The sequence below is a fragment of the Pelophylax lessonae genome (genome assembly GCF_965119305.1).
Source record: "Pelophylax lessonae genome assembly, chromosome: 1".
Lineage (NCBI taxonomy): Eukaryota > Metazoa > Chordata > Amphibia > Anura > Ranidae > Pelophylax > Pelophylax lessonae.
Window position 1 is genome coordinate 366,477,736 of NC_138768.1, and position 144,179 is coordinate 366,621,914.

Genomic DNA, 144,179 nt, shown 5'->3' on the forward strand with positions numbered 1-144,179 from the left:
AGCGAGTTCTCTACAAAAATGTATTGCACATATATAATGCATTGAATAATATCAGCATAACGCACCCATAATTCGTCACTCCCCCTTATCCACCCCATCCTGTAAATCAACCCTAACCTGCTTGTACCCCCCATATACCCATCCCAACATGTACTCTACAAAAAAAGAGTCTGAATACCTTAGGGTAGAGGATTAAAATATACCCACATATTATGTTACCCCTTAGGTGCATAAAAATATAGAAAAACCATAGGACGACCCATAGTCTCGGGTGTGGGAGGTCCATTAGAAAGAATAGGTAAATTCATTGACAAACAGATCAATCATCTAAATAAGGAATTGCCCTCTTTTGTGCTGGAATCAGCAGACATCCTAAGGAAACTGATTGACCTCACCACACCTGAGGACTATGTTTTGGCACGAGTCGATGTAGAGTCTTTGTACTCTTCCATTCCACATGAGGTGGGGGTACAGGCAGTCTCTTAAAATCCCTCATGGACTTTGGAGGCAGAGAGAGAATAAACATATGTATTAAAAAGTATAGAGTTTTATTAGGAAACTTGGAGTAAAAATGGAAGAAAATCCATATAAAACAACATAGTAACAAAACCACATACACTTATACATGTCTCATGGCTGTATATACATACAAAAATACCCTTAACCATCTAAACCATTTATAGAGCCGCCTATATGCAACTTCAGGTCAACCCAGGTGAGTATTAGTGGTCACACCAAAATGTTTCCAACGTATAGTCCTTCTTCAGGTAATGGCGTTTATTTGCTTCTGAAAGTAGATACTTAATAATCAATTACTTTAGAAATCAGTATATAAGCATGTACTGTATATATGAACATGCATCAAAGAACATACATCAAATGATAATATGACTTTACATCAAGTATAGTTGCCGGTCATACAAGCACAGATAAAGAGATACAATTAAGAAAGAGACAAGTGCATCTGGAGATGCAGCTGCAGAGCACAAGTCAGGGGATTCCCACCTGGGGAGAAAGCTCCTACATAAATCAGCTGCATACACAGGTAGACCAGTACAGGGGGGGTTAAACTCACCCCCTGCATAAGTACCAGTCACTGTGTAATGATATCTAAAAATAAAAAAATCAAAGGCAATAAGGGAATGAGTAGTCCTCATTAGTGTTGAGCAAACACGGACTGTATTATTCGTGTTCGTACCGAATAATTGGATTTTTGTTACCCGAACACGGACCCGAAAACTTTACTGTATGTTCGGGTTTAAAATCCGTGTTCGGTCATTTTATTTCCGGGTTTGTATGTAATGGCGCGCTTTTAATGGCGGGCTTTCAACAGCCAATCAACAAGCGTTTAACTGGTGTGCCTTAAGCCATCCCAGCCATGCCTACTAATGTATTAGTAGCTGTGATTGGCCATCTGAAGCATGTGACCATGTCTTTATAAGTTTGAGAGCCCCAGCGCGCTGCTTCGTTCTGCTGTAGTTTAGGGAGAGAGCACACATCATACGTGCTGGCTGCTGATTAGGGACAGACAGTGAAAAATTATATTGTGTCCGAAAAGAATTGAGGGTCAGGTCGGAGTGCAGGCAGGGCAAGTTATTAGGGCATTTTAGGGCGAGGCTGGAGAATAGGCAGGGTCAGTGTTCTACATCGATTTTGCTGTGTGGGGGGTTTGCAGTGCCAGTGACCGATCTTATCGATCATTTTTGGGCGAGGATGGAGAATAGGCAGGGTCAGTATTCTACATCGATTTTGCTGTGTGGGGGGTTTGCAGTGCCAGTGACCGATCTTATCGATCATTTTAGGGCGAGGCTGGAGAATAGGCAGGCTCAGTGTTCTACATCGATTTTGCTGTGTGGGGGGTTTGCAGTGCCAGTGACCGATCTTATCGATCATTTTTGGGCGAGGATGGAGAATAGGCAGGGTCAGTATTCTACATCGATTTTGCTGTGTGGGGGGTTTGCAGTGCCAGTGACCGATCTTATCGATCATTTTAGGGCGAGGCTGGAGAATAGGCAGGCTCAGTGTTCTACATCGATTTTGCTGTGTGTGGGGTGGTGCAGTGAATACAATCTTTTTGCCCGCTGAGGAGGAGGGAGAAAAAAATATTTTTTATCAGTCAGTTGTGTGCAGCGTTTTTCCTTAGGTGCTGCTGACTGTGATAATACACTGCTGTGTTCACATGTGCTATTATTGGGGGATTTTAAAATTTATACACTTTTTTCTATTCCACTATTCAATATACACCCTTTTGGGTTAAAAAAATTAAATTGTGGCATAGTCTGTACTAATCTATTTAAAAATTACAAACTTAAAGGGGAATTTTCTTTTTTTTTTCCCTTCATAGCCTGCAGCAGAGCTGACTGATATAAGACACTGCTGTGTTCACATGTGCTAGTGATTTTAAAATTTATACACTTTTTTCTATTCCACTATTCAATATACACCCTTTTGGGTTAAAAAAATTAAATTGTGGCATAGTCTGTACTAATCTATTTAAAAATTACAAACTTAAAGGGGAATTTTCTTTTTTTTTTCCCTTCATAGCCTGCAGCAGAGCTGACTGACATAAGACACTGCTGTGTTCACATGTGCTATTAAAAAATCACCAATTTAATATCATATTTTCTATTCCGCTATTCAATCTACACCCTTTGGGGTAAAAACGATTAAATTGCGGGATAGTCTGTATCAGTACGTGTGAGATACACCTTTCCAATTTTTGGGGCGCATCTCATACCGCCGAGGATTGCAGGGTGCTTCAGTTTGCCTCCTGCCTGTTCCGAACTCCTCCTTCTGCTCATCCTGCCTTTGGGGTACAAAAAGTAGTAATCGGGGCCTAGTCTGGGTCTGTACGTGTGAGATAGATACACCTTTTGATATCATATTTTCTATTCCGCTATTCAATCTACACCCTTGGAGTAAAAACAATTAAATTGCGGGATAGTCTGTATCGGTACGTGTGAGATAAACCTTTCCAATTTTTAGGGCGCATCTCATACCGCCGAGGATTGCAGGGTGCTTCAGTTTGCCTCCTGCCTGTTCCGAACTCCTCCTACTCTTCATCCTGCCTTTGGGGTACAAAAAATAGTAATCGGGGCCTAGTCTGGGTCTGTACGTGTGAGATACATACACCTTTTGATATCATATTTTCTATTCCGCTATTCAATCTACACCCTTGGGGTAAAAACAATTAAATTGCGGGATAGTCTGTATCGGTACGTGTGAGATACACCTTTCCAATTTTTGGGGCGCATCTCATACCGCCGAGGATTGCAGGGTGCTTCAGTTTGCCTCCTGCCTGTTCCGAACTCCTCCTACACCTCATCCTGCCTTTGGGGTACAAAAAATAGTAATCGGGGCCTAGTCTGGGTCTGTACGTGTGAGATAGATACACCTTTTGATATCATATTTTCTATTCCGCTATTCAATCTACACCCTTGGGGTAAAAACAATTAAACTGCGGGATAGTCTGTATCGGTACGTGTGAGATACACCTTTCCAATTTTTGGGGCGCATCTCATACCGCCGAGGATTGCAGGGTGCTTCAGTTTGCCTCCTGCCTGTTCCGAACTCCTCCTACTCCTCATCCTGCCTTTGGGGTACAAAAAATAGTAATCGGGGCCTAGTCTGGGTATGTACGTGTGAGATACATACACCTTTTGATATCATATTTTCTATTCCGCTATTCAATCTACACCCTTGAGGTAAAAACAATTAAATTGCGGGATAGTCTGTATCGGTACGTGTGAGATACACCTTTCCAATTTTTGGGGCGCATCTCATACCGCCGAGGATTGCAGGGTGCTTCAGTTTGCCTCCTGCCTGTTCCGAAATCCTCCTACTCCTCATCCTGCCTTTGGGGTACAAAAAGTAGTAATCGGGGCCTAGTCTGAGTCTGTACGTGTTTGATACATACACCTTTTGATATCATATTTTCTATTCCGCTAATCAATCTACACCCTTGGGGTAAAAACAATTAAATTGCGGGATAGTCTGCATCGGTACGTGTGAGATACACCTTTCCAATTTTTGGGGCGCATCTCATACCGTCGAAGATTGCAGGGTGCTTCAGTTTGCCTCCTGCCTGTTCTGAACTCCTCCTACTCCTCATCCTGCCTTTGGGGTACAAAAAATAGTAATCGGGGCCTAGTCTGGGTCTGTACGTGTGAGATACATACACCTTTTGATATCATATTTTCTATTCCGCTATTCAATCTACACCCTTGAGGTAAAAACAATTAAATTGCGGGATAGTCTGTATCGGTACGTGTGAGATACACCTTTCCAATTTTTGGGGCGCATCTCATACCGCCGAGGATTGCAGGGTGCTTCAGTTTGCCTCCTGCCTGTTCCGAACTCCTCCTACTCCTCATCCTGCCTTTGGGGTACAAAAAGTAGTAATCGGGGCCTAGTCTGGGTTTGTACGTGTTAGATACATACACCTTTTGATATCATATTTTCTATTCCGCTAATCAATCTACACCCTTGGGGTAAAAACAATTAAATTGCGGGATAGTCTGCATCGGTACGTGTGAGATACACCTTTCCAATTTTTGGGGTGCATCTCATACCGCCGAAGATTGCAGGGTGCTTCAGTTTGCCTCCTGCCTGTTCCGAACTCCTCCTACTCCTCATCCTGCCTTTGGGGTACAAAAAGTAGTAATCGGGGCCTAGTCTGGGTCTGTACGTGTTAGATACATACACCTTTTGATATCATATTTTCTATTCCGCTATTCAATCTACACCCTTGGGGTAAAAACAATTAAATTGCGGGATAGTCTGCATCGGTACGTGTGAGATACACCTTTCCAATTTTTGGGGCGCATCTCATACCGCCGAGGATTGCAGGGTGCTTCAGTTTGCCTCCTGCCTGTTCCGAACTCCTCCTACTCCTCATCCTGCCTTTGGGGTACAAAAAGTAGTAATCGGGGCCTAGTCTGGGTCTGTACGTGTTAGATACATACACCTTTTGATATCATATTTTCTATTCCGCTATTCAATCTACACCCTTGGGGTAAAAACAATTAAATTGCGGGATAGTCTGTATCGGTACGTGTGAGATACACCTTTCCAATTTTTGGGGCGCATCTCATACCGCCGCTGATTGCAGGGTGCTTCAGTTTGCCTCCTGTTCGGACCTCCTCCTACTCCTCATCCTCACCCTGCCTTTAAGGTACAAAAAATTGTAATCGGGACCTAGTCTGTGTTTGTACGTGTGAGATACACCGTTTTGTAAATTTTTTTCTATTCCGCTATTCAATATACACCCTGTTTGAGTGTAAAAAATTAAATTACGGCATAGTCTGTATCGGTACATGTGAGATACACCTTTTTAAATTTGTTTGGCGCATCTCCTTCCACCGCCGAGGATTGCAGGGCGCTTCAGTTTGCCTCCTGTTCCGAACTCCTCCTACTCTTCCTCATCCTCCTCCTGCCTTTAGGGTACAAAAAATTGTAATCGGGGCCTAGTCTGTGTTTGTACGTGTGAGATACACCATTTTATAACATTTTTCCTACTCCGCTATTCAATATACACCCTTTTGGAGTGTAAAAAATTTAATTACGGCATAGTCTGTATCGGTATGTGTGAGATACACCTTTTAAATTTGTTTGGCGCATCTCCTTCCACCGCCAAGGATTGCAGGGCGCTTCAGTTTGCCTCCTGTTCCGAACTCCTCCTACTCCTCTTCCTCATCCTCCCTTTAGGGTACAAAAAATTGTAATCGGGGCCTAGTCTGTGTTTGTACGTGTGAGATACACAGTTTTATATCCTTTTTTCTATTCCGCTATTCAATATACACCCTTTTGGGGTGAAAAAAATTAAATTTGCGTCATACTTTGCATATTTGACTGTGAGATACACCCTTTGTATTTGTATACTGTTTTTCTATTCCGCTATTTAATAAACACCCTTTTGGAGTAAAAAAAAATAAATTGCGGCATAGTTTGCATATTTGACTGTGAGATACACCCGTACGATACTGTTGTTGTTTTGTTCCGCTATTCAATAAACACCTTTCTAGGGCAAGATCATAAATTACAGAAATATGAGGAGACCGTCAAATAGGGGCCGTGGCCTGGGTCGTGGTGCTGCTGGTAGAGCTCCTGTTGCAAGGAGAGGACGTGGTCGATCTGTGCGAGCTACACGCACAAGTGAAACACCTTCCTCAAGTGTGAGTAGGCGACAGAACCTGCAGCAGTATTTGGTAGGGCATTATGCGTCTCTAGAAGTGATGAGGCCAGAAGAAGTACAGGCGATAGTAGATTGGGTTGCTGACAGTGCCTCCAGTTCCTTCACATTGTCTCCCACCCAGTCTACTGCAGAAAGGTCAAAGTTGGCACCTGCAGCCAATGTCCAACCGTCTTTCACCTCACCCCCTTGCAAATCAGGCAAGCAGTCTGAGCCCCAAGTCATGCAGCAGTCTCTTCTTCTTTTTGATGACTCTGTCAGCAGGGTTTCCCAGGGCCATCCACCTAGCCCTGCCGCAGAAGTGGAAGAGATGCCCAACCACTTATTTCTCAAGATGAGTACATGGAAGGACCATCGCAGCACGTCTCCGATGATGACGAAACGCAGGTGCCAACTGCTGCGGCACTCAGAATTGTGGAGACCGACAAGGAGGGCAGGGGTGAAGACTGGGTGGAAGATGATGTGGAGGACGATGAGGTCCTCGACCCCACATGGAATGAAGGTCATGCAGGTGACCTGAGTAGTTTGGAGGAAGAGGTGGTGGTCACACAGAGCCACCAGCACAGCAGAAGAGGGAGCAGGGTGCAGAAGCGGAGCGGCCGTGCCCTAGACACTACGCCTTCTACTGCCCAACGCAGCAAGGGAACGAGCGCACCAAAGCCAGCTCAAAGGAGTTCTCTAGCGTGGAAGTTCTTCAGAAAATGTGCTGATGACAGGACACAAGTGGTTTGCACCCTGTGCAATCAGAGCCTGAAGCGAGGCATAAACCTTCTCAACCTGAGCACAACCTGCATGATCAGGCATCTAAGTGCAAAGCATGAGCTGCAGTGGAGTAGACACCTTCAAAACCAAGAAAGGTCTCTGGCTCCTCCTGCTTCCTCTTCTGCTGCAGTCTCGGCCTCTCCATCCACCTCTGTAGTGATACCGGCACCTGCCACCCCGCAAACAGACGATCTGTCAGCAACACCACCACCTGGGTCACCAACCATCTCCACAATGTCCCGTGGAAGCGTTCAGCTTTCCATCTCCCAAACACTTCAGAGGAAGAGGAAGTACCCCCCTACCCACCCGCGATCCCTGGCCCTGAATGCCAGCATTTAAAAATTCTTGGCCTTTGAAATGCTGTCATTCCATCTGGTGGAGACGCACAGTTTTAAAAGCCTTCTGTCGGTGGCTGTCCCACAGTACGTCGTGCCCAGCCGCCACTACTTTTCCAGGCAAGCCATCCCTTCCCTGCACAACCAAGTGGGGGAAAAAATCAGGTGTGCACTGCGCAACGCCATCTGTGCCAAGGTCCATCTAACTACCGATACGTGGACCAGTAAGCACGGTCAGGGGCATTATATCTCCCTAATGGCACACTGGGTAAATGCAGTGGCGGATGGGCCTGAGGCGGATAGCAATTTGGCGCATGTCCTTCCACCACCGAGGATTGCAGGGCGCTTCAGTTTGCCTCCTGTTCCTAACTCCTCCTACTCCGCTTCCTCATCCTCTACCGCCTCCTCATCCGGTCAGCGTAACACCTTCACCACCAACTTTAGCACAGCCAGGGGTAAACGACAGCAGGCAGTTTCTTAAACTTGCCTGTTTGTGGGAAAAACCACACACCGCGCAGGAGTTGTGGAGGAGCATGGAACAGCAGACAAATGAGTGGTTGCTGCCAGCGAGCCTCAAGCCCGGCCTGGTGGTGTGCGATAGCGGGTGAAATCTCATAGCAGCTCTGGGCCTAGCCGGTTTGACGCACATCCCTTGCCTGGCGCATGTGCTGAATTTGGTGGTGCAGAGGTTCCTTAAAAATTTCCCCGATATGTCAGAGCTGCTGCAGAAAGTGCGGGCCGTCTGTGCGCACTTTCGGCGTTCTCACCCTGCTGCTGCTCGCCTGTCAGCGCTGCAGCTTAACTTCGGCCTTCCCGCTCACCACCTCATATGTGACTTGCCCACAAGGTGGAACTCCACCTTGCACATGCTGGAAAGACTGTGCGAGCAGCAGCAGACCATAGTTGAGTTTCAGCTGCAGCACGCACGCGTGAGTTGCTCTGCGGAACAGCACCACTTCACCACCAATAACTGGGCCTCCATGCGAGACCTGTGTGCCTTGTTGCGCTGTTTTGAGTACTCCACCAACATGGCCAGTGCCGATGACGCCGTTGTCAGCTTAACTATCCCACTTCTATGCCTCCTTCAAAAAACGATTCGGGCAATGATGGAAGAGGATGTGGCACAGGATGAGGAGGAGGAGGAGGATGAAGAGGTAACATTTCCAAGGCTTTCAGGGCAGTCATTCGCAAGTGCACCCACAAACGCCAGGGACACAATTGTGCAGCAGGGGCACAGTTCTGGAGGATGAGGAGGAGGAGATGGAGGAGGAGATGGAACCATGTTCACAGCAGGGTGGCACCCAGGCCAGCTCATGGCCATCACTGGTGCATGGCTGGGGGGATACAGAGGACACAGACGATACACCTCCCACAGAGGACAGCCTTTTGTTGCCTCTGGGCAGCCTGGCACACATGAGCGATTACATGCTGCAGTGTCTCCACAACGACCGCCGAGTTGCCCACATTCTAACTTGTGCTGATTACTGGGTGGCCACACTGCTGGATCCCCGTTACAAGGACAACGTACCGTCCTTAATTCACTCACTGGAGCGCGATCGCAAGATGCGCGAGTACAAGCGCATGCTGGTAGACGCGATGCTGCTGGCATTCCCACCTGACAGCGGGGCCACAGTGGAAGCACAAGGCCAAGGCAGAGGAGGAGGAAGAGGTCGCCAACACAACCAGGGCACTGCCAGCACCTCAGAAGGCAGGGTTAGCATGGCCGAAATGTGGAAAAGCTTTGTCAGCACGCCACAACAAACAGCAGCACCAGCAGCTCATATGGAACGTTTTAGCAGGAGGCAGCATTTCACCAACATGGTGGAGCAGTATGTGTGCACACGCCTACATGTAGTGAATGACGGGTCTGCCCCCTTCAACTTCTGGGTCTCCAAATTGGGCACTTGGCCTGAGCTTGCCCTTTACGCCTTGGAGGTGCTGGCGTGCCCTGCAGCCAGTGTATTATCTGAACGTGTATTTAGCACGACTGGGGGCGTTATCACAGACAAGCGCAGCCGCCTGTCCAGAGACAATGTGGACAAGCTCACGTTCATTAAAATGAACCAGGCATGGATCCGTACCTTGAAGTGCAGAATAGAGATGGATACCGACCTTACCCAGCCATTGTTCTATTTTTGATCTTTCTCACTCTTTTGGGGTGTACCCTCATTTAAAATTACTGAAAAAAAGCAGTGTTGGCTACCTCGTCCTCCTCCACCGCCGCTTCCACCTACACCGCCCATAGGTGTGCGCAGCCTATTGCATTAGGGTGTGCACCCCAAAGTTTAAATACACATGCATGTGTTTGCCTACATGTATATGGCCCCGGTACATTACTCTCCCTGCTGGCAAAGTGAAATAGAAGTGTGTGGCACTTCTCTTATGGCAGAGCAGGTCCAAGGGAGATCTTTCCCATCTCCTCACTGGCAAACAGAGCGATAATGCTAATGTGCCCTAGGTGATTAGGGTGTGCCCAGGCACACCCGGCATACCTTGTGCACACGCCTATGACACCGCCACATCCACCACCACCTCAACCTCCCTCCTTCTCCATATGGGCCTCGTCCTTCACAGATGAAGAGCATTGTTTTATTTTTCTGTTTTTTTTTTGTTGTTTTAAGTTATTTCCCTATCCACATTTGTTTGCAGAGCACTTGCCATGCTCTTAACTACGTTTTGCTGCCATTTGCAGCACTCTAGCCCTTTCCATTGGTGTTTTAGAGCCATTTTAGTGCCTGAAAGTTCGGGTCCCCATTGACTTCAATGGGGTTCGGTGTCCGGGTAAAGTTCGGAAAAAGTCTGGGACACGGACCCGGACTTTTTTTTCAAGTTCGGCCGAACCCGCCGAACACGGACATCCAGGTGTCCGCTCAACTCTAGTCCTCATATCTTGCATGCCAAGATATGTAGCAGACATTAAAAAGCATCTAAGGAGATTGTATAAGATTAATGGAACAAATGTTAGAGTGGCCAAAAGGAGATCTATATTGATAGGCAATCCAGGTAGATAGAACTTTGAAAATCAGCATAATACCTTAGAAGGAGCAAACACCATGTCCACCCATCGTCTGCAGGGTCAAGACTGGGACAGACGAGCAGGGTGGCATGCTGTAATTATAGGGGCCATATTGGGAGGAACACATCCCTTGATTAATCCCTGAATGGAGGCAGCTGGTGATAATAGCAGGCCACCCTGCCTTGAAGGGCCAGAGTGGCGCTGCAGTGTTTTCCCCTGGTGATGCAGGGCGTGGAAAATCCCTGGCCACATGGCGGGATGATGTCACGTGCTGTGTCACTGCCGACAAGTGATATAGACAAGAGAAGCATTCCAAGCAGAAACTCATGTCATGCGGAAGTGCAGCGTGGCCCTGAGGGATGGAATTAGCGGCCACACATGCTCTTCAGGCCTAGAGACATGGCTCCGGTCGGCAATCCTGCAGGAGTCCTGCACGTCAGGTGATGCACACAGTGAAGTGGGGGAGGCAGAGTGGTTAACCCAATGGAGTGCAGCCACAGAGGCCACCACAGACCAGAAAATACATATATGCAATGGAAGAGCACAATGAGAAAAATGCACATTGGAAAATGTAGAACAAAAACAAAAAACCTGAATGTACAGTGACCAAAAAAAAACAACTCAACATATATAGGATGGTAAAAAACATTATAAAAAAAAAAAAAGTTAAACATATTGGGGAAGGGAGTGTGACAGAGCACCCATCATCTGGTTAAATTTACATGTTGAGTTTGCACCCCCCTGATATTAAACGTTGCAAAAAAAGTTAAAAATTGCATGCCTCATTGAGGCCTGGTGGTGAGGTAGCCCCATGTTTAAAAATCCATTGGAGTTCTTGTTGCAGCAAACTTTTGTTGGAATCATCCCCCTCTTGAATTGGGGTGTACCTGGTCTAATGCTAAAAACTTAACAGTAGGAGTGGATTCCCTTTGCACCAATGTCATATGTCTGCTCAATGGGAGCTCTTGGTCTTTTTTGTAGATGCTTGCCATGTGTCCGTAAATGCGTTTGGAAAATTCCAATTTGGTTTTCCCCACGTAGATGCACCCACATTCGCAAGAGAACAGGTACACCACGCCTGGAGTTTTGCAGTTTACGTAATGCTTAGGTCTAAAGGGGTTCCCATTAGGCAGAATGACATGTGTGCGGGTATCCATTAGTGGACAATACGTACAACTGCCACATGGAAAAGTCTCAAATGTTTTGCAACTATCTCCTCTCACTCGAAATTCACTATGGACTAATTGGTCCCTATAAGGATTTGGCCCTTCTGTATGTAATCGCAGGTTGTTCAGGTACAAATTAAGTGATAGGTCAATAGTTTAAAGGTGCCAATATTTGTTGATTATTTGTTTGACCTGCCTATGTTAGTTTGAGTATTTTGTTATAATTCTAGTTGTTTCCTCTTTAGGCTTTGGTTTATTGGAAAAATGCAGGTCATGGAGTGATTTTATTTTTAGCTTGTTTATAAGCTCTCTTCAGTGAACAGTTTGAGTATCCAGGCTTGTGGATTCTGGCTCTCAGAATTTGGGCTTCCTATTCAAACAGTACATCGTTTGAGCAATTGCGTCTTGCTCTTAAGTATTGGCTATAGGGTATGGAAGTTAGAAGGGGATTAGGGTGAAAGCTAGAAGCAAATAACACTGCTGTTGGTATAATCAACGTAACGGTACCATGTGATCACATAGCATACGTACATTGATTGGTCCGCATCTGTCAACAAAGGCTTGTTTGTGAGAGAATACAACAGATTACAGAGAGGCCATTATCATGCGGAGCTATACAGTGTCTCAGTGTCTATAGCCACTAAGTATGTGTTTTCCGTGATATTTATTTCATCTAGTATTTGCAAAAGATGGATGATGTTGCGTATAAAATATGGTAAACTTATTACAAACGGTCATAGATGGTTATCTACAAAGCAGCTAAGCTTTTCTGTAAGGCAACCTCTACCCAATATTTTGGGTCTTTCCCGGGGGACAGATTGTTTTTTGTGCACCTTAGGGAGTGCATACAACATAGTCTTCTGTAGGTAGCTAGTCTTGATGAATTCCCAGGTCGTCTTGTGGATGATTTTATGCAAATAAACTTCATCAACCAGCAGGTAGGTCTTTTGTAACTTTGTCAATAATTGATTTGGGTATGGGATTGTACCATTCTGAGTTGGTAAGAATTTTTGGCAAATATGTATATATTTGGAGTTGTCCTTGATGACAATATTGCCCCCTTGTCGGAGGGCTTTATTGTAATAGACCAATTGCGTGGTAGTGACCGTAGTGCTAATCTTTCATTAGGACTAAGATTACTCTGAGATAAGTTTTTTATGTAATTAGACACAAATTTTAAGGTGGAGGGTAGGTCATAGGTTTGTTTTTTAGAGTCAGATATTGTAGTTGGTGTGGAATCCAGTATTGGACTATCTACCTCTGCCAAAAGAGACTCTAGAGTGATTGAGTCAATCAGATCATCCGACTCGCTATCATTAAGCAGTGTAACCAGATAGTATATTGCCTTTTCGTCTCTGGCAGTGAGAGTGGTGTCCGTAAGGCCCTTTTTTGCATATTGGCTTTTGAGTAGGACATTACGAATAAAAAGATGTACATCTTTGAGGACTTCAAATTTGTACATTTTGGTGTCTGGGCAGAACGTGAGATCCTGGGATAATATTTGAGTTTCCTCTGGTGATAGTGTATAGGTGGACAAATTAATATTTAGCAAGGTTTTTTCTGATTGGATTTCTGTGTTTTGTGCACATATGTTATGCTTTCTTGGTGTGTTTGTGTTTTGCCTCACATCTTGTCTAAAAAGTACCTTGTGTCCAGCCTTTGAGAAGCATGCTGTCATGTGGGTTCGCCATATAGATGATGTGCTGGTGGTATAAAGGGCATAATCAGAGCAATTTGCTAGGTTTATTCTGGATCTCAATGGGAATAAGATAAATATCTATCTTACATAAAGTATAAAGCGGATTAATGGCAGATTGAATTTCTGGATTTGATGATTCGTAAAAATGGTAAAAAAATTGAGACCAGAACTTTCAGGAAACCTACGGCAGGAAATACTTTCCTCCATGCCACCAGCCATCATCCATGGCCACAAATTAGAGGCATCCCCACAGGCCGATTTTTAAGAATGAGGAGACATTTTACAAATGTCAGAGACTCTAATAAAAAGAGGAGAGAACTCAGACAAAGATTTGGAGCCTGGGGATACCCCAATTCGTTCATTAGGGAGGGCATGTCCAAGGCTTTAAATTAAAAAAAAGAGAGACAACCTTAAGGATCCAACAGGGGGATACTAATATCCCACAGAAATTTAAACAGGAACAAATAGGAGTGGTTACCACCTATGGGACTCACTGAAATCAATTGAAAGCAGTGCTGGCGAAGCACTGGTATATCCTATTGTTGGATAGAAGGCTGAAGCAAATACTGGGCCCTCTACCTAATTTGATTGCAAAGCGAGCACCAACAATAGGAGATGCATTGGATCAAATTGAGTATACTCGAACCAGGGAGGTCAATCCAACTTTTTTAACTGCCTCACTCCTGGTAGGTATGTACCCTTGAGAACACTGCAGTGTCTGTAGACATGTGGTCATAAGTAAAACCTTTGGAGACTCTGAAAGCAAACGGACATATAAAATACAATCTTTTGTCAACTGCTCCTCCACCTTTGTAGTATATCAGATAGGGAAAACTAGAAGAGAATTACGCAAAAGGATGGGGGAGCACCTGACAAGTATATCCACGAAGAATGACAAGTCACCAGTGGCGATATACTTCAGGGATGTACATGGAGCATCAACTAAAGGTTTTAATTTCATGGTAATCTATAAGCTTGAATTGCCTGAAAGGAGGGAAGACTGGGATAGGGTTTTAATACAAAGGGAAGCAAAATGGATTTTTCTGTTTTATTCTTTATCGCCAAAGGGGTTGACTAGTGATCTATTGCTACAATGATTCCTATAAATTCTGTAGTTTTCCTTGCTCCAGTCCTAACCAACACTAATTGACCAATCTGGTCTGGATAAAGTAGTTCCACAAATTCCTTGATATGAACATGGGGTGTACTATTTATTTTTTGCTCCTGGTATCTGTCTCTCATTAAGGGTCTATTTTGGATAGGGTGGATACCTATCCATAGTACATGTATGTATAAGTATGTAACTACTGAGGCTGCTAGCTTAAGCAGCCATGATCATTGTTGTTATTTTGCTTCTGATGAACCTTTTCCTCTTTTTTGTTCCCTATCTTTGCCTTTCTTTGTTGCCCTGTGCCTCTTCCCTTCCTCTTGACTTAGGGGGGATTGAGGTAGGAAACATACGATGTATAATTGATGTAGCACAGCAGATGTTCAGGAATGTACTCTAGGTAAAGTGTCAAATGATTCTAGTGACTGTTCACTTTAAAATATTGGAAGGGGTGGGATTTAGCCCTGAATTTAATCTTGTGACAGCTTACAGTCTTGCATGTCCTGATGAAGTTCTGGTGGGCGGAACAAAACATGTTGACGTAGGGACGGGTCCCTAAGCTGCCACATACAGCAGTGGCAACTGGATCTGTCTGAGTTGATTACATACGCAAGCAGGAGCCACCACAACCGCTACTCATACAGTCTCGGAGTGAAGTGTGGATTTTCTATCCAGCACCACATCTTCAAAGGAGTAGCTTGGACATTGACTACAGCATACCAAGAAGTTAGTTGGATGGTCTGAGAGCGTGAGTACTAGAGACCGTATGGTGATTCTTGTATGGGCCATATCGGCTGCATGTTGACGCAAGGGGTAGGTTACCCACCTTCCATGTCAGGCATGCCAGAAAATAGGCACTATTAAAGGTCTTTATGACATAGTACACTGCTGGGACACAAGGATATCCCATGTTGTCTGACATCACTACTTCCTTACTGCTTCTCACACGTATATATGGCTGGTGTAGCAAATATCACCTGGACACCTGGACAGACTCCTACTCATACAGTATGGTACACTGTTGTTAGACCCACACAGGAGTACAAGGAACGGTCCTTCTTTACATCTGTTAGTGCCATTGACTTTGCCAACTCCGGTAATATACCTTGTTCCATATGCATATGGCCACTCATGCTCAGCACTAAACCAATTATCAGGACTTGAGTTATATATTCATCACTATGATGGTGAACTGGATTTGTCTCTTACATGGTATGTGAAGCATTCACAGGGCCTTCATGTAAGGAGACTGATATGGGACAATTGGTCCTACCCCTGTTTGGGGTCCAGCACCTCATTCACCCATCATGGTTTTAAGGTGGCAGCGTACAGGCAGTCTAGCTTCAGTTTGCTGTGCAGGTGGATGGGCAGGGACTGGGTGCCTTATTGGGGAGGGTTTTTTTCCAGCTCCAACTAGGAATCTGTACCTCCCTTTGTAGAATATTTGTTGGGACAGGTATAGGAAGGGTATTAGCAGGTTAGGGTTAATTTTCAGGGTGGGGTGGATAGGGGGGAGCGAGGGATAATGGGTGCGTGATGCTGAAATTTTTCTATGCATTATATATGCGCAAAAATATTTTGTAGAGATAACTCGCTAGGGTGTGTACAATTTTCTTTTTTCGGTTTGAATAACAATGGTACAGGCTCAACCTTGAAAACAAGGTAATAAAATCTTCTCTATAATTTTCAATTAGCCTAGCCATCTGTCTGGATACTACAGGAGCCATGGCAACCCTTTTTCCAGCCTCACCCTGGATGGGGCTTTTAAGAAAAAAGCTCTCTCCCTTGCTGCTAATTAAATAAAGTCATTTTTAAAAAACACTTGGAAACTGGGTTTGCTCCCGAACAAAAGACACATTTGTGTCGATACCTACACATATTGGGTTGTTTGCATTGGGTATTATATAAAAAGCAAATGCCTTTTTTGCAACCAAAAGCTGGGGGTTAAAGTAGCGGTAACAAGTTGCAGGCAACTACTGGTCTTTAGCATCTCGCTTTAAAGTGGAGTGTACAGCCAATTTCTGCTTGAAAGACTCATCATAGAAATAACAAGTAATGCCTCCAAAGTTTTTATATGCTTTCAATATGATGTCATGTGTTGAAAAAGACCCAAACTTTTTTCAGTAAATTTCTCACACGGTACACTACAATAAACGCACAAGGTTTGTAACTAGTTATTAAAATTCCTAGTTACAGGCCTACACGCCTATCCTCATCCACTTTGTCATCTTTTTTATTACCTCTAAAAAGAAATTCTTAACTGACTGAAGCAATGAGAGTAAGGCCCCTTTCGCACGGGCGGTGCCCCAGATGGACTCCATTTTGCTCAGCGGGGATCGGTCCCCGCTGAGCAGGCGGGTGACTGACAGCTCCGTCTCCGCTTACTTTGCAGAGATGGAGCTGTCAGAGCCCCGCTCTCCTCTATGGGAGATTGGATGAAAACGGACCGCCTGTCCGTTTTAATCCGATCTTATCCAATCCGATCCTCCAGACGGATGGAAAATAGGGTTTCCATCCATCCACGTTTCACGCACAGGATCAGATCGGATAGCAGCGGGTGTCAGCGGAGATGTCTCCGCTGACATCCACTGCTCCATAGGGCTGCATGGAGCATCCAATCAGGTCCGCCTAAAAAACTGACAGGCAGACCAAAATGGAAAGCCAGGCCCCTTTAACACATTTCACTGTTCATTTCATCAGTTCAGTCAAGTCAAAATGGATGGAGTATTCATCAGTGGTCATCAGTTTTTCATAATTTTTTGGTCAGTGGTCATCAGTTTTTTTTAAATCCGCTACCAATGCAAAAATGGATGAAAAACTGACCATTTGTCAGTTTACATCTGTTTTTTTGTCTGATACGTTTTTTTTTAACGGAAGAAAAATATAGCTTTAAACAGTTTTAAAAAAAAGAACAGATGATGATCGATGCGGATGTAAACTGATGTAAATGAACGATCATATATTTACATCCGTTTTTCCATAAAGATGCATTGATGTCCGTTTTTCATCCGTCAACAGATGGAATAAAAAATGGACAAACGGACAGCATGTGTGAAAGGGGCCTTAATCAATGAAATCTCTGTTCCAGATTTTCTCTTTCAGACTACCTGACAAGTGAAAACCCAATAGGAATAGTTCACATGGCACTCACTCCTTCAAAGAAGTCTCAAGAATACTCTGCGGTCTGGGAGTATCCTGAGACCTCTCACTAGCAGCATTAGGCTCATGCAGAGCGTTACAAGTATTGCATCAGAATTCCTACTAAGATCAATAACTAGCTTACAAATTAATTCATTATGTAATCTGACTGATTCATTGTCTGAGTACTCACCATTGGGGGATTCTTGCTGTGGGTTCTGCTGAGTAGACTGGGCACAGATGTTTGAGATGCTGCCGACTTCTTCCTGTCTTGATGGAACTGCTGGGGATCTGACTGATGCTTCATGGCCTGGGAGATTTGCTTCTCTGTGTGGACTCAGATGCCAGGCTGGCAGCCCCTTTGCTTCTTTCCAGTGTCTCCTGTTGCTCCTGCAACATGGCACTATTCCTTGAGGTTGATGGACAGCTGCTCCAACTCACTCCATCTCTATACCTGCCCCCAGCCCAGCACTCTTTCTGGCTACTGTATGGGGGAGGAGAGGGGGGGAGTTCGGAACTGCTAGTGCCTTCTCTTCACTGGCCCACTGGCTGCTGATCCTCATCTTTGAAGGTCAGTGATCTGCTGGACTGGGACGGCTTCCTAAGGCAAAGGGTCTACTTCCACTTCCTCCATGGGATCTTCCCCTTTTACGCCAGGTCTCTCCATGGTGACAGTGGCTCCAGAGGTGGCAGAGGCAGCGGCAGTGATAGCAGTGGATGTAGTGGAGCTATGTTGCCCCAGATGACTGAGGTAGGTCAAAGCACCTCTTCAGCCAATCCTCTACTCCTTCTTTACCGGCTCACCCAAGAACCTGCCGCAGAAGTGTCTTCATGCTGCTGAATTAACAACCCTGTGAGCCTGGTATTATAGCTCTGTATAATATAGCTCCAGAACTGACAGGTGGTGTACTCCTAACAGCTGGCACTTATAAGAGCTTACCTCATTCTTACTGTATATAGGAGCACAAGACCCCTCTGGAACATTCTAAGAGGTCATCTGACCTTTCCTCCACCTATAGGAAAGGTCACTTCCCTCACAGATACATGTGCAGGTGTGGGGAGCCTGGAAAACCCTGCTGCTGACATGATCTATATGACGGAACAGGATGGGGGGGGGGGCACGAAAGAGGTGTAGCACTACCCCTGTAGGCACTTCTAATTAGGATAAATCCTCTGTTCTTTGTCTAAATCTTTTTCCAAGCCCCTCTAACACACCAGGTTGAGTGTACAAACATAAAATATCACAGAAAATCACTGAAGGTAATACTTAGTACCCAGTGGTAGCATTATCTCACAGGCACCAAACCAGGTTGTAAAGGCAAATTTCATATATTGTCACTCAATATGGTTGGTAACTAGGCAAGCATAAAATGGATCAACAAAGGTAATAAGACAATTTAGCATACAAATTGATTACCATAAGGACTAGACATAAGATGACATTGTGTCCAGATCTACTGAGTGCTGGATCTATACTGCCAGAGCACATTTATGGCAGTCATCCTAATCCTAGACCAGCTAGGAGCATGGTAGCGGAAAGAGCAGGGAAAGAACGGGGACATGCAAAATATTTATTATGGGAGGGGCAATCCTTTGATATATTCTTCTGCCGGCTATCGTTGGGGCCTTTTAAGAGCATCAGTGCATTTTACGACAGTCCCAGTTAACCTGCATGCAGTATAGGTATAGTATAGTCTTGGCACAAGTACAAGGCAGATATGGTTAAGATATGGTAAGGGTTCGGTATAATGCGGTGTAGGTTTGGAATAAGCCCTGCATAGGCTAAAGTATGGGTGCGATATGGATTGGGTACACTTGGTGTCCTGCTCTGAGTGGCTCAATCCCTGTAAGCAGTATCAGTAATTGGTGAATAGCCCTCTCACCAGTCCCCGTAATGCCCTCTCACTGTAGAAGATAGGGCCCCTCAGTTTCTCCCTGAAAGCCTCTGGTGTTCAGCGGTGGGAAGAAGAGGGTGAGTGGACGCTCCAGTGGCACATGGAAGCAGTGTAGGTGGTGTGATGTGAGCAGTGCTATGCTGCCCTTGGGTGTGCTTACTTTCAGTTACAGGCTTGGATCTCTGCTGATATGGTCTCCAGCTGGCAGATGAATATTCAGACAGTGGTGCTCTCTCTCTAACTTGCTTGGTGCCAAGAGGAAGAACTTTCCCAGGCAGTTTATTGAAAATCATCACTCCACTCTACTGCACAGTGCCTATTAAGATCTGAAGTGTAACCATGATATGGCTGCCATCTTAATCTACAACTTACAGGATTCTCAGCGCACAGCAAAGAAGTCTATAGGCTTGCTTTGCTTTAGCTCTACCCCTGCCCGGAGGCGTATCGTGCAACATACCATCAGTATCTCAGTAGAGGATGACCAAAAAAAAGGGCATTGCCTCCATCTTCATATTGCTGTAAACCAGCACCTAGCTACACAGGCATCCCATTGTTCCCTTACATTTCATAGCCATTTGGTGTCCAATATAGACACTTTTCTTTATGTGCTGGTCTCCAGGTGACTTCTTTATGTGCTGGTCTCCAGGTGACAAATGTATGTACTTGTTTTCAACAGGTAGATTAATCTGTTTCAAGCACCGATATTTGTTGCGCAGATAAGTGACAGAATTCTAAGGTGTGTCTGCGACACTTACATACATTCCAGTGAATATCTATTGCTGTTCTTCTAAAAGCAGTTACAGAATTGCTTTTAGATGTGCATCAATAAATATATTTCCTGTAATTTTCTTTAGAAATTTGTCTCATGGTAGTGTAACAGATTTATCTATCCGTCAGTAAGGCGTACAATATATGAAAGGGTCACAACTCCAACAGAACTGTCGCAAGCATTTTAGAGTCTTACAGGCAAAGAACTACTTGGAGAAGTATGAAGAATAGTGGAACCATATCAAATATCCGTTGAAGAGGAACCATATCAAATATCCGTTGAAGAGGAACCTAAAGACACACTTTGGCACAGTATTGTTTGAAAGATGCAATAATTACATGTGTGACGCAATCAAAAATGTATTTCAACATGGAGGTATAATTTACCTCCACTTTTTTTATCACTGATATGATACTTCCCGACTTTCTAATGAATTTGTCACAATAGCGTCATACAGTAAAATGGTCTAGGAGCCAATTGAATTTGTCACATACACTGGTACTAACACTGGTGAAAATGTTGCAGGGCTTTTAATGAATTTGGTGTAAGGTTTGTGACTGCATACACACACAAAAAAAAGTGTCTAAAATGTCATTATGTTTTACTTATAATGCTCTCTTAAATGGCTTCATGGACACAGGGCATTTTTCCTCCTGCTTTTAGGAATGTCAGGCGATCTATTTTACAGCTAAAAACACCTCTCCATGTTATTCTGTGTCCATGCACATACAGGCTTTTAGGAGCTGTAGGCGGCATAGGCGTTTTCAAGCTGCAAAAAAACCCAGGGAATAAGTATAAACAAAAAGTCCTGGCGCTGTGGTTGCGGTGGTCAGACGGCGGTGCTGGTATAATGGGGTCGGACAATGTCCCAAGGGGGTCCACCTTAAATATCACGTCTAAGTCCGGGCTGCTGCCTACCCTAACCCAGATCCCAACTGGGTGGAGAGAATAGCAACACAAAAAAAACAAAAAAAAACGGGTATGATGGCGCTCCCGGACAAAATGACATAAAAAGAAAGAAAGAACTTGGATGCTGCTCGGGATCTGGATGATAAGCTTGTTTATTAAAATCAATAAAATAAGCTCCTGGTCAGGGGAAAACCAATGGTGTGCCAAGGATGTAGTACTAAGCATGTAGACATGGTACCAGAGGAGATAACTCAAAGAGCAAGGAGGACCCAGAGGCAGGAAAACAACGCCTTACCACCTGTAAGGTCTGGACGGTGTGTCACCTGTTGATGGACTGACAGCCTCGATCGAATCGGGAACCCCCATCCGGAGACTCACCCGCAGCGAAGGTTCCCGATTCGATCGAGGCTGTCAGTCCATCAACAGGTGACACACCGTCCAGACCTTACAGGTGGTAAGGCGTTGTTTTCCTGCCTCTGGGTCCTCCTTGCTCTTTGAGTTATCTCCTCTGGTACCATGTCTACATGCTTAGTACTACATCCTTGGCACACCATTGGTTTTCCCCTGACCAGGAGCTTATTTTATTGATTTTAATAAACAAGCTTATCATCCAGATCCCGAGCAGCATCCAAGTTCTTTCTTTCTTTTTATGTCATTTTGTCCGGGAGCGCCATCATACCCGTTTTTTTTTGTGTTGCAAAAAAACCCAGGGCCAGCACGTTCTGGAGCAGCAGCATTACAGCTGTAAAAATGCCTGACGCAGCTAAACCCTGTGTAGCACTACTCCCAAGGGAGCTGCTGGTTACGGGTCCCCCTGGGTTACCATTAGCAACAGTAGAACAATCTGGCATTTCCAAGTGTTTTTACCTCAAGCAAGAATCAGTCCAGTTTGTTTGGTTTTTATGTTTTATTGGGAACTTGGATAGGAGAAGGGATGAGTGGGATACTCCAACTGAACAAAACTATGCACAATAGGCAGGGACAACTTGAGTAAATGCTGGTTAACACTGAAATTGAAACCAGCGGCCTAGCCGTGACTAGCTCAGTCTGTCACTAGCTGTGACGCAGAACTGAAGTAATTCTCTGAAGTAATATGTACTCTGAAGCAACTGAACTGTACTGCTGAACAAATTCAGGGCCCTTCCTGGCACCCACTTTGTTCCCAATCTTCAGGGATCACTACACAGCACTAGAGAGATCTCGCGAACATAAAATTTTATGTTCGCGAACGCGAACTTCCGCAAATGTTCACGAACGGGCGGAACCTCCGTAGACTTCAATAGGCAGGCGAATTTTAAAACCCACAGGGACTCTTTTTGGCCACAATAGTGATGGAAAAGTTGTTTCAAGGGGACTAACACCTGGACTGTGGCATGCCGGAGGGGGGTCCATGGCAAAACTCCCATGGAAAATTACGTAGTTGACGCAGAGTCGGGTTTTAATCCATAAAGGGCATAAATCACCTAACATTCCTAAATGGTTTGGAATAACGTGCTTTAAATCATCCAGTGTGTGAATACGATCAGGTATGATGTTGTATCGATCAGGTAGTGTAAGGGTTATGCCCGCTTCACAGTGACAGAACAAACTCCCCATTTAACGCACCGCAAACAACCGCAAACAGTCCATTTGCAGTGGGCACAGTACAGTCTGTGGGCCTGACACTGGCAGGCAACTGCAATTATATTACAGAGGAAAAATGAAATTACTTTATCTGCAAGGTGCTGTGCCACCCTATATGAGTGGTGGGCAGTGGGCACAGTACGGTCTGTGGACCTGACACTCACTGGCAGGCAACTGCAATTATATTACAGAGGAAAGATTAAATATATAAATATCACTACTTGTACTAAATTAATAGACGATGTTGTAATCCACTGCACTTTAGGAAATACAGGTAACACAAACCTGACAGAATAACACAAATAGCACAAATTGCTGCTACTTAAATGAGTAAATATAATAAAAAATAAAATTCATCCAGAAATAACAGGAACTGGCTTTTTCATTCGAATTTCAGTAGCGCAGGGATGGTGATAACCTCTTACCAAATAAATAGGATGATAACATATACCAAAATATATGAATCAGATGTTTATCAGATATAAATATAAAATCATAAATACATAAAAGCATGAAATCACATCAATAGGAGTCCATAAACTCTATAGGTATAACCTGCATAGAGCAATGAAAGTGCAAACATGAAGGATCACAGGTGCAACTTATGGGGACCACCCTTGCTTGCCGCCACCACCACACAGTGCTGGGAGAAGTATCTGAAATTCGGACTCACCAGACGCCTATGCCTAACCACTCTCATGGACTAGCCAACAACACCATATAGTAAAATCAGATTTCCTCCAGATCTCTGATTTGTGCTGCAAAGACTCCTCTGGAAGATTTCCTGGTAAATTAATAGTGAGTCTGAATTTCAGATACTTCTCCCGGCACCTGGTGGTGGCAAGCAAGGGTGGTCCCCATAAGTCGCACCTGTGATCCTTCACGTTTGCACTTTCATTGCTCTATGCACTTTATACCTATGGACTTTATGGACTCCTATTGATGTGATTTCATGCTTTTATGTATTGGATTGTATGCTTATATTTATCACATCTGATTCATATATTTTGGTATAGGTTGTCATCCTATTTATTTGGTAAGAGGTTATCACCATCCCTGCGCTACTGAAATTAGAATGAAAAAGCCAGTTCCTGTTTTTTCTGGATGAATTTTATTTTTTATTATAGGAAAATTAAATTAATTTTTATCTGCAAGGTGCTGTGCCACCCTATATGAGTGGTGGGCAGTGGGCACAGTACAGTCGGTGGACCTGAAATTCACTGGCAGGCAACCAATTATATTACAGAGAAAAATGAAATGAATTCTTTATCTGCAAGGTGCTGTGCCACCCTATATGAGTGCACAGTTCAGTCAGTGGGCCCGACACACACTGACAGGCAACTACAATTATATTAAAGGGTAAAAATTAAATTACTTTTTTTTATCTGCAAGGTACTGTGCCACCCGATATGAGTGGTTTGCACACAGTACAGTCTATATATATATATATATATATATATATATATATATATATATATACAGTGGGTACGGAAAGTATTCAAGTATTGTGCAAATTTTATTAAAATCTTGAATGTGCAATATAGTGCAGATATAAAATTAAAATTATAAAAACGGTAATTATCGTGTATCAATTGGATTGTACCGTGTATGTATCACTCATCGGATGTAAACAATCATATATAAGTGACCAGTGCAAAAAAGTGCTAGGTGCAATTAAGTGATTTGAACAATAAATACTTTATTGTGGCCTCCTTTGAAAGAGGAAACTGACATCCGTGGTGAATATTACAAAACACTATGCAGTGTAAAGTGAGAGAGTAAAAAACGCCTGTTGCGCGTGTTAAGAGTGAGAAGTGCTAATACCGTGGGTAAAGCACTTACCAAAGTCCTCTCCCTTCTCACTCTAATATACTGTGTCTCCCTTCTCCTGATGCCTGTAAGAGCTGGTTGTTCCGTACATATAGTTGCGCTTGCATCTAGGGAGTCAGTATACAAAAGACCAAGAGAGCTTCCATTGCGTAGTATAGTACAACATTGAGGGAAGAAATTAGCATCGACTCACTGTTAGGAAGTTCACCGTCAGCTTGTTTGGTGTGTCTCCAGTGTTCGGCCGCGCGGTACTTCCGCGTTCCACCGGCCGGAGCCACCTAACCGGAAGTGACGTATGACGCTGTTTTGCCACTCTTGGAGCTCTTGGACACAGTATATTAGAGTGAGAAGGGAGAGGACTTTGGTAAGTGCTTTACCCACGGTATTAGCACTTCTCACTCTTAACACGCGCAACAGGCGTTTTTTACTCTCTCACTTTACACTGCATAGTGTTTTGTAATATTCACCACGGATGTCAGTTTCCTCTTTCAAAGGAGGCCACAATAAAGTATTTATTGTTCAAATCACTTAATTGCACCTAGCACTTTTTTGCACTGGTCACTTATATATGATTGTTTACATCCGATGAGTGATACATACACGGTACAATCCAATTGATACACGATAATTACCGTTTTTATAATTTTAATTTTATATCTGCACTATATTGCACATTCAAGATTTTAATAAAATTTGCACAATACTTGCTCACCAATAAGCACTGTGCACTTTCATCTTTGGATCACATACAATGAAGAAATTCGCTGTGCAAGGTGGTAGCGCCCCATACCAACACCTCCCAAAACCCCCACATTTTTTTACCCTTGTGGTAAGTTGGAGGCAGCATAACCATCTGATCCCCACACTCTGCATTTAAAACTGTTGGTTCAGTATTTGTGTTGCTATCCATAGCGCGGGTGCACCCCAAACCTCTTTTTTACGGAAAGTATTCAGACCCCCTTAAATTGTTCACTCTTTGTTATATTGCAGCCATTTGCTAAAATAATTTAAGTTCATTCTTCTTCCTCATGAATGTACACATAGCACCCCATACTGACAGAAAAACACAGAATGGTTGACATTGTTGCAGATTTATTAAAAAAGAAAAACTGAAATATCACATGGTCCTAAGTATTCAGACCCTTTGCTGTGACACTCATATATTTAACTCAGGTGCTTTCCATTTCTTCTGATCATCCTTGAGATGGTTCTACACCTTCATTTGAGTCCAGCTGTGTTTGATTATACTGATTGGACTTGATTAGGAAAGCCACACAACTGTCTATATAAGACCTTCCAGATCACAATGCATGTCAGAGCAAATGAGAATCATGAGGTCAAAGGAACTGCCTGAAGAGCTCAGAGACAGAATTGTGGCAAGGCACAGATCTGGCCAAGGTTACAAAAAGATTTCTGCTGCACTTAAGGTTCCTAAGAGCAAAGTGGCCTCCATAATCCTCAAATGGAAGACGTTTGGGACGACCAGAACCCTTCCTAGAGCTGGCCGTCCGGCCAAACTGAGCTATCGGGGGAGAAGAGCCTTGGTGAGAGAGGTAAAGAAGAACCCAAAGATCACTGTGGCTGAGCTCCAGAGATGCAGTCAGGAGATGGGAGAAAGTTGTAGAAAGTCAACCATCACTGCGGCCCTCCACCAGTCGGGGCTTTATGGCAGAGTGGCCCGACGGAAGCCTCTCCTCAGTGTAAGACACATGAAAGCCTGCATGGAGTTTGCTAAAAAACACCTGAAGGACTCCAAGATGGTGAGAAATAAGATTCTCTGGTCTGATGAGACCAAAATAGAACTTTTTAGCCTTAATTCTAAGCGGTATGTGTGGAGAAAACCAGGCACTGCTCATCACCTGTCCAATACAGTCCCAACAGTGAAGCATGGTGGTGGCAGCATCATGCTGTGGGGGTGTTTTTCAGCTGCAGGGACAGGACGACTGGTTGCAATCGAGGGAAAGATGAGTGCGGCCAAGTACAGGGATATCCTGGACAAAAACCTTCACCAGAGTGCTCTGGACCTCAGACTGGGCCGAAGGTTTACCTTCCAACAAGACAATGACCCTAAGCACACAGCTAAAATAACGACGGAGTGGCTTCACAACAACTCCGTGACTGTTCTTGAATGGCCCAGCCAGAGCCCTGACTTAAACCCAATTGAGCATCTCTGGAGAGACCTAAAAATGGCTGTCCACCAACGTTTACCATCCAACCTGACAGAACTGGAGAGGATCTGCAAGGAGGAATGGCAGAGGATCCCCAAATCCAGGTGTGAAAGACTTGTTGCATCTTTCCCAAAAAGACTCCTGGCTGTATTAGATCAAAAGGGGGCTTCTACTAAATACTGAGCAAAGGGTCTGAATACTTAGGACCATGTGATATTTCAGTTTTTCTTTTTTAATAAATCTGCAACAATGTCAACAATTCTGTGTTTTTCTGTCAGTATGGGGTGCTATGTGTACATTCATGAGGAAGAAAAATGAACTTAAATGATTTTAGCAAATGGCTGCAATATAACAAATAGTGAAAAATTTAAGGGGGTCTGAATACTTTCCGTACCCACTGTATATATATATAAAAATAAATAAAAGCAGACTGATATACCAGCCCTAAAAAGGGCTTTTTTGTGGTGCTGTCTCAGGATGCTGTCCTTACAGCAGGAGTGGACACAGAACACTGGCCTAGCTAATGATTTCCCTCTTAATTCAGCAGCAGCAGCACTCTCCCTGCTCTAACTCTGCAGCTTCAGAATGAATCTAAGATGGATGCTGTCCTTGCTTTTTTATAGGAGGTGGGAGGGTCTGGGAGGGAGGGTATGTTGATTAGCCGGAATGTGTCTGCTGACTGAGGTACAGGGTCAAAGTTTGCTCAATGATGATGTATAGGGGGCGGACCGAACATCGCATATGTTCGCCCGCCGAGGAGAACGCGAACAAGCGATGTTCGCCGGGAACTGTTCGGGACATCTCTACACAGCACCCCCTTTACTGTAACACTGAGTGAGCTGGCTTCTTGATCCCCCGACTTCTCTGGAGTGGTTCCCTCTTAGGCAGACCCCTTGGTACTCACGATGATACGGTTTTTCAGCAAAGTCATCTGCCCAGCAGCTCCACTGGTCAGCACACTGGATCCTCTGCCTGGACCACCTTCCTCACTCTGCAGGAGGAGAGTCAGCGGTCCACCTCCTCCTGGGACTTTGCTCCCTGTCACATGCTCCCACCCTATTAATGGCCAATCCCAGGATGCATTGCCACATGCACTTCCACTGGGACTGCCATGAAATAGAATATGACAGGCAAAACTAACAGATCAGCTCCCCTGATAAAAGCTTCTATTTTGCTCCTGTTGCTTACCTAGCACCTGTCTAGGAGGGTGCTACAGCGGCATACGGCGTTAAGCCGTGCAAAGTGTTTTCAGTTGTGGTGATTGGATTTGGGAGTGGAAAATAGAGGTAAGAGAAACTGTTAAAACACCAATGCAGCTAAACGCGCATTAACGCAAATGCAAAGATCTCTTTTCCTGGCATCGTTACTGGCTTTGCAGCTCAGTTTTTTTTTTTTTTTAATGCTCTGCGTATGCAAGGCCCAAAAACTTTTTTGTCCATGTCCCATGTGGGAAATTAACCTTTTTACTTATCCTGATAACGAAAGGGGGTGTGGGAGTTGGATAGGTTTGAAGAGGTGCTGGATCGTTTTAAACCCTCATCCCTTTAGCTAGTAAAAAGCATATACATGGACAGAATCCCCCAGATTGGGACTATAACGGGTAACGACACAGGTAAGTGTAGAAAAGGAAATAATTTATTTATTATAAACACAATATACAGTAATTGGCAAAAGGGCCAAAAATGATACACGATTGCACAATTTTGAAAAAACGTTAAAAATTGTAAGTGACTCTTTGAATTGTTAGACCCAATGATCATTTAGACATGGGGGAACCTGCAGTATGGTTCTGAAGACCCTACGCGTTTCAATGTCACTCTTCTTCAGGGGTCTTTTAGACCTTGGTCCCAATTGACTGTTTATAACTATTTTACACTGTTCTATAAAAATAGAGACAAAAATGTTAATTTTATATCATGGGAAAAATTATAATAATATATCATTTGTTTTTCATTATATATTGTTCGGCATATCTCACCATACACATACCATGTCTTTTTTGTCATTCGATCTGAAAAGAGTCGTCTTAATTAAAAACTTGATCGTTTTGGCATTATCCAGGATCACATGCTAGGAGATGTACACGGGGGTTGTACTGGAGATTCAGATCACTCCTACTCAGTCCGGGAGGGAAGAGAGAAATGGGTGAATCAGTGCTGGATTTGGAGCCGAAATAAAGACAGAAACGCAGGACAGAACATCATGTCACTACACGGGGTCCATACCCAAGACACCAGCTCCTCCAATCTGTCACTCTAAAAGGATTAGATTAAAGAGTATATATTATAGTCTTTTTGTTGGTAAAAGATCTTAATCAAAAAAATCGTCCAATCAAGGATGAAAAATATGAAAAATATAGTTTTGACTTGTTATATTTTAAAAGAGGTTTTGAAGCTTTGGGTTTTCATATCCCTGCACACTGGCCAGTCGCCTGAACAGTGTGCCTAGATATGAGTTTTACTAATCCAAGACAGGTTTAATATCACAGGGTTTATACTATTTTATTTACAAGGGGCATGCGTGCATTCCAGTGAATACTCACCTTATAATAATATATTTGCAGAGAGGGAGGTTTTGAAGAGGAGGACAGATTGAGAGGTCACACTTGTAAAATGTTTTCAGTGGACATGGAGTTTCCAAAAAGGAAAAGGAACCATCTATTTGTGATATAAAAGGTATATATATATATATATATATATATATATATATATATATATATATATGTCTGTATGTATTTATTCAGACAAAAAGAAAGCCAGACTGAGAAATACAACTATCTATGATTATTCTCAGTGGTTTGTATATTTCCAATTTACCTTTTTGTAATTGTCAAGCCAGTTGCAGAGTGTGTCCCTCTCCTCCTGTGAGATGAAAACGCCTGAATGTTTGTGGGAGGAATGTCTTTTTATATCTGTGTCTTGACTCATAAGATTAACAAATTTGGAGCAGGTGTGTGTATGTATGGGAGGGCCCCCTGAGCGGGCGGTGCGGAGGGCGGTCCCACGGAGTGCCAACCAATCGGGGCCAGCCGCCACGACATGTCTGCATAAACACCGACTGTCGCCACGGCAACCCCGCTGTCAACAATCCTGGGACCACAATCCGCATCGCTCCCCCACCGACGCATGAAAGAGGGACAGGGCGGTCAGTTTGACCATCCAGACCCGCACAGCCATCCATCTCCAAAGGCATAGAGTTGCCAGAGATTGAATGGCCTACGTGCGCCGGGCAGTGACCATGAGGACCGCCCACTCCAGGACCGTCCCACCTTGGCTCCCTCCAGAGGCGGATATGACGTCACACGTAGTGTGGCTTACCAGATCTCCCCGCATACAAGTCCCTGAATGCCTCTGGGCAGCCTGACGATCTTTATACCAAATGGTAAACTCCGAAAGAAAAAAAGAGAAAAAGAAAATACATAATATCACACATTGAGCATACTAGATTACATAAGCTCGACAGTGTATCCAAATATTAACTTTAGATTCATTGATGTTTCAGTGATTCCATCTCAGGTGAACCAATTAGCTGCTGTGTGCAGATCCAGCTTATGATGGTGCAGAAAAATTGGGCCTTGCTTGTTGATGGTGCCTGAACACCGTAACCCCTCGCATTTACTCTTGGTGGGTGCAGGAACGGGACCTGCTGGCTGAGCCTGTATCAGTGTTCCCATTGGAGGCGCCTGGTTTGGACTATCTAGATACCAGCATTTGGAGTTTTGCTCGCAGCGGAAGTGCTTAGGCGAATTAGGACTCTTTCTGCCTTGCATCATTTTGGAGCTGGTAAGGGCATATGTATGTCAGCCCTCTTCGGTGACACGATTGGGATTTATGTGCTCTATTTATTTTCCTTTTGGTAAGCTGCAGTCCTATTGGGGGAGGTCCTCTTCACTATTTGTTTCTGCAATATTTTTTTATTACTCTGGTAAGGAGTATATTCACAGGATTGGAGGTGTCTATGTTCTTTACTATCACTACTACAGCACCTTTCTGATATTCCCATCACTTGGGGTGTTATATTTATTTGTTTGTGGTTTTACGCTATGGCGTTTTTCATTTCATTTCACATGATCACTCAACACTGAGGAGATCCATTCAACATACGGAGTCCGTCTGAGATCTGGTTCCTGTGGATCACTTGGAATCTTTGGGCCTATTTATCATTAGCCTTTGGTAAGCGGTACCTGTACAGAAAATTTCGTCAGACGTGCTGTTTGCCTTCATATGGACTTTATTTCTGGACTTTTTTACATTATCATATATGTTTTCACTATTTAGCGCAACTTATATTTATATATTGTTTTTGAGGTGATAGTCACACTTGAAGTTGCTGCTTATAATCTCTTTGGTTTAGCGCAGTTGTTTACTTTTTTCCTGTGATATTAAACCTGTCTTGGATTAGTAAAACTCATATCTAGGCACACTGTTCAGGCGACTGGCCAGTGTGCAGGGATATGAAAACCCAAAGCTTCAAAACCTCTTTTAAAATATAACAAGTCAAAACTATATTTTTCATATTTTTCATCCTTGGACGATTTTTTTGATTAAGATCTTTTACCAACAAAAAGACTATAATATATACTCTTTAATCTAATCCTTTTAGAGTGACAGATTGGAGGAGCTGGTGTCTTGGGTATGGACCCCGTGTAGTGACATGATGTTCTGTCCTGCGTTTCTGTCTTTATTTCGGCTCCAAATCCAGCACTGATTCACCCATTTCTCTCTTCCCTCCCGGACTGAGTAGGAGTGATCTGAATCTCCAGTACAACCCCCGTGTACATCTCCTAGCATGTGATCCTGGATAATGCCAAAACGATCAAGTTTTTAATTAAGACGACTCTTTTCAGATCGAATGACAAAAAAGACATGGTATGTGTATGGTGAGATATGCCGAACAATATATAATGAAAAACAAATGATATATTATTATAATTTTTCCCATGATATAAAATTAACATTTTTGTCTCTATTTTTATAGAACAGTGTAAAATAGTTATAAACAGTCAATTGGGACCAAGGTCTAAAAGACCCCTGAAGAAGAGTGACATTGAAACGCGTAGGGTCTTCAGAACCATACTGCAGGTTCCCCCATGTCTAAATGATCATTGGGTCTAACAATTCAAAGAGTCGCTTACAATTTAACGTTTTTTCAAAATTGTGCAATCGTGTATCATTTTTGGCCCTTTTGCCAATTACTGTATATTGTGTTTATAATAAATTATTTCCTTTTCTACACTTACCTGTGTCGTTACCTGTTATAGTCCCAATCTGGGGGATTCTGTCCATGTATATGCTTTTTACTTATCCTAGTTAATCTTGTTATTGGGATAGAAAGTGATGGGGACTCACAAATCTTATAGTTGTAACTACACAGGAGAAAGAGGGATTTTTTTTTTTTAAATAGGGAAGCTTGGTAAGGAACTGAGGGGTTTTACCCATTCCCTATTCTATTCAATGCGAAAACAAAGTTGGCTTATACACTATAAGTTACAGAACCATTCTGAAGTTTTTTTTTTTTTTGTTTAAGTATGGTAATGCAATACAGCATGAAAATTATTGCACAAATCTCTAAATAAAGTATTAATCTTACTCTAATGTTGTTACTTATGCAAAATTTCAGAGAGCCTTTGTTCCTACTGTAGCGCTACCCCCGCAGGGGTTGCTGGTATTAACTAGTTACGCTGTCCACACCCATCCATTCACACAGGCTCTAGTGACACAGTCTAACTAAGGGATGTCTGATGTTGATATTCATTGCTTTAACAATGTTAGGGCATAGGATACTTTTAAATGATTAGCACATAGCAATTAGAAGTCAATCCTCTGCGTAGTTCGTAGTTAGATGTGAATGTTGGACAGTCTAAACCTCCACAGCTGAAGACCATGAGGTAACTTTCTAAAACACACCAAGACCCCACAGCTAAAAACCATGAGGCAAATTTCTTTGGCATCTGGTTACCTTGCTTCTATGCACAACTACTGGTAGCCAACGCAATTTCCAGAACACTGCAACAGTCACATGAATCAATTTAAGGTCTTTACAAGTCTACAGGACAGCTGCCACCTTTCTCTGGACACAGTCCAGTGAGTTAGACAGTCATGTTTCAGACCAGATCCCTTGTAGTGCAACCAGCTTCTCAGGAGATCCATCCAGGCCTCAAGAACAGCTACACAGTTCATAGGCTGCCTGAGAGCAGCAGCCTCTCAGGCTCTGGAACCCAGCTTTCCAATGCCTGAAACTAGATATCACCCTTCCTGCCCTTGTCTGGGCACTTCTCTTTAGGGATTTGCTGGAGCATGATAAACATTCAGGCTGGTTATTTGAATCTCCATCCATAAGCTCTGGATGCTTCTTCCAGAGGCAAGCAATCAAACTCCCAGCCTGTGAAACCCTGAACAGACCAGGACAGACATTCAAGACTTCTTGAGTACAGAAGGAGTCAAAAATTAGAATTTACCCATCATATGCTAGAAGGGTACTTCAGTATACCACGTCTCTTTACCTTGTTAAATCATAGCTTTCCATAAACAAATGGATCTTTACTAGAGGTGTGGAAACCATGATATAGAAAAGGACATTTTTTCCCCCTTTAAACTGTATGTAAAACCAAAATTATTTTTTAGTTTCAGACAGACTTGCGAAGGATTAGAACCGCAGACAACTTTTTATTGCTGCCTGTATCTCCAATGGCTAAGATTAGTGTATTTGTCCAAGTGACCATTGTTATAGGGACAGAAAATGAGCAGAAATCCAAAATTTCCCAGGTGTCACTAGAACAAAAAGCAAGGGTAAAATTTTCAAATGCAGACACCTTTCTAAACTTACCGATGTCAGAAGCTGGCTACACATTATACAATCCTCTTGTACAATCTTCCTTTAGATTTACCAAAACCATATAATATGGGAGGTCAAACCCTGCTAAAAATTCTATGTAGGCCCTTGCACTACATAATTGAAGGTAAATCTAAAAGGAAAATTGAGCAAAAGGAAAATTGAACAAGAACACTTTATAGTGTGTAGTCAGCTTAAAAAGGGAAACTTTTTCAGTTTGTAGATTTCCTCTTCTTGTTGCATTACCTAGACAGAAAATCCCCCCAATGGGACAAAGACCGCAATAGCAGATTGAGACAAAACATAAAAATTTGGCAACCAATGTCCATCAATACCTAAATACATTGCTCCTAGCTGTCAGAGTGAATTATATATATCTATATATCTATATCTATATATAGAAGCTACATTGTTTCCATCTTGCAGCCTTTATATGAGCAGCCTTCTTTACAAGTATAAGAATCCAGCTTCAATTTTTTATTTTAGTGATGCCTTGCTGTGTGCTAACAGCAGAGGCTGCTAGAGTTCCATGTGGAGAGAAGAAAGTATGCTAAGCTACTAGTATATCAATTGTATACTTCAGGTTTCAGTCAACTTCTTTTCTGCTGCCTTTTTTTTTTAAAGTAAGCATTCTATAAAAAAAAAAAAAAAATGCACGTGTAGTTAGCCTGATTAGGCATAGCTAAAGAAACCTCAAAAAAAAAAAAAAAACACAACAGGTTTTGGCTAAACTCTCCTTAAAAGGCAATACTTGACCCCTGGCTGTTAATGTTAACATTCTCAGAATAAGGCCCCATTCACATCTGGTGATTTGGGATTGTTGGTGAAATTTCTGCGATTCTGCCTTCCAAATTGCACTGCAATCGTGGCAAAAAACTGTGATGCATGCCATTCATTTTTAATGGCACCTCAAACCTGGTGCAGTTTAGCTGCGATTGTTGTGATAATCGCACATCGCAGGAAACCGCATTGCACAAAGCTGGTCACCCAAAAGAAGCTCCTGCTCCTTTTTGGTTTACAAGCTTCAGGTAATGTGGTTTGCTGCACGATTCTCACGTGACAATTGTTGCAAAACCGTATTTGAGATGCCACTAAAAATGAATGTACCAAACATGCGTGGTGCATTTTGCCACAGTTACAGTGCGATTTGGAAAAGCAACAAATCTACACATTATCCCAAATTGTCAGATGTGAACAGGGCATAAGCGTGGAGATCAGAACTGTATTCTGACTTACTAGCTGCATGCTTTTTCTGGAACTTAGAAAGTATTGGGGATAAAGGCACACAGATAACTTGCATTTTCAGAAGGTCAGCAGCCTTTGCATTTTTTTGAATATATGTATACTTTAATTTAAAAAGGTATCCACAGACATAAGCCAGTGCATGGAGAATAAAACCATGCGATATACCTTCTATAGAATGATCACATGGGGAGCAAGTCCTGTGCCTTCACCACCAGCCTCATCTCAAAATTAATCAGAGCTCTGAAGAAGGGGGTAAAAACATCACATATATAACCTACATCAAATAAAGCACTGTAGAACAATGTGTGTAAGCAAATTTTATTAAATTGGAATGTCAATTGTCATTAATATATTGAGGGTACACATAATTATGCCGGTGGTCACTACGTTCATCAGCTTTAATAGTTTTACAACTTTTGCTCTGAATTGGTCAAACATTATTTAAGCGCCTCCAACGAGTGCCAACAATATGGTTTGATAATCTCCTTTGACTTCATCCTATTAATAAAAAAATAGAAGTTAATAGCAAATAATGATACAAAACAAGTATTGGTTAGGGCTCATGCATTTGTGTGTGCCACTTTTTTAAAAAAAACATATAGGTTTTTCTGTTAGGGGGTCATTCACACAAGCGGTCAAGGGGGCTGTAAAAGCAGGCAGTTGACCCATGGCATTAATGATTGCCCTCTTAAAGAAGGGCATGCAGCCAGTCAGGGCCATGATGGATTTCTCCCTGGCCACAGCAAATATTAACCCAATATTGCACTTGGTAGGCAGTACTGCCAATGAATGCAGCCTACTTAAATGTATAGGACTGTGCCGTTCATGTTTGTAGCTTGATGGTTCAGCCCTCAGAAAAAGTCATGGTGGATCATTTTTAGAGGTTAGCAAAGACTATTACACAACAGAATGAACCCTAATAATTGTCTCATCGGAATGAACCCCAATAATGGTCTCATCAGAATGAACCCTAATAATGGTCTTTAGATAAGCAAGTGTTGAAAAAAAATACAGTAGACTTAGGGACTTGTGAAAGAAACCTCTGAGAAGTGAGGGACACCCCAGCCAAAGACTCAACAAATTAGTATTTATAAAGAAATGTTTGGGGAGGGGGCAGGAGGAGAGGTAAATATTTCATTGTAAGTTATGAATATTGCAATCTGCTTTAGAGACTTCAGGAATTTCTATAGGAGCCAAGCAACTTAAAATCTGTCTTTGTGGATATTCTATATAATTGATGACAAACCCAAACCATGACATTCCTAAATTGTATGAGCCAATTAAGCAATATATTTCAATCTCTAAGCTGTGAGTTAATGCCACCAAGTGTGAGGTTTTACCTGGGATGGGACAAACGTGGCATCAGGTTATTTTTCCAGTGGTAAGTACAATTAGATATTTGGGAATTAAAATAGGGAAAACTCCAGCATCTGTATAATTATTACATTTTCCAGTAATTACTTTAAATGTTTGCAGAGAACTGATAGTATGGGCACCACTACCTGCAAGTCTATTTGGCCACATAAATCTAATAAAAATGTCAAGTTTTGCTAATCAAATTTATCCAATGCAGACGCTTCCCTTTCTTTAAAGTGGTTGTAAAGGCACAGGGTTTTTTAAGCATACTTACCTGAGCTCCCTCTCGATCCAGTGAGAGCCTTGCCTGTCCAGGGACTCAAACCTGATCGGCTTTTGGCAGCAGCCGGAGCCATTGGCTCCCACTGCTGTCAATCGCAGCCAGTGAGCCAATCAGGAGACAGAAGGGGCGGGGAAGGGCTGAGCCATAGTGGTGTGTGAATGGACACACTGAGCAGTACCTCGGGAGCATGCCAGCTGACCGTATGGGGTTTTTTTTTCTCCTCCCCCCACCCCTTCTTTTTTTCCCTTTCAGACTTTCTAGATTCTGGATTTCTACCTGTTAAAAATGTTTATATGATGATATGTGATATGTAATAGAAGAGTTGTTACAATGAGTAGATAATGGTAAAGGAAATATACAGGGATTATGTGTATAGAATTTGTTTGGCGATAGAGAGATGGACCAGTAAAATATTGGGATAATTATTAATGTATGGTGGCGGGATTCTTGGGGGCACTCTCTGCATAAGGAGGCATGATCTAAGCCTTACACCTCGGCTTGAAGGGAGCAAATCTACCGATCTCCCACACACACACCTGCTAGACCAGCTATATCTTATTATCTTACAGGTTAAAGTCCTACCGGACTAAACCATAAGGAAGAATCCTTGTTGTCTTTAATACAAGATTGAGTTACTGGCTACAAAACTCGCCCTATTCCCCTAGACTCTGTTTTATGGGAGTCAAACCTCAAGATTTGCAAACGATCCTGTTTCCTGGCACGCTTTCAATCTACCAATCTCCTTTCCTGTCATATAAAGATATGAAACATACCATCTAATACAGCCAGGAACTTTTCCAGCATGGGAGTTACCAATTTCCTGTGCAATTATTGATCCAACAATACAAACAAAATAAGTTTTGCTGAATGCTACTTTTTTGAAGATATTTCAGGATCAGCTTGCCGAGTGATCCATCTACTCTTTCCCCCCAATACATCTCCCTTATCTCCGCGCCCTCTATGTCCGCCCGGGAGGCATCGGCTACACCCATAGGCAGAAATCTCTGATACAAATTTGGTCCTGAGGAAGCACGTTGCGAAACGCATAGACCTACAGATCAGATAGGATTCTGCAACATATTATCTACTACGATGTTGTGACTTTGTTAGTAATTACCTACACATTTCTCCCATCGATCCTCCTTGATCATTTGGGCTAGAAATAGTCTTAGTCCTCAGAGCGGCCGCCACGGACTTCATAACATTGAAGTCTATGGCGGTCGCCTCCTGGTCGCCCCAAAGAAGCTCCGGACCCTTTTTCTAAGTCGGAGCAACTTGTGTCGCTCCTATTAGAACGGGTCCGCAGCTTCCCTATGGGAGGCGACCTACGGCGACCAGGTCGCCCTAGTGTGAACGGGGACTTAGAAAGTCCAGTCTTTGTTTCTTGTGCGGAGCAAGCTGGTAGATATTTTCCCAGCTGTTAGCTCCTCACAACCCTTTTTCTTTTTATTAATGGACACTAATAAAACCCCTTTCATACACACACACACACACACACACACACACATATATACATATACATACACACACTTTTTTTTTTTTATAAAATGTTATTGATTATCCATTGTTTGACATTAAAACTGGAGGTATAATTGTAGTATACTGTAGATATTGGCTTCTGTCTTTCATTCGTAATATATTTGTAAAAGGAAAGTTTTGTTTTTTTGTTTTTTTTTAAGAAAGTTTAACTAACATGGCAACATTGCTTTATGCCAGTGATGTCTTTTTGTAGCCATACAAAAAGTAATGTCAGGGGTGCATCACACAACAGCAAATAAGCGTCCTCAGGAGACAAAGTGATCAGAGAGGCTGCATATGGGCCCCACTCCCTCTTCTAGGTTTCTAAACACTTGTTGGGCTACAACATTCCTGCTAAGGGCAGGCAATTAGTGAACAGCCAGAGAGAAATGCAAGGTTGTACAGTACTGTTCATTTAAGGTCAACCCAACATGTGATATTTTATTGACACCCTTGTTAGGTCACCAAGATTTGTCAAAACATCTTCATAAATGTGAAGTTAAAATTGTCAATTCTTATTATATGTGCTTGATTATCATCAGCCTTCCTAACCACTGATCATATGCATACCCGTTTTTTTTTTTTTTTTTTTTCAGTCACCCTACCACCATTCTTGTAGAAATAAATATGTGAAAACTGGAGTTCCCACTTCCTGTTAGCAACACCAGTTTATACCTCACAAATATAAACAGAGGTGAAATATAATTTTTTTGTGTTAGACTTCTTCTTGCACCTGTCATTAGGCAAACGCATGCTTTGCACTGCATTAGCAACACCGCTCAGAGGAAACATGCAGCTGGCAATAAAGAAGGCACATGTATGTCAGAGCTTGAGGATGGAGTGTAGGCTGAGTTTTTTTCAATTACATGCCAGGAACTTTGCTGTTCATTTCGGTTGTTGGGGTCACTGAGCTGCGTGGAGATCAGAGGGTGAGCGCCATACAGAATAAGTGCTATGGAGCTCTATAATCCGAGATCATTGGGTAAGAGGCCCCATTGTCTTATAAGCACCTTGAGCACAGAGCACCTTGTTTCGCACATGGATGGACTCCAAGATTGACTTTTGATTAGGAGTGATTCATGGGATTGGTTTTTCAGTTATTCATTGATTTAGGTGTTTAGTTTCACCTTTTGGATATGCCAATATTGTATTTTTTTTTTTTTTTTTTTTTCACAGCCTTGATTAGCTTTTAATTAATCTTTTGTTCTCACATGTACTGGAGTTCATCATGTGAATTTATTGTTATTCAAGGCTAGGGATGGGCCAACGGTTCAGGCGGAGCATACGTTCACTGAACACTTAATTTTCTGTGCACTCAGCGGGATGTTTGCCCACCGAGCGCACCGTCAATAGGTTTTTAAGGAGAGACCCCTGCCCCAAAGCGTCCCCCCCCCCCCATTGCCATGTTGAGGGCATGTGGCCTGGCATGGTTCAGGAGGCGCCCCTTTCCTGGCCCGCCAGGCTGCATGGTCTGATATGGATTTTTGGGGGACCCCATTTTTTTTAAATTTGTGTGGGGTTGGTGTGGGGTTCCCCTTAAAAATCAATACCAGACTCAAAGGGCCTATTAGGGTGGAGGGGGGGGGGACCCACACCATTTTTTCTTCATATTGCCGGTAATGGCAGCCACGAAAATCAGTCAATTTAAATGTAATTTTTGCTGCAGCAGGTTCTATACACGGTACAAATGTGTCACTTTACAGGCAGACTGAAGGGACCCCCAGACCCTATATTTCACACTGGGTTCACACTATTGCGAATTAGATGTGGGTTTCCCCACATCCAATTCGCATGTCAGGAGATTGTGACCGGCTCTCTATGGAGCCGGTTCACATATCTCCGGAGCAGATCCAGTGCGAACTGCACAGGAGTCCTCTGCATCTTCTGGTCTGTTTTAGGCTTGAATTCAGCCAAAAATTTGGACCTGAAACGGTGAACAGTGACACACCGGACCCCTGCTGTGAGGAGCCACTCCGTGCGGCAGTGTGAACTTTCTCTGTTTGGGAGTTCTGGAGGAAAACCGTACCAGGGAGGCAGCACACTTATTCATTAGTTAGTTGCTATATATGGCTAGGTATGTTCTTTTTCAAACCTGGTTTACAGTAGTTTATTGTATTAAGTCAGAATGTGGACATAAAATAACAGTTCAATTCACTAAAATATAACCAGGTTTTACTATTACTTGTAGCCATTTCAATGTTTTCAGATCTTATTAGCTATCGTTGTTACAAACAACAGTTCTTATAGCAAACCGTTATAGATTAGCAAATTTAACCTAAAGCCCTACAGGTGAAATGTGTGGTTCAAGCATCTTTCACACAGCAGTGCATTTTGAGGCTACACTTTGTTCCCTCTGATTTTTTTTTCCCTGTTGAAATTTGAAATATATTTTCTCCTCCAATTAGTCTTGACACTTTACTTATTATAGTAGACTAATAAATTACATTATAAATGCACAGAAATGTTGCATTCCTTTGGAAAATTAGGATCTTTTAATTACCAAAACGGCCTGGCGCAGGGCTACATTAAACATCCTCTTGTATTGGGTCCTAATGTCATTCATTTCATATTCTGAACGGGTCACGATATTTCGAATCAAAACTCTATCTTTGGTTCCAGAACCCTGTGTACAAGAAGAAAAAATAAATAAAAAAAAATTAATCATAGAAAGGCAACATTGCTTCATTAGCAGCACAGTGGCTGACAATTCTCGAGCCATGGGTGGCCTCGTTAGCACCCTACTGCCCAGGATCCTTAGATCTGCAATTGAAAGAGGTTGGGCTGTCAGCTGAACAGTGGCTGCGTTTTACTTAGATGCAGCTACTGTTTGCTATTCTGACACCTGTGGGTGGCAGCTGTCAGAATATAAATAGCTGACTGGTGAGGTTCCTCTAGCCATGCTATTTAGCATAGATGGTGTAAGCAATACATTTTTATTGTTCAAACTTTAAGCTGGCCATACACTGCATGGGCTGAAGTTTTAAATTATGTCCGACACTACTGCCAGTGCTTTATCACCGACAGCACCTTTTCAAGCCAAGTAAAGCTAACTATACACTATCCAATGTACCTGTACAATCTATTTTAGATTTACTAACAACTATATAATATAAAGGGCCTATGTGATTAGATAGAAATTGATTGGATTGTATGAGTTTGTTCTCATATTGCACAATTTTTGGTAAATTTAATTGAGCTACAGTGATTGTACAATAGGATTGTAGGGTGTATGGCCACCCTAAGATTTCCTTAAAATAAAAAGTCACAAAATACAGACCACATCCCACAGGTAATATAGAATGTATCATCCTCCACTGAGGGGGCATGGCCTAGCATAAGGGAGGAAGTCTAAGAACTCAAGGTACCATGCCAAGGTGGCACCATAGGGATTAATTTAAAGACTATTATGTACTTGCAAACACCACAAAATGGCACATTCGTGCCAACATAGTTGTTACCTTAGAAACATTTTATGTTAAATCAGATTAATCCATTTATGGTTTTATGTACAATTAGAGCAGAGAGTTAACATACCTTGTGTAAATTGCAATGTAATATAAACAGGACTTTTAAATATAGGTTTAATTTGAGCTATTGTGAAAAGGGACTCTTACCTTATTGTGGAAGCTACAACTACATTTAAACTTAAATTTTTGTTGGCATTCTTTGCATGCACTTCGGTTTAGAAGGTGTGGTTAACTTTATGTAAAGGAATGGCTTACAGCCAGGATTTATGGGTAGGACACACAAGTTTTGGCCTAGGGCTACAAAGCAATCAGATATGTATTCAGCAGATTGACATTGTCTGATCTTTTTCTTGCCTAAACTGTACAGGAATATTTTTACTATAGCAATTATTTTATAAATGCATGAGTCAACAAAGGCAGATATACATGTCCAGGAAGCAGAATGTTGCAGTAGAGCGGTTGCATCAGTTCTTGTATGCGTTCCCAGATAATCACATTTATTGTCCTTGGTATGATCAGGACATTCTAAAAAGACGAGATCCATCAGATTTGGTCATGACCAGGTGTGTTCTAGATTGTGCCACCCATGCCAGAAGACAAGTGTTGTCACACAGCCCAATCTGCCAGTGTAGGAGTAACAATGGCTATCTTCTGACTTAATCAGCTATACAATTGAAAACATGACCATAAAAAGGCAAACTATTGTTTCATAGATTATTTTTCGTTCCACTCCATTTAAATGGATTTTTCTTCCAAAACACTATACCTTCATTGCCAAATGAAGCCTTTCTGCGAAGAAAGCAGCTCTGCATGAAGCAACTTTCACTGTTCAAAGAGAGAGAACACAAATTAGGGATGCAACATTTCAACATTTGATCTTTTTTCTCAACTTATGAGCCAAGTGGCTTAGCAGGCATCAATTTGGACTTGCAGCACTGGGATCCTTGGTTCAAAACCCTGGCAAGGACACTGTCTTCATACAGCTTACATGTGACTTGTATGGGTTCTCTCATTACTCCAGTTTCCTTCCCCACTCCAAATTCTTTTGATATTTGCTCAATAGCGGACTTCTCGTTTAATTTATAAAGAAGTCCATAAATAAGTGCTAAATAGTCTGGAGCTCCGATCACAAAGTTTTTCTAAAACAAAGTATTAAAAACGACCATCTACCCAAGTTTGTATGTCTGGCAGTAGAAATATAATTTTTCAAACCAAACCATGCAAAAGGTTTTAAAAAAAAAAAAAAAAAAGGTAGTCATTGTTCCAATGCTACTTTACAAGCTAACTCCATTTAAAATGCATTTTGTTTTTGATATAACAAAAAAAAGCCCTTGTCAGAATTCACTTCTGGGTTCCGGCTATAAAACGGAAAATTCCTATCATACTTACCGTAATTTTCCTTTCCTGATAGTCTCCATGGCAGCCTACGTGTGGGTTAACCCCGCCTCCACTCCAAGGGTATAGGACCCCCCTCCCATAAATTTCAGCTCTCAGGTACAGCAGGTGTTCCATATCTTAGCCGAATCCAAGACGAGAGGGTGGGTACTCCGGCTGCCATGGAGACTATCAGGAAAGGAAAATTACGGTAAGTATGATAGGAATTTTCCGTTTTCCTGTCTGTCTCCATGGCAGCCTACGTGTGGGAAATAACTAGCTCACTCCACACGGGTGGGAATGCTTTAGCAAAGAAAATTTTAATTCATGCTATTTGCAGACAAAACAGTCAAACCAAAATTAACTGAGGACAGAGAAGCAGGCTCTACACAATAGTGGGTCATAAAAGTATTGACTGATGACCACGAAGCCGCTCTGCAAATCACATCTGGAGCCACGTGCCGCGAAGCCGCCCAGGAAGTAGAGATACTCCTTGTAGAGTGCGCCGTCACCGCCTCCGGAGGAGCCAGCCCCTCAGCTCTATAGGCCTGTTGGATAGCTGCCACTATCCATGAAGCGATAGTCCTAGATGAAGCAGGTTTACCTCTGTTCTTTCCCCAGAACAGGACAAAGAGGTTGTCAGACTGCCTGAATGGTGCAGTTGCTTGAAGATAGGCTTTTAAGGATTCTCCTACATCCAATGGATGAGGATTGGACTCATTAGATGAACGGAAAGTAGGCAGGACAATCTCCTGATTCTGGTGAAACACTGAGGTGACTTTCGGATTTGAATTCAGCCTGGGTATCAGTACTACCCGATCCGGAAAAAAAGTCAAGAATGGTTCTTTACATCCGAGAGAACTTAATTCAGAGACCCTTTTAGCCGAAGTAATGGCTACCAGGAAGACAGTTCGGATGGTCAGGTCCTTGATAGAAGAAGAGGAATCTATGCCCGATTTGGAGAGGGCATTTAGGACAAGAGGTAGATCCCATTTCGGGAACCTAGGTCTTCTCTGAGGATTGAGCCTGATTGCTCCTTTGAAAAATTGTTGGATTAGTGGGTGTTGGGCCCACATGACCCCGGAGAAGGCCGATAAGGCCGAAACTTGAACTCTAAGAGTTGCCACTGAAAGGGGCATATCCAGACCAGCCTGAAGAAAACTTAGTATTTCTTGAATCCCAGGGACTGAGGAAGACATACCTTCAGGATATGCAGACTCCATGAATCTTGCCCAGATTCTACAGTATACTTTATTAGTACTTGGTCGTCTAGCATTCATCAAGGTGGAAATGGCTGTAGATGGGCAGCCGAGCGATTCCAACCTTTCCCTCTCAAGAACCAGACCGTCAACCGGAGAATTGCAGGACAGGGGTGCACTGATGTTCCCTGAAGAAGCAAGTCTGGTCTGAGGGGAAGAGGGACCGGGTCCCGGTAACTCAGTTGTAGGAGTAGCGGAAACCATGGCCTGTTCGGCCAGAAAGGCGCCACCATCACTATCTCCACATCTTCCGCTTGAAGTCTTTGCAGGAATTTGAGAATGATGGGTACTGGAGGAAAGGCATAAGCCCTGCTGAACTCCCACCTGTCGGTTAGTGCATCTGTCCCGTAAGCTTGAGGACACTTGCCCCTCGTGACATACTTCTCCAACTTGTGGTTGCAAGGGGAGGCGAACAGATCGACTTCGGGAGATACTCCCAACGACAGAATCCATTTGAACGACTCCACATGGAGCGACCATTCGTTGTGGTTCAACTGGACCCTGGACAGAAAATCCGCTTGAACATTCTGTGAACCTGGGATGTAAACTGCCGAGATGTTTACTAGGTGAGTCTGGGCCCAGGACATGATCGGGTCTAATTCTCGTAGCAGAGAGAGACTCCGTGTCCCACCTTGTCTCTTCACATAAGACACTGCCGTGGTGTTGTCCATCCGAATCATTACAGATTTCCCCTCTAGCAGGTGTTGGAAAGATCGAAGACCCTGGTAGGCTGCTCGGAGTTCCAGTATATTGGAGACTGGAGTGTGTCTCTGAAAAGACCATCTCCCCTGTGTCATCTCTGTCAGACAATGAGCCCCCCAACCTGAGTTGCTGGCGTCTGTTGTGATTATAGTCCATGAGACTGGAACCAGAGAATGACAGTTGAGCAGATTCCTGCGTTGCAGCCACCAAAGAAGACTGTATCTCATGCTGGAGGAGATATGAATGTACTGATCTTTCTCTTCTGTGTTCCATTGTTGTAGGAACCCTTTTTGGAAGGGCCTCATATGCCAGAGAGCCCATTTGACCATTGGAGCCGTGGACACCATGGTGCCAATGATTTTGAGGCACTGAGAGGCCTTCAGCCGAGGAGAGGAAAGAGCCGGAAGGATTCTCTCCCTCACTACCGGTATCTTCTCTAATGGGAGAGAGATTGAATTCTCGACGGTGTCGAATTGCGCCCCAAGATAGACTAGGCGCTGAGTAGGCTCCAGCTGACTCTTTTGTAGGTTTAGCAGCCAGCCAAACTCTTTGAGGGTCGATATGACCTGATCTCTGTGTGCCAATAACTGATCCTTTTCTTGAGACAGAAGCAGAAGATCGTCTAAGTAATGATGTAGACGTATACCTTTCAATCTTATGAAGGCTACCACTGCTAGAAGAACTTTGGTGAATACTCTGGGTGAGGTAGACAGGCCGAAGGGTAGGCAAATGAATTGCAGATGCTGATTCCGAACACAGAAGCGAAGATATTTGTGGAAGTCGGTTGCCACAGGTACATGAAAATACGCATCCTTTAAATCTATTGAGGCGAGCCAATCTCCCGGCAGTACTGCCCTTTGAATAGTTGAGAGTGTTTCCATCTTGAATTTTTCGTTCTTTATGAACTTGTTCAGGTATGTGAGATCTATAACAGGTCTCCAGGCCCCGTTCTTCTTCTGGACTAAGAAGAGGGGTGAGTAAACCCCTTGAAATTTTTCTTGTTCCGGAACCGGAGCTACCGCTCCTTGAGCCACCAAAGCGTCTACATAGGCGAGCAAGACTTCTCTTCTCTCTTCTAGACAGGGTAAATGAGTTGAGATGAATCTTGGAACTGGATCTGCCAGAAATGACCATCTGTGGCCTGTAGAGACCGTCCTGACGGTCCAAAAGTCCGTGATTGAGGCCGCCCAGACATGCTGAAAATGGAGAAGACGTGCCCCCACCTGACATGCCTGGACGGGCCCAATCTCAAAAAGATTTAGTGGAATCTTGTCCAGCAGGCGCTGGATTTTTTGATGACCTCCGAGTAGAGGATTGACCACCTCTCCAGTTTCTTCGGAAATCTCTATTAGGCTTGTAAGAGCGTGCATCTCTTGATCTCTCCGTGTATTGCCTCCTAGGTTGAGGCTTCTTCTGACCAAATAGTCGTCTGTCTTGCGGGAGGAAACCTGACTTTCCGCCAGTAGCCTTGGCAATGGCGCTGTCTAGTTTGTTTCCAAAAAGGGAAGTACCCTCAAAAGGGATCTTACACCATGCCTGTTTAGAAGCTGGATCTGCAATCCACGGGCGAAGCCACAAGGCCCTCTTTGCTGTTACTGAGGATAGCATCGATCTGGACAGAAGACGCAGAACATCAATAGATGCTTCTCCTAAAAACACTGAAGCCAGCTTGAGTTCGTGAATAGGGGAACTTTCTACGGCTTCTTCCGAGAGACTTCCAAGTTTGGATTCTATATCGGAAACCCAGACTTCCATGGCTTTAGACATTGTTGCTAATGCCATCACAGGTTTGCAGGCCGCGCCGGCCGTCACAAAGATCCTCTTTAGGTCCAGATCTATCTTCCTATCCAAAGGGTCTTTGAAAGAGACCGCGTCATCTAGTGGCAAAGTGACATGCTTTGCTAATCTTGTAACTGCCGCATCCACAAGAGGAGCAGATTCCAGACGGGCGACATCTTCAGGTTTAAAGGGATATAATTTCCCAAGTTTGGAGGATAAGGAAGACTTACTATCCCCTTTACTCCATTCTTCAGTAATCACCTCTTGTAATTCAGAGAGGGAAGGGAAGTTGATACGCTCCTTACCAAGGTGCTTGAAGAACTTCCGCTGCTTTTTCTGAGGAGACACAGGATCCTCCCATCTGAGAGCTTCTTTAATGGCTCTGATCAGGGGTGAAACTAGGGCGAACTCAAAGCCGCCTACAGCCCCTTCTTCTTCCGAATCACTGTCAGATGACTTTGCAGAAGTAATACTCGGTTGAGAGGGGCCTTGATCTTCCTGCACTTCCCCTGGAGAACTGGATGTGGTGGGACCAAGTGGTGGGACTGTACCCCATTCTTTCAGGGACTGTTGTACTATTCTCTTCACTAGAGATTCCAATCTTTGATCCTTTTGCCCCCTCTCACCGGCTGCATGAGCAAAACATGGCTCACATAGGGACTTGTCCTCCGGGACATGCGCCCCACAACCCCAACAGGCTCTCTGGTGTGTGCGGTGACTCTGGTATCGTGTATGGTGTCTGGGGGAGGAATTGGAGCGTCTCCCTTGTTGCCTACTCCCTGATGGAGATTCACGGCGTTTAGATCTGGAGGATGAACTCCCACGAGGTCTGACAGGGTCTCTTTCTTGTGGTAAATCAGGCCTGGGAGAGCTGATGGAAAAAAGAGAAAATCGGAGAGACACTGGATTTAGCCATGACCTAGGGACCAGCAAGCCCTCCCCGCCCCCCCCTCTGAAAAATGCCAGCACCCACCTGTTGTGAGAGGGCTGGCCACAGGAGGGCGGTGACGCAGGATCCATACTTCAGGCCAAACAACCAGACTGATAAAGAAAGGTAATACATATCAGACACCATGTCAGTGATACATTGTGAGGTGACAACCCTCCGCCCCCCCCCCCCCCCTCTGCAGTCAAGTCTCCATTGCACATACCTGTAGCAAGGAATCCAGAGACACTGGGAAGCTGCCGCAACGCCCACAGTACATTCCCAAAGTACAGGGGAATCGTCAGCTGTTTAAATCTCCCGCCGGAATGACGTCAGCGGTGATGCGGCCGCGATCGCTAATGCGCATGTGCGAACCAAGCCTCGACTTCGCTCGCGGCGCACTGCGCATGCGCGGGACCACGAAGCGTCTACCGATTGGACGCTAGAAGCAGAGGAGGAAGAGGAAGGGTTTGTTGGAACGCAGGAAGGGTTTGCTGGAACGCAGGAAGCGTTCCAGCGCCATTGGGCCAAACAAACAAATTGTACAGAGATAGAAAAAGAGACAAACAAAGTGTACATAAATAACAAATACCGCTGCCATGAAGGGAAGCAATGCGAATCTTCAGACCCATGTCAGAGAATGCCAATCAAGCTTCAGTCAACCGCAGAGAGCAGGGGATTTTAAATGTCACTCACCCGCCCGTGGCTGGGCTCTGGACATGCAGACACCATCCAAAGTATCCTAAGGTAAGCTGGACGTAGTAAGACATCAGAAGTGTAGGTCCTTGGAGGAGGACAAAAAATGAACACCTGCTGTACCTGAGAGCTGAAATTTATGGGAGGGGGGTCCTATACCCTTGGAGTGGAGGCGGGGTTAACCCACACGTAGGCTGCCATGGAGACAGACAGGAAATATTTTTTCTTCTCATGTCACTTTGTGACAAAAAGTGAATTTTTCCAAACAGAGGAAAAACTCCTCTATTAGTAGAAAGAGGAAGAGTTAAAACTTTGGATAATATATTTTTCTTTGTTCATTGAGGGTGACAGGAATGTAGTAATTGTTAGACATTTGGGTTATACTGCCACCTTCAGGAAGTTTGGGCACTGGTAAACATTTTGCGAGCCCTTTATAACCTTCTCAAACAATTATGCCTCAGTTTTTTTTGCTAGTGTTCTAGAAGGTTGGATATCTTTTCCTCAGCTTTTTTTAATTTATAAATACTTTGCAGATATTTTTAACTTCAGGGACTTTAACTACCTCAAAACGGGACACTTCCACCACCTTCCTGCCCAGGTCATTTTTAGGTTTTCAGTGCTTTGAATGACAATTGCCTAGCAGAGATGTATAGTAACGAAGTAGAACTACTTAAGTACTGTACTTAAGTACCGAAATGCGGTATCTGTACTTTCCTAGAGTAGAATTTTTTTCTCCTACTTCTACTTTTACTTCACTACATTTTTTTGATGATTTCGATACTTCTACTCAAGTATTTTTTTTTTGTGCTGCATAGTTACTCGAACAGTAGATGGCAGGTTGCATAAAGCTCAAAAAAAATGTGTATAATGTCATTTGTAAATCAGCGCATACGAAAATAAAGGCTGTGTATAATAAAAGCTGCTATACCAAATCTTTCCAATAAAAAGAAAATATGATACAAACAAATAAATCGTGCTACAGCGCTTAAAGTGCATCAAAAAACTACTAACAAACACAAATTGGCTGTGCGAATAAAGTGCCTGTGCAATCGATATATCATCGTTGCCCCCAGTGCCCTGCCCACACTCCACACAGTATCAAAAATAAAGTGACATGAATGTGCTAAAGCCTAAATGCAGTGAAAATAATTATTCCCACAGTGTAACAGTAAATTCAATTCATATAAAATATGACAATAAATCACAATAAAATAAGTTATGAAATAAGTTAGGTCAGGTGCGTGCAACAAGTTGAAGTGTGTAAACCTATCTATAACGAAAAGTCCATAAATTAATGCCAGTGTGCAAATCTAAAGTGTCACTTCACTTGTCAGATGCTTCCACCTCCTTCAGTGCTCGAGTGACCGACCAACACACTTAATGGTGGTGGCACTGGTGGATAGCGTCTGGGTGGCACTGTGGCACTGACTGCACTGGTTCAAAAAGCCATATATATTGAATTATTTCAATTCTCAATCTCATTGGTCCTCTCCTCATAAGATATTAATAACTTAAGATTAGGTGATGAACTTCTTGGCGGCCCTGGCAGGATGACGGGGACACCCGCCACTTCTGGAGCCGAGCCGCTGTGATTCCCCAACATGTGACAAAGTGACAGCCAGGAGATCTAGTGGCTAGTAGTGCTCAACAATACCGCTTTTATATATAAAAATGAAATAAAATATACTGACTCACAATTTAGTAGTAGGTAGCGTGTAGCAGTAGGCAGCACAACTCAATTCAATCAATCCCACAGCCTTGCTCGCGCCGCGGCCCGCGGAATCACTGTCATGATCATCAAGTTAAGACCGCACAGGAGGAGCCATGCTGCCGTTTTCCCGCTCGAGGTCTCTGCCTCTAGACGTGTTGTGTGTCACTCAGACTCCACCCCTTAGGGCCCTTACTGAGAGGAGTTGTGACGCAGGTGGCCGGACGCGGGAGCAGGACTCGGAGCATTTTTTTGTTATCTCGTCTTCTTCTCTATGAGGTGAGTGAGGTGGACCGTGGAGAGGGCCTAATCCTTGTTATGGCAAATGTGCCATTTGAGAATCAAATAATCAATATAAAATATTAATATATTATATACACACGGGTCATGGGTGGCTTTTTTGAACCAAGAAGAGTGAGACTGATGGCTATGATGATTATCCGACCATCCATGGTCCATGGACCATAAGTGTTGTGTTGTGGTGCGGCCTGTGCTTCCTGCGGCCTGCCTCTGGCTGTGCGGCTGTGCCTGCACTGTAGTGGCCACTGGCAGTGGCACTTGACTTGAGCCAAGCGAATGAGCACTACTAGTGTGAAGGACAGGTGGTGGAAGCATGTTCTGACAAGTTCTTATAATGAAAATAATATAGACAGCTTTTTGAACCAGTGCAGTGCCAGCGCTACTAAGGTGAGAGGCAGAGAGAGAGAGGCTATCCAGTCCACCACTTTACTTGAGCAGATCACAGAAGAAAGGTGGAAGCATCTGACAGCAAGTGACAGCACTTCTTAGATTGCACACTGGAATTCATTTATGGACTTTTCGTTATAAAGTTTAGTTTACACACTTAAACTTGCACCTAACTTAGTCACAATCACCACTTATTTTATTGTGGTATTGTCATATATATTTTATATGAATTACATTTACATTGTGGGAATAATTTGCACTGCATTTAGCACAGACATGTCACTTTATTTTTGATACTGTGGGCGATGATTTTGAATACAAGAAGAATATATATAATTGAAGGCACTTTATTAGCATTTTTAGCACAGCCACTTTGTTAGTAGTTTTTGATGCATTTTTCACTTTAAGCGTTGTAGGTTTGATGAAGCTGGCCTGGCACATCATCATTTGAGCAAATCAAATCAAACCGCGATCAAGAAGACTGCGCATGCTCCTGTTCTGCCTTTTGATCAGCTGAAAAGATGGACGAACCAAAAACACCACCTTCCACCCCTGGCCCTTCAACTTCAAGTGATCTGCCTGGCTGTGAGAGTGAGGAAGCTCAGGAAGGAGACCACCCCTGGCTTTAAAAGGGGAAGGGAGGGACATACTTTATCTGTTTTTTGTTTACAAAAAGTTACAGCCTAAGGAATTGTGATTGTCCTTTAGGTTAATCATTTGAATAAATCATTTGAATTAATAAAAAACAATATGATGTTCAAACTTTTGACTTCTTTCTTTAATAACTACATAACACAGTACTTCTACTTCTACTTTCAGTACTTGAGTAGAATTTTTTTTTCAAAACTACTGGTACTTTTTACTTTTAGTACTTAAGTAGCACATTTTTTGAAAAAACTACTTGCAATACAAGTAAAAAAAATGTTGAATACTTTAGTACTTCTACTTAAGTAACTTTTTCTGCGAGCACTTCCACTTCTACTCAAGTCACTTTTTGATCGAGCACTTGTACTTTTACTCAAGTAGAAATTTTGAGTACTTTATACAAGTCTGTTGCCTAGTCATGCAACACTGTACCCAAATGAAATGTATCATTTTTTGACAGATATAGTTTCTTTTGGTGGTATTTAATCCCCAGTGTATTTTCTTTTTTGCTATATAAATGAAGAAAAAAGAAAGAAAAAAAAAAAAAAAAACGTTTTTCTTACCTTCAATTATAAAATTTTGCAAATACCCTTTCTTCATAAAATTTTAGGTCAATGTATTCTGCTACATTTCTTTGGTAAAAATAACCAAAGTCCTAGTCTGTGTGAATGTTATTGAGTCTACAATCTATGGTATATACTGTATATTTGAAATTTGATCCCTCCTGATTTACTGGCGGCCTCTCATTTGAGGCCCTAAAATGGAAGGACAGTAAAAATTCTCCCCCAAATTATCCCCTTTTTTGGAAAGTAGACAGTCCAAGGTGTTTAGAAAGGCATGGTTAATTGCTGCAATTTTTTTGAAGATTAGGGAATTAACTAGTTTTTTTTTTTTTTTTTTTTTCACAAATTTATGTCTCACGCAGGATATAGGCACACCCAATTACACCCCAAAACACATTTTGCCATGTCTCCCGAGTATGGGGACACCACATGAGTGAGACTTTCACAGTCTAGATACATAAAATAAAGCATCTAATTTCCTGACTACCTATTACATTTTTGGAGGCCCTGGAGCACCAAGACGGTGGAAACACACACAAAATTACCCCATTTTGGAAGGTAGACACTCCAAGATATTTTGCAAGAGGCATAGGGAGTCATTTGAAAACATTTTGACACAAGTTTTTGAAAAATGCAGTAAAGAAAAATATTTTTTTTTTCTATTTTACACAAAGTTGTTTTTTCAAACATTAATTTTTCTAAACACATATTACAGGTATAGAATTAAACCCCAAAACCTATTCTGATAACCCTCCCAAGTATGGGGATACCACATGTGTGGGACTTTCACAGTCTAGCCACACTGAGGGGCCCAAAATCCAAGGAACATCTTTAGGCTTTCTAGGTGCATAAATTACGCATTTAATTTCCTACCTACCCATCACATTTGAGGTCCTGGAGCACAAGGTCACTGGACCAAAATGTGTGGGTTAGCCTGAAAGGTGACCATGAGGCACTGGGCTCTGCATTGTGACACTTTCCAGATTCCTTTGTAATGCGTTAGGCTGCTTTACTCAAAGATGTGGGGCTTGCCTGGAATGCGAATGGGTGTCAAGATTCATAGCTGTAGCACAGCCTCCAGTGTGACCCAGTTTGAGGAGTAAGGCCAGCTGAGTTGAAGGATTGAGAACTACCCATTGTGCACCATTTCAAACTCCAACCACTGTATTCTTAATGGCCAAGGCTGAGAGAAGAGGGTGCCGACATCATCCGCTAGGTGAAGTGCTGTGCATGCTTCATTTTCCTTTTCCTGCCATTCAGCTTTGAGGAAGCGCCTAACCAGGGGCAGACTGGCAACTTTTAGCCCAGGGGGCAAGTACAAACCAGAGGCCCATGGTGCAGTGACTTGGCCCCCCCTCCCACTCTCCCTCTTCCTCCTGACCCCCATTCCAGGCTGAAGCCCTGCTCCAGGTACTCTCTAATCACCAGCGGAATCTGAGTTCCCAACCTGGCCAGCAGGGGGGGGGGGCGGTTAGGGGGGAGCTGGGACAGCTCGGTTTGGGCTGGCCGGGGGAGGAGAGTCTCCAGTGGGGCATGGAAGCAGCTTCTGCTCAGACATAGTTTACACCATCCATACTGGGAGGGAGGCCTGCGCTTTGTCCTTGTCTTCATCCTGCACTCGGTAGGTCAGTGGTGGAGACTTTTTACTTCTCTTCACCGGGAATCCTTTAGGCATGTCTGTGGCAGAAGCAGTGCAGCCTTTTTAGAGGACATCATAGCGGCCCAGGGGGGCAATTGCCCCCCTGCCCCCTGGGCCAGTCCTCCCCTGCGCCTAACTGTTGCTGCTCTCACTTTTCAGACACCTTGTGGATCATTCAGTCTCTGGTTTCATTCCACTGATCACCTACAGTGACCTGGTCACTTCTGGCAGCCTGCAACCCTCATCAGCACCAGCTGCTGGGGCTTGAGTACACAAAGCTTTAGCTCATTTTGGGCCTGAGTGTTCTCTGCAATGCAGCATGTATTTTCAAAGATGCCAGTACTATTGTAATGCATATTCTAGGCCTATCCTTCTCTATTGTTAATAGGGGTGAACTACTGATATCCCCAAAAGGGGGCAATGCCTGCAATATAGATCTTGGGACCCCTATTTGTATAGGGCCATCCTCTTCAGAATCTTATACAGCATTGCAGCTACATCCTTCACTGTATGGACCTACAAATTGCTCCACTTAAACCTCTAGCTGAAAAAAAAAAAAAAAAGTATTCTGGCACACAATTAGTCAAGTGTTCAGCCTACATGCAACACACTTCATAATTTTTTTTTTTTTTTTTTTTAAACCTATGGCCATTTTTTCATTCCAAGCACTTGATTATTATTATGATTAATATTAGGATTATTATTTATTTCGAATTACTCTGCACCGGTGGCAGCCATCCTTGGAATTTGGCCAGCTTTGTTAAGAAAATGGAAGGAAAGACAAGGGGGGGGGGGGGGGGGGAGTGCCACCTAAATGCAGTATAAAAACAAGAAACAAGTAGTATATACACAAAAGATTAAAGCACACACACAGGATGTGTAGTAAAATAAGGCTCATCATATGTAGGATCAACATCAAACGCTCATTCCGTCCTGCGAACTCTGCTGTCACAATCCACAGAGCTATAGATGGTAGCATTGTGGGCATGAATTCCCTGTGAACATCAGGAAGTCCTCTCCAAACCAGCGTAGACCGAGCGGGCAGAAGTGACGTTACCAGAAGGAGGGGGAGAGGGGGGAATGACAGGCTACGTGCTCAGAAGGTCCTGCTCCTTCTACAGGCCTGGGGCTGCATTACACGTGACAACACTGGAGAAATGACACTTTTGTGATACAAGCTGTACACTCACTACTTGTAGCAGTGTAAATTTGCTGTCCCCTCAATATATCTCAACACATAGCCATTAATGCCTAAACCGCTGGCAACAAAAGTGAGTACACCCCTAAGTGAAAATGTCCAAATTGGTCCCAATTAGCCATTTTTCCTCCCCGGTATCATGGGACTCATTAGCGCTACGTCTTAGGTGTGAATGGGGAGCAGGTGTGTTAAATTTGGTGTTATCGCTCTCACTCTCATACTGGTCACTGGAAGTTCAACATGGCACAGAACTCGGATCTGGAAAAAAGAATTGTTGCTCTACACAAAAGATGGCCTAGGCTATAATAAGATTGCCAAGACCCTGAAACTGAGTTGCAGCACGGTGGCCAAGATCATACAGCGGTTTAACAGGACAGGCTCCACTCAGAACAGGCCTCGCCATGGTCGACCAAAGAAGTTGACCATAGACGTATGAGTGCTGCCAGCATTGCTGCAGAGGTTGGAGGGGTGGGGGTCAGCTTGTCAGTGCTACACACTTTTAGGCACAGTGTTATCACTGATCACTGCATTAGTGTTACTAGCAGCGTCAGTTAGTGACCCTCCCAGGCGCCAGATTGACCGCCGCCCTAACAGACATCTTCTTATAGCCTAGGGCATCTTTAGGTACAGCAACAATTCTTTTCAGATCCTCAGAGTTCTTTAAAATGAGGTGCCATGTTGAACTTCGTGACCAGTATGAGAGAGCGATAACACCAGATATAACACGCCTACTCCCTATTCCCACCTGAGACCTTGAAACACTAACAAGTCACATGACACTAGGGAGGGAGAATGGCTAATTGGGCCCAATTTGGACATTCACTTAGGGGTGTACTCACTTTTGTTGCCAGCAGTTTAGACATTAATGGCTGTGTGTCATTTTGAGGGGACAGCAAATTTACACTGTTACACAAGCTATACATTCACTTTCTTCAGTATTGTCCCATGAAAAGATAGAATATTTACATAAACATGTGAGGTGTACTCATTTTTGTGAGATCTATCCATCTACACACACAAACTTTAACTTGCACAAACCAATATACAATTATTGGGATTTTTTTTCCTAGACATGCAGCAGAATACATTTTGGCCTAAATTTATGAGGAAATTTAATTTTATTGGATCTGTTTACCCAGTTCTGGACCAGAAGGATTTGCCCCCTTAATGACCAGGCCATTTTTTGTGATTCGGCACTGCGTTACTCTAAACGGACAATTGCACGATCGTGCGACGCTGTACCGAAATAAAATTTATGTCTTTTTTCCCCACAAATCGAGAGCTTTCTTTTGGTGGCATTTGATCACCTGTGCAATTTTTATTTTTTTTAATTTTTTTTTTTTTTTTTTTTCCCTCGCAAAAATCGCAATAAGCGTACCTTGTAGATAACTTTTGTGCAAACCAAACTAGGGGAAAGGTTTGTCATTTTTATTTTACTAGTAATGTCGGCGATCTGCAATTTTTAGCGGAACTGCAACAGACAGATCAGACCCCTGACATTGGACACTTTTGGGGGGACCAGTGACATTATATGCACTGTTACTGTAATAATGACATTGGCAGGGAAGGGGTTAACAGTGGCGATCAAAGGGTTAAATGTGAGCCCAGGGGAGTGTTTGCTAACTGTATGGGCTTGTGAAATGACCACAGAGACCCGTGATCCTATATAGGAGAATCACAAGTGCTCTGATCATTTCAGAGAGAAGAACGGTAAGCTGTGTTTAGAATCGCCCCCCAGCACCACTCCCACAACCAAGATATAAAATGTAATTTGCATACAGTGTTGCATGTCCGCATAATTGTCAGTTAAAATAGCGCATTGCTGCATAGCAAAAAATGCTCTGGCCATGATGGGGGTAAAACTTTCCAGAGGTCAAGGGGTAAAAAAAAAACAAAAAAAACAAACAAGCGAGAGATGCACTTCTCCAAAAACATTGCCATAGGTTTACTATGGGACCACGAAAATAAAGCTTTGGACCCTTTTGAGGTATTCTTAGTGTGCTGACGACGACTTTTCTTTACAGAGTTACAGTATGTAGCACAATTTCATACTTCTGCATCACCTGACGCTAGTCAATTTAGTGACCTTACATAAGGTTGTATTATCACTTTAACTGCTTCAATAGAGGGCTCTTTCACCCCCTTCCTGCCCAGGCCAATTTCCAGCGCTGTTACACTTTGAATGACAATTGTGCGGTCACACTGTACCCATATTAAGTTTTTTTTTTTTTTGTTCACACAAAGCTTTCTTTTGGTGGTATTTAATCACGGCTAGGTTTTTTTTTTTCTTCCCCTTTCCCTCGGTTAAAAAGGGAAATACTGAAAATTTTGAAAAAAAAAAAAGTTTTAGTGTGTCAGTAAATTCGTAGTTGGTCTCCTTCACTGATTTGCGCTCATGAGGCGGCACTTACGGCACTAATAAGGCGGCACAAATATGCCGCACTGATGGGCACTAAAAAGGCTACACTGACTGGCATCACTGAAGGGCACCAATATGCCGCACTGATGGGCAATGATCAGCAGCATGGATAGACTGCACTGATGGATCAGTGCCCCGATTACCTGTACAGGTCTCCAGTGCAAGGAGATGCTGCTGATCGGCTCTCCTTTACTCACTCGGTCATTGGGAGGCACGGAGAGCGCATAAACAGCACTTCCATGTTTACATGTGACCGGCTGCGATTGGACACAACCGATCACATGGGTAAAGAACATGGTCATCGGCTCTTTGAGATAGAGGTCGCGCCATGTCCTAGGAACATGACGCGACCACCACGCTGCGTGGCTCCACGAGCAAGGCGACACTGGGGCAGTGTCATGACGTCATCCCAGAACGAGAGGGAATCATAGTAAAAGAACGATTGGCAGGAGGTGGCTAATGCATACATAAAGGCAACAGTTTTTCTTTAGCTTTGAATAGAGAAGAGAGGGATTAGAACCCCTGTAAGTTTTTTTGCGGTCTGTGTCCCTGTTCTGGAATTTTACTCTAATTGCCTGTTTTACCATTAGCATTGAAAGTAAAAGAAAAGAAAAGCCAAAAATGTGGGATTGTCCCCAGAAAAGTGAGGGGGGGGGGAATCATCCCATGGGGATACTAGTTCTGGGGACCTGGGGGTTCCCATGGGATTCCTTTAATTTGCAATGATGGAACAGGAAGTGAAGGTCTCCCCCAATGGGGACTAGATGGCAAAAAAAAAATGAAACAGGGGTTATAAAACTCCCATACTCTATCCAAAAATGGGGGGGGGGGGGGGGGGAGTTTTGACTATAGTTCAACTATAAGCTTCCCAAAAAAACATCCTGTTCATAAATATTTATCAATATACAACAGATTGGAATATATATATATATATATATATATATATATATATATATATATATATATGTATGTTAGACTACCTACCAATGGCTGTAAGAAGTTTTTCAATATCTCCTTTAAGCTCCAGATCCAATGCTTTGCCGACGTCATGCTTACTATATTTTGTGTACCTCTGGAAAACTGTAGAGCGAAGGTTAAAAAAAAAAAAACCATTTACTTTTACGGATATTGCAGATTTTACATATTGCAGTGCATGAATTAGCAGCATAGCCAAACTGAGACAATATAAGCAGGGAAGGGAAGGTTTATAGGACTTTATTCCATGTGGTTTTTTTTTGAGAATATATCATACATACGACAAATGTCACACACATTTAAAGTATGCTGCATGAATGTTGGCCATGATTTCTCTATCCAATTCCTGCAGTTATCAGCTCCATTAACGGCCAAAATGCAGTACAGTTTTCTGAAATGCCTCAATGAGAAAATATACCACATTTTGGCCACTAGATGGAGCTAATGGACCTGGATTACTCTATGGGAGAAATTACGGCCAAAATTCATCTTCCATAACTAGACATTCATGCATGGAGTCACACAAATCCATTGGATGTATAAATGAGCAGGAGTGCCCTATCAATATCTATATCTCACAACTGCACCAAACGAAAAAAAAAAAAAAAAGGAAAATAGCTTTCGAAAAACATTGGTACCCCATCCCACAGTACTCCTCAAGAGCGCTTAGCCATAATGCAAGCGTGATCTGGCTTTGGAAGGAGTTATGTAAATGTCTTGATGGTTGGGTGTCAGTCTGGAGGAGTAGTAGTTCCTAGGTGAGCCATGGCAGTTAGGCTGGGGAAGGAAAGGGCTACATGAAAATGGGTTTTAGTATTAAGCTTACTTTATGGTTTTTCATACCCGACAGATATGGCACAGATCAAAGCCTCTGCATACCATCCCACCGGCTTTCTCTCTGCTCCAGATGCTGGTCCCTCAAGAAGCACATGCTATTCCATCCATCCACAGTAATACAAAGCCCTGGGCTATATTCTGTATCATCCTTGTCTCAGAGGTAAAGTAAAAGCTTTAGCTACAGTCCCCACCCATTGACCACACCCCTCTGATGCATTTTACCCTAATTGGGCTTAATTTTAAAACCTTTATAATTAAGTCCAATTAAGATGGATGCATCAATGAGGCATGGTTAACGCATGGTGACTGTAGCTGAGGCTTTTACATTCGCTTTGAGAATAAAGGCCCCTTGAACCTCCTTTAGGCATACCTCCCAACCGTCCCCGATTTTCCATCCCAGAATGTGCGGGGCGGCTTGGTCACCGCATGCCCTGAGCAAAACAGCCGGCATCTCTCCCCGCTGCTCTGACAGTGCGAGCGGTGTTCACTGAACCTGCCCCTCCTCCCTGTTTGTTTCTGTACATTGATAAGGCAGGGGGCAGCACACCACTCTCCAGGAGTGCGGCTGATCTGAGGTCTTCGATTTCTTTGTACTCACTCTCAGAGGATGAAGCCAGGGTAATAAATGGGGGAAATGGATAGAGCCTGGATAAGATCAGGGTGGTGGATGGAACCGGGATGGATGGAGCCACCCCTGCATGTCACACACTCCTGCACATTGAACACTCCCGTCCCTTGCATTCGGTGCATTATGTACTCCTAGATCATGCTGTTTGTGGGTCATGCACTCCTAAACTCAGCACTGACTACAGCACTCCATGCATTACATACTCCTGATTCTTGAACACATTGCATTACACACCCTGGACCCCTGCAGTCTGCATTATGGAACCTAAACCCATCACTGACTGTAGCACTCCCCAACCCCTGTGCTCTGCGTTATGCACTCCTGCACTACACACGCACTCACTACTGTACAATACATACTTCCCAATTTCTTCGTTTTAACAGTTGCTGGTTGCTATACAGTCCCTGACTATTTTAAAGCGGAGTTCCGGGCACAGAAACCATTTTTCAATAAACATACCCCCGGGACAGTCAGGGCTAGCACATTCCACAATGGCTAGCCTCTGATCTGTCCCGGTTCACACTTACCTGCAAGAAGAAATACTTACTTATAAAATTTCTTCCACAGCGTTTCCATCTCTCTTGTGGGCAGCTGAAGCCGGCGCGATCCTCTTCTCCCAGAACGCGCCTGCACCGGCCCCTCTCGTCACTTCCGGTGCGGCGCCGCATTCCTCCACAGCTTCTGGGCATGCCTAGAAGCTGTTTAGCAGGGAATGCGGCGTCGCCCTGGAAGTGACGAGCGGGGCCGGTGCCATCGCATTGATTCCTGGGAGCGATGACGTTCAGCTCCCAGGAATCATTGCAAGCCCAGAAGTGACGGCGGAGCCGCGGCGAAGAGGGAGGAAGTGAAGAATAGGTGAGTATCTTCGATCTACAATTACCTTACAAGGTGAGTACAAAAAAAAAAAACCTAACTATCCAATTCTGTTTCAGGTGAAGGTGAACAAGCAGACGGGCACAAAAAAAAAAAAAAGATCGATTTTGTGCCCGGAACTCCGCTTTAATGAAGTTCTTATTTTAAGGTAGGCTCAGACTAAGCAATCAAAGCATATTTTATAGGTACATTGTTCCTCATTCTGAAGTTCAAATGTTGGGGAGGTAGGCCTTTAGGGAAAGGGAGCCTTGACTGCTGGAAGCATGTCATCAATGTGGGTGTGAACCTAAAAAAAGGGAAGATAAGTAGCTCCCTTAGGGTTGGCTACAAAGACCTGAGGTGACTGGGTGGCGCCTGAACTCTAGAAAAAAGTTATGCTGGGGCACGACCAACTGCTCTAAGGAGATTTCAGTTGTCACAAGAGATACCCTCCTACCTGTTGTGATGTTTTGTCACAACTATATTGGCGGCATTGACCTTGCCAGCAATTGCTGTTGCTTTATGGGCTATGCCCTCAAGTGAAATTCTGGGGTCAGTCTAATGCCTGTCTGGCACTGATGGTATGGAAAGGCCTCTTAAGACTATGCAAGTTTATATTATGGGTGCTCACAGTAGAACTGACTGGCGCATTTGTACATTTGGAAAGTGGTTACTTTTACAAAGTTCAATAAAGCTGTGGCCTTGTCCTAATTCCAACTTATTATCTTCATTGTCTTTTTGGGAGGGGGAAGGTATTCGTTTTATCAGTTGGTCATAAATGAGCCAATGCTTCTCAGCAGTCAAGTGTTTTTTTTAAGACCTACTTTATGGGTTAAGTTTAGTGTTACAGTTAGAAAATAAGTGTTAGGCCCTCTTCAGGATTCTGCAATGCACTGCGGTGCGTTAGCATATGCCGTACATTACCTTGCTTGGGGTTAACACAGCCCATTATTTTGACTGGGTTTCCAATGCACCTCAGCACACCATAAACTGGACTTAAGCATTTTTTGGCAACACAACCAACCACATTGCACAGTAATGGGTTGCCATGGGTTGCATTGTGCTGCAATTCAGGTCTGTTGCTTTGGTGTGTTAAGGTGCCATTCATCAATCCGTAGAACCACAATGCATGCACAGAATAGTGTGCATTGCGATAGAGCGTGTTCGTATTATTGCAACACATAGGTATGAACCTGGAATTAAAGGAGGTTGTAAACTCCACTTAACATTTTTTTTTTTACCTACAGGTGTGCTTCTAATCATGCTTACCTGTAGGTAAAAATAAATATCTCCTAAATGTGCACCATTAACCACTTGCCGACCGAGTACGGTAATAGTACTGCGGCAAAGTGGTTCGTTATCGTCTGACGACGTAGTATTAACGTCGTCAGACACTCCCCCTCCTGGGCGGCGCTTGCGAACCGCCGGAGGCTCGCTCCCGCTGTTTTCATTCACAGCGGGAGTCGGGCCAGGGGAGGAGCAGCGGCGATCGCCGCTGCTCTGCCCCGATCGCCGGGGATCTAGTGTGGAGATCCGCCCGCCTGTGTAAACACAAGCGGGCGGATCTCCATAGTGACAGGGAGTGACAGATCGGACTGTTCAGCATAGCTGGACATCCGATCTGTCCATGACTCACTCAGTCACCTCCCCCCCTACACGTCAGTAAGCACCAGGCATACATTAACCCCTCCCTCTCCAATAAAATTAACCCCTTCCCTGCCAGTGTCATTTTTACAGTAACAGTGCATATATATAGCACTGATTACTGCAGTAATGTCACTGGTAACCCCAAAAGTGTCAAAAATGTCAGTCAAGGGTCCGATCTGTCCGCCGCAATGTCGCAGTCCCACAAAAAAAAAAAAAAAAAAAAAAAAAAAAAACAAAAAAAATCGCAGATCGCCGCCATTACGCGTTAAAAAAAAAACACCAAAAATGACAGAAATCTTTCCCTTTGTTAGTAAACGCAATAACTTTTGCGCAAACCAATCAAAATACGCTTATTGTGATTTTTTTTACCAAACATAGGTAGCAGAAAACAAATTGGCCAAAAATTTTTTAAAAAATTGGTTTTTACATCTTTTTTGGGGGGAATTTCATATAAAAAAAATGTTAAAAAAATATTATTATTTTTTCAAAATAAACACTCTTTTTTTGTTTATAGCGCAAAAAGTAAAAATCGCACAGGTGATCAAATACCACCAAAAGAAAGCTCTGTTTGTGGGAAAAAAAGGACGTAAATTTCGTTTGGGTACGGCGTCGCACGACCGCGCAATTGTCAGTTGAAGTCGCACAGCGCCGAATCGCAAAAAGTGGCCTGGACGGAAGACAGCAAAATCCTCCGGTGGTAAAGTGGTTAAGGAGATATTAGCTTGTTTGGCAGCCGGTGACTTCACCAGGGCATGCCCTATGAAGGAACAGCATACTTCTGCCTTTCCTTCAGAGCTCTGTGCTGTGGCTCCCATATCTGTGCGCAGGAGTGACATTGTGGCTCAACCATTCAAGCAGCCGGTGTACTGCCGAAAACCCCAACCTGACGAAATCTCCAACCAAGTTATTTCTGAGTGTAAACTGGAATTGGAGATTTCAAGCACTTGGTGTTTTCACACAACACCGGCAGCCTATACACCCAAGTACATGGTATAATTAGTGCAGATTCTTACATCGCTCGCTAGTAACCAAAAACATGGCCGCCTCCAAGGCGGTGACAACTAGCGGGTGGAGTAAGAATACCATGTACTCGGGTGTATAGGCTGCCGGTGTTGTGTGAAAACACCAAGTGCTCAAAATTATTCCCAGTGTACACTCACCAGAAATAACGTGGTTGGAGGTTTCGGCAGGTTGGAGTTTTTGGCAGGACACCGGAGCACACAACCCAGAAGAAAGACCGGGTGAAGACGGAAACCCTGTCGGAAGTGACAGAGGGTCCCTGGAGGGCTTTGTTTTAAGGTAAGCCCTTCATAATGTGCTAGTATGTGATGCATGACATATTGCAGGAGGAAAAAAATGTTGGTTCTCCTCCTCCTCCCCCCCTTAGGCTTACTACTGTACTGCTTTAAGGTCTCTTTTTTAGGGGATGAATAGAATCTGACATTATAAAGGCGTTACCCAGAAGTTATATTTTGAGATTTAATGCATCTCAGGATACGATTCGGGTTAATAAGGGTTCTTTGACCATGAATGAAAGCTTTAAAAACACAGCAACAGAAGTTTATTGGTAAATATCAGCTCATAAAAATGGGTAGATTTAACTTTGTATCAAACTATAAGTAAAAACCAAAAACCAAGCTCTCATTACACACACACACACACACACAACCCCCCCCCCCCCAAATACACACAGTTGCTAATGGAGATCACACAAACTCCTCATAAGGCAACAATAGGGGTCTGCCCAAACCTGCAGCAGATATTAGTATGCCAGGCCATGTCTGACAAGCAAAGTTTAATGCTGGGCAACCTGTTCCCAGTAATACATCACTATAAAGGAGTGGTAAATATGTGGGAGGCTAGGTGTACACTTTGCCTGATCAGAACAACCTGGTACAGAAGTGGGGGGGGGGGGGGTATACAGTTCACAAACCCATAAATAGTTAGGCATATCTGGTTGTAGAAAAAGCTAATCTGCCACCAAATACCTTCTAATCTACCCTAACTTACCTTTCTGGAGATGGGCATAGCTGCGACTAGTCAGTATGGTGAGGAAAACAGGCACATCTGCCTTTTTTTTGTGTTCACCAGCTTCAAAAAGAGCCTAGGAAAGAAATGAGGAGCAGATTTTTAAAAATGAAATCTGATTTTCAGAAAACACTGTCTGCAGGAGAATCTTCAAGGTCCTTGTGTTTTAAAATGACAGTGACTGATTCTCCACCAGAAAATATTTGGTAAAATTCACCTTCACTGCTTTAGATGAAGACCTCCCAAGTTCCTTAAGTGCAATACCTTCAATTTTAAATAGTTAGTGCATGCGGCTCCATTCACACCTATGCATGTTGCAGTTGAGCATTTTTGCAATGTTTTCCGCATTTAAGGTTTTTTTTTTTTGTTTGCATCAAACACGCTATAAAAACACGCTACATGCTTTTCTGCACAGTATCCATTGAAGTCTATTGAACCAAAAAAACAGATTTTGCATTAAAAAAAAGTCCCTGACCCTTTCCAAAAAGGCAGAGGCATAAAAGATGCATTGATGTGAACGTATTCCAAAAAGGAAACAAATGTTAAACATGTTCTGCAAAACAAAAAAAACGCACTGGTGTGAAAAGAGCCTTAAAACACCTTTGCAGCTCATCCTAAAGTGTTACTAAACCAACTACAGTAAAATCAATCTGTATATGCATTAAAGCATGCTGGTTATACTCACTGTGCAACCTAAGGGGTTATTCCTCTGCATTGCGTAAAAAGGCTGTTTGATCCTGTCACCTCTGATCCTCCACTCCTTCCACTGTCCCCCATTTCCTGATAATAGTCTAGACTCTACGGAATCAGGCTGGTCATGAACAGATTGGTGTGTATTGCTAGGTTTTTTTTTTCCTCTTTGGAGGATGCATGTGATCAGCACAGGGCCAATCAGCACTATCCAGACAGAGTGTCAGGGGTATTGCAGTCTCATAAAACAGTCAGAAAACTCCTACAAGCTTTAACCAGTGCTTGGCTGGAGACTGATAGAAGCCACAAGACTGCTATATGCTGCGGATAAGAAAAGGGTATTTAGTAAGTTTATATTTACTAAAATATTTGCATTTTCATGTCCTGTGTACTGAGGGAGAACAGATATAGTGAATGCAGGCTCCTGGGTTTAGTAACACTAGAAGGCTGCATCGATACCAATGAGTTTTTAATGCTTTTGCAGAAACGTAGGACACTATGAAACATGTTCACATAAGTGGATTTTTGCGCCTCTGCATTTTTGGAAAGGGTCAGACTTTTTTTTTTAAATGCAAAGCTATGCTTACTTTGATTCAGGAGACTTCATCGGAGAAACTGCAGAGAAGCATATACTGTATATTATATTTTTCTCAGAATACAGATCACTGTAAAGCACTGCAAAAATACATTAAATCAAGCCAAATAGGTGTGAATGTAGCTTTAAGCTGAACTCAAGGAGTTACAGCACTTTTAAAAATAATTTAGTTCATACAGAACTAAACTGTCAATCAACATTAAAGCCCCGTTTACACTTGAGCGTAGCGAAAATGCTGTAAAATGTGTAACACGTGTTTGGGTGATATCTATTCTTAATGGCACCCCAAAAGGCACAAACAAAAAAAAAAAAGGGGAGGTACAGGAGCTACTTTGGTGCGTTTGTTCAACATAGGGAAGCCCCTTCAAGTGAATGGGATGCCCTACACCGTTGTGAACCCCCCCCCCCCCCCCCCAAGAAAAAACCCCACCACGTGTCACGCAGGTGTGAATGAGGCCTAACAATTTTTAATCCTTATGCTGCTGCCATTATTAAATAGAAAAGTATATTATAGGTTTTCTCTCTGGTTTCTGGCCTAGACCAAACTGAAGTCATACATCCCAGGAGTCTTTGTAGGAATTTTTTTCCCCCTCATCTGGCAGAGGGGGGAGGAGGGGCTCTCTTAGCAAAGCACACCCTCCTGCATGTCCGAGCTAAGGGCAGTTTGATTCCAGGGAATAAATGTGTCATCTGCCCTTACTCAAAAGGACCATGGCTAGAAATGCTAGGGGGGCGTATTTTCAAGTGTTTTCTCAACAAAATAAAGCATGGAGACATGGATGGATGGATTTGCTTTAGATCCAAATTAAAGGTTTTGAGTTTATGATGCTCAGATACATTTTAGGTCACCACCTCACATTTCTTATTTATTATTTAAGGCTTTACAGTGCACCAGGAGTAAAGCTATTGCTATACATGCATGTCAGTAGATGCATGTATGTAACCGCCAGTGTAAAGGAGGCCTTCAAGTTAAAATATACCTAAAAAAGGCAAAACTTATTTTTAGAGTAATGAAGGGTTAGAGTAATGAAGGGTTAGAATTACTGTCGGGTCTTCATTGCCGTCAGTGTCCCGGTTACGGTGCGATTCATTCCAATTGTCCTGATCACCAATATTGCCAGGAATCAGGATCAAAAACTGAGGGTAAATCTTCCCATGGGAAAATGTGTTCCCATGAAAATGGTCTAAGAGCCATTACCCTCACACTGCAAAGATATCCTCATTTCTTGTTTAGTCAGGGAAGTAAAGTTTACAGGTAGTAAGAGGGGGAAAAAAAAAACAAACAATGGTTTTAACTTTTACTCTACCCAAAATAAAATGTATTTTGGATATACTTTAAACCTCAACAGATTGTCCTTCTGGGTGTTTAGGTACATAGGTGTTTCCAACTACATCTAGGTGTGGGTTTGGGATTTCTGGAGGGGGGGTCTTTGACACTTTTTAACCCCTTCATGCCTAAGCCTTTCTGATATTGGTTATTTACAACAAACCCTGGTACTTAAAAATCTCCATAGGCGACGTTTTAAAACATTTTAACATTTAGAGTTACAGAGGAGGTGCCAGAACTATTGCTCTCGCTCCAACAATCACAGAGATATCCTACATGTGTGGTTTGAACACCGCTTACATATGCGGTCGTGACTTATGTATGCGTTCGCTTCTGAACGCGAGCACGGAGGGATGAGGCACTTTTACACTGTTCTTTAAAATTTTTTTTTTTTTTTTTTTTTACTTTTATTGCTGTCACAAGGAATGTAAACATCCCTTGTGACAGTAATAGGCAGTGACAGGTACCCTTTATGGAGGGATCTGGGGTCTAAGACACCCCAAATCCCTTCTTTGCACTTTAAGCATTCAAAAAACGGCAAGTTTGGCAGCTGCAGGAATCATCCTGGTACAACCCCTTGAAGCCGAGGCTATTGGAGAATAGGAAAAGATTAGTTTTTATCACCCCCACTGCATATATTTACCTCTCCATTTGTACTGGTGACCGTTATCTATTCTGTTAGGAGAAATCCAACATTTCATAGTTGCCCCCAGAACAAGAGGTGAGGGGAAATCTGATGAGGACAACTGTTTGAGGAGAACTCCCCTCAGTTAGAAGATTAAGTGCCGGTTCACACTAATACGACTTGTCAGGCGACTTGGTCAGCCTGGCAAGTCGTGCACCGTCGCGGTCATTGAGTAGTACAGGACCGGTTCTAATAGGAGCAACACAAGTCGCTCCGACTTAGAAAAAGGGTCCTGTACTACTTCGGGGCGACCTCGAGGCGACTTGCATTGACATTCATTTTTTGAAGTCCGTGCAAGTCGCGCTGCACGCGACTTCACTGGTCGCCCCCTAAGTCGGAGCGACCTAGTGTAAACCGGCACTTTAACTTCCTGTATTTTTTTTTTTTTTTTTTTAAGTAGTATAAAAAGCATAAACTAAAGGCACTTGTTCTTAGTTTGATTCAGTGGAGAGGGATAAGAACACCTGTTAGCAATATTTTTATTGCTGTGTGGCCTGGTTAGGGAGATTTACCATCTCTAAAAGTTCTGTTTACCATTATCATTGAAAGTTAAAGAAAATCCCTCAAAAAATAAAAAAATGCTCAAGTGCATACAGGCATTCCCATTGTCTTTGGGACCAAAAATGCTAAAATCTGCCCTAAAAGTAGCTCTTGGAGCATCAGGCTTTCAGCTGTAGGTATCTGAGAGCTCATATGTGAACAGTCGCCATTAAAATTTTGACATTTTGGATGCTGAGAATTTTGCCGCTCAACTGTAAAAGAAGCAGCGAAGTTACCAGAAACCTTTAGGGAGAGAAAGAACTTTCCATTGCTGACCTTTTGAAAAATACCTGTTCTGCCTGTCTTGGACTTTATCAGTACTTTACAACTGTTGCCCGCTACACTAAATTAGGAATTTGATTTAGTAAAGCCAGAACCTTTAAAAGCACAAAACAATGCTGTTATTTATCTATGCGTTATTTATTGATTGCAAGTAAAACCTATATATAAAGTTTGTGCAACACTCGGATGTTAATTCTTTTGTGTCACAAAAATGGATAAATGCAGTCACTAGGTGGCAGTGCTGCATAAAACAAAAAATTACTGCTGAAATATTGATACCTACATCTATCTCTATCTAGAACGTAAACTGACATCCATTAACCACTTCAGCTCTGGAAGATTTTACCCCCCCCCCTTAAGGACCAGGCCATTTTTTGCGATTCGGCACTGCGTTACACTAACAATTGCGGCGTCGTATGATGCTGTACCCAAATACAATTGATGGCCTTTCCCCCCCACAAATAGAGCTTTCTTGTGGTGGTATTTGATCACCTCTTCGGTTTTTAGATTGAAGAAAAAGAAAAAGAAAAAGAAAAAGAAAAAGAAGAAGAAGAATTAAATTTTTTTTTACCAGTTTAGGCGAATTTGTATTCTTGCTACATATTTTTGGTAAAAAAAAATAAAAAAATCCTAAAAAGCATATTTTAATGGGTTTGCACTAAGTTATAGCATTTGCAAGCTACGGGATAGATTTTTGGACTTTTTTTTTTGGTAATGGCGAGGATCAGCGATTTTTAGTGGGACTGCAACATTGCGGCGGACATATCCGACCCCTGACATTTGACACCTTTTGGGGACCAGTGACATTAATATAGTAGTCCGTGGTAAATAATATGCACTGTTACTGTATAAATGACACTGGCAGGGAAAGGGTTAATACTGGGGGTGATCAAGGGGTTAATTGTATGCTTACTTGTGCTTGCCAACTGTGGGGTTGGGGGTTGGGGGGGCTCTGTGACAGGCAGAGAGATCGGAGTTTCAGCTTCGCTGAAAACACACAATCTCTCTGCCTGTCTGACAGAAGAGCCGTCTGCTTTGTTTACATAGGCAGTTGGCTCTTCTGTCAGGGTCTCTAAAGATCACGGGAAGCTGGCAGCGATCAAGCCCGCTCCTCCCGCAGTCTGACTCCCGCTGTGTCCAATCGCAGCTGGAAGCGCGGCTCCGGTGGCGCACCACTGAGACCGCGTGCGCATAATCCCATAGATCTACACGATTATGCGCAGCCGAGCTGCCCTGCCACAGTAAATCTGCGTGGGGCGGTCGGCAAGTGGTTAATATTATATCCATTTGTGATATAAAGAGAATGATTTAAAGCATAACTGTACTTTTAGGGCAATTCTTTAAACTCAGGGCCCTCTTCCCCTTTTATGTCTTCCAAGTTGCACACTTACCTGTCCACAATCAATGGATATTTATATTTACTGTGGGGCTACTGGATGCCACAAAGCCTACTCTCCAAAAATGACCTGGCTAGGCCACGTGCACAGTAGATTCCCCATTTTTTCCTAAAGAAAGTGGCCCCACAGGTAATAGATCTGTCCTGGACATGTAAATGGGTAACTACTTTTCAGATGAGGCAATCTGCATTTCCTTTACCCCTAGTTTTCATTTCACATTTGAATATTTTGATATTTTAGGACTTTTTTTTTTTTTTTTAGTAGGAATTGGTACTCCAATCCCAGTCGACGCCTTCTGAGGGGGAAACCCGTAGTTTGGAGCCAGCTGCGTGGTCACCACGCACGGACTGCACTGCAGGCGGCTGTGCTCTTGATATGCTGCTATCGTCAAGATTTTTAATGAAAGTGCAACTTTTTAAATAAAATTTTTTTTTTTAAATAAGAGGTAATGCACTATCAGCTTCTTCTTTCAACACCGAACTGAGATCTCTGGAGTGTCGGGGCGTGGGTATGGTCCATCCAGCCTCCTGGGGTCAAGCGTTCTGATCGGTGGGATTGCCGGATCCATAGGTATTCTATTGTCTGATGGGACGAGTAACATCCTAAGAGCTTATGCTAGGTTTTAGCTTTCAAGGCCTTGAGACTTTTCACGTTGGGGGTTGCATGCAGTACTTGGAAGAATTATTGCTGGCAAAGTTTCTCAGCTTTCATTCAACTGTTTTGTTGAACATCACCAATTATTTTATGTATGCTGGGACTTCTATGTGAAAGCTTTGATTTTTTTTTTCACAATTGGACGAACTGAAGGCTGTTATCAAAGCAACCCAGGCTTCCATATCACCTCTGCAGTGCCACGCTGCATTGAATCATGCAAAAGGAGCCCTGACCAAGTATTGAGTGCATACTATACTGTAAATGGGCATACTTTCCAGTAAGCCAACATTTCTGTATTAAAAAACACTTTAAATTGGTCTTCTGTAATATTCTAATTTTCTGAGATACTGAATGTTGGGTTTTCACTAGCTGTAAACCATAATCCTCAAAATTCAAAGAAATGTTTGAAATATATCAATGTGTGTGCACTGCTTATGAACTTTTATAAATTTAATTACTGAAATAAATGTATCTTTGATGATATTCTAATTTTATGAGATGCACCTGTATAGCAATAAATATGCTCATCTTTCTGTGTTTTTTTCCTAAAATACTAAGGGGTCTACTTATAAAAATGTCACTGGATAAATGTCAGAAGCGTTTCCCAGCCATAACGAATATTCCTTGTATTATGCCTAATCGGTTTGATTGTCAGCTCCACATCATCTAAAATACCTCAAATCAAGAAAAGAAAGTATTATGGCCACGTGATGGATCTAAATTATTTTAATTTTAGTATTGAATTAGTGTAAGGATTCCAGCAATTCCTACCATTTCTGAAAAAAAAAGGTATAAATAGGATAATGTAAAAGCATAAAACAAATTACAGTACTATGTCACTGTCTTACCCTGGCATCATTATCAACAATTTCATCATTCACGCGGGTATCTTCACTTCGCGAAGCCTATAAGATATTGAACAAGAATTTGTTAAAAAATCACATTTAAAAAAATAAATTAAAATGTACAGATGTATTCCCTATTCCCATGAAATACAAGACCAGATTGCCATCTCGATAACCTATAGGCACAGGTTCTAACCCGACCAAGATTATTATACCAAAGTGAAGATTAACCACTTTACCACCGGAGGATTTTGCTGTCTTCCGTCCAGGCAACTTTTTGCGATTCGGCGCTGTGCGACTAACTGACAATTGCGCGGTCGTGCGACGCCGTACCCAAACGAAATTTACGTCCTTTTTTTTCCACAAACAGAGCTTTCTTTTGGTGGTATTTGATCACCTGTGCGATTCTTACTTTTTGCGCTATAAACAAAAAAATAGCGTTTATTTTGAAAAAATAACAATATTTTTCACATTTTTTTATATGAAATTCCCCCCCAAAAAAATGTAAAAATCAAATTTTTTTAAAATTTTTGGCCAATTTGTTTTATGCTACCTATGTTTAGTAAAAAAAAAATCGCAATAAGCGTATTTTGATTGGTTTGCGCAAAAGTTATTGCGTTTACTAACTAAGGGAAAGATTTCTGTCATTTTTGGTGTTTTTTTTTAACGCGTAATGGCGGTGATCTGCGATTTTTTTTGCGGGACTGCGACATTGCGGCGGACAGATCGGACCCTTGACTGACATTTTTGACACTTTTGGGGGTACCAGTGACATTTCTACAGTAATCAGTGCTATATATATGCACTGTTACTGTAAAAATGACACTGGCAGGGAAGGGGTTAATTTTATTGGAGAGGGAGGGGTTAATGTATGCCTGGTGCTTACTGACGTGTGGGGGGGAGGTGACTGTGTGACAGAAGGACAGATCGGATGTCCAGCTATGCTGAACACTCCGATCTGTCAGTCCCTGTCACTATGGAGATCCGCCCGCTGTGTTTACACACAGCGGGCGGATCTCCAGACTCTATCCCCGACGATCGGGGCAGAGCAGCGGCAATCGCCGCTGCTCCTCCGCTGGCCCGACTCCTGCTGTGAATGAACACAGCGGGAGCAAGCCTCCGGTGGCGCGCGAGCGCCGCCCACAAGGGGCGGAGTCCAGCGACGTAGGTCTACGTCGCTGGACGGGATCGCGGCACTTTGCCGCAGTAGCCTCAATGTAAGCGGGGCTAAAGTGGTTAAAGAGGAATTGCAGGCTATACCTAACTAACCTTAAAAATGCTCTTTCCCCCTCCTAACACACACACACATATACATACATATATACATACATACACACATACATATATATGGTTATAACTGCATGCGTGGTGACCTTGAACATGTTTGAACCTGCATGACAAGCAGCAACACTCTGACGTTCCGTTGATTGTGAGACGCCATTTGATTGGGTTTTCTGTAGTGTGCTGAAAAAATGCTTGAGATTGGTTGGAAAACCGTAATCTCCAAGAATGAAAAAAGCTTGTCAAAGTAAGTCAAAATTCAAAGCCATGCTCATTTTATTTTTCGATATCCAGGGTGTAATTTTGAAAGAATGGATTCCAGAAGGCACAACAGTTAAACCGCATTATAAGAAAGCTTTGATAAAACGGAGAGAAAGTCAAAAAACGGCCACAACTGTGGGAACATGGTTTAATTCCTCACCAGGACAATGTGCCTGCTTACACAGCACTTTCTTTGAAGCAGTTTTTGAGCAACAAGCACATTACTACACTTGAACTCCATATTCCAAACCCCCCCCCCCCGATTTAGCACCATACCACTTCTCTTTTCCCAAAAGTTAAATCAGTACTTATAACCACTTAAGCCCCGGAAGATTTTACCCCCTTCCTGACCAGGCCCTATTTTGCGTTTCGGCACTGCGTGACTTTAACGGACAATTGCGCGGTCGTGCGACACTGTACCTAAACAAAATAGATGTCCTTTTTTTCCCCACAAACAGAGCTTTCTTTTGGTGGTATTTGATCACCTGTGCGATTTTTACTTTTTGCGCTATAAACAAAAAAAAAAAAAAACTTTTCACTTTTTTTTTATATGAAATTTTTTATAAGAAAAAAAATGTAAAAATCTAATTTTTTTAACATTTTTAGGCCAATTTGTTTTGTGCTACATAGGTTTTAGAAAAAAAAAAAATTTCAATAAGCGCATTTTGATTGGTTTGCGCAAAAGTTATTGCGTTTACTAACTAAGGGAAAGATTTTTGTCATTTTTATTGGTTGTTTTTAACAAGTAATGGCGGCGATCTGCGATTTTTTTGCGAGACTGCGACATTGCGGCGGACAGATCGGACCCTTGACTGACATTTTTGACACTTTTGGGGGTACCAGTGACATTACTACAGTAATCAGTGCTATACATATGCACTGTTACTGTAAAAATGACACTGGCAGGGAAGGGGTTAACTTTACTAGAGATCAAGAGGTTAAGTGTGTCCCTAGGGGCGTGCTTCTTACTGTAAAGGGGTGTGACTAGTGATGTAACCACAGACATACGAGCCTACATAGCAGGATCGTATGATCTCTGCAGTTAGATCAGGGAGAATGACAGACGGCTTTGTTTACATCAGCCGCCTGCCTTTCTCCCTCTCCACCAGGAGATCGCGAGTGGCCGGCGGATCATCAGGTCCGCCGGCCACACACGCGGACATGTTATGGAATGAGCGGGGGCGGGAGCGCGCCTCCGGCGGCGCACGCTCGCCCCCTAGAGGCTTACAGGCTAGCGACGTAGTACTACGTCACTTTGCCTGTGCTGGGCTGACTGTCGCAGTAAATATACTGTGGGCGGTCGGCAAGTGGTTAAAAAGGGACACATTTGGAGTCAGTTGATGCTGTAAAGAAAACGGCGGATGTGTTGAAACAGCTGACAGGGATTTATTTTCTCCATGCCTTCGACCAGTGGAAAACAAGACTGCAGCAATGTATTAGTGCAAATGGGGAATATATTGAAAGGGGACAAGCATTAAATATGTAATGCATATAAAAGGTTAGTGTGATATAGCACCCTCCTAGATAGGTGCTAGGTAGGAAGAATAGTTTTGCTCTGCCTGCTTAGAAGGAGAGTAACAGGCAAAAACATAGTTGCTCTCTGCCTATCAGGGGAGCATGATCAATAGTTAGGCCTGCCCTATGTGCTCAATGTGCAAATTATGTGGGCTGAGGGAGTGTACCCACTGTTTCCAATGAGGAGGTTCATTGGACAGTGGAGGAAACCTTGCCTATGACGCACAGGGTTTTGTAACTGTCCCAGTGGGTTGGCACAGTGAGAGGTGCAGCATGGGATAGGGTATAAGAGCCAAGAGCACGTGAGGCAGAGGGTCTTTGCGTGGGAAGCCAGGTCCTGGGAGGAGGGCGAGCCTACATAGCAGGATCGTATGATCTCTGCAGTTAGATCAGGGAGAATGACAGACGGCTTTGTTTACATCAGCCGCCTGCCTTTCTCCCTCTCCACCAGGAGATCGCGAGTGGCCGGCGGATCATCAGGTCCGCCGGCCACACACGCGGACATGTTATGGAATGAGCGGGGGCGGGAGCGCGCCTCCGGCGGCGCACGCTCGCCCCCTAGAGGCTTACAGGCTAGCGACGTAGTACTACGTCACTTTGCCTGTGCTGGGCTGACTGTCGCAGTAAATATACTGTGGGCGGTCGGCAAGTGGTTAAAAAGGGACACATTTGGAGTCAGTTGATGCTGTAAAGAAAACGGCGGATGTGTTGAAACAGCTGACAGGGATTTATTTTCTCCATGCCTTCGACCAGTGGAAAACAAGACTGCAGCAATGTATTAGTGCAAATGGGGAATATATTGAAAGGGGACAAGCATTAAATATGTAATGCATATAAAAGGTTAGTGTGATATAGCACCCTCCTAGATAGGTGCTAGGTAGGAAGAATAGTTTTGCTCTGCCTGCTTAGAAGGAGAGTAACAGGCAAAAACATAGTTGCTCTCTGCCTATCAGGGGAGCATGATCAATAGTTAGGCCTGCCCTATGTGCTCAATGTGCAAATTATGTGGGCTGAGGGAGTGTACCCACTGTTTCCAATGAGGAGGTTCATTGGACAGTGGAGGAAACCTTGCCTATGACGCACAGGGTTTTGTAACTGTCCCAGTGGGTTGGCACAGTGAGAGGTGCAGCATGGGATAGGGTATAAGAGCCAAGAGCACGTGAGGCAGAGGGTCTTTGCGTGGGAAGCCAGGTCCTGGGAGGAGGGCGACGGCTGTCTCTCCTTCTGTTGCTGTGGATGGTGGTCACAGGCGGTCAGCCTTGTGAGCCAGGAGTGTGGGGCTGAATCCGGAGGTCCAGCAAAGCTGACTGGTGGAGTTGAAGGCAGAGTGACTCTGGAAAAATAGTGTCCATGAGTATAGAGATACTTGCCGGGGGTCTGCCCAGGAAGGGGACCACTCCAGTGGATAGAGTCAGTGGACAGGTGTCAGCACATACAGCAAGAGAAAGGCGGTGCCAAAATTTAGAAACCTGAAGAGAATTCTCTGCAGGAACATTTAAAAGTATCTTTACTACAGTGGCAAGGTGAAGCAGCGGCCTTGTTGCATCCTAAGTCCTAAACATTGTGAATAGTTATCAGTTGGGAGTATCCCACCCCATCCCAGTTCTACAATAAGCTACAAAACAACATCCCCTAGACTGTTCATTGTCTGAGCCAAGCATTTAAAGTGATACGTTTCCATAGACTGTTGCTACAGGTAACCCAGAAGGTGTAGTTCTCAGAAGTCCCCTAGGGGGCAGTGCTACATTTATTCAGTCTGATTTAATAGACACACCTCGTACACTGCAATATTTATGATTTATATACACTAGGTACTACATATCACTAAAAAAGGTAAATCCAAACTTGCATGAATAAATTTAACATAGCAAAAGTTTATACTGATATGGAGTAACATACCTCTAATAGTGCAAGCAGACCTTTTTGGAAATGACCAGATGTATCTGAAGTGATATCCTTTGCCAAGTCATTCTTATATGCTGTAGAATAAAATGGCAGCTTTTCAACAAAGTATTTCTTACTATAGGAGTTTTATTTATATAAATCATGTCATACACAACCGATAGTGGATTTACAATTTTTTATATAAGAAAATTTAGTAAAGGACGAGTCTAACTGGACAGACCCTAGATACTTTGGGATTGATTTACTAAAGAAAAAAGGCTGTTTAAGTTGCAGAGACATTTTATCTTAGCTTGGTGAATACCCAACCTTGCGCAGGCAAAATAGAAACAAACAGTATTTCTTGCACCCGACTGGATGATACAAGTCAGTAGAACTTCACTTCCTAGGGGAGCTAGGGGAAATTTCCCTTTTAAAGTGAACCACCTATTTGCCTTCAGTAAATAAATCCCTATGCCTCAAAGGCTGAATGAAATCTGGGTTGTATCTTGCTTTTGATGTAAAAAGTATACTGTATATCAAGGGAGGACTGCGAACGTTTGACCTGTGGACAAGCACAAACTGGACCTTTCAAGTTAGAACAGTTTACTCTAGGCCAGGCATGGCCAACCTGCGGCCCGGAACCGCAGGCAATGCGGCCCACTGCCCCCTGACAATTTTATTTTTTTTGCTGGGGAGGAAGGAAGTCGAGTCGGGGGCATGGCCACAGCGGCTTCCATCTAACTGTAGGCAGAGGCTGTCGGAGAGGAGGGGGGTGAGCACCGCCAGATTACAAACAGAGCTGGTATCCCCTGCTTACCCGGCAGCCGCGGTCATACAAAGCCCCTTTGACAGCGGTCGCTGGGTAAGCCGGAGATTCCCACTCTGTAATCCAGCAGCTCTGTGCTCTCTTCATTGCAGACTGCATTGGATGGGCATGCCCTGGGGAGACTGCATTGGATGGGCACACACTAGACTGCAAGTGCCGTGCGATCTCCCGGCTGCTGCGGGAGACTTAGGATGTCTGCAGTCAAGGACAGAGCTGCTGGTTCCTGTATAGTTTTGACTGTCACAGGCAGAGTGATATGAAATGCACTCCGCCTGTGACAGGAGCCACACAGGAAGCAGCGGCTCTGCTCTCTACTGCAGCCGATGCTTCCTTCAGCAGTAACCACACCAGCAGTCTGCAAAATAAGAAAGAAAAAAAGGTATGTGCATTAGCGTGTGTACATTGTTACAATATGTTTGTTTTTTAATAACTAGTTGTGTTTTGTCATAATATGTCATGTCCTTTTTCATACATGTATGAATAAGGACATGCCATTTTCTGGCTGCCCAAGTCATATGTGCTAGGCGTGCAACTAGCCCCCCAGCATATAACTTTATATATCCCAGTGCAGCGTCCCACTCATGACACGTGGGAACTGCAAATGTATTATTTCTTTGTCATCGCTGTATTGCATGTCATTTTGAATTTGACATTTGTTAATCCCTGTTCATAGGCTGGTCAAGTGTGCTTCATACTTCCCACCACAAGATGGGGATAGCACCACTCTGGGATATCTATCCCAGCTCAGGTTTATCTGTGGTCAGTTGTGCAGTTCAGGAAGTCTGTGTGTGGAGAAAAGCTCCATGTGAAGGTGACAGAAGGTCAGTCCAGAGAGGGACAAATTGGAACTGCTAAAATCAAAGGGTAAAAGCCACCAAACGGCAGCAAGACCTTTGAGAATAAAGGTGAAGGATTTCCTTAGCCACTGGCAACCTCACCAAATTTCACTGGATTCTAAAGGGATCAGAAACAAGTGAGCATTATACTGAACCACAGCCTGAGTCAAGACCTACCAAAACCTATTAACAGTGGATCAGCAGAATTCCTCTATTTACCAAGAGACTGTATTCTAACTGGATGTTTATGCTGCAATCAAAACCAGTCACAGTAAAACTTGTGAGTTGTATCCTACCACTGTCTACCTCATTCTTCACTATTGCTATCACAACTGGTTGTACCACCATTAACGGTACTGGCGTCACGACAAATACCATCAAGGGACCCAGCCACCACAAGCACTCTAAACACCCCTGTCATCATGGGCACCTCAACCACCATCTTGGCTGGTGATTCCCTATCACAGAGCGTGCCCCGGAGGATTTCGTGCTGTCTTCCTCTTCACTGTGCGACCAGCCCAGGGAGGCTTTCTGCTAACCGTGAGTAAACCGATGAACTGTATTATTCCTGTCTCTCATCGGCCCACCGTGCACCTCACGTGTCACCCCTGCGGTTCTGGCTCGTCGCACCAGCATGTGCAGTGTTTCTGACTCCTACCACCACTTTAAAATCACTGAAGTGGTAATGGTGGTTAGAGTGTTCCTTTAAGATCTCTCAGAAGAAGTAAACCTCTGTATACTGATTCCATTTAATTTGATCATGCTCTAGTTGTGTTAAATTAGTGCGGGGGCATGGCACGGGAAGGGTGCGGTGGGGTTTTATTACTTATATACCTATAGTATATATTTTATATGTGGCCCGAGAAAATTTCTCTACACTCAGTGTGGCCCAGAGGAGCCAAAAGGTTGGACACCCATGCTGTAGGCTAAAACAAGTGTGAATTACAAAGTGTGCTACAGTAATTGGTGATCATCGTGAAAGGTGGGTACAAGTGGTCTTCAAGTGGAACTATAGGCAAAACTTTTTTCTTCATTTTGGAGTAAATGGGTTTAACTCCTGTCAGATTTTATTTCCACCATCTGTGTCTGATTGCTGAGATTTCCCATCACTTCCTGTCCCATAGCCAAACAGGAAGTGAGAGGAAATCCCTGCAAACTAAGAAACTACCTTGGGGACCCCCCAGGTCACCAGTGTCCCCATTGGAAGATTTCCACGCTATTACTTTTCAGGGGGCAACCCAACATATGGGAATTGCTTTAAAAAATTGTGAGAATGTCAGTATTGTATATGTAGCTGCTATAATACAATCATTTTGAATGATAGTTCAATTGGTGTATCAGATTCTGGCAGTGGATCTGGACCGAACTCTTCACATAAGATTTAAGTGTATGTACCGTGTACTGCAGCCGGGTTTTCTTTGTGATACCAGAGTACTGTTTTGAATTGGCTAGTTCACCTGTAAACTAAGGCTGACATGTTAGAGCTGTGTAAAGAGGATTGTGGTTCCAATAGGTAATGACTAAGCACTAATATTTGCGCAAAAGGAGTCTCTCTGTCCCCTGCTCTGTCACCCACTTGTGATATAAAGCTTCAATAAAAGGATTTTTGGAAGTGCAGCCGTCCGGAATCATTTCCTTATGGGATTTTCTTTTACTTTCAATAATGGTAAACAGGACAAATAGGAAGGGTTGCGTCTCCTTAACAGGGACACAGACAGCAATTAAAACTGACAAATGTTCTAATTAAGAGTGGTTTATTATTACGATTATTTAAAAAATGTGATCAGTCACAGGCTTACCGATATTGGTCTCCCCCTGCTGCAGCGACCATCTTTGAGGCCAACTAGGTCATCGGCTTGGGCAGAAGCAGCCAGGAATCAGACTGTCAAAACGTTTGCAGGCCCAGTGCGTTGAGAGGTGCGGCACAACAGCCGCCGCTCACTGGGCCTGCAAACGTTCTGACAGTCCTGGCTTCCTCTACCTTGATAGGGCAAAGGCCCCCACCTCAGACTGTGCACGCCACAAACTGGACCAGAGAGGACATGCCAGTCAGCAGCCACCCACAGCAGGGAGCCAGCCAACTTTACACGTATAGAATATCAGCACTGGATATCGGCCCTAAAAGCAAAAATCGGTAACCCCTAGTTCTAATCCTTTTCGACTCTACTCACTAAACAAAAAAGTGTTGCCTTTAGTTATACTCTGAAGAACATGGCTTATAATAGATACATTTTAAAGGAGTACTTTAGGAGCTATGCAACATTACTGCTCTGTGCAAGTGATATGGGCTCAACTAATTATATTAAAAACAATGCCATTACCACTAATAATTTTTTTAGTTCAGCTCTCACAAATTTCAGTTTTACATTCTAACAGTATAGTTGTAAAGCAAGGGTGCACTGAGTGAATTGGTCTGTGCCTGGGTCTATGTTCTGAACCCCCCCCCCCAACATTTTCACTGGTCTCTAAATAAATCATATTTGTGGAATAGTCACTCTTGAAGTTATTGGTGCACAACATACAGAGATCCAGTAGGGTGACCCGTGCAGAATGGTAATATTGGTTTCGTTTCAGATAGATTCCTTAGGTTACTAATTTTGTTTCGTTATGGAATTAGTTTGGTCTTAGAATTTGTTAGTTTTGTTTTCCTTAAAGTTAGTTTCATTTTCATTAAAATTAAAAACTATCGACCGATTTGAATGGTGTGTGAAGAAATAGCTGGTCGATAAGCAGCTGGCTGGGAAGCCGGCCGGCCGCGTCCTTAACCATGAGTCATCTGTCAGTGGGCCTCCCCACTGACAGATGAATGTAAAGAAAAGAAAGCCAGCAATTGAAAGAGGTAAAATCATAGGTGTGCGCAGGGGGTGTGCCTGGGCACACCCTAATCACCAGGGTTGCCAACCATGCAGGGTTTGTAAAAATATTGAGGCTACAGTTGCTTTGCGTCTCTGCTGCCTTCTTAGCCAATGGGATTGATACTGTACCCGCCTCCTTCGACTTTACAACAGGAGGTGCCAGCAGCTGGAGCGGGCAGGAGAGGGAGGAGTAAACACAGCCTGCAGTGTAGGATGGATTTCAGCCTACCAGGGGGAAGGTAAGCTGGGCTGAGCAGAAAGTAGTCAGTACATATACATGCACACGTATGCATGTATTTATGAGCTTTGGGGTGCACACCCTAATACAATAGGCTGCGAACACCCATGGGTAAAAAAAAAAAAAAAAAAAAAAAAAAGAAGGTGTAGGGGGTCCTCTCCAAAGTCCATACCAGGCCCTTATCAGAGTATGCAGCTTGGCAGGTCGGGGGGAGGGGAGATGAGGGAGCACCCCCCACCCTAAAGCACCTTGTCCCCGTGTTGATGGGGACAAGAGCAACAACCCTGGGCTGTGATTGTGCTTACCGGAATCTGGAAGCTCCCTTTAACAAGGGGGCCCCCCAGATACTGACCCACCCCATGTGAATGACATCAGAGTGGGGCAGTGCCACCAGGTGAAGTAGCCGGGTGACCCTGCCCCTAGCCTATAAAAGCGGAAAGGTAGATGGCGGGAGGCTTCCCAGGAGGTGGAGCATTTTTTCTATTTTTTAGGTCGGCGGTTGTCATGATTGACGATGGATTTACATCGAGGGACACTTTTTAAATTTAAATGTCATTTTATGCAACCCCACTTTAAGTGAAATAAAAATGAAAAAATACTTTAAAATATAGCGCCTGGGATACTGCGTTCCCCATCACAAAAGCCTCTTGTCCCTGTGTTGATGGGGACAAGGGCCTCTTCCAACAACCCTGGGCTGTGGTCGTTCGGGGTCTGCTGGTGGGGGCTTTATCAGAATTTGAAAGTCCCCTTTAACAAGGAGGCCCCCAGATCCCGGCACCCCTCCCTATGTGAATGGGTATCTGGTACATTTCCTGGGTTTTTTTTTTTTTTTTTTTTTAAACCAGTTTGACAAGTCCTTTATTGAATAAAAAAAAAAAAAAAAAAAAAAAAAAAAAAATCAAAATAGTGCCCCTCGATGTAAATCCATAGTCAATCACAACCCCCACTGGACCCCCAAAAAAATAAATAAATAAACAAAAAGCTTCCGCTCCGGCGAGGCCTCCTACCCGTCTGCCTGCTCTGCGCTTTAACCGTTCTCAACTAGGCAAAGCGTGGGACCACCCAGTTACGTCACCCGGAGGCACCGCCCCATGTTGAGGGCATGTGGCCTGGTATGGTTCAGGAGGAGGGGGGGGGGCGCTCGCTCACGCCACCTCCTGACCTGCCAGGCCGCATGTTCGGATAAGGGTCACTTTATTTTTTTTAGTTTTTACCCTACGCCGTTTAACCTTTTTCTGTTGCCGGCATTCTTTTGACATTCACCTGTTCGTGGGGAAGCCCGCTGACAGATTGCTGTTAACGCGGGCGGCCGGCTTCACAGCCTGCTGCTTAACCAGCTATTTCTTCACACAGAATTTGAAGCGGTCGATCGAATTCTACTCTTTCTGAAAAGCTTAAAATTCGTTAGCAAACTGAATTTTAGATTTCAATGAAATTCATTACTGTTCGTTACATCCAAATCACCAAATAACCAAAAAATCATCTGAATTTACATTGGAACCAAAATGAGTTTCACATGTCTACAGTAGAGATAGAATCAACAAAAATGACCATGGCTGAAAATATAAATGCAAAGCAGACAGTGATATGAATATCACATCAACAATGGCTTTCAGCAAACAAAAATAGAGCTATAATTTTGCTAGAGACTTTCCCTTAAATACTTACCTTCTTTGTAGGCTGCCTTTATTTCTGTGAGCTCCCTGTTTGATCTTGATACTAAAATTTCAATCAGTGTATCCTCATCAGTTCCCAGTCCCTTTTAAAACATGTAAGAAATATCTATTAACCTACAAATAACAATTTGTCATGTCAGTAGCAAAAAACACAATGTTTATTTTCCAGTAGCATTTTTTTTTTCCTATAACAAAAAGACAGATAAAATGTGTTTAAACAAAATGTGTTATTATAACATTGTATAGTATGTTTATATAGATTTATCTACTGATCCTCTGAAATGTGTGCAGCTCAGTTAGATAGGAGATATCATTATTTACTCTAGCTAAATCCGATATGATAAGTCGTATATGATTTGCGCGGCGTTTACATTACCTTGGTGGCGAATTTCAGCTCCTCTGCATCATATTGTGCTGGAGTTTTCAGCAAGGCCAAAACAACCTCTTCATAATGGCCAGAAAGAGCTTTCTTTAGAGCGTCTTCCAAAGGCTGGAAACACATTGGGCATAGTCAAAACCTGCTCAAGTAAATACTATACTGTATGCAAGGTATCATTGGAAACATACTGTAACTACAGTCTAAAAAGTCAGTGGATTTACTAGTCAAAAGATTAGGTTTTGTGACAACAGGGATTCAGCAACAAGTCAATATTGAATCATGAAGTAGGTTAGCAAATAAACGCACTGTTACTTGGCATTTTTGCCAAGAGGAAACAGACAGACAATGTGAGTTGCGACATCAAATCTAGCATATTTCATTATAGCCTAGCAACCAAAGCAAGTACAGCTTAAGGGCCGGTTCACATTGGTGCGATGGAAGACATCGTATGCGATTCGCACCTCTATGCAAATCACATGCGATGTCTGTGCAATGTGAATTCAGCCATACAGATTGCATGGCTGAATTTGCATCGCATTCCGGACCAAACTCGTGCAGGAACTTTTTTGGTCCGCACCAGAATTGAATTGCTTGTTTGCACTGCGATATACAACTTGATCGGGGGTGTCATTAACTTTGTATCAACACCCTCAGCATTTCGTATATGCCAGTGTGAACTGCCTGCAAGTCAGGTGCGATGTAGGGATTTGTAGGGTTTTCCGCATCGCACCAATGTGAACCGAGCCTAAAATGCCTTATTCCTAGAGATTGACACTTGTAATCTGTTGGCAGTGTGTTAAGTGCTACATTCATTTTAATGCTAAAAGCCCAAAGCAGGGTTGTAGAACAGTGGGGCTTTCTTTGCCATAATCAAATGTGATTTTTTCTTGTAACCACTTAGCCCCCCCACCCCCTCATCCTATATCATTACCTATTTGCATTCCCCACCCCTCATCCTCTATCATTACCCATTTGCATTCCCAACACTTATCGCCGCCCTTGGGCCCCTTTAACATGAACGGACTTGATTGGGTCCCCCTGTCAGTCTTTCAGGCAGCCTTGTTCAGACCATCCATTGCTCTCTACGGAGTGGCGGATGTCAATGGACATGTCTGTTTTACACCTGTATCATCTGGCGGATCAGATGGAATCGGACAGGTGGTCCGTTTTCACCCAGCAGCCCATAGAGAACAACGGGCTGTGTCCGTGCCTGCTCTGTATAAACAGAGGACACAGACCTGTTGTCCACTTGCTCAGCTCGGATCAGCAGAGAAATCCTCTGCTGAGTAGGTAGATCCATTGGCAGACTGCCCCGGTGTGAAAGGGACCTTAAATGTAACCCCTAAACGTATTCCAGAGATTTTCCACCTCTTTTGCAATTTCATATCAGCTCTGGAAGAAATATAGTTAATCACAAGATTTAGGTGCCGTCTATGATTGGTGCTTTCCACTATAAAACTGCAGTGTTACTTTGCCTGCATTTTATGGCTTGTTAAAAACATTTAGGGAATTTTTTTGAGGTTTGGTGTGCCTTTTTTAACTGGATGCTGTAACGTTATACTACAGCGAGGATTGTATACTGACTAGACGATCTATAGTGGGTGCTGCTGTATGTCACAAGGAAAGGTGAGTGTACTGGCTGTTTTTACGAAAATTTTAAATAAATCTATGGCACAATTATTCGTTCTTGTTTTTTCATTTTGGGATATCCATGCTGGTGAAACTGGATGTATGCTGAGCCCATTCTGATAGGAAGGAGTTATATATAAGCTGTGATGGTCTTGGTGGCCCAAAGCCATCTGGCGATTGCCCCCCCTTACCATAGGTGGAGGAGCACATTTATAAAAGGAGCACTTTGAGAAGAGCATGGAGCACTAATCAAGACGTGGCGTTTTTATGGAAACTGAACAAAAAAAAAAAAAAGGACGGTCACGGTTGGATTACAGGATATTCCCCGATTGCTAAAAATAGCAGCACTGAATTGTTGTTCATTTATATGCATTTTAAGTTTAGGTTGGCTTTTTGATGTGGACACATTGCGTTTAATAGAGAGCGCCTCAATGCAAGATTTTTTTTATGCATTTTTATGGCACACACCAAAAAAAATTGATGGCAGCTACTTGAGACGTTACTAGTAAGTCTTATAGGAGGCACCATTTCTCATTTTTATACTACAGCTTTAAAAAGTGGAGCCCTATAGGTTTTTAGTAATTCTCTTATCACTTTCATTAGGTTGTGGGTTTGTGCACTTTTAAAAAAAAACTCAGAGAATAGAGTAATTATCTTCATTATTATGAGGTTTGTGGTATTCAAGTAAAGAGAAAATGGGGAGCAAGCCTTCATATGTATTGTTTTTTCCCTTGTTTGAATACAATACCTTTCCTGTTGTACTTTGGTAAGCAGCCTTAATGGCTTGACGCTGTGCATTAGTTCTTTTGGTCAAAATATTGGTGATAGTTGCTTCATCAACACCTAAAAAAAAAAAAAAAAAAAAAATTCAATTTCATGCATTGGTACGGATTTGGGAAGGCCAGAAATCTAGCACTTTTTGAGCTGTCCCACAAGCTTTCCAGATCAAAGCCTTTTGTCCATAAAGAATAAAATAAATACTGCATTATGGCCACTAGCTTAAACTAAACAATCCCAAGAAATAAAGGACGTATTTACCATACTCCTCAGCTCCACCTGTTGGCCTTAATGCAGTACTTTTCTGATTTACTAGTGGGTATGAATAGTCTCATTGCATACGTTTTTGCCTCATTCTTACTGAGCAAATGTGCATGCAGTTTCACAGGACTAAAAGCTCTGCAGATTGTATAAAGCACAAAATATTTATAGACCAACTGGTCTGCAAAAAGGCAGATCACTAGTTTGGCATTGCGGTTTTGGCAAAGGTACTTCTCAGTGTGAAACTGCTAGCTTTGAGAGTTGACTTTTCACACAGTATTAGACTGATAGTTCAGGCAATCAGTGCTAGAGTTAGGTTAGCAATAATCAAGATGTAAAAGCAGTATTAAACATAATGCAGCTTACCAATTGTTAGATGTGATGGCTACATTATTTTATTTTTTTTTTTTTAGGCTTGCTTTCTTTTATTTGTTTTCACCTGATGATCCAGCCAGTAAAGTCAGTCATGTTTCAAACAAACCTATTTACCACTGACAGGAGTGCTTACATCGATCAGCATTTATGCAAAGCCATTAGGCTGTATTTCCAGATACAGTATGAGGATAGGAATCGCACCACATTCCTAATCAAATTGCATGCGATGTCTATATCACCCCCCCCCCCCGGAACCGGATCGCATGGATGTTCATGGTGTGCGTGTGCCTGTGCCACAATGTCCTGTGCATACTGCAGGTACCCATGACAACCAATCACTTTTCAACTTTTATCAATTAAGAGCAGGCAAAAGAATAGAAAGGTTGTAGTTAGTGGTAAAACACTAAAGCATATACAGTGGTCTTATTTTTTAAGACCTTTGAGTGCTATGATTACTTTGGCACTAGACACCGCAAATTATTTACAAGTTTCAACAATCAACACCATAAATACCTTTTGCTTTAATGGCCTTTTCTAAGGCAGCAACATCTGCAGATGCATCATAGGATGGAGCTGCTTGAACACCACTGGAAACTTGTTGCTAAAAAAAGGTGAAAAATATTTTAGTACATAAGAAAAAGCACAGCTGAAAAGATTTTTGTTTAAAATTGTAAGCGAGCTTGGAGCATATTTACAGCAGGACTCAAAATTTCCTACTAACCAGGCCTTAAGATTTACTCCCCACCAGTTACACCACCCACCCAGTGGCGTAGCGTGGGTTGTCAGCACCCGGGGCAAGGCGGGATTTTAGCACTTGAGTCTCTTCCACTAGATTAGTTAAAGAAACCCTTACCCCCTAAGCACATGTATTCTTTAGAGCAGGGTCCCCCATAGAACCTCCTTTAGAGAAGGGTCTCCATAGATCACCTTTTCGAATAGGGTCCCCATAGATACCCCTTTAGAGAATGGTCCCCATATAATCTATGGGGACATTTCTCTAAAGTGGGGAATCTATGGGGACCCTGCTCTAAAAGGGGGATCTATGGGGTCCCTGGCCTGCTCTAAAGGGGATCTATGTGGATCCTGCTCTAAAGGGGGGATCTATGGCATAGGTCCCCTTTAGAGCAGGTTCCCCATAGATCCCCTTTAGAGCAGGCCAGGGCAGGTCCCCCATAGATCCTCCTTTATAGCAGGTCAGGGTGAGGTCCCCCATATAGATCCCCCCTTACAGCAGGCCAGGGTGAGGTCCCCCATATAGATCCCAGGTCCCCCATATAGATCCCCCTTACAGCAGGCCAGGGTGAGGTCCCCCATATAGATCCCCCTTACAGCAGGCCAGGGTGAGGTCCCCCATATAGATCCCCCCCTTACAGCAGGCCAGGGTGAGGTGAGGTCCGGACCCTGGCCTGCTGTAAGGGGGGGATCTATATGGGGGACCCCAGACCTAACCTCACCCTGGGCTGTTGTAAGGGGGGATCTATATGGGGGACCTCACCCTGGCCTACTGTAAGGGGTCCCCCATATAGATCCCCCCTTACAGCAGGCCAGGGTGAGGTTAGGTCTGGGGTCCCCCATATAGATCCCCCCCTTACAGCAGGCCAGGGTGAAGTGAGGTGAGGTGAGGTCCCATCCCCCATTTAGATCTCCCCCCCTTACAGCAGGCCAGGTTCCCCTTAAAATAGATCCCCTTTACATAGTCTTCTCAGTCAGACAGTGACTAGTACAGCCAGTACACTACTCCTACCTTTTTTTCACCTGTCCCGACCGACCCCAGGCTAAGTTTTCCTCCTGCTGCAGCACCACTGTCACCAGGCTCTCACCTACCTTCTTTGCTGAAATTGCTGACTCCTGTCCTGTTTTGACTTCTGTCCTGTCATCCTCCTCCTCCTCGTCGCGCCGGCTTCTTCTGCTGCTGGCATGGTGTGGTTCTTCTCTCCCCATCTCCCGCGCTGCGCTGGGTGGCCGCTGCGGGTTAGTCCCTCCCCCAGACAGTCCATCTCCGCACCGCACGCCTGGCCTGTCTCCCCCCACCACCACTCCACAGTGGGCGACGCCGGCTGGATTGGTTTCGGGAGCCGAGCGGCCGAGCCGAGCTGCCAAGCCGAAGCAGTGAGAGAGCCAGGGGCAGAGTCGAGAGCAGACTCAGCGGGCCTTTGACAGAGCGAGTGACTCTGTGACATCTGACATGACACTGCGGACAGTGCGGAGCGGATGCGCCCCCCCAGATGTTGCGCCCAGTGCGGCCGCCCCCCCTGCACCCCCCACCCTACGCCACTGCACCCACCACCTGCCCTGCCCCCACCCCTAAACACCAGAATACCTCCAAGCAATGGTGACAGGTGACGCCATAATTCCTTCCAGCATTAGTGCCAGTGGACGCCATAATAACCCCTCCCCCCCCCCCCAACACAGGTATCAGAGGGCACATTAATAACCCCAAGCACTCATGTCAGTGGACACATTAACAACCCCCACCACTGAGGTTGGTGGACACATTTAAAGCCCCAACACAGGTGTCAGAGGATGCATTAACAACTCCCAGCATTGAGGTCAGTGGACGCATTAACAGCAGCTGGCACAGGTGTCAGTATTCATCCCCACCCCTACATTGGTGGTCAGTGGCATTAAAAAGGTAACCCTTCCCCTGACCCAAAATGCAGAAAGGGCAGGTGGTTAAAATTTCACTGCCATGAAGACCAATGCAAGGTGTGGGTGTGAGGGGGGGTTAACATTAAGACCCATGCATGTGGGGGTTTGACTTTTACTGACACCCCCCCCCCGCCCCCAATTCTTCCACCTGCATTGGTGGACATGGCAATGTTAACCCCTCCCTCAATTCCAGCCCGATCCAGTCCCATTCCTCTACTGCTATGGTGCTGGACAGGGAGAAGGGGCAATAAAATATAGTACAGTCAGCTCAGCACACACTTGCCCCTTCCTTCCCTGCTGCGTGGTCCACTTTTACAGACCCAAATTCTTAAGCTGTGCCAAAACCAAACATGCACCTCTTTGAATAACTTCATACCAGGCTCATAACATTTATTGTAACTTTTATGATATACAATATGAACATCTTTCCCCTGACTAGAATAGATTGGTAGCCCAGACATAATTCTGAGGTGAGAGTCAATAACGGTATTGTCCATGGCTGACTGATGTCCGAAAACCCTGGTGCCTTTAGCATTAAACAATTCTCCTCACAGGTAATCTGGAACCCACCAGACCCTGGGAGACAGGAACCCTGGACCCCCAGTCTCCATTTTTTTATAGCACAGGTGTGCTGGCTAGGACCAAATGCCCAGAACTAAGCTAGAAACAATTAACCCTTCCAAGTCTGGACAACAAGTCAACCAGCCATCAGAACCAGCATTTTAGCAATCTGAGCTGCAGTAGCTCTTCTACAAGTCAGACTACATGTGCCAGTCTTCATGCCCCACATGTATCAATGAGCCTTGGCCGAACATGACCCTATTACCATTTCACTGGTTTTCCTTCCTTGGACCACTTTTGGTAGGTCCTGATCACTGCAGACCGGGACCATCCCAACAAGAGCTGCAGTATTGGAGTTGCCCTGACCTAGGTGTCTAGCCTTTATTTTCAGTTTGGCCCTTGTCAAAGTCACTCAAAATTCCTTACTCCCCCTCCCCATTTTTTCTGCTTTTAACACATCAAGGTCAGGGACAACATGTTCTTTTGCTGCATAATATATCCCACCCACTTTTAGATGCAATTGGAACAAGATAATCAATGCTATTCAGGGGCTACCTATTAGTCATATTCATGCATGTTAGATAGAAAGCTAGTAAGATGAATAGAGTAATAGGTAGATCATGAAGATTACCTCCCACCCCTATGCCCTTGTTAGGAGTAATTTTCAGTTCTAGGTGACAGGAGGAGACGGTACCAGCATTCACCTGACCAACATGTATTGTAAATGGGTCCCTTAAATGCAGAAGGTTTTTTTTTTGCAGTTGCACAGTCTGTACAAGTGATAGGTCTTCCTATGGAGGATTTACTTGTGCCTACTTAATTAAAATATCCCTGGAAATGATTGTTTCGTTTTCCTATTGTGATCCCTGATTTTTTTTTGTAAAATGTTACAAGAATCTTTCCACCAATTTCCTATGATTCCTTGAGAATACTGCACATTTTACACTGTGGAACTCCCTATACCTCTAAGCAAATCTGGGTGGCCAATTGCCTTTCAGGGTCAAGAGTTTGAATATTTATATGGGTCGTTTTGCCTTCCCCTGGTCGAATTAGGGGTAAGGTGCTCTGACGATGCATTTTTTTTTTGAATGCCTGAACTGGACATGCATTTCCTTTTCCAAACCTTTGTCACTAAAGGCTCAGAAGTGTATTTATTTTTTTAACAGTGTTACTATTTTCTCTTTTCACTAAAGTGAAATCTATGTGGCAGGAATAATGTACATTTCATATTTAGGAAGCCTTCACTGACCCTTTAATGTGTAAATTCAACAATTGGTCACTTATGCTACCATCACCAATACTAACAGCAGGTAAATTTAGATTATTATAATGTATGAATGAATCTTTGCTTATTTCTGAAGCATTATATACATACAGTGGCTTGGTCCGAATAGCCATCCAAGAAGAAGGCTTGACTCAGAAACTCTGAAATGAATGACATGGTAACTTGAACGTCTGTAGAAACAAAAATACACAATGTTTATATAGCACAAGGTGACAGATTCTCCATAAAATAGGTTTAAAGCAAAACTTAAGGTAAATAGGATGCACATTTGAAATTCATATCTTAGAACTATTTTACATGTCAAAGAAGTTAGCACAAAAAAAAAAAAAAAAATTATCGCGCAGGTATACAGACTAAATAAAAAACGTGCAAGCTGCTGCCACCACCACAACAGGACCAATCATCCTAAACGTGAAACAAAAAAATTTTGCAGCGCTAAACAGAGATCATAAACAAGCATCCATAAAGTGTGAATAACTGGTGCGGTTCTAAATCATGCTGGTGAATTCCATGATGAACATCCAGGAACTGAGTATAATTGATGTGCGTTTTGATCACTCAAGTGCACCTCCACCAATATGGATAGGAAATACCTCCTTAGCAGAGGAAGTCTAGACTCCAAATTATGGGGTCTATGTAGGACATGGACCCCACACCCCAGATGACGTTAATAAAAAGTGACGGGTAGAGTCCGTGAAGTACCACGCACGCCAACCCTGTTTACTGGTCCATCTACTTCTAGGAGGTCTTTGATCTAATAACGCTCATTTTATACCAGATTTCTGTATATGTTAGCACTGATATCCTTAAACTGTCCAGTAGTTTTACACTGTGGCTGTTTTATTTTTTCTTCATGGGTCCTACTATGGAGTAAACTTTACCCATCAGCCATGACAGTACCACTACCCGCAATATAATAGAGGAAGCTGTTTGGATCTTCTATACTTCTAGATCATGCCTGTCTAGACTCTTATAAAATGCCTCCTTACCAGAGGTCTAGACAAATTATATCAATATCGGTGGAGGTGCACTTTGGTAATCAAAATGCACATCAATTATACTCCGTTCCTGGATGCTCATCAAGGAATTCACCTGCATCATTTAGAATAGCACCAGTTCACACTTTATGGACACTTGTTTATTATCCAGGTTTAGCACAGCAATATTTTTTTTTTATTGGTTTTACAACACAGGAAACACAGTGTAAATATAAAATTAAAAAAAGTAAACAGTAATCAGTGCTAAAAAGATGCACTGTTCCTGTACTGACATTGGCAGGAAGAGGTTAACATCAGGGGCATTTAAAGGGTTAAATGTGTCCCTAGGGGGTGCTTTCTAACTGTGGAAACACAGGATCCCTGTGTTCATAACTGTCTCCATGGCCAGCAATCTCAGCTCTAGAAGCATGGGGTGGGTGGATCTGACATCACACACTACAGCAGAGTTTCCAGATATCTGAAAGCTGAGTGAAGGGAGATGAACACCCCCTGTACACAAGATTAAATAACAGAGCTAAGGCCAAATCACACGTGTGCTGGCGGGGAGTAGGTCATATCCCAGGAGGCCGTTCTGTCAGGAGAGAGGAAAGTTGAGAGGAGCCACATTCATGTTAGTATAGAATATTAAAAAAAAAAAAAAAAAAAAGGAGAAGGGGTGGCCAACTGATTGCCTGCAGGCCACATGTGGTTCATGGAGCCCTCTGAAGTGGCCGTGACCTCCTGCTCTGAGATGGTGAGTCAGCAAGCCCAGATCGTGGGTTCCCGACCTACAATCCCAGAGCATCGGTGTTCTGAATGAAGCCGGAGCTAGAGGAAGCATGGTTGCGGAGGGAGCAGAGCCGCATAAGTCGATGCTTCTTGTATAGTGCCGGCTCCTGTCACAGGCAGAATGATACCAATTGCAAAAGAAAAAAAAAAAAATTTTCCAGAAGTCCCAATTGCACTCCGCTTGGGACAGCATCAGCCAGCAAAACCTGTAGCAAGGGAGAATTCTGAATGGAAGATTATTAATGGTCAGTTTATATTCTAACAATCACAGTGTATATATGGCATCTCTACTGCAGAAGTTAATGGGCTGCTTTTAAACTGATCTGCAGGTTCAGAAAGTGCACCACACCTGCAGGATAGAATAGAAGTCTATGGCAAAGTGCAGCTAACCCCCAGGAAAGCCACAGGTGCACTGTGCAAATCACAGCGCACCAATGTGAAAGCATCCTTTGGCCCCTTTCACACAGATGAGTCCATCTGTCTGTTTAGGTGGACCCAATCAGGCACTCCATTTACCTCTATGAAGCGCCAGATGTAAACAAGCCTACCTCCAATCCGGGGGGGGGGGGGGGGGAACACAAAAAAACACAGAAGGGGAATCGGGTATTCAGTCTGGGCAGATCGGATGACCCATAGAGTGGAGCGGCCTGTGTCCGTGTCTGCATATGCAGGAGTGGACACGGACCTGTCATCCACCCTCTCCGCTCGCTGTGGCCCATGACCGGTTACCAAGTCACTTAAAGTGGTCCTCGCTCTTTAAAAGGTTGGGCACCCCTGCTATCAGGGAATGTGGTTTTTAATTTTTCATGTCTGATGTTACTGCACCATGAAAATTTTTTTTTTTTTTTTTTTTTTTATTAAAAACATGGGCAGCTGAAATGGCTTCACTCTAAAAAGTCTAGCTGGCCTCAGGTTTTAAAATTTTTAGTAGAGAGATGCATGAAGAATCTTTAGGCAGTTCGTTTGGTTTCTAAATTCCTACTTTTAGAACCTTCATAAAGCAAAATTGAAGTATCAGATATACTCTCTCAGTTTCCCATATTTGGTTTAGGTCACTTTCACACTTGTACGACCTAAAAGTCTTGCGATTATGACTGGGCTTGAAGCAATGCCTAGGTCTGTGGACCCCAACACATCAAAGTAGTGCAGGGACTACTTTGAAGTCGTTCCAGCTTAAGTTGCAGATATGAACGGTACTCGTTGGGAGATCATGGAGTATGACTCGTCATGCGACTTTGCAGTCTCAAGTCACAGGACAGGTTGCACAAGTGTGAAAGGGGCCTTAGGATCACTTACACTGTAGCAGCACAGCCTTTACAATCTAGTGTGTAATATATATATATATAGCCACTCTTCTGTTGGATTTCATTTGTTTGCTTTCATTGTAGACAGGATACCATGTCTTATAAACATTACTATGTGTACTGTAACAAAATAAAACACGTATCACAGCATTGTTCCTCAGTCATGTTTTATGAATAAAAACAATGCAAAATGACCAACCCTGTGGTTTGAGAATATAAAATATTTGCATGACATTGATGTTGCTTTGTAGTCAAACTATTTTCTTTATAGTAATACAAACTGCAACTGAGTTTTTCCAGCAGTAAAGTGTAAAACCTATATTGTATACAATCCAGTTTAATAGGCCTCTAAACCAGACGACAAGTATTTGTTTAAGTCGACTTTGAGAAGAATTTAAACTCATTGTACTGTATGCTGGCAAGGTAGAAGAATTTGGATTTCAAAATATGCTTCCCTGGGTGCCATTACAACTTCAGAGATATGCTGCATCCTTTTTCTGAGAGAGGACTATTCATTACAGCTAAATGCTAGTCCTGAAGTTAGCTGTAACAAACTTTATTATAGTTCTGCTAGAGAAGTGACTAATTTCCTGTTCTTTTAGAGCATATTTTCAGATGATTAAAAAGATATGCACAGCATTAAATCATCACTAGCTTAACCCCTTCCTGCCTAAGGGTAAAACAAATCTTCACGCCTAAGCCCAATTTTGCAATTTAGACACGTTTTAATTAAACCTGTACAAAACCACCACAACTACTTGTGCATCCAGGTGGATTATAAGTTTTTTTTACCCCAGGACAATTTGGGCTCTCATTTGGTGGTAAATGTTAATAGACATCTCCTGATATGCATGCATGCATGTATGTATGCATGGTATACACACTAAGGAAAACGGACCCAAAAAAAAATAATTTTTAACTGTATATTTCTTGATAATACCATAACCTAACAACCCTCCTGCTCCTGACGATCAAAGCGATTCCACATTTGTTGTTTGTACCTATAGTACAGCCCTGAAAGAATTGTGCTCACTTTGCTTTTTTCCTTTATCCTGCCTAAAAAAAAAAAAAAAAAAAAAAAAAAAAAAAAAAAAAAACACACCGACACAGTTACTAATAAAAAAAAAAAAAAATAAAAATAAAAAAATACTGACCGCAACTTTGACCCAAACACTAACCTAGGTTCTTTTTTTAAAAAAAGGTTTACTTTTTTTTCTACATACACCTTTCTCCCCCCGGTCTCTGCAAGGACAAAAGGAAAATACATTGATTTACTAAAGGCAAATCCCCTGCACTAAACTGGTGTAGATCTGAGGGGGACATGCAAGGAAAACAGCATTTTGCTTGCACATGATTGGATGATCAGCAGAGCTTCCCCTCAGATTTACAGCGGCTGCACTTTTGTAGTGCACAGTGGATTTGCCTTTATTAAAGCAACCCCATTGAATCGGTCTCGTCCCATTCACAGAGATAGAAAACACAGGGCAGGCTTCAGTGACAGATCACTGTGATAACTGGAGCCCAGAACAATGACCAGGTGACCCGGAATCAGACGTTCCGGGTCCTGATTGTTAGAAATGGGACATGGGGCTCTTGGTGAGACCATGGTCTCTGTCCTGGCAGCACGCTGTATGGCACGCTCCCAGCACAAAAGGGAAATATATACCCAAATATGCAGCCCCACAGAAAAAAAAAAAAAGCCCAGTCCAGTGGGGTCACATTTGTATATGGTCAGAGTGAAGGGGTTAAACAGATTAAAATTTTTTCATTTTGAGTGTTTGTATGCTAACATGAAAGTGTAGCAGTATGTATTGTATTCTCAGACAGACAGCACTCCCCTGCTGCTGTGCTCTTGACAACTCATGTTTTTTTTTTTAAACAGACATCTGTCCACAGAATCTCTTTCTTCCATTCAAACCTCAACATCATGGGCAAGACCAAAGAGCTGTCAAAAGGATGTCAGGGATAAGATTGTAGACCTGCACAAGGCTGGAATGGGCTACAAGACCATCAGCAAGAAGCTTGGTGAGAAGGAGATAACAGTTGGAGCGCTTGTTAACATATAGAAGAAATACAAAATAACCATCAATCGCCCTTGGTCTGAATCTCAGTGAAAGGTTTTACCTCATAGGGTAAGGATGATCAACCCAGAACTACACGGGAGAAGCTTGTGAATGATCTCAAAAGCAGTTGGGACCACAGTCAAACAAACCATTGGTAACAATATGCCACCATGGATTGAAATCCTGCAGTGCCCACAAGGTCCCCCTCCTCAAGAAGGCACATGTACAGGCCCATCTGAAGTTTGCCAATGAACATCTAAATGGTTCAGCGAAGGATTTGGAGTGCTATGGTCAGATGAGAACAAAATTGAGCTCTGTCTCATTAACTCTACTCGGTGTTTAGAGAAAGAACAATGCTGGACTAAGACTCCAAGAACACCATCCTTACAGTCAAGCATGGAAGTGTAAACATTATGCTTGTGGGCTGTTTCTCTGCTAAAGATACTGGCCGACCTTGCCACATTAAGGAGGAGGGGGGGGCAAGGTCAATGGACGGGGCCATGTATTGTAAAATCCTGGATGAGAACCTTCTTCCCCCAGCCAAAACACTGAAGATAGGTTGTGGATGGGTCTTCCAATGCATGACAATGACCCAAATCATACTGCCAAGGCCACAAAAGGAGTGGCTCCAGAAGCACATTAAGGTCATAGAATGGCCTAGCCAGTCTCCAGACATTAATCTTATAGAAAATTAATAGGAGGGAGCTGAAACTTGTTGCCAAATAACTCTGGATTTAGAGATCTGTAAAGGAGTGGACCAAAATCCCTCCAGAGATAACTACAACCTCCTACCTCAGTGCTTGCCAACAAGGATTAATCCATCAAGTACCAAGTCATGTTTTGCTTGGGGGATCAAATACTTTTTACCCACTGAACTGAAACTCCATTGAGAACGGTAGTGTGCAGGTACCGGAAAGCTCCCGATGCATACTAGGCATGGGCAGCTTTCCGATTAGGTGACTGCCAATCACAGTTGTCATATGACCCGAATACCCGTCTCCCAATGTTTAGAGCCCTAAAAAAGTGCTGGAAGGGATTAAATGACCAGTAGGTAAGAGGGGATAAGAATTGTTCAACTTTTAAAAGGAAAGGTTAAAAACATTGCATGTACTTTCAGCCGCTGGTGTCTTGATATAATGTTCATTCTGACATGAAATCTCCTATAGTTTCTAATTTGCATAAACAAGCATTAACATGCTAAAAATGAAAGCTCTGTAACCACTATAAAACCACAGAGCTACCAACAAGCCTGGACATAGTCACAAATCAATAGGATTTAGGTCTGTAATTTTAGGAGAAAGCAAATGAGCCTTTTTACATGTACAGTATATCATTGCCTTTTTTTTTTTTTTTTTAAACACTGTTGCTTTACAATTTTGTCATCACTTTTATTGCTGTCACAAGGAAGGTAAACATCCTTGTGAAAGCAGTAGGCAAGCGAAAGGTACTTTTTATGGAGAGATCTAGGGTCTCCAAGAATGCAAATCCCTCTTCTGCCCTTAAAAAAAGCATTAAAAACACCAAGATCAGTGTTTTCGAATGCTTCATATTTTAAATATGGCCTGTTCATATTCCAGTAAACTGGAAGTGATGGCAGGTCATTGCTTCCGGGTTACCTTAGCCAAGAGCCGATAAGGGTGGGACGGGAGAGCCTGGGAAAGCTGCAGAAAGGCAGCGGGAGTGGGAGCCAAGTAGACATCCCCTCTCCCCGCTTGTGAAAGCAATCCAGCAGCTAGACAGACACTAGGATTACATTTATAAGAGAGCAGACCTCCGGTTTAAAAAAAAAAAAAAAAATTAATAATAATAAAGTTAGCATTTAATACTGTTTTTTTTTTCAGTCTAACACGTGAAGCAAAATAAAAGAAAAAAAAAAAAAGAAAAGTCACCAGTAAGCTACTGGTTAAAATTCTTCCCAAGAGGGGGGGGGGGGCGGAGCCGGCGCAGATGGACGAGTGATCACGCCGCTCTGCTACAACGGGCCGTTTTAAGCTTTCCCAAGCGACTATCCAGCGATATCACCCGATCGGGTCAACTCCTAACAGTGCCAGGATTCGAAATGGCTACAGTGGGGGAAGAGAAAACAGCGGGACAAACCTAAGAAACTGACGGAGTTCTTCTGCCCTGCATCGAGCCGAGCCAGCCAAGATGGCGCCCGTGCGAGGTCCCACTCTCCCGCCTCACGCTGTGGAGGATCGAGCCATACCATCCTCTCCTGGACCCCGGTGAGTCTCCTGACGATCACACCACACAGCGAACCTCCCCATTCTCTAGCCCCATTAAACAAAAGAGAAGGCTGACAGGGGAAGGCGAGGGCAAGGAGCTAGATGGCCAGGACATGGAGGAGGGGGAATCCATGGAGCAGACAGTCTCATATGGCCAGAAGCTGGATGAATACCCCACAACTGGTCAAGCTATTACTGATACAGCAATGAAGGACATGATGAGAACACTAAGGGGGGCCTTACAGCAGGATACGGCAAATTTCATGAGAACCACCAGAAAATAAATAGCCTCACTGGGAGACAGGGTGGACTACACTGAGAAAAAACTGAGTGAATTCACAAGAGCGCATAATGAGCTAGTGGACGCTCACTTTGAATTAGAAGAAGAGCTCAAGCACCTTAAGTTGAAAGTGGCAGACTTGGAGGACAGGACACGGAGGAATAACATTAAATTCCGAGGGATCCCGGAATCAGTGAAGCCAGTGGAGCTCTTCTTTCCTTCAACAGCTTATGCATGCTGCCCTGCCCACGCTCACTCCTGCAGACCTCCTTATTGACAGGGCTCACAGGCTGCCGAAGCCGTCTCATATCCCTGATACAGTCCCCAGGGACGTTATTGCCCGTATACATTTCTTCCATGTGAAAGATCAACTAATGCGCTTCTCGAGACAAAACCCTGCGCTCCCAGATCCATATGCTGGAATCTCACCGTTTACAGATCTCTCTCAAGCCACCCTCTCAGCTAGACACAACTTGGTGCCTATTACCAAGATCCTCAGGAACCACAAAATCCTGTATAAGTGGGGTTTCCCTGCAAAAATTACTGTCACTGTAAATAACACGTCCCACACCATCTCCTCTCTGGCCAGAGGACTGGAGCTACTACGGCAATGGGGTTATCTCCCTCATGAAGACGTCAGAAGCACTGCCTCACTTCAAGATCAACCACAACGTACTACCAAATCCCATGATGCAGCCTCATGAGTTAGATTTATACTCTACTGGCATGTTTATCAGGTCACCCATATGACCCGTTCGGAGCCCAGCGCACTCGTTGTGCGGTTCACCTGACTTTGTTTCCCCCTATGCTTTTGTGCGGGATTGCCCGCATCCTTCTTGCAACTTTTTGTTTTACCTACCTGCCTGTCTCGTTTTTTCTGATTTTCTATACACTTTCCCAAGTACTCAGGATCACACGGAACTTCCTCAAGTATTCCAGATGTTTCTGGTTCAGGATAATTTGTGCAGTCCCTCATTGTTTGGTTTCCTTCCCTTTCCCCTTTTCCTTCTTTGCCACCAGGAGCCACGCCAGCACTGTCTCACACTGCGATGGTCATTAGAGTGATGTCCCTTAATGCCAGGGGTCTAAAGAGCCCTTACAAGCGGAGAAGCCTATGGAAAACAGCACTGCAGCACCAAAGTGACATTATCTGCATCCAGGAAACTCATTTTGCAGGTAACAAAGCACCTAAATGCTCGCACCCTAAATTCCCACACATTTTCTCGGCCAATGACTCTTCCAAGAGGAACGGGGTTTTGGTGGCTTTTAGAGATACGCTAACCTTCAAATTGCTGCACAGAGCGGAAGACTCTCATGGCAGGGCCCTTCTGCTAATAGTGGAACTTAATGACGTTTTATATACCATTGTAAACATATATGCCCCCAACAAGCATCCTATGAAATTCTTGCGGAAAACATTCCTTTGGGCAAAAAAACAGGCCAAGGGGCGCTTGTTACTTGTCGGTGATTTCAATGTTGTTCTGAATGCGGACTTGGATTGCTCATCAGTGGGGCGAAGACGTAGGCCAAACTTAGGCTCCCTTTGTATAGAGGAGGCATTGTTTGATCCGTGGCGGTGTCTTCGAACCACTGAAAGAGATTACTCTTTTTTCTTCTGTCCATGGCAGCTATTCTAGAATTGATTTTTTTTTTTGACAGACAAATATCTCCTACAAAGAATTGTCAAGGCAGACATCCGTCTATCACATGGTCGGACCATGCTCCGGTCACTATAGATATAATGGATGGCTCCAGCAGACACCACGCTCCTATCTGGCGGAATGACACTTTTGTGTTAGCCCACCCGGAGTATAGTTTAGAACTCAAGGCTAAGATTGATGAATATTTTCGCATGAATGCTGATGGTACGCCCATAAAGCGGTAGCCAGAGGTCTCCTGATTCAGCAGACGGCTAGGGATCGGAAGAAGAGAGCAGCACACATAACTGATTTACAGTTTAAAATTGCAGGTTTAGAACAACTCCACAAAATCGGGTAGAGTTAGCTCTCCTAATATTGTGAAGGAACTTAATAGCCTAAGAACCGACCTTCGGACTACCCTGCTTCGTGACCATGATGTATTTTTTAAAAGATTAAAACTGACATGGTACTCTCAAAGCAATAAAGCGAGTAAACTTCTGGCTTCCCAACTTAAGAAAAAACGGGTTAAATCTCATATTCCCATGATTAAACACCATAGTTCGGGTAAATTGTTCACAAACCCTAAGGATGTGGCTAACGTCTTTAGGGACTACTACAGTTCGTTGTACAATCTTAAGGACGACCCCAACACTCATGACCCCAGGGACCATGACATTGACAACTTTTTATCCTCACTTTCCTTACCAAAATTAGATGACGCCTCCCTGGAAATATTGAACAAACCCTTCTCCCAAGAAGAAATTCAAAATGTAATTGATTCCCTTCCACTACACAAATCCCCGGGAACGGACGGATTTTCCGCAGAATACTACAAATTGATGGCCCCCACAATTATCCCCCTTTTTAACTCGGCCTCTACATCTGGCAAATTCCCTCCGGAAATGCTCCAAGCAAAGGTAGTTACCATCCCCAAACCGGGGAAGGCGACGGACTCCCCCCTCAACTTCAGGCCCATATCATTGTTGAATGTGGACCTGAAGATCTATGCGAAGGGGATAGCTAACAGACTATTACTCTGCACGCCGTATCTACTGGGTCTGGATCAAGTAGGTTTTGTGAAGGGCAGGCAAGCTGCAGATGGTACTCGTCGCATGATTGATCTTTTAAAGTTTGTTGAAGAACACCCTACTCCAACGGTCTTTTTGGCGCTGGACGCCGAAAAGGCCTTTGACAGGGTCCATTGGGGCTATTTGTCCAAAACTCTCATTAAGTTTGGGTTTCATGGGTTTATTCATTCGGCTATTATGGCCCTTTATACTACACCTTCAGCGAGAGTCCTCACAGATGGGATCCTATCAGATGCATTTACCCTGACAAATGGCACGAGGCAGGGTTGCCCCCTCTCTCCAATCGTTTTTTTCTCTGGCTATAGAACCATTGGCAGAAGCTATTAGGTCCAATTCCACCATCAAAGGCATAAAAGTTGGTCGAACTGAACACAGATTGGGACTTTTTGCCGACGATATTATTTTGACCCTGACTGACCCCGGTGTATCTTTACCTGCACTACAATCCATTGTTCAACTATTTGGTCAAATTTCATATTATAAGATTAATACTACCAAATGTTATGCTCTTCCGATCTCCATTCCGTCTGCTGACATATCCAATCTTAAAAGCTGTGTTTCCATGTAACTGGGAAGCTCCTTCGATAACATATTTGGGTGTCCAACCTACCTCTCCGGTCGCAAAATTATATGACTATAATTTCCTGCCATTATTGGATAGCATTGCGGACGAATTCTCCCAAATCAGGAAGGTCCACCTCTCCTGGCTGGGCAGAATTGCTGCATACAGAATGCAGGTCCTTCCGAAATTATTATATTTTTTCAGGACGCTTCCCATCCCCCAATTATTTTTCAATAAACTAGCATCACAACTACGGAAGTTTATTTGGGATGGGAGACCACCTAGGATAGCCTTGACCACTCTCTACGAACCCCACAATCTAGGGGGAGTTGGTCTCCCTAATGCACAAGCGTACTATAGAGCAGCAGTACTGGCACAAGCCCGCTATTGGTTTGTACACCAAGAAGATAACTTATGGAATCAGATTGAAAGACAAGTTTCCCCGGGTAAAAACCTATATGCTCTAACTGTTGCAGCTAGCCTCCTACATAAGCTTGGAATTTCCTCTTACCCTACCATTCAAGCTACTTTACAGGCGTGGACCCATCTACTTAGTCGAACCTTCTGTGACGAGGAATGTCTCCAACTGGATACCCCCCTAGCAGCGTATGATTTACTCATCCCAGGAGTTTCGACTCTGCATTGGAGAAGGAGGGATTTTCACTTCTCTGAGCACTTAATCCAGCCCCAATCGGCCCTCGATATGTTAACTAAGTTCCAGATCTCAGCATATAACAAAGCCCACGCCTCAAAAATTAACCCTATACCAAAAAGACTTTGGGAATTCCTTATTGCTAAATCCCGTTCCACTATTAAAAAGGTATCTCACTTGCCTATAGATATTTCAACTATCAACCTCCTTTACGCAAAACCTCTACCATTCTAAAATGGGAAATAGAATTGGGCCAATCCTTCCATGTTTCACAGTGGATGAAAGCATTCCAGTACAGCCGTTCATCTTCGGCATGTGTGGACCACTGGGACAACTCCCAGAAGCCATTTCATTGATACTACATGACTCCAGCTAGACTCCATGCTATCGATAAGAAATGCTCCCCCCTCTGCTGGCAGGAGTGCCAAATGCAAGGTAATATATTACATATATTCTGGAGCTGTCCGGTGGTTCAACCCATGTGGAAGGTAGTTTTAAACTGGGCTTCCCAACTATTGGGAATGCCTTGCCACCCAACACCTGAGTTAGCCTTGCTGGGGCTTGGTTTGGATTCCTTTCCCCCTGGTCCCAGGAAGGTATTGGCGCATATCTTATTTTCTACCAGAATAGCGATAGCAGCCAAATGGAGGACTACTAGCCCTCCGTGCCTGGCAGAGGTTAAGAATAGAGTAGCCCTCCAGTATGAAATGGAAAAAATGCTCGCCTTCAAACTTAGGAAGGCAGTCTTTTTCAAGAAACAGTGGAATTCTTGGATTGATCAACCCCCTGACTAGATGTGTAATCTCCCCTCATGATATGATACATTAGCATACTTTCATCAGCTGCATGATCATTGCACTGGTGGCACATCCCCCCCGGCCCCACCCCCCCCCCTTTTACCCCATACCCTGTTCATAGTTTGTTTGGTCATGCTTGGTATCTACAAGATATTGGCACTCCCATAGCAATTGTGGTAGGGAGTCATACACAGGTAGTGGCGCCCCTGTGTCTGAGAAACAAGAGAATGGAGACGGTGCTCCCACAGTGTGTACCCAACGGGGGTGGGAGCTCGTTTTCCACAAAAACTGCGCTAATCCCCATTTCAAGTTTGGTTTTGACTGAGAGCACGTTGTGTGCTCTTTGCATTGTATTTCTTTTTTTATGTGTGCAACCGGCACTTTTACAAAACGATTTTCGCTGATTGTCACTTGTTGGTATTGTACCTGCTCATCTAAGAATGTACCTATGTTTACCGTGTTTGCATGTATTGTTACTATTTTCCTATCTTTTCAATAAAAATTGATTTACAAAAAAAAAAAAAAATTCTTCCCAAGCACTTTCAGTTAATAACTCAGTGCTACCGGCTTTTGCTCTGTGCTGCCTCTCTGAACTTTTGGGTCTTCAAAAGGAAAGAGTTAACAATGGACAGTGCATCTTCTATCTAGATAATCTGTTAGTTTGCAGGAGGGAGAGGGAGCAGAAGAGTGCACTGCCTTTCTATGCTATGGGGCTGTGTTCTTATGCATGCACACAGTGTAGTTAGACATAACTCGAATCCATTCATGCAAGGGTGACTCCTTAGAATGCTACAAAAGAAAAAATGAACCACCATGAAATGGGAAACCTGGGGCAGGGATTATGTCGCCAACATAAATACTGCATACCTATACCTGCCAACTTTTTGAGATGGGAACGAGGGACAACTATAAGCAAAATTATGTAGGCATAGGACACACCCAGCCTTCGACCCCTCCCCCCCACCACCTTAAAAAAAGCAAGCACAAGAATGATTTAGTCTAACCCACAAGTGCTCCACCCCCCTCACTACTACTATTTCTTTATACTGGCTTTTGAATTTTACAAATGCATTTAGAAAATTGAATGAAAAGTTTAGCACTGGGAAACACTTTTTGAAAGAAATTGTGCATTTTTATATACAACTTTATAGATCAGAGCAAAAATGAGGGCCAAATGAGGAAAGGAAAAGGACAAAGACAAAATGAGGAGGGACATTGCTCTAAATCAGGGACAGCAAATGGCCACCCATACATAGTCTGTCAATAGCACATAAAAACACACACACACCTGTGTGCAGCACTCCCCCCCTCCCCCCATACTTACCTGAGCCCTTCTTTATCCAGCAATGTTGAAGGAGTTTCTCAGCTGCCCAGGGGTACCCTCATTGGTTGAGACAGCAGTGCGGCACGATTGGCTCCCGCTGCTGTTAAAGTCAGTCAGCCAATCATGAGAGAGAGGGGGCGGTGCCGAGTTGCGGCTCAGTGTCTGAATAGACACAGGGAACTGTGACTAGTCTTGGGTGCCCCCATAGCAAGCTGCTTGCTCTGGGGGAATTCAACAGGAGGGAGGGGCCAGAGGTAAGAGGATCTGGGCTGCTCTGTGCAAAACCAACTGCACAGCACAGGCAAGTATACAGGTTGTTTTTTTTTCTTTATGAACAAGACAAGACTTTACAATCCGTTTAAGCTCTGGGGCCCTTATCAGCTATCGCGCAGCCATTTCAGGTGCATCTAATAATATCCTGGGCTTTCTATAAAACACCAAAGCGGCTAGGAATTGACCTTTAAAGCTATGACTGAACACACGTCATCCGTTGTGGGTACCACCCAATGACCATTTAGGAAAAGCATCTCACCGAGATGCATTGGGTAATGCAACTGCAGAAAACTGCCAATGAGACATTTCACAACTTTTTTCCGGTTTAAATCCCTAGGTTCAGTGTTTAATGGGAAGTATAGTCCCTGTTAAGACAGTTGACTGGGGGTCAGAGGGAGTGACAGTTGAACTAAGGGACGGAAGTATAACAGTCAGGAGGAGAGACAGCCGTTCTCTCCCTCCTGGGACTCTGCTTCCCGCCAAAGACGGTGTGTCATGCATTCCTTCAGAACCTATACCCACTCCCAGAATCCTTTGTGGCAGAATCTGCCTTCTGGGGTAGATACAGGCCTGAGTGTGTCTCCGATTGGGTTTCCTCCACTGTCCAATGAGAATCCTCTCTTGGAGACAGTGAGGAGACTCCCCTCTCAGCAGACACACCTGGGAGACATGACAGCCCAGCTGAAATCATGGCCCTGCTGTTAGGCAGCCAAGGCCCACTTTACTTTAACCTAGCACCTACCTGTAGGGTGCTACACATGATTTAAATTTTTAAAAAGGCACACCCATGTTGGCATTGTCTTTTGTTAATACTTTATTGACCTTTAAGCTGGACACACACTATACAGATTATCTTTAGATTTTTCCCTTACAATTTACCAAAACCATCTGAGGTCAAACCTAAACACTTTCAATTTGTATGCAATCAGGCAGGCCCTGCACTACATAGTTGAAGGTAAATCTAAAGGAAATCAAAAAAACAACAAAAAGTTGTACAGTGTGTATCCAGCTTTAGTTCCATAAACCATCCTCTATAGGCAGTTTCTAGTAATAGGTTAGGGCAGTTAGGCATCAGTCTGTTCAGTACATTGCTATAGAAACAGCAGTTCAAAAGTTAGGAGTTTTAGACGAGTGTTTTCTGACCCCTCATTACAATCCTTTTGCGAAAAGCCTTTTCTGCATTTTTGCCCTGTTAAATAGTTGTTAACCCTATAATAACCTAAAGATTACAAAAAGATACAGATACAGACACAGACTGACTCCTAAAATACTTTCTAAAACAGTTTACCAAGTTTAGTAGATGGGTGTGTTAATCCTGCATGACTCACTCCCTAAACTTGTATTTCCAGTACGTTTCCATGGCAGGAAACCACAGAAAGGACGTTTTGCCAGTTTTATAAGCCATCTTCTTAATAGCTGTATACATTTAATATACTTTAACGCTTTGCATATCACATGTTTTAGTAAGTTTAGGAGACTGTACAACGCTTGGCCGATAGATATTATTGCCACGTCTATGCAACGTCTAACTTTTTTTTTTTTTTTTTTTTTTTTTTTAAGAAGTTAACTCTAAACTACAAAGTAGTACTGGAATGTTGAAAATAAAGATGCTGCAAAGTTAAAAAACAGACAAAAAGTAAAAATAAAAGTTTACATTGTTACTTACTGATCAAGGGGCTGGCTGCAGATGTCTGTGAAGAAGCACTAAGCAGAAGAATGCAGCCCTGGGCTTGTGATTTTATAAGGACGGTGGAGAAAAAAAAAAAAAAAAAAAAAAGCCACACCTAGCAACACAAGGATATTTTCTCCAGCTCTCTGACTGGTTGTTCAGTAGTAGACGACATCTACAACTCCCAGGGAAGTTCATGCCATGTCTGACTTTTTTCTCAAACTGCTAACATACAATTTTTTATGTTCATACTTTAATAGATTTGTTGTACTTTTTTTTTTAACTTATTTTAGTTATGCAACACTAAAGCCCAGGGAATAAAAAAAAAAAAAAAAAAAAAAAGGTAAAATTACAAGTTTTTATAGGGCTCATTAAAACTACATGAGTTGGGCTGCATTTGTCACAGTCTCAATGTATGGACAGAACAAAAAGGTTGTTTTCTATGGTGTTCGTTAACACTAGTGTTACATAGTTAGTGAGGCTGAAAAAAGACACAAGTCCATCCAGTTCAACCTATGATGTGTGTGTGTGTTTGCTTTTAACCGTACATTGTATACCCCTGTATGTTGTGGTCTTTAAGCTGTCCATCCAATAGTTTTTTGAAACTATCAATGCTCCCCGCTGATACGACTGCTTGCGGAAGAGAATTCCACATCCTTACCGCTCTTACAGTGAAGAACCCCTTACGCACTTTAAGGTTAAACCGCCTTTCCTCAAGTTTTAGTGAGTGGCCACGTGTCTTATTGTATCGCCTTTCTCTGAATAGTTTGTTCCTTATGCTAGGGTCGCCAGTACAGTATTTGTACATTGATATCATATCCCCCCTCAATCGTCTCTTCTCCAGAGAGAGAATAGGTTCAGTGCTTGTAATCTTTCCTCATAGCTGATGTCCTCCATTCCCCTAATTATTTTTGTTGCCCTTCTCTGGACTTTCTCCAGTTCCAGCACATCCTTCCTGAGGACCGGTGCCCAGAACTGGACAGCATACTCCAGATGTGGCCGGACCAGAGTCTTGTAGAGTGGAAGAATAATCTCTTTATTTCTGGAGTGAATCCCCTTTTTTATACAACCCAGTATTCTGTTGGCTTTGCTTGCGGCGGCTTGGCATTGCATGCCACTGCCAAGCCTGTTGTCTACCAGTACCCCCAGGTCCCTTTCCATCCTAGACTCACCCAGAGGTTCCCCCCCTAGTGAGTAGCTTGCTTTCTGGTTTCTGGCCCCCAAGTGCATTACTTTACATTTTTCTACATTAAACCTCATCCGCCATGTAGTTGCCCACCCCGTTATTTTGTTCAGGTCTGCTTGCAAGATTTCCACATCCTGCATAGAAGATATTGGCATGCCTAATTTAGTATCATCTGCAAATACTGAGATTGCACTAGATATCCCCTCCTCTAGATCATTTATGAATAAATTAAACAGGATTGGTCCCAGGACAGAACCCTGGGGGACCCCACTTTCCACACCCACCCAATCCGAGTACTCCCCATTAATGACCACCCTCTGTACTCTCCCCTGGAGCCAGTTCTCTATCCAGGTACTCACCTTATGGTCCATACCTATCTTCCTTAGTTTGTACAGTAAGCGTTTGTGGGGAACGGTGTCAAAGGCCTTTGCAAAGTCCAGATACACCACATCCACAGGCTTACCTTTATCTAAGTGGCAGCTCACTTCATCGTAGAAGGTTAATAGATTGGTTTGGCATGAACGATTTTTCATGAATCCATGCTGATTACTACTTATAATACCGTTTTCATTACTAAAGTCTTGTATGTGGTCCCTTATCATCCCCTCCAAAATTTTGCAGACTACTGATGACTAGTGTTGAGTGAACACGGACTGTATTATTCGTGTTCGTACCGAATAATTGGATTTTTGTTACCCGAACACGGACTCAAACTTTACTGTATGTTCGGGTTTAAAATCTGTGTTCGGTCATTTTATTTCCGTGTTTGTATGTATTGGCGCGCTTTTAATGGCGGGCTTTCAACAGCCAATCAACAAGCATTTAACTGGTGTGCCTTAAGCCATCCCAGCCATGCCTACAAATGTATTAGTAGCTGTGATTGGCCATCTGAAGCATGTGACCAAGTCTTTATAAGTTCGAGACCGAGCGCCGCTGCGTCATTCTGCTGTAGTACAGGGACAGAGCACACATCATACGTGCTGGCGGCTGATTAGGGACAGACAGTCATAAATTATATTGTGTCCGAAAAGAATTCAGAATCAGGGACAGGTCGGAGTGCTGCAGGCAGGGCGAGTTGTTAGGGCATTTTAGGGCGAGGCTGGAGATAGGCAGGGTCAGTGTTCTACAATCGATTTTGCTTTGTGTGGGGTGGTGTGAACACAATCTTTTTGCCCGCTGAGGAGGAGGGAGAAAAAAATATTTTTTATCAGTCAGTTGTGTGCAGCGTTTTTCCTTCAGTGCTGCTGACTGATAATACACTGCTGTGTTCACATGTGCTATTATTGAGTGATTTAAAAATGTATACACTTTTTTCTATTCCACTATTCAATATACACCCTTTTGGGTTAAAAAAATTAAATTGTGGCATAGTCTGTACTAATCGATTTAAAAATTACAAACTTAAAAAGGGGAATTTTCTTTTTTTTTCCCTCCATAGGCTGCAGCAGAGCTGACTGATTGCAGGGTGCTTCAGTGTGCCTCCTGCCTGTTCCGAACTCCTCCTACTCCTCCTCATCCTGCCTTTGGGGGTACAAAAAAAAATAGTAATTTGGGCCTAGTCTAGGTCTGTATGTGTGAGATACATACACCTTTTGATATATTTTCTATTCCGCTATTCAATCTACACCTTTGGGGTAAAAACAATTAAATTGCGGGATAGTCTGTATCGGTACGTGTGAGATACACCTTTCCAATTTCTGGGGCGCATCTCATACCGCCGACGATTGCAGGGTGCTTCATTTTGCCTCCTGTTCGGACCTCCTCCTACTCCTCATCCTCACCCTGCCTTTAGGGTACAAAAAAATTGTAATCGGGGCCTAGTCTGTGTTTGTATGTGTGAGATACACCGTATATAAAATTTTTCCTATTCCGCTATTCAATATACACCCTTTTGGAGTGTAAAAAATTAAATTACAGCATAGTCTGTATCGGTACGTGTGAGATACACCTTTTAAATGTTTGGCGCATCTCCTTCCACCGCCAAGGATTGCAGGGCGCTTCAGTTTGCCTCCTGTTCTGAATCCCTCCTACTGCTCTTCCTCATCCTCCCTTTAGGGTACAAAAAAATTGTAATCGGGGCCTAGTCTGTTTGTACGTGTGAGATACACCGTTTATCCTTTTTTCTATTCCGCTATTCAATATACACCCTTTTGGGGTAAAAAAAAAAATGAAATTGCGGCATAGTTTGCATATTTGACTGTGAGATACAACCGTGCGATACTGTTGTTGTTTTGTTCCGCTATTCAATAAACACCTTTCTAGGGCAAGATCATAAATTACAGAAATATGAGGAGACCGTCAAATAGGGGCCGTGGCCTGGGTCATGGTGCTGCTGGTAGAGCCCCTGTTGCAAGGAGAGGACGTGGTCGATCTGTGCCAGCTACACGCACAAGTGAAACACCTTCCTCAAGTGTGAGTAGGCGACAGAACCTGCAGCAGTATTTGGTAGGGCATCATGCGCCTCTATAAGTGATGAGGCCAGAAGAAGTACAGGCAATAGTAGATTGGGTTGCTGACAGTGCCTCCAGTTCCTTCACATTGTCTCCCACCCAGTCTACTGCAGAAAGGTCAGAGTTGGCAACTGCAGCCAATGTCCAACCGTCTTTCACCTCACCCCCTTGCAAATCAGGCAAGCAGTCTGAGCCCCAAGTCATGCAGCAGTCTCTTCTTTTTGATGACTCTGTCAGCAGGGTTTCCCAGGGCCATCCACCTAGCCCTGCCCCAGAAGTGGAAGAGATTGAGTGCAGCGATGCCCAACCACTTATTTCTCAAGATGAGTACATGGAAGGACCATCGCAGCACGTCTCCAATGATGACGAAACGCAGGTGCCAACTGCTGCGGCATTCAGAATTGGGGAGACCGACAAGAAGGGCAGGGGTGAAGACTGGGTGGAAGATGATGTGGAGGACGATGAGGTCCTCGACCCCACATGGAATGAAGGTCATGCAGGTGACCTGAGTAGTTTGGAGGAAGAGGCGGTGGTCGCTCAGAGCCACCAGCACAGCAGAAGAGGGAGCAGGGTGCAGAAGCGGAGCGGACGTGCCCTAGACACTACGCCCGCTACTGCCCAACACAGCAAGGGAACGAGCGCACCAAAGCGAGCTCAAAGGAGTTCTCTAGCGTGGAAGTTCTTCAGAAAATGTCCTGATGACAGGACACGAGTGGTTTGCACCCTGTGCAATCAGAGCCTGAAGCGAGGCATAAACCTTCTCAACCTGAGCACAACCTGCATGATTGATCAGGCAGGTAGACACCTTCAAAACCAAGAAAGGTCTCTGGCTCCTCCTGCTTCCTCTTCTGCTGCAGTCTCGGCCTCTTCATCCACCTTTGTAGTGATACCAGCACCTGCCACCCCGCAAACAGACGATCTGTCAGCAAAACCACCACCTGGGTCACCAACCATCTCCACAATGTCCCGTGGAAGCGTTCAGCTTTCCATCTCCCAAACACTTCAGAGGAAGAGGAAGTACCCCCCTACCCACCCGCGATCCCTGGCCCTGAATGCCAGCATTTCAAAATTCTTGGCCTTTGAAATGCTGTCATTCCGTCTGGTGGAGACGCACAGTTTTAAAAGCCTTATGTCGGTGGCTGTCCCACAGTACGTCGTGCCCAGCCGCCACTACTTTTCCAGGCAAGCCATCCCTTCCCTGCACAACCAAGTGGGGGAAAAAAATCAGGTGTGCACTGCGCAACGCCATCTGTGACAAGGTCCACCTAACTACCGATACGTGGACCAGTAAGCACGGTCAGGGGCATTATATCTCCCCAACGGCACACTGGGTAAATGCAGTGGCGGATGGGCCTGAGGCGGATAGCAATTTGGCGCACGTCCTTCCACCACCGAGGATTGCAGGGCGCTTCAGTTTGCCTCCTGTTCCTAACTCCTCCTACTCCGCTTCCTCATCCTCTACCGCCTCCTCATCCAGTCAGCGTAACACCTTCACCACCAACTTCAGCACAGCCAGGGGTAAACGACAGCAGGCAGTTTTAAAACTTGCCTGTTTGGGGAAAAAAAAAAAAAAAAAACACACACCGCGCAGGAGTTGTGGAGGAGCATGGAACAGCAGACAAATGAGTGGTTGCTGCCAGCGAGTAGGGATGATCGAACTTTTGAAAAGTTCGGTTCGACCAGAACACCCGAATTTCCCAAAAGTTCGGTTCGGATTTCAGAACCCCATTGAAATCAATGGGACCCGAACTTCGGTAATCAAAAAACACAATTTTTAAGCCCTAAAACCCAATAAATGCCCCTAAAAAGTGCCTAGGGTTCTGGGTCATGCCCCATTAACTATTAATCACACAAAAAAAGTTCTTAAAATTGTCATTTTTGATAAAAAAGCCAATTATTGAAAAATTAAAAAAAAAAAAAAAAAAAAAAAAAAAAAAGAAGAGAGAGATTTTTTTATTTTGACTTTGGATTTAGTATTTGGGGGGGGTCTAAAAAGTGTACATGTGAAGTTTCAGCTCTGTAGCATGTCCAGAACCATGAAAAAAAAAAAAAAGATAATTTTTCAGTAGAACAGGGATGTGGGAGCCTCCTTTAACACCTATATGATCTTTTTTTCTGGTTCTGGACATGCTACAGAGCTGAAACTTCACAGGTACACCTTTTAGACCCCCCAGACACAAAATCACACAAAAAAGTTCTTAAAAATTGTCATTTTTGATAAAAAAGCCAATTATTGAAAAATTAAAAAAAAAAAAAAAAAAAAAAGATTTTTTGATTTAGTATCTGGGGGGTCTAAAAAGTGTACATGTGAAGTTTCAGCTCTGTAGCATGTCCAGAACCATAAAAAAAAAAATATTGTTTGTATTAGAAAACTTTCAGATCACACCAATATGGTTTCTCGCTTTGCACAGCACCTTACCGCTTTAATAGCAGGCATTTTTTTGGGTTCTTTGGAGTCAGAAAAAACATCTGAACTTGTGTATAGTGGTACTGTGCACAAGTTCTGATGTTTTGCCTGCCTCCAAAAACCCCCAAAAAATGCCAGCAAAAAAACACACCTGGGCATTTTTTTTTGACGCTAACGTTTTTTTTTGGCATTTTTTGGGGTTCTTTTGAGGCAGGCAAAACATCTGAACTTGTGTATAGTGGTATATATACACACATACATATATTTATATACACACCTAGACATATATAGGTGTGATAGTAGCAGAAATATATTCCTGTAAATGATTTCATTAGCGTAAGCATATATTTCTGCTACTATCACACCTATATATGGCTAGGGGTATATATACAGACATATATGTGTATATATACCCCCTATACACATGTTCAGATGTCATGTCTGACATCAAACATGTCCTCAAAAAAGCACTGACAGTGGCAGCCCCTGCAGCATAAAAAATGCTTTGCTGGTGAGAAGCCATATGGGTGTGCCGAAGCTATTCAGAGAAATAATCATTTCTCTATAGCGGTCACCCTGCTATGGAAGGGTTTGGTCACCCTGCCATAGCAGTCACTGTCAGTTAACCCTACACTACGGTCCCCTGACACTTCATACTTTGCCTACAGAAACTAAATTTTTGAAGCTAACTTAAGTGTAAAGGAGCACTCTTAACTACACTAGATATCCCTTTCCTCACACTAATAAATGCTAAATGACACTTTTAAAGTAAAATTAACAGAACTGCTTCCACTCTCTTCCATGTCCAATATAACAATGCTAGGAATATGGCGGGGGCGATCTTATATACTGGGGGGCGTATTCACTAATGATTGGTCTAGGGACCCCCTAGTCACTCCAATCACATTCCTAGCATTCTCCTGCCCCCTCAATTGGCTTTTGCTAATGGTTCTGGTCCAATCACGGGCTTTTAAAGCCCATTTCCTGAAGCATTGCATTTTGGGCGGTTCTGGTTGCTAAATTCCGAACTTTTTGGGCAAAAAGTTCTAAATTCGGCCGAACCTCGAACAACCAATGTTCGGGTCGAACCGATGGTCGACCCGAACCGTTCGATCATCCCTACCAGCGAGCCTCAAGCCTGGCCTGGTGGTGTGCGATAACGGGCGAAATCTCATAGCAGCTCTGGGACTAGCCGGTTTGACGCACATCCCTTGCCTGGCGCATGTGCTGAATTTGGTGGTGCAGAGGTTCCTTAAAAATTACCCCGATATGTCAGAGCTGCTGCAGAAAGTGCGGGCCGTCTGTGTGCACTTTCGGCGTTCTCACCCTGCTGCTGCTTGCCTGTCAGCGCTGCAGCGTAACTTCGGCCTTCCCGCTCACCGCCTCATATGTGACGTGCCCACAAGGTGGAACTCCACCTTGCACATGCTGGAAAGACTGTGCGAGCAGCAGCAGGCCATAGTGGAGTTTCAGCTGCAGCGCGCACGCGTGAGTCGCTCTGCGGAACAGCACCACTTCACCACCAATAACTGGGCCTCCATGCGAGACCTGTGTGCCTTGTTGCGCTGTTTTGAGTACTCCACCAACATGGCCAGTGCCGATGACGCCGGTGTCAGCTTAACTATCCCACTTCTATGCCTCCTTCAAAAAACAATTCGGGCGATGATGGAAGAGGATGTGGCACAGGATGAGGAGGAGGAGGAGGAGGAGGTAACATTTCCAAGGCTTTCAGGGCAGTCATTCGCAAGGGGCTCCGAGGGTGGGTTCCGGCACCCACAAACGCCAGGGACACAATTGTCCAGCAGGGGCACAGTTCTGGAGGATAAAGAGGAGAAGATGGAGGAGGAGATGGAACCATGTTCACAGCAGGGTGGCACCCAGGCCAGCTCATGGCCATCACTGGTGCGTGGCTGGGGGGGATACAGAGGCACAGACGATACACCTCCCACAGAGGACAGCCTTTCGTTGCCTCTGGGCAGCCTGGCACACATGAGCGATTACATGCTGCAGTGTCTCCACAACAACCGCCGAGTTGCCCACATTCTAACTTGTGCTGATTACTGGGTGGCCACGCTGCTGGATCCCCGTTACAAGGACAATGTACCGTCCTTAATTCACTCACTGGAGCGCGATCGCAGGATGCGCGAGTACTAGCGCACGCTGGTAGACGCAATGCTGCTGGCATTCCCACCTGACAGCGGGGCCACAGTGGAAGCACAAGGCCAAGGCAGAGGAGAAGGAGGAAGAGGTCGCCAACGCAACCAGGGCACCGCCAGCACCTCAGAAGGCAGGGTTAGCATGGCCGAAATGTGGAAAAACTTTGTCAGCACGCCACAACAAACAGCAGCACCAGCAGCTCAGATGGAACGTCTTAGCAGGAGGCAGCATTTCACCAACATGGTGGAGCAATATGTGTGCACACGCCTACATGTAGTGAATGACGGGTCTGCCCCCTTCAACTTCTGGGTTTTCCAAATTGGGCACATGGCCTGAGCTTGCCCTTTACGCCTTGGAGGTGCTGGCGTGCCCTGCAGCCAGTGTATTATCTGAACGTGTATTTAGCACGGCTGGGGGCATCACCACAGACAAGCACAGCCGCCTGTCCAGAGACAATGTGGACAAGCTCACGTTCATTAAAATGAACCAGGCATGGATCCCACAGGACTTTTCCGTACCTTGTGCAGAATAGAGATGGATACCGACCTTACCCAGCCATTGTTCTATTTTTGCTCTCACTCTTTTGGGGTGTACCCTCATTTAAAAAAAAAAAAAAGCAGTGTTGGCTACCTCGTCCTCCTCCACCTACACCACCCATAGGTGTACGCTTTCCATTGGTGTTTTAGAGCCATTTTAGTGCCTGAAAGTTCGGGTCCCCATTGACTTCAATGGGGTTCGGTGTCCGGGTAAAGTTCGGAAAAAGTCCGGGACACGGACCCGGACTTTTTTTTTCAAGTTCGGCCGAACACGGACATCCAGGTGTCCGCTCAACTCTAGTTAACACCAATGTGCTGCGTAGGTATGCATTCGGGGCACTTTCACAACCAACACAGTTAGCTGCATTTTGAACTGCACTCAAACTGCATAGACAGTCTAAACTCAAGGTAAACCTATGCCCATAGTTCACATCATTGCAGTGAAAAAAAAAAAAAAAGTAGAGCATTCTGCATTTTTCTGCACTGCACATGCAGAAATGTGCTACAAATGCACTGCACTCCTTTAAGCCAAGAAAGTCCAGCCCAAAAATGTATAGCAAAATGCACTGCAAATGCAGTACTAGAGACAGTGCAGAATGCATGCAAAAACATTTCAAGCACACAACAAAAACCAGTTATGTGCAGTTTCTGGTGTGAATGGGCCCTTCGCACTGCATTTTTCTATACGTTTTTGGGCTTGGCTTTATTGGCTAAAAGGGGGTGCAGAGCTTCTTTTTACTGCGCTCATCTGCACTGCAATGATGTGAACTTTGCCCATAGCATTACCTTGATCTTGGCCTGTCTATGGAGTTGGGGGGGGCATGCTGCATTTTTTCTGCACCACAAATGCAGGAAACGCGATACAGAGGCACAGCACCATGCCCCTTTAAGCCAAGCTGAAAAATGTATAGGAAAATGCACTGCCATGAATGCAAAATGCATTCAAGCGCGCGCTTCAAATGGGAAAAACAAAAAACTCAGATATTGACGGAAGTGGATGTAAACTTATGTAAATGGATGAAGTCATCCCTTTTTCCATAGAAATGCATTGATGTCCATTTTTCATCTGTCAACGGATGGATGAAAAAATGGACAATTGTGAGAGGAGCCTTAAGGATTGATATACAGGCAGGGCCGGACTGGCCTACCGGGATACCGGGAAATTTCCCGGTGGGCCGCTTCAAGATTGTGGCCGCTTTAAGACGCGGCCGCTATTGTGGCCGCTTTAAGACGCGGCCGCTATTGGGACCACGCCGCGGCCGCGCTGTGATGGCCGCTGCAGCCCTGGTGAAGTCTGTACTACGTCAGCCGCTATGAGCGGCATGACGTCAGATCTGGCGGGAGCGGCTGCGCGGCGCCGGCCGGCGGTGGATCATGTGACTGTCAGCAAGACGGACGGTCACGGTGACGGCGCCGAGAGACCCACTACACAGACGCCAGCCCAGCAGCATGATCGCACCCGGGGAATCGAGTCCGACTGTCTGACCAAGTTAGTAATAAAAATCAGCAGACTGCAGTGCAATTATTGATCCCATCCTCCGACCTCCACCAGACCACCACTGCCCCCTGCTGATCTCACCACCCCCACAGATCTTATCCCTAATAGGATGGGGGGGGAAGCAGTGGCGGTGGGGAGGATCATGGCACCCCCCATCACCACTGCCACCAATCTCCCTCACCACCACCACTGGCACCGATTCCCACCCCCCCTCACCACCACCACCACCAATTCCCACCCCCCTCACCACCACTGCCACCGATTCCCATCACCCTCACCACCACTGCCACCGATTCCCACCCCCCTCACCACCACTGCCACCGATTCCCACCCCCCTCACCACCACTGCCACCGATTCCCACCCCCCTCACCACCACTGCCACCGATTCCCACCCCCCTCACCACCACCACTCTTGCCACCGATTCCCCCCCCTCACCACCACTGCCACCGATCCCACCCCCCTCATCACCACTCCTGCTGCCACTGATCCCACCCCCCTCACCACCACCGCTGCCACCGATCCCACCACCCCTGCTGCCACTTATCCCACCCCCCTCACCACCACCCCTGCTGCCACTCATCCCACCCCCCTCCTCATGTCTGCAACCTCTGACATCTCCTGTACCATGTCCGCACAGCCCCCGACATCTCCTGTACCATGTCCGCACAGCCCCTGACATCTTCTGTACCATGTCCTCACAGCCCCTGACATGTCCTGTACCATGTCCGCACAGCCTATGACATCTCCTTTACCATGTCTGCACTTTTACCACTTAACTAGAATTTGCTCTTTTATATATAAAGCACTATATGCTTTCATATCTATCTTATCTATGTATAATACACTCTTCAAATTTTCTTTAAAATGCATGGTTTTCCCTTTTATGAACAAGGAAATAATGGCGCTATGCTGTCGGGCCGGTATAATAATGCTATAGGGCTGGTATGGCATTTTTTCCAGGGCTGAATTTTATTCCCAATCCGGCCCTGTATACAGGGAATGTCCTGGGTTTCTTTGGTAGCAGTCCCTTGTATATTTTGTCACGTAAAGACAATTCAGATTTTTGTTCTTTTATTGCTGTGTGCAATTACCCTCAATAGTTCTTCGGTGTCCTCTGTCGAAAGAGTAAAACTTTGAGAGTCTTCATCTTCTGAATCTGAGCACAGTCCTAACAGATTCAAAGGTTTCTGAACATTTTTTCCTGGTCAGACCTGCCTTTTTACTAGTAGGCAGGGTGGCTGCCTGACTGGTGGAAGGGTTGCTCACCAGCGCTTCTTTGGCTGGGTTTTGGAGGTTTTTAATCGCTGTGCGCAAGGGGTTAAAGGCGTCCCACATTTCCTGTTTGAAAGTTGACACAAGCTCTTTAAAGCACCCCTGGGACTCTGCTACCAGCTTGCTGATACATTTTGGCATAAGGGTTTTGTCCAATCCGACACTAAACTGATTGCACGAAGCACATGCCCTACTGCTGGTCCTGGCTCCCCCCCCCCCTCTTCTGGGGCTTTTGTTTAAGGAAAAAAAAAAAAAAAAAAAAAGGACCCAGCGTGAGTAAGGTGTAGCCTGCTGCATATCACTATATAGCCTAGGGCAAATAGTGGTTTGTAAGAACAGAGGTGGCCCGTGCATGCTCTTGCTTACCTTGGAGCTGTTCTGTTTTGCAGGGCGATGCAGCTTACGACATGATTAGCCCACTGAGCTTCCCCAGGCACTCCTTTTAAGGCTGGGGGCAAAACCTCAGGCAGAAGGGATCCCTGTGTAGGTCCCTGGAGGCCCTGGCCTGAATCGATTGACCCCCCTCAGAGGCACTGAAGACAACTGACCAGGGAGTCCCCCTGCAACTAGCACAGGGACTGGAGGTGTGCTCATCCTGTTGGTCCAGAGGAAATAAGAACTGAGGCAGGCATGTGCAAATTTTTTATAATGGTGGACATTGTGTTTCCTGTTTACAGGTGGGAGGAGCCCTCCTCCTCAGATGCTGCACTGGAAGACAACTTGAGAAAGTCTATCTACAAGTACACTGCACTCGCAAAATGGCAGAAATGGTTATAAATGTACTTGTCTTTCATGCGTTGAAGTTATCTTTAAAAAAGGCTTCTAACTGAAAACGCTCATAACTGTGACTAAAGCCTCATGTAAACAATGCGATACGTAAAAGCGGTAAAATGGATGTTTTTAACCGGTGGGTTTCCAGCTGTCAGTTTCCAACCACCCTGTGTACATGGCGCAAAAAAAAAAAAAAAAAAATCTCCCCATGTTCACCTGGATTGTACACTGGCATCTTCCATAATCGTATCCCCCCTGTAGCTGATTAAATATGATACACATTTTGCAAGTAATTTCCTTGTCGCATAGAAATGGTTGGCTGTGCAGATACCATCCATCATATCAGGAAACCATTCCCAAATGCTTACATCATGTTGCATGTTAATCCATAGAAAACCTTACTTACGCAAGCATTTTTTTTGTGCTTGCCCAAATTGTGAAAATCAGATCTCGCCTTTACCTTTAACCATTTAAGCCCCGGAGGATTTGGCTGCTCAAAGACCAGGGCCTATTTTGCGATTAGGCACTGCGTGACTTTAACGGACAATTTTGCGGTTGTGCGACAATGAAATTGAAGTCCCTTTTTTTCCCCACAAACAAGAGCTTTCTTTTGGTGGCATGTGATCACCTGTGCGATTTTTACTTTTTGCGCTATAAACAAAAAAAAAAAAAAAAAAGCGACAATTTTGAAAAAATAATATTTTCACTTTTTTTTTTATATAAAATTCTCAAAAAAAAAAAAAGTAAAAATCAAAATTTAACATTTTAGGCCAATTTGTTTTCTGCTACATATTTTTGGAAAAAAAAATTCAAGTTAAACTTACCGGTAACTTGTTTTCCAATAGTCTTTCAGGACAGCACCTTAGAGAGATGGCTCCTCCCTCTCCTTAACAGGAAACACCCATCCACCAAATTTTAAAAAGGAGGCTTCTCCCACCATTCACCAGTTTGTAGAAGAGTACCTCCGGCCCATGCTGGAACACAAACAGATATGGTTAAGCACAGCAAAAAAATTTATACAATAGGGCGGGACTCCTGCTGTCCTGAAAGACTATTGGAAAACAGGTTACCTGTAAGTTTAACTTGAGTTTTCCCTAAAACGTCTTTCAGGACAGCACCTTAGAGAGGATTATCGAGACATACTTAGTTTAGGGAGGGACCACAGCCTGAAGGACCTTTCTGCCAAAAGCCTGATCCCCAGCTGCCAAAAGGTCCAACCTATAGTGTCGTGCAAACGTAAAGTAACTTGACCACATAGCCGCTTTGCAGATCTGATCTGGAGTGGCACCAGCTTTCTCTGCCCATGTAGTGGCTAGCGCTCTAGTAGAGTGAGCTCTAATCCCCTGCGGGGGAGACAATTTCATTTGGGAGTTAGCCTCTAAAATAGCGGATCTAAGCCATCTGGCTATTGATCTCTTTGATGCCTGGCGACCTTTTTTGTTGCCAGAAAAGAGAACAAAAAGAGAATTTGAGGATCTAAACTCTTTAGTAACCTCTAAGTAGTGTATAAGAACTCTTCTTACATCTAGATAGTGAAAACTTCTTTCCTTATCTCCTGATGGATTAGGACAGAAGGTCGGTAATACAATTTCTTGTGATCGGTTTCTCGTTGAAGCTACTTTTGGGAGAAACCCTGGATCCGTCTTTAGAATTATCCTGTCCGGATATATGGACAAAAAGGGTTCAATAACCGATAAAGCATGCAGTTCACCAATTCTTCTTGCTGATGTTATTGCCACCAAGAAAGCAGTCTTGAGGGAAAGGTTTCTTAGTGTAATTGTTTCTAATGGTTCAAAAGGTTCCTTCGTAAAGGCCTGAAGAACTACTGAAAAGTCCCATTTGGGGAAACTCTTGATAGGTGCTGGTCTGGAGCGGGTAAGGTCCCTCTGAGGAAATGGGCTTTTCTTGGAATACTCCTTAAGCTGCTACTTGCACCTTGAGGGTACTTCCTGCCAAACCCTTTACTGCCCCCTCATGAAGAAACTCCAAAATTGAAACTATACTGTCCCAATTTTTGATCTTTTGATTCACACCAGATATTATAAAAGTTTCCCAAACCTTTGCATATATATCCCTTGTGACTTTTTTCCTACTGGAAAGTAGAGTAGCAATTACTGCGTCTGAAAGTCCTTTCCTTTTTAGCAGTTGCTCCTCAGATACCAGGCAGTGAGCTTTAGCTTTTCCACTTCTGGATGATAGACTGGACCTTGAAGCAGTAAGTCCTGATGAAGAGGGAGCTGAAAGGCAGGTTTGGCTGTCCGTTGAAGGACAGTTGAAAACCAGACCCTTTTGGGCCAATATGGAGTGATCAGGATCACTGAGGCCCTTTCCGTTTGGATCTTTCTCAATACCAATAAGTTGGAAGGGAGGGAAGGCATACCCCAAACTGAACTTCCAGGGATGTGCTAGAGAATCCACTCCCAGAGAGTTGTCGTTTCTGTGGAGTGAGAAGTAAAGTGGAAGCTTTGCGTTTTCCTTTGCTGCAATCAGATCCACTTCTGGTCTTCCCCAAGTCTTGATTATCAACATAAAGACTTCTGGATTTAAGCTCCACTCCGCTTCTCGGATCTTCTGCCTGCTTAAGTAATCCGCCACATTGTTTAGTGTACCTTTTAGGTGGATTGCTGACAAGGAAAGCAACCGACTTTCCACCCACTGCAGAATTTGTTGCCAAAAGCTGAAGGGTTTTGCTTCTTGTGCCCCCTTGCTGGTTTAGATATGCCACTGTAGTAGCGTCGTCTGAAAGGACTTGTACATGAGTCCCCTGAAGGTTTTGAGAAAAGGCAGCTAGAGCCAGGCCAACTGCTTTCAACTCCTTACAATTTTAGGATTTTGTTGTCTCGATCCGAGACCAAATCCCCTGTGCCAGGTTTTGGTTCCAGTGGGATCCCCACCCCCATCTGCTGGGATCCGTTGTTAATCTTTGGTCTGTCGGGAAGGCCCAGGCCAGTCCCTGCGACAAGATTATTTGGTTCCTCCATCACCAGAGGGATCTCTTGACCTTGGTGGGGATTTTTACCTTTAAATCCAAAGTCTCTGGATTGTGATCCCAGATTCTGAGGAGGAAATATTGCAGTGGTCGAAAATGAAGCCTTGCCCATTGGATGGCTGGTATTGATGCAGTTAGGTTCACTAGAAATGACATGATCTCTCTGATTGACCACCACTGATTTGTTTGTAGTCCTGCTATCATATTCTGGATCTTGACCCATTTGTCTTCTAGTAAGAAGATTCTTTGTTCCACTGAGCATATCTTAAACCCTAGGAACTGAACCCGCTGAGCCGGTGTGAGTTTCGACTTCTGGACATTCATTATCCAGCCCAGAGACTCTAGATGACCTATTGCTTTGTGCAGATTTTCTTGAAGCTTTGCTTTGGAGGGAGCAAAGAAAAGTAGGTCGTCCAAGTATGGCACCACAGATATTCCCTGAAGGCGGAGGGGCGCTAGACACTCTGCCATCACTTTCGTAAAAATACGAGGGGCAGATGATAGGCCGAAAGGGAGTGCTTTGAATTGAATGTGAAGCATTTCCTTCCCCAGATTTACCGCCAACCTTAGGAATCTCTGCGACTGAGGGGCTATAGGGATATGTAGGTAAGCTTTCCTTAAGTCTATTGATGCCATGAAGCATCCTTTGATTAAGTGTTCTGACTGTAAGTATCGAGTCCATCCGAAACTTCTTGTACAGAACTGACCTGTTTAGTGGTTTCAGATTTAGATAAGACGGAAATCCCCTAATGGTTTCTTTATCAAAAATATGTGGGAATAAAACCCTTGATGTTGTTCCTCCACTGGTACTGGACAGACAACTCCCTGTCGTCTCAGGTCCATCATAGCCAGGGCTTTTGCTGCATCTCTTGGGAGGTTTGTGACAAATAACCTTTAGTGCGGTGTCCCTGAAAACTATCTTGTAGCCTTGGGACAGCATATCTAGAATATATTGGCTTTCTGTTATGGCTGCCCAATAGGGGAGGAATTCCCTCAATCTTCCTCCCACCGGCATTGTCATGTCATTGCGTTTTTCTGGTTGACGCAGGAAGATGGAAGAGAACACTTCCTTTTCCTTTAGGCCTTTGCGTTGACCAATTTCTTCTCCTTTCCTGGGATCTGCTATCTTGCTGAGCTTTCTGAGGTCGAAAAAGCTTTTTAGCTGGCTGCTTTTTCTGAATGGGAAAAGACCTCTTTTTGTCCGCTGTTTTATCTAGAACAGAGTCCAACTCAGGACCGAATAGGAGATCCCTTGGAATGGGATTGCACACAGCTTGTTTTTGGAAGCTGCATCTCCAGGCCATGTTTTTAACCAAAGAGCTCTTCTGACCGAGTTGGTTAATGCTGCAGACCTTGTCGTCATCTTCACTGACTCTGCTGAAGCATCTGCCATAAATGCTATAGCCGCGGAGAGAATGGAAAAAAAAATCCAAAATTTCTTGCTTAGGGAAATCTGCCGTAATGTGTGCCTTTAACTGGCTAAGCCAGTAATCCAGATTCCTGGAAACACAGGTAACTGCCATGGCAGGCTTAAGATTCCCCGTGATGGATTGCCCGGATCTCTTAAGTTGCTGGTCCATCTTATACATGGGATCCCTCAGGACTCCCATGTCTTCAAATGCTAGGTCAGTTGACCTAGAAACCTGGGAGAAGGCTGCATCAATCTTCGGGGGGCTCCTGGGTCCTCATCAAAGGGAAACCGCCTTTTAAAGGCTTTAGGGAAGAAGGTTTTTCTCTCTGGATCAGCCCACTCATTTTTGATAGCATCTGAGATGGTCTGATGCACTGGAAAGGTACGACCCTTAGGCTCGTCCAGGCCCGCATACATTTTATCATGCAGGGATAGTTCCTTCTCATCTTCCTCTAGACCCAGGGTGATATAAACTGCCTTTAAGAGACCATCTACCTGTTCCAAGGACAGTTTATATTTAGAGGGCCTACTTGGTGCCCCTTCCTCCTCTTCTTCCTCTGAATCCTCTTTCGAATGTGAGGGGGAATGGTGTCCTTGGGTGGGAGGACCTCCTGTTTCCACCGAAAGAACCAATTGTGAACCCTGAGAAGAATGTGAGGCTGATGGCTGACTCAGGGCAGGATCTTGCAGGGATGACCGAAAGGCTTGAATGGTAGCATCCAGTTCCTTTCTTACAGATGTGACCAAATCGCCACATACTGCAGATGCTTCTTTGACTAAGGCATCAATACATCCCTGGCAAAGTGTCTTTTTCCAGAGTTCAGACAACTTTGCCTTGCATGAGGGGCATTTCCTCTTGACAATTGTTTCAGAGCTTCATGAAAGAAAAACATACACATTCTTTCTAATGAGTCAGCCTGATTCTGAGGGCCACCTAGGTGCACAGGAAGACATTTAAGGAAAGTCCCATGTGCCCTGACAGGCCCCCAGCCACCGGGGGGGGATAGTAAAAAGGGATGGAGAGAGACCCCACAGTAAGATAGGCAATAACAGAGTTACCCCTTACCTGGGCCTTACTGGTGCATGTGCCTGTCCCACTCGCTGTAGAAGCTGTATCAATCTTGCTTAGCAGCGGTATCACCGTGGCTTTCGGTACCGGTTCCGGAGACCAAAAGCGCACCTGCACTGGACTGGAACAGGAATAGACACCAGCTTGCTCCTCCCCTCTTCCCTGCGCTGGCAGAAATGACGCCACACGCCCCCTGCCGAACGCCGCCCCTCCCGGGAAACCTCACTTCCGGCCGGGCGAACGTCACTCGATCCGGGAAAGCTGCGGCAAATTAAAAAAAAAAAAAAGTAGCGCTGGGTAAAAAAGCACTGCACCGCCAGCCTGAAATGCCATCCAGGGGTTGCGCTGTGCGGGGTCCTGACTCAGCCTAGAGCACTGAAGGGGGAAGAAGGAGCCCATGCACTGCAGACGGTCGCGTGAATGGGAGGAAGCAAAAGTCTCCACTATAGGGTAAGGTGGACGTAGGAAGCCCGGTCTCTCAGGAGAGCACCTTAAGAGCCCAGACTCCCCACACAGGTGTTCCTCGGCCAGAGGAAACAAAAACTAGTGAATGGTGGGAGAAGACTCCTTTTAAAATCTGGTGGATGGGTGTTTCCTGTTGAGTAGAGGGAGGAGAGGGAGGAGCCATCTCTCTAAGGTGCTGTCCTGAAAGACGTTTTAGGGAAAATCGCAATAAGCGTATTTTGATTGGTTTGCGCAAAAGTTATTGTGTTTACTAATTAAAAGGGAAAGATTTGTCATTTATCGTTTTTTTTTTTTTTTTTTTTTTTTTTTTTTACTAGTAATGGTGGTGATCTGCAATTTTTTTTGCGGGACTGCGACATTGCGGCGGACAGAGCGGACCCTTGACTGACATTTGACACTTTTGGGGGTACCAGTGCCATTACTACAGTAATCAGTGCTATACATATCAACTGTTACTGTAAAAATGACACTGGCAGAGAAGGGGTTAACTTTATTGGTAAACAGTGGGTTAAATGTATCCCTAGGGGCGTGATTCTAACTCTGGGGGGGGCATGGCTTGTGATGCAACTACAGAGACTGTACGATCCTACATGGCAGGACTGTACGATCCTACATGGCAGGATCGTACAGTCTCTGCAATTACACCAGGGAGAATGACAGACAGCTGTGTTTACATCAGCCGCCTGCCTTTCTCCCTCTCCAGCGGGAGATGGCGAGTGGCCGGCGGACATCGGAGCCGCCGGTCACTCCCGCAGGGATGCCTGTGAACAAGCGGGAGCGTGCCTCCGGCGGCGCACGCTCGCCCCCCACAGGCGGCTGAGCGAGTGGCGTACCTATACATCACTTTGCCCAGCAGCGGCTGCCTGCCGCAGTTTACCCCTGCGGTGGGCGGTCGTTAAGTGGTTAAACCTCCTCCCACCCAGCCACTGCACATATACAGCCGGGTGGGCACTTATACACTCCTGAGTGGACATTCCTGAAAGTCCTTAAGAAGGAGGGAGATCATGCGGTCGCGTAGCTGCCTGATCCATGTGTGCCTGTGTCCCCCAGACACAGCGCAACACCACTCGGCAGGAGGGTTCCGATTGGCCCTGCTGATCACATAACGGCTGTGTCCAATCACAGCCGTAATGTAAACACAGCTGTTGTAACAGCGATTGGCTCTGCTCCTCACACGGAGCCTGTCAGTGAGGAGAAGAGCGGATCTGCACTGCCAGCCAGGGATTAGTGAATTTACAGCACTTTTATTTTACTGCTTTTTACTCACTGATCACCCAGCTAGTGTCCCCAAAACAGTGAAAACACCCGTCCCAGCGAACATCCGTCACACCTGTCCCAGGAAACATCGGCGCACATCTGTCCACATAGCAAAAAAAAAAAAAAAGAAAAAACAATAAATGTAATGAGTATTTAGGACATTAAATGTGTAATTTATGCCTTTAGAATGCCTGACGGTTATACTTGGATGTTGGGCCTCTGTATGTGGTCAGGCTGTGGAAAAGTCTCACACATGTGGTATCGCCATACTTGAGTAGCAGAATAGATTTGGGGGGGGGGGGGGGTAACTGCAAGTTCATCTATGCCATGCATAAGAAATAACTTTTGTAGGGGAAAAAAAAAACATTTATTTCATTTCTTATTACCGAAACTATTGTGGGCAAAAAATTGCAACTTCCAAAAAAAAAAAAAAAAAAACCTCACTATGCCTCCTACTCGGTACATCAGGATTGATCAATTTTCTGTGATACGTAGCCTGCCTTGTAGACTATAACTTTCACACAAACCTATCATACACTTTATAGGATTTTTTTTTTCTTTACCAAAGACATGTAGCAGAATACATTCTGGCCTAAACGTATGACAAAATTTGATTTTATTGGATTTCTTTTAAAACCAAGTTGAAAATATTGTTTTCATTCAAAAATTTTCTTTTGGATCACAAAAAAACCCAGTTGTGAACAAATACCACCAAGAAAGCGATTTGTGTGAACAAAATGATTACAATTTCATTTGGGTACAGTGTAGCATGACTGAGTAATTGTCATTCAAAGTGTGAAAGCACTGAAAGCTGAGAATTGGTCTGGGAAGGAAGGGGGTGAAAGTGCCCAGTATTGAGGTGGCTAAAGCCCATATGTAATGTCAGTGCAAATCCCCAAGCTTTAATTGTTCCTGCAGTCTGTAAAAAAAAACTATATGGAAATGAGTAATGTAGCACTGCCCCCATCGGGACTACTTGATATTCACTCTGTAGATTCTCCCTGGTTACCAGCACCCAGCCATAAGTAAAGTCCTTGATTCTCCTTGGCTCACAACTCCAATAATCAGTCCAGGGGTATTTGGTTGTTTATTGTAAAATGGGGATACTCCAACTTTAACTATTCACAGTGATTGAGGACTCCGATCTTCTCTGCTTACAATAGATTTGGAACAGCCAGGCAGTTGATTCATCCTGCCACTTTGGATGAATGTGGATTAAGCCTCTTAAGATGACCTGGTGAACAACTAGTTATCTTCAGGAGACTCTCCCTAGTATCCTCTCTCTTCCTCTGCTGACACCTGTCCACTGACTGTCCTAATAGCAGAAGTGGCCCCCTCAGGCCAGGCCCCTTGACACGAGTCCCTGTACTCACAATACTGTAGTCCCAGGGTGTCCAGTGTCTCCCCTCTCAATCAGCTCTCCTGTACCTATGGGTTCAGCTCCTCAGGACGACTTCCTGCGAATGCATGGCACCTCTACAGAGGAGGAGGCAGCCATCCCCCCTCCCTTCCGGGACTCCGCAGCACATGTGCTCCTAGCTTTTATACAGTATCCCAGAATGCACCCAGGTGACCTGCCCTCTGCCAGTCATCAGGACTGTATCAAAAGCCTATGCACCCATTGGTCAGCTTTTCTCCCACTGTCTAACATGCCTCCCTATTGGACCAGCGTGACACACTCTTCAGACTGAACCGCATACTGAGCAGATCTCACTAACAGATTCTGCTCCCTGGTAGGCAAAAAGCAATATAGATTTACCTGCAGCCCCTCTGATAAGCAGACAGAGCTCAAAACTATACTCTCTCACTATCACCTACCTAGGAGGGTGCTACAGTAACATCTCTAAACCCTGGGGAGTCACTGCTTCACCAGCACAACAGTAAATATAGGGATCAGCATGTGGACAGGGCTTACGGTTAGCTATGGTGTAGTGGGATCAGGTAACAAACGTTTTCCTTAAAACTTTTACTGTGTTGAGTAATCAGCTGTGGAAAATATTGTTACACTTTAGCAAGAAGGCACTTATCCTTACCAAACATTATGCAGTTTTAGTACTGCAGTAGGCATACATTGCTTACATTCAGTAGGTTGCCAGAAGCTTTTTGTTTTAAAACCCTTCACCCCCATCCACATTGGGGCAATTTGACATGTCAAATTGCAGCCCATTGCCAGCATGATCTCATATTTACTTTCAATAATTTTTATTCAAGAATAACAAATGTACAGGACATTCAAGTACAATAATATTGTAAAGAAGGCAACACAACTTCGGGAGCTTAACAGTACCAATAGTATAAGGTATAACATGAGTAGAGGACATCCAGGGCATTTGCCAGTAGTCCATAGAAGAGTACCTTTCTGACAACACCAAAGAGTCAATGTGCAATGAGGAAACAAATGTAGCACATGTAAAACAAACAAACCAATGAGATTTCATGGTTGTCAAGCCTGTCATCAAGTATCCTGACCCAAGAGAGGTCTATGTGAGCATGGTGAAATAAGAAAATTAGATCAGTAAATAGAGGAATACTCCCGGTACATGTCCGTGCCAAATCGGGTTTCAAACTCCCATATAAGGCATAACGTAATGACAACTAGTTGCCTCACAACAACATAGAGAAAAGGCCCTATGGCCCAGAGAAGATTGGAATGACAGAAGATCAGGAGAAGGGAAGGAGGAAAAGGAGAAAAGAAGAGAGAATAGGACAGAAGTAAGGGTTTACAGCCAGTCCCCAGATAACATCAGTAAGACAATCTAATTCATAGTCACTCCTGGAACCAGTGAGATACCTACGTAGGATGCCCAGGGCTCCCAAATCATCTCAAATTTGGGTACCGTGGTGGTCAGCACGCTGACCATTTTCTCTTGGGTCATAATCCATGTGATTTTATTCCTTATTTTCCTGATGGAGACCCTGGGCAATTTCCAGGATCCCGCTATAGCGAGTTTGGCTCCCAACAGTATGTAGCGAACCAGTGTGTAGGTGTATTTCGGAATGCCCGGGGGTTTTGAATGCAGTAGGGCGATAGGGGCAGTGTTGGGAATCCTATGTCCAGTCACTTTGTATATCATATGAAAAATTCTGTTCCATGTGCCCCTAATTCTAGGACACTCCCACCATATATGCAACATAGAACCAGGCATCTGGCATCCCCTGAAACAGAGAGGTGAGGCAGAGGGATACATCTTGTGTAATTTGACGGGCACAAAATACCAACGGGTCAAGACTTTTATGCCTGCTTCCATTAATGATATACTGTGGATCCCCTGAAAGGAGCGAAATCCAACCCTACCCCATTCCTCTCTGTCCCATTCGGACGCCAGATCCCGTTCCCAGGCCCGCATATATGGAAGTTTCTCTTGGTCGGATACCAGTGAATTATAGATTATTGAGATGCCCCCTCTCTGCTCCGCTGAATTACAGCACCATACCTCATAGCTTGTGAAAGAGAAGGGAGGGGATTCCCCTTTCGAGATGGATGTGAGAAAGTGCGAGATTTGTAAAAATCTAAACTTTTCCGAAAGTGGCATTTTTGAGCTTGTCAGAGCAATGTTTGAGGGTGAGAGGTCCCTGGGAGGTGAAGAAGTGTCCTATACGATAAATTCCTTTATCCAGCCACCATTGGAAGGCCCTAATGTCCATACCGGGTTGAAATGCCGGGTTATGGAATAAGTGTGAAAGTGGTCTCATACTGGAGGTGAGGGAGGAGGACTGCCGTAGACCATCCCACAAAGCGAAGGAAGACGACAAAACAGGAGACAGTATGGGAGGTCTGAGCTTAGGTGGACTCCATAGGAGATAATCCAGGGTGTACATAGGAACTGCCTGTCTTTCAATTTGTATCCAGTCTGGTTTCTCAAATCTGGAGTAAACCGCAGAGAGCTGTGCTAATCGCGCAGCCTGGTAATAGAGCCAAAGGTTAGGGACTCCCAACCCCCCTTTCCGTCTGTGTGCATACAGTACCTTGCGAGAGAGTCTATGTCCCATTCCCCCCCAGATAAAGTTGATAATCAGGTTTTGAAATTTCCGCAGCGGTTCCCTGAGGAGTGGAACAGGGAGAGCCCTGAATATGTAGAGAAGCCTAGGAAGCAGATTCATCTTGACAGCATTAATTCTGCCTAGCCATGATAATCGATAAAGAGACCAACTCTGTAGTTCACCCTTCAAGGACTGGTAAATAGCTGGGTAATTTGCTTTATGTAAATCCTCGAACTTGGCCGTAAGGCTAACCCCAAGGTATCTGATACGGGAGTCTTGCCAAAGAAACTCGAAGGAGGATTGCAAGCGTTGATCCTCCTCTTTTTTTACAGAGATATTTAGGATGGAGGATTTTGATAGGTTAACCCGAAGGCCCGAAATATCTGCAAAGTTAGCCAATGTTTTGCATACATTAGGGAGGGAGACTGAAGGAGAAGTGACGAATAAAAGAAGGTCGTCTGCAAATAATGCACATTTATGTTCCTGAGTGCCACAGGAGACCCCCTTAATGTCTGGATTAGACCGAAGTGCAATGGCGAGAGTTTCAATAGCGATTGCGAATATAATAGGTGACAAGGGGCATCCCTGCCTCGTCCCCTTAGAGATTGGGAACGAGTCAGAGTAATATCCCTGATATCTTATTCTTGCCGTGGGGAATGAGTAAAGAGCCCTGATAATGCCCATGAAGTGTGCTCCAAATCCCCATCTTTCTAATATCGAGAACAAATATGGCCATTCAACTGAGTCAAATGCCTTTTGAAGATCTATGGAAAGGAGCAGACCTTCCTGCGGGACACCCCCCGACCAGCCTGACTGTAGTATAGAGATGATGTCGATCGCTCGCCTCACTTGGTCGGGACCCTGTCTGCCAGGGATAAACCCTACCTGATCTTTATGAATGTAAAGATTAATGAAGGACGCCAACCTATTCGCCAGTAGTTTAGTGAGTATCTTTAAATCATTATTTATGAGCGAGATGGGTCTATAATTGCTGACTTCTCCAGGGTCCTTATCAGGTTTAGGGATCACTGAGATGAAAGCCTGATTGTTTTGTTTGTCGACCGGGCTACCGGTTTTAAGGGTGTTAAAGTATCTAGTTAAGTAGGGGGAGAGCAAGTCAGAGAATGTCTTGTAGTAAAGGTTAGGGAACCCATCAGGTCCCGGTGCCGAACCTAATTTAAGATCTTTAATCACGCCTCTGACCTCCGCTTCAGTGAAGCGTGCATCCATGACCTCCGTATGTTTCTCGGAGATACTAGGGATAGGCAGGCTGTCTAGGAAGGATTGTAACGCTTGTGTCTTATCCGAGTGTGCATCTTGATAAAGGTTTCGAAAGTAGGTTGCAAATTCCTGCAGTATGCGTTGTGGGTTCTGGGTCCTGCCTCCCCCCCCTACAGACATTTTGGGCATTGCATGCAATCCCATTCTGGGCCTAAGCTTCAGGGCCAGCATGGACCCTATTTTGTCCCTCTGGTGATAAAATTTGGCTCCCTGCCATCGGAGGTGTTTCTCCGCCGAGCTGGTCAAAGCCAAATTAAGGTCTGCCCTTGCTGCATCAAGTGCCTTCAAGGACGCCTTGGTAGGTTTACGCTTATGTTCGGTACTTAAGGCTACAAATTCATTTTCCAGGCGGCGTATTTGTGCATTCCGTTCCCGTTTGAGATTGGATGATATTTGTATCAGTTTCCCCCTAATGGTCGATTTATGAGCCGCCCAGAGGACTTCAGGAGAAATCCCATCTAGGTCATTCAAAGAGAAGTATTCCGAAATAGCACGCTCGAGTTCCGACACTCTACAGGGTTCACTAAGAATGGATTCATTAAGTCTCCATTGGAAGGGGCCCTTAGGGGTGCAGGTCCTGGCTACCTTAATTTCCACCATCGAGTGGTCCGACCATACCACGTCTTTAATAGAGGCCAATAACAGTGAGGGGAGCACGGCCCGAGAGACTAAAATATGGTCAATGCGTGCAAAAGTCTGGTGAGGATGAGAAAAGTGTGTGTAATCTTTCGATGTCGGGTGCAGTTCCCTCCAGCCATCCACCAGTCCCAGTTGGTTAATCAATTTGGCTATCTGCGAGCTATGTTTGGGAGGTTTAACCTCTCGAGAGCCCAGTGGTTTAGATTTGTCCAAGCCATAGTCAAAAGCTGTGTTAGAGTCCCCTCCAAAAATGACGCGGCCCTCCAGATGCTGCGAAACCCGACTAAACATGTGCTGGAAGAAGTGGGACTGATTCTGATTTGGTGCATAGTACGAGACAAATGTGTACAATTGTTCTGCAATGGTACCCTTGACTAGCAGAAAGCGCCCCCCGGGATCCCGTAGCTCAGATTGGAGGGTGAAGTTACAAGATTTAGCAAAAAGGATCGCCACACCCCGCGTTTTGTCCTCTGCATTGGCTAAAAAGAAAGTGGGGTACTTAGCGTGCAAAAACGAGGGACAGTATGAGTGGGGGAGGTGAGTCTCCTGGAGCAATAAGACCTCTACCCCTCTGCGGTGGTAATCCTGAAAAGCCTTCCTTCGCTTTATGGGAGAGTTGAGACCCTGAGTATTGTGGGTAGCTATTTTGAGGCATGGGGCTGTAGTTTTAGAAAGAGACATGGAGCAGGTAGTGTAGGTGCATCTGAAAAATCACATCACTCACCCCGTTCCGAGACAAGATACCTGGAGTGTTCATTCGACAAAATCTGGAAATCCGGTTAGGTGTAGAGATCGTAAGCATCATTCTCCCAGGGACCAGCTGCAAGAAAAGAAGAAAGTAGATGAGAGAGAGAGACAGGAGAAAAAGGGAGAGAAGCGGGTAAGGGTGAAGTCGTGGACCAACGTCCAAATAGGACATCCAATGTCGGGTTGAGGTCCACATCAACCCGACAAGGTCAAGTACAGAGTTCCAACCTCCCATGAAGGGGGGCTGGAGAGAGTCACTTGAGAGAACCGAGATCCTCTCCCGTGACTAGTGGAGGCGTCATCCGACCACTCCGGCAGGGCTCCCGCCCTAAGTAAACAAATGCTGTAAATAAAGAACAAATAAATGCAGGTAAGCATGCAAGTAGAACGGCTGCAGGAGAAGAAAGAAAAAAAAAAAAAAAAAAAAAAAAATGCACTACCCCCAGGTGCTCCGCTGCTACCCAGCTATCCAGCTGGAAGAGCCCCCAAAGGCAGTGACAGAGTCGTCTGCAAAGTTCATAAACAAATGGCAGGCCAGTGTCCGGACTGCGAAACTCCCCGAGCAGGACCCCTCCAATTGAAGGGGAGCCTGCCCGAGAGATTGGATCAAAAATAGCAGGCAAAAATCAAAAACAAAGAACCGAATGGTTCTTAATCAAGGAGACAGGTTCATAAGGTGGAACTCCACAGTGAAGGAAATCTTGCTAGGAGCATCCGTGGCTACGATCAGGGGGGCTTGCCATCCTTAGAGCGCTTAAATTTGGATCCGTTCCAGAGCGGGGCAATGGGGCTGGATGGGTTGGGGCGTTTGGATGATCCTGGGCCAGTTGAAGAGGCTTGGTGATCCGGGGGCTGAGGCATAAGTTGCAGATGATGCAGTAATCTTTCTCCTTCCGTGAAGCTGGAAAAGGTATACGTCTTATTCCTGTAGGTGAACTTGAGTGCGAAGGGGAAAGCCCACCAATACTTAAGCTCTTTCTGGGACAGAATGGACAAGAGTGGTTTTAAGGATCTCCGTCGTTGTATTGTAGATGGGGCTAGATCAGTGAAAATCTGAACTGCGTGGCCTTGACAAGTAAGATTTTGAACCTTCCTGGCTCTGCTGACAATTGCTTCCTTTATCATATAGAAGTGGGGTTTGACCACTATGTCCCGCGGATTACCGTCCCGCCTTGGGGGACCCAGTGCTCTGTGAGCTCTGTCAAGTTCAAGTTTGTGCGCTGGTATATCAGGGATAAGATCCTTAATGAGCCCCTGCACAGCGGTCTGGACATCCGCAATTGATTCTGGCAGACCCCGCAGTCTAAAATTGTACCTGCGAGACCTGTTTTCAAGATCTTCCACCTTAAGGAGGGCCGAGTCCAGCTGATCCTGAAGTGATTGTATGAGGGTAGTGTGCTGGTTAGTTTTTGTCACTGTCCTGTCTATTTTGTTCTCAATAGCTTCCATCCTGTCACCCAGGTTCTGAAAATCCACTTTTAGGTTTGAGGTGACTCTGTCAGCAATTTGTGACATACCCCTCTCCATCATGATGGACATTTTATGAAGAAGATCCTCATAATCTGAATGGGAGAGCCCTCCGGATCCCTCCGTGGCAGGGGGTCTGATAGTGGGTATGGGTGTATAGCAGGCAGGGGAGAAATCCCCCATCACCCTGCTCAGGAGGGACTCTGTGGAGGCCGGGGAGGGAGTCAGGAGCAGGGGGTTACTCACAGGTCCCTGTGGGGTAGCCAGGCAGTTTCCTTTAGCCAGAGAATCTGGATGTAGCTGAGCGGCGTCCCCCTCCTCCATCTCCTCACGCTGCTGGGACGGATCCGCCATCTTGGATAGCACTGCCTCCGGAAACCCTGAGGTAAATTGCCTCGCTAGGTCTCTTCTGACCCGATTAGCCTGCATACATTGATTCCCGCGGGTCCGGTGGAGGTGCGGACCCCGATCCGGGTCTGCTAATGTGCTGCGTTACCGCGCTGGGCGGGAGATAGTGCCGGGATGGCGCGGAGCTCCGGTCCTAAGCGGCCATCTTGGGAGCTGCCGCGCATGCGCCTCATGATCTCATATTTAATATAAAATCATCTCATCCCCTCTGTAATACAAGTATCCCTGTGTCTGTTATAGAAAAAATATGCCGATCTGTACCTATATCAGAGCGTCTCTCGGCAATTACGTGACCACTCGGCCCCGGCCACTGAAGCTTTCACCCGGGCAGAGGAGAGATCCGAAGAGTCAGCTGAGTGCTGAGAGACACTATTATATTATAGGTACAGATTGGCATATTTTCTTCTATAAACACAGGCACACTTAATGTATTATTACAGAGGGGATGGGATGATTTTATACTTTACTTTAAGTAACTTACTAACTGGTCACGGGCCGCAAGGTGCGGAGCAGGCAGATGACAGGTCCGTATCCACTCTGCATATATACATGGACACTAAGGGCCCTCCGATCTGATTAAGTGGAAGTAGACAGGCTCAAATGTGGTTCGCTTACTGAAAGTGTAAGAAAAACTCATGCATTACAGAAGTCTATGGCTCAGTGCAGGTAACCCGCAGATGCACTGTGTTGCACTTGCGGATAAGTTTAAAAGTAGCCCAGAGTAATCAGTGCAAAGAACAGACATGCCCATTGCCATTTGGTTTTAATTAAAAACTGACTTTACTTTAGGAATCACCCTGCAGGTATTGGAGGCTGTTGCTTCTTCTACTGCTGGCTTCATTCTCAACACGGATTCTTTGGGTTGGTGGATCGGTAATCTGATCTGGGCTTGCTGACCAGCCATTCCAGAGTTGGAGGTCACCGACCACATCAGAGGGTCAGTGGTTGGGCACCCCCGATATAATGTATCTTACTCTCCATTCAAAAGGAGAAAACTGATCACAGTGATAGCCAATTCTAGTATTATTTAGGCTAATCCTAATTATACAGCGTTCATAAAAAAAAAAAAAAAGTTCAAAGTAACCAATTCAAACATACACTATAATGTCAGAATGCCTGTACATACACATGAACTTTAATAGCATCCCAGCCTTAGCCGATAGGGTTAAATATTTAGTTGGCCCACCCTTTGCAGCTATAACAGCTTCAACTCTTCCAGGAAGGCTGTCCACGGAAACGTTTGACCATTTTTCCAGAAGAGTATTTCTGAGGTCAGGCACTGACGTAGAACGAGAAGGCCTGATTCGCAGTCTCCACTACAATACATGCCCAAAGGTGTTCTATCGGGTTGAGGTCAGGACTCTGTGCAGGCCAGTCATGTGCCTCCACGTCTTTATGGAGCTTGCTTTGTGCACTGGTGCCCAGTCGTACTGGAACAGGAAGGGGCCATCCCCAAACTGATCCCACAAAGTTGGGAGCATGAAATTGTCCAGAATGTCTTGGTTTGCTGACGCCTTAAGAGTTCTTTTCACTGGAACTAAAGGGCCAAGCCCAACCCCTAAAAAAAAAAAAAAAAAAAAAAAAAAAAAAAAAAACACACCATATCCCCCCCCACCAAATGATTTGGACCAGTGCACAAAGACATGGATGAGCAAGTTTGGTGTGGAGGAACTTGACTGGCCTGCACAGAGTCCTGACCTCAACCCGATAGAGCACCTTAGGGATAAATTAGAGCGGAGATTGCAAGCCAGGCTCTCATCAGTACCTGACCTTACAAATGCGCTTCTGGAAGCATGGTTAAGCAATCCCATAGAATCACTCCTAAACCTTGTAGACAGCCTTCCCAGAAGAGTTGAAGCGGTTATAGCTGCAAAGGGTTGGCCAACTCAATATTGAACCCTAGGGACTAATGCCTCGTACACACATTCAGATAAGCGGATGAAAATAATCGCTTTCGACTTGATCGCACAATAATCTGATCGTTAGTACACAGCCGATCACAACAGTTCATCCAACAAAGTCCGCAGGGACAAACATGAAAACTTCTGTTGTACGATAGCCTAGCGAAAGACAATTGTTTAACCCACTTATGCCCCGGAAGATTTTACCCCCTTCCTGACCAGGGCCTATTTTGCGATTCGGCACTGCGTGATTTTAACGGGCAATTGCGAGGTCGTGTGATGCTGTACCTAAACGAATTTGACGTCCTTTTTTTTTCCCACAAACAGAGCTTTCTTTTGGTGGTATTTGATCATCTGTGCGATTTTTTGATCATGCGCTATAAACAAGAAAAGAGCGTCAATTTTGCAAAAATAGCAATATTTTTCAAATTTTTTTATATGAAATTCCCCCCAAAAAAAAAAAAAAAAGTAAAAATCAAAATTTAACATTTTCGGCCAATTTGTTTTATGCTACATATGTTTGGTAAAAAATCATAAACAGCGTATTTTGATTGGTTTGCGCAAAAGTTATCGCGTTTTCTAACAAAGGGAAAGATGTAATTTTTGTTTTTTTTTTTTAACGCGTAATGGCGGCGATCTGCGATTTTTTTGCGGTACTGCGACATTGCGGCGGACAGATCGGACCCTTGACTGACATTTGACACTTTTGGGGTTACCAGTGACATTACTACAGTAATCAGTGCTATACATATGCACTGTTACTGTAAAATTACACTGGTAGTGATGGGGTTAACTTGTTTTGAGAGGGAGGGGTGGTGTGTGTCCCTAGGGGCGTGATTCTAACTGATTGGCTGTGGCTTGAGCTGTAGGAACAATGATCAACGGTCCTACGTAGAACCGTGTGATCATTGTTTCTACACAGGGGAGAATGACAGGCGGCTTGTTTACATTAGCCGCCTGACTTTCTCCCTCTGCAGCGACGATCGCCGAGTGACCGGCAGAAATCGGGTCCGCCGGTCACACACGCGCGGCGGGGGTCTGTGACCGCGCGGGAGCGTGTCTCCAGGGGCGCGCGCTCGCTCCCTAGACCCTCACAGGCTAGCGACGTAGATCTACGTCACTCTGCTTGTGAGGAGCTGACTGCCGACGTAAATAGTCGTGCGGCAGTCGGCAAGTGGTTAATCAGTACAGTATGCGACCACTAAAAAGCGATCGACAAAGACAGCGCATGATCAGAAACACTAAAATAGCACGGAAAAAGCCTGGCTGCCATTGTTTTTGTTTTGCACCATCTGATACGTAGCTAAGCAACCAGGAAGCTTTTGCGGAATAGTGCAAAAAAAATCCTACATTTATATGCATTGTTGAATTCGATATTAGTATCATGCAACAAAATGCAAACAATAAGTCATCCAATTAGCTGAACGTGTGTACGAGGCATTAGACTGGGATGCCATTAAAGTTAATGTGCGTGTAAAGGCAGGAGTCCCAATACTTTTGACAATAAAGTGTATATCAAATACCTAGTCCACACTGTATTAATTCATTTAACCGGTTGCCGACCGCCGCACGACTATATACTGCGGCGGTCAGCCCCGGCCAGGCAGAGTGACGTATCGGTACGTCACTCGCCTGTCACTGACTTGCGAGCCTATCGCGGGCGGGCGCGCGCCCGCCGAGGCGCGCACCCGCCGCGGCTCGTTCACAGGCAAGTCAGTGCGTGTGACCGGCGGACTCGATGTCCGCCAGTCACACTGCGATCGCTCCTGTGAAGGGAGAAAGACAGAGCAGCTTGTGTAAACAAGCTGCCTGTCAGTTCTCCCTGTGTAAAAGTGGAGATCTGACCGTTCTACTATGTAGAACGGTTGATCTTTGCTTTTACACCAATAGGAATGTCCCTACACAGTTAGAATCACGCCCCTAGGACACACTTAACCCCTCCCTGTCCAATAAAGTTAACCCCTTCCCTGCCAGTGTCATTTTTGCAGTAACAGTGCATATGTATAGCACTGATTACTGCAGTAATGTCACTGGTAACCCCAAAAGTGTCAAAAATGTCAGTCAAGGGTCCGATCTGTCCGCCGCAATGTCGCAGTACCGAAAAAAAAATCGCAGATCGCCGCCATTACGCGTTAAAAAAAAAAAAAACAAAAATGGCAAAAATCTTTCCCTTTGTTAGTAAACGCGATAACTTTTGCGCAAACCAATCAAAATACGCTTTTTGCGATTTTTTTTACCAAACATATGTAGCATAAAACAAATTGGCCGAAAAATGTTAAAAAATTTTGATTTTTACTTTTTTTTTGGGGAATTTTATATAAAAAAATGTGAAAAATATTGTTATTTTTGCAAAATTTACGCTCTTTTTTTGTTTATAGCGCGTGATCAAAAAATCGCACAGGTGATCAAATACCACCAAAAGAAAGCTCTGTTTGTGGGAAAAAAAGGGCGTCAAATTCGTTTAGGTACAGCGTCGCACGACCGCGCAATTGTCCGTTAAAGTCACGCAGTAAAAATGCGCAAAAAAAACCCTGGTCCTTTAGCAGCCAAATCCTCCGGGGCTTAAGTGGTTAAAATAAGTCAAGAAAACTGACAAAAATCTTAGCTTAGCAAAATCTTAGCTCACTCATTTACACTCAAGAGAGGCAATCACACAGACAGCTCCCTGGGAGCACTGAGTGAGTCTGTCCAAGAGCACTTTGTTTTGAAGGAGATCAGAACAAGTGAACAAAGATGATTTGTCAGTTTCTTTTTGGACTGCTTTTGACTAAAATTGATACAGTGTGGACTGGGTGTGCATTCATGTTAGAATTGGTTACTTTGTTCACTTTTTAGGAACGCTGTATAATTAGGATTAGGCTCCATTCACACTTGTACCACTCAAGTTGCGCAGACTTTGGAGTGCAACTTTGACGCAATTTGGATACAACTTTGGCTTCGACCACCAAAAACGGACAACTGTTGCACAAAAGTTGCATTGCATGTAGAAATATTTATAAAACAACTGAATGAATACAACAGATTCAACTTTCATGCAATTTTTGAGGGCCAACGTTGAAGTCTATGGCCCTCAGGTTGCATGCAAGCCAGACTAAAGTAGTGCATGAACCACTGAAGTTGCTGCAACTTTAAGTAGGCCATATATGAATGGCTCTCATTGGAAAACATGGGGAACAGCTTGTCATGCAACTTTGTTAAAAGCAGCATGGCAAGTCGCACAAGTGTGAATGGAGACTAAGTTATGCTATGGTTTTCTGGGGATTTGTAATACAGCTACTGGTTCACGTTATTTACCAAGCAAAATTCTTGCATCTTTATATTTTACATATACAGTATGTTCTCAGAGAACACTACAAAGGCAGAGTGGGGGGATACAATTTATCACAGCAATTAGGAACCTGGCCTCCCAGTTCCTGACAGTAGGAGACTCTAGGCATGCAGTGAGAGCTGGTCTCTGTGCTGGGAGAGTGCTGTGCAGCATGCTCATGGCACAAACATGTACACTTTTGCCTCGTTTCCACTGAGCGGAACGGTTCGGGACGGTACAGTTTGGAAGGGTTAGAATGGTCCGGTCTATTCAGGTGAGCGTTTCCACTGCAAGTCGGGCGGACCAGGGACCATGCGGGGTTTACACCAAATGAGGTGTTTGTTTTGCTCTTTCATTTGACGTGATTGATGGTTTCCTGTCCGCCAATCAGTGGACTCTATCGTGTGACGCCAGTAGCTCCGCCCTAATCGTACCGTACCATTTCCTATGGCCCTACATCTGAAGCAGGACCAGGAATGGTGCGGTTTGGTTCGGTTTTATGGGCCACTTTCATAATGGAAACACTCAAATTAGCATACCGTACCGAACCGACCCGAACCGATCCGCTCAGTGGAAACGAGGCATTTGTGAGCTTAAGAAAAGTAGCAAGTAGAAAAGCTCCCTGGGGTGAGTACACAAATAATTCAGTGAGGTATTGACAAACAGTGCTGTGATTTGTTAGTGCTATACACAAGACTATTTACAGGTGCTGTGCAGTATTCCAAAAAAACGTCCAAACAAATTCCTAGTCGTGTCCCATCACTAACTATACAAACCGCAATCCTTACTATCAGACTGAACAAGCCTAAGGCCTCTTTCACACGGGCACTCCGTTTTTGTCATCCGTTCTTTTTTTTTTTATACGGACACGGATGACACTTGTGTCATCCGGTCCGTATGTCCGCATATTATCCCATATGTTTGTGGATGATATACGGACAATGTATGTCTATGGGATTGCGGATGACACTGCTGACATCGGATTTTGCGTCCTTTTAGTTTTTTAACAGAAGAAAAATAGGGTTCTGTTCCGTTCCAAAAAATGGAACAGAACTGAAAGGACGCAAATCGGATGTCAGCAGATGGTCATCCGCAATCCCATTGACATGCATTATGTCCGTATATCACCCACAAACGGATGGGGTGATATACAGAACGCCCGTGTGAAAGAGGCCTAATGCTTGGTAGGCTCTGCATACACAGCTTGCTTCTTACTGACCTTAGCAGCTCTCTCAAAGAGGACTTGTCTGATCCCCAGGTGTGAGGGTATAAATTGACCTACGGGAGAGGACCAAGACCCGAAATGGATAATGGCTCAGAGATCTCTAAACATGTATTAGAGAAGCCTGGGAGATGTATAAACCCCGTCACCTTCTGGGACGCTCTGCTACACTATATATTGTCAAAAGTATTGGGAGTGATGCCTGCCTTTACACGCACATTAACTTTAACCACTTTACCACTGGAGGATTTTGCTGTCTTACGTCTGGGCCACTTTTTGCGATTCGGCACTGTGCGACTTTAACTGACAATTGTGCAGTCATGCAATCCAGTACCCAAGCAAAATTTACGTCCTTTTTTTCCCACAAACAGAGCTTTGGTGGTATTTGATCACCTGTGCGATATTTACTTTTTGCGCTATAAACAAAAAAAGAGCGTACATTTTGAAAAAAATAACAATATTTTTCACATTTTTTTATATGAAATTCCCCCCCCCCCCCCAAATGTAAAAGTCAACATTTTTTATCATTTTAGGCCAATTTGTTTTCTGCTACATATTTTTGGTAAAAAAAAATCACAATAAGCGTATTTTGATTGGTTTGCGCAAAAGTTATTGCGTTTATTGACTAAGGGAAAGATTTCTGTCGTTTTTGGTGTTTTTTTTAACGAGTAATGGCGGCGATCTGCGATTTTTATTGGAGAGGGAGGGGTTAATATATGCCTGGTGCTTACTGACGTGTGTGGGGGGAGGGGACTGAGTGACACAGGGACAGATCGCAGGTTCAGCTATGCTGAACCCTGCAATCTGTCACTGTTTGTCACATAGGAGATCCGCCCGCTTTGTTTACACAAGCGGGCGGATCTCCACACTCGATTCCCCGATGATCGGGGAAGAGCGGCGGTGATCACCGCCGCTCCTCCCCTGGCCCGACCCCCGCTGTGACTGAATACAGTGGGAGCGAGCCTCCGGCGTCGCGCGCACGCCACCGAGAGAGGGGAATGTCTGGCGACGTAGGTCTACGTCGTCAGACGTTATCGAGCCACTTTGCCGCAGTAGAGCTCTAGTGAGCAGCGGTAAAGTGGTTAAAGGCAACCCAGTCTTTGTCCGTAGGGTTCAATATTGAGTTGGCCCACTATTTGCAGCTATAACAGATTAAAATCTTCTGGGAAGGATCAACTCTTCTGGGAAGGCTGTCCACAAGGTTTGTGAGGCATCCCAGTCTTAGTCAACAGCGTTTAATATTGAGTTGGCCCATCCTTTGCAGCTATAACAGCTTCAACTCTTCTGGGAAGACTGTCCACAAGGTTTAGCAGTGTGTCTATGAAAATGTTTGACCATTCTTCTGGAAGAATGGTCAAACATTCCCATAGACACACTCCTAAACCTTGTGGACAGCCTTCCCAGAAGAGTTGAAGCTGTTATAGCTGCAAAGGAAGGGCCAACTTAACATTGAACCCTACAGACTAAGACTGGGATGCCATTAAAGTTCATGTGTGTGTAAAGGCAGGCATACCAATACTTTTGACAATATAGTGTATATGTGGCCACGTATAAGACCCACTTCAGTGATGCTGCGTATACAGTATGTGTACAGTTACCGGGAAGGGGTTAGGTAGAATTACTTGGCTGATCACTGTCACCTGCTGAGAGGGATGCTCTACAGTTTCACTGGTGTGCAGGCTCCTGCCTGGCTGAAATGTTGATTACAAGCAGAGAAGCTCCTTCTTCCCATCACTGAGAACAAACAAAAGGTATTCAAAAACCATTCCCCTGTGCTCACAATGGTTAACCAAAAGGTACACAGTGTAAAGATTCTTTCTCAGCGCCAGTGGTCTTGCTGCCCCCTTAGGATAATGGGTATCCTTTTAGACTGAAAGACAACAAAAGGAAAGGCCACACTGACCTAGAACATTACCTCCATAAAATGTATTTTAAAAATAAAAACAAGAATAGATACACTCACAAACACATACTTCCTAAGCGCATGTCATAGCAAGTGGGACCAAGCGCCTTCAGGTCTACTGTAGTCTATCGGTACCGTGGAAACACCAGGCGGCATCCATGATGGCTGACACATTTTGAGGGCAAACCCTCTTCCTCAGTGCCAGGGTAGTGAATGATTCCTGTACTGCATGAGTTCATTGGGCTAAGGGGAAAGGAACAAATTAGAATATATATCTTATTCCTTGTTCTCACAGGCTTTCTTCTATTTGTGTGACTGGTGCTCTGAAGTTGGATCTCTCCACTACCTGGTTAGACACAGCTCCCTAATAGTGTTAGCCCTGTTTGGGAAATATCCAAATTTTCAGGGTGTTTGGCAGGTGTTTGGCCCGCCAAACGCCCTGCAATGCACTACACGTTGCACAGTGCAATCTAATCCCTGATTGGGCAAAGCTTTGCCCAATCAGGGTGCAGTAAAAGCTGTTTTAAGGAAAGGGGCCAGAAAGTCAACCAATGAGTCATTAGATGTCAATGGGCTTCCCCGCTGACAGCTGAAAAAAACATTTAATAGTAAAAAAATGTTTAAAAAAACTGTGTGAGTGCCCCCCCCTTCAATCCACACTAGACCCTTTTGGAACCCCCAATACCAAAATAAAAAAACGGCGTTACCCCCCCCCCCCAAATCCACACTAGACCCTTATCCGAGCATGCAGCCTGGCAGGTCAGAAAAGAGAGGGGAACGAGCGAGCAGCTTGAAAAGGGTCTCTTCCCCACAACCCTGGGCTGTGTTTGTGGGGTTCTTCAGGCAGGGGGCTTATCGGACTCTGGAAGCCCCCTTTAACAAAGGGGCCACCAGATCCCACCCCCCATGTGAATGAGTATGGTGTACATAGTACCCCTATCCATTCACGTAATTTTTCCCACTTACAAAGAAATTAAGGATAAAGGACGTTAATTTCGTTTGGGTACGGCGTTGCACAACCGCGCAATTGTCAGTTAAAGTCGCACAGTGCCAAGTTGCAAAAAGTGGCCTGGACGTAAAGCAGGAAAATCCTCTGGTCCTAAAGTGGTTAACTCAACCCGCCGTGTTTGGAGGCAGAAAAATGCTTACTTTGACCCTAAGAACACCATCTCTACAGTAAACCATGGAGGTGGACACATGATGCTTTGGGGCTGTTTCTCTGCTAAAGGTACAGGCTGACTTTGACGCATTAAGGGACAATGGACGGGGCCATGTATTGTAAAATCTTGGATGAGAACCTTCTTCCCTCAGCCAGAACACTTAAGATGGGTTGTGGATGGGTTTTCCAGCATGACAATGACCCAAAACATACCGCCAAAGCAACAAAGGAGTGGATCAAGAAGAAGCACATTAAGGTCATGGAGGGGCCTAGTCAGTCTCAGGACCTTAATCCTATAGAAAATTTATGGAGGGAGCTGAAGCATTGAGTTTCCAAGAGACAGCCAAGAAACCATAAGAATTTAGAGAAGATCTAAAAGGAAGAGGGAACCAAAATCCCTCCAGAGATGTGTGCAAACCTGGTCACCAACTGCAAGAAACATTTTACCTTTGTGGTAGCCAACAAGGTTTTCTCCACCAAGTACTAAGTCATGTTTTGCTTGGGGATCAAAAACGTATTTCACTCACTGAACAGCAACTTAAGTTATAGCATTTGTTTTATTTATTTTTTTTCTGGATTTTTGGTTGATATTCTGTCTCTATCAGTCTCTATAAATGAAAATGCACCTATAATAAAAATGATAGTTTTCCCACAAACAGAGCTTTCTTTTGGTGGTATTTGATCACCTCTACGCTTTTCATTTTTTGCGATATTAATAAAAAAAGAGCAACAATTTTGAAAAAATAACAATATTTTTCTACTTTGACAGTTAAAAAATATCCAATATATTACATTTTTGTCATATATTTAGGCCAAAATGTATTTAGCTTCGTGTCTTTGACAAAAAAATTCTCAATGAGCGTATTTTTAACTTTTAGC

General features: G+C 44.1%; 1 protein-coding gene across 1 annotated transcript; it reads right to left on the reverse strand.

Moving 5' to 3' along the window:
* Positions 1 to 35,004: 35,004 nt before the first annotated feature.
* On the reverse strand, positions 35,005 to 105,964 carry LOC309564272 (annexin A1-like). Its single transcript, XM_082268895.1, has 13 exons — positions 105,813 to 105,964; positions 90,263 to 90,342; positions 86,191 to 86,278; positions 85,013 to 85,107; positions 82,633 to 82,746; positions 82,249 to 82,339; positions 75,841 to 75,920; positions 70,888 to 70,944; positions 63,852 to 63,945; positions 57,887 to 57,982; positions 42,075 to 42,133; positions 40,342 to 40,464; positions 35,005 to 35,182 (listed from the first exon to the last, which is right to left on the reverse strand). Exons 2-13 carry the CDS (start codon positions 90,326 to 90,328, stop codon positions 35,126 to 35,128), a joined length of 1,020 nt encoding a protein of 339 aa, XP_082125021.1. The 5' UTR covers positions 90,329 to 90,342; positions 105,813 to 105,964; the 3' UTR covers positions 35,005 to 35,125.
* Between the last annotated feature and the right edge of the window lie 38,215 nt (positions 105,965 to 144,179).

Bases quoted from the DNA above. Each gene is read 5' to 3' on its own strand.
- LOC309564272 (XM_082268895.1), bottom strand. From the start codon at position 90,328: ATGTCATTCATTTCAGAGTTTCTGAGTCAAGCCTTCTTCTTGGATGGC. The intron at 63,946-70,887 runs GTAAGACAGTGA...TTTCTTTCCTAG, and splicing joins TTGTTGATAATGATGCCAGG to GCTCTTTTTGAAGCTGGTGA. The intron at 57,983-63,851 runs GTAAGTTAGGGT...TTCGCTCTACAG, and splicing joins CTATGCCCATCTCCAGAAAG to TTTTCCAGAGGTACACAAAA.